The 139,733-nt window shown below is 47.6% G+C and overlaps 7 protein-coding genes and 2 long non-coding RNA genes across 17 annotated transcripts; 3 read left to right on the plus strand and 6 right to left on the minus strand.

Annotated features, from left to right (window-relative positions):
* Positions 1–3,204: 3,204 nt before the first annotated feature.
* LOC116451304 (cytochrome b-c1 complex subunit 8) lies at positions 3,205–4,192 on the minus strand. The gene is made up of 2 exons (XM_032124547.1): positions 3,888–4,192; positions 3,205–3,433 (listed from the first exon to the last, which is right to left on the minus strand). Exons 1-2 carry the CDS (start codon positions 4,039–4,041, stop codon positions 3,339–3,341), a joined length of 249 nt encoding a protein of 82 aa, XP_031980438.1. The 5' UTR covers positions 4,042–4,192; the 3' UTR covers positions 3,205–3,338.
* A 536-nt stretch (positions 4,193–4,728) lies between these two features.
* GDF9 (growth differentiation factor 9) lies at positions 4,729–10,828 on the minus strand. 2 transcript variants are annotated; one of them, XM_032125218.1, is made up of 3 exons: positions 10,749–10,828; positions 8,653–9,093; positions 4,729–7,588 (listed from the first exon to the last, which is right to left on the minus strand). In XM_032125218.1, the coding sequence occupies exons 2-3, from the start codon at positions 9,080–9,082 to the stop codon at positions 6,633–6,635; spliced, it is 1,386 nt and encodes a 461-aa protein (XP_031981109.1). In that variant the 5' UTR covers positions 9,083–9,093; positions 10,749–10,828; the 3' UTR covers positions 4,729–6,632. The 2 variants fall into 2 exon arrangements, with proteins under 2 accessions (XP_031981109.1, XP_031981110.1); XM_032125219.1 differs by lacking the exon at positions 10,749–10,828 and having other exon boundaries at positions 8,653–9,244.
* LOC116451593 lies at positions 9,264–20,732 on the plus strand. The gene is made up of 3 exons (XR_004243238.1): positions 9,264–9,835; positions 9,935–13,813; positions 20,135–20,732. It is a non-coding gene; the product is annotated as an uncharacterized LOC116451593 (long non-coding RNA).
* Positions 16,445–18,924, plus strand: C1QTNF2 (C1q and TNF related 2). Its single transcript, XM_032125220.1, has 2 exons — positions 16,445–16,770; positions 17,971–18,924. Exons 1-2 carry the CDS (start codon positions 16,539–16,541, stop codon positions 18,582–18,584), a joined length of 846 nt encoding a protein of 281 aa, XP_031981111.1. The 5' UTR covers positions 16,445–16,538; the 3' UTR covers positions 18,585–18,924.
* FABP6 (fatty acid binding protein 6) lies at positions 19,875–21,811 on the minus strand. Its single transcript, XM_032125221.1, has 4 exons — positions 21,733–21,811; positions 20,726–20,901; positions 20,163–20,252; positions 19,875–19,973 (listed from the first exon to the last, which is right to left on the minus strand). Exons 1-4 carry the CDS (start codon positions 21,797–21,799, stop codon positions 19,920–19,922), a joined length of 387 nt encoding a protein of 128 aa, XP_031981112.1. The 5' UTR covers positions 21,800–21,811; the 3' UTR covers positions 19,875–19,919.
* A 17,018-nt stretch (positions 21,812–38,829) lies between these two features.
* On the plus strand, positions 38,830–71,962 carry PWWP2A (PWWP domain containing 2A). 7 transcript variants are annotated; one of them, XR_004243181.1, is made up of 6 exons: positions 38,834–39,546; positions 49,870–50,837; positions 67,825–67,905; positions 68,519–68,682; positions 70,406–70,555; positions 70,637–71,962. XR_004243181.1 is itself a non-coding variant. In XM_032124640.1 (3 exons), exons 1-2 carry the CDS (start codon positions 38,888–38,890, stop codon positions 51,560–51,562), a joined length of 2,352 nt encoding a protein of 783 aa, XP_031980531.1. In that variant the 5' UTR covers positions 38,830–38,887; the 3' UTR covers positions 51,563–51,576; positions 67,825–67,841. The 7 variants fall into 7 exon arrangements, 4 of the variants coding, with proteins under 4 accessions (XP_031980531.1, XP_031980530.1, XP_031980533.1 ...); XR_004243180.1 differs by having other exon boundaries at positions 69,155–71,962; XR_004243179.1 differs by having other exon boundaries at positions 70,406–71,962.
* On the minus strand, positions 69,643–90,051 carry TTC1 (tetratricopeptide repeat domain 1). 2 transcript variants are annotated; one of them, XM_032124644.1, is made up of 8 exons: positions 89,946–90,051; positions 88,514–88,840; positions 80,281–80,341; positions 79,028–79,140; positions 78,765–78,801; positions 76,897–77,045; positions 74,869–74,923; positions 69,643–70,449 (listed from the first exon to the last, which is right to left on the minus strand). In XM_032124644.1, the coding sequence occupies exons 2-8, from the start codon at positions 88,829–88,831 to the stop codon at positions 70,316–70,318; spliced, it is 867 nt and encodes a 288-aa protein (XP_031980535.1). In that variant the 5' UTR covers positions 88,832–88,840; positions 89,946–90,051; the 3' UTR covers positions 69,643–70,315. The 2 variants fall into 2 exon arrangements, with proteins under 2 accessions (XP_031980535.1, XP_031980536.1); XM_032124645.1 differs by lacking the exon at positions 89,946–90,051 and adding an exon at positions 89,553–89,737.
* Positions 84,646–88,502, minus strand: LOC116451336. Its single transcript, XR_004243182.1, has 2 exons — positions 87,728–88,502; positions 84,646–87,589 (listed from the first exon to the last, which is right to left on the minus strand). It is a non-coding gene; the product is annotated as an uncharacterized LOC116451336 (long non-coding RNA).
* A 4,949-nt stretch (positions 90,052–95,000) lies between the features above and the next one.
* On the minus strand, positions 95,001–106,850 carry ADRA1B (adrenoceptor alpha 1B). Its single transcript, XM_032125259.1, has 2 exons — positions 105,456–106,850; positions 95,001–95,836 (listed from the first exon to the last, which is right to left on the minus strand). The coding sequence occupies exons 1-2, from the start codon at positions 106,420–106,422 to the stop codon at positions 95,376–95,378; spliced, it is 1,428 nt and encodes a 475-aa protein (XP_031981150.1). The 5' UTR covers positions 106,423–106,850; the 3' UTR covers positions 95,001–95,375.
* Positions 106,851–139,733: the final 32,883 nt, after the last annotated feature.

The following is a 139,733-nucleotide window of genomic DNA, read 5'->3' on the forward strand; positions in this document are numbered from 1 at the left end:
ATATCTGAGATTGCCAAGAGACAGAGAATTCCAACTTACTTGTGTCATTGTGTGCAGGTTTTGGAACACACTGTTTTAATTCAAGTAAATACTTTATAGATAAACTAATAAGTGTATAATGAACTGTGTTTTAGCTAAATTGTAAATACAGATTTGGATGTCACAGGCTCTATTTCTATGATTGCTTAATATGAAGGCACAAGTGCCAGCGTGGAGGGCAAGTGACTTAGATTAAGATAATGCCGTGATGTCAGATGACTACTCCTTAGCCCAAATTTCACTGGGATTAAATTAAAAACCTTCCCAGCACAGTCTACAACCACTATTGGATTATTCCCTTCCTAGGTTGGTTCTTACACACCTTCCTCTGCCTTATTTGTTTTGCTTCTGTGGGAGGAGGAAGCAAAATTTTCATTATTTCACCTTCCTGGATGTTAAAAAGGGAAGGAAGTGGGACAGTAAATCATGTCAGACAATTAGCTGAACTTAAAAAGTTTATTTTATAATTGGCTGGGAATTTCTCAGTTGTTTTTCCCATGGAGTCCTTTCTTTTCATGCACCTGAGTTCTAATTTCTGCTGTTTCCACCAGGCACTAGTGTAGAACAGAAAGGAGGACAAGGCAGCAGCCGGAGCCCTGACTTCATCCCTGGAGCACAGGATTTGGAATAGCAGCAGAGCTTTCTGTAAGTCATCATCTCTCAGCTTTTTTGGCTGGGGAAGGCTGGTACTCTGTGATGATACATCAGAATTGCTGTGTCCTTCTGGGTCACTAATAGCATCAGACTGTCCCTGTCAGGCAACAAACTGCTCAGTGCAAGAAACTGGGGAAAAAAGTACAACTGAGCCAGTCCTGTCCATGCCCACAATTCCCGGAGGCCGGTAAGAGGCCATAGCAGAGATGTGAGAAGAGACACAAAATGTTGCTCTGTTGCCACTTCTAATAGTTACCCAAAAGAGAACAGAAATAAATAAAATGAGTGAAAACTTTTCAAGCACCTTGTTCAGATTCTGAAATGCCCATGGGCTGAACTCCCACTGCTGCAGGTCTGGCAGGAGCCATCCCAGCTGGGAATGGGGGCTGCATCCCAGGTAGAGGGTTGGGATGGCTGGGTAGGGTCAGGATGGGTGGGCACGATCACAGGACGGCGGGGCAGAGTCGGGATGGCTGGGAAGGTTTGGGATGGGGCAGGGGATGGCCAGGCAGGGTAGCAACAGACTGCTGATGTAGCAGCTCAGTGCTGACCCTGCCCATTGGCGCTGGGCCTGTCCCTCCATGCTGACCCTGCCATGGGACTGACCCTGCCATGGGACCGGCTCGTGGCCGCAGTGCCACTGCCCCTCTGTTTGCATTAGTCTGGCCCCTGGGCCAGGCACAGTTCAGCTGTCTGGGAGCAGGAGCAGGGACCTCATGAGAGCCCCGGAGAGCTGCTGCCCTCCAGCAGAGCTGCTGGGACAACACAGCTGAGAACCGGGCAGTGACTGAGCTGCCAAGGCACAGCTTCACAGGGGCTGTCACTGAGGCCACCCAGCTCTGCAGCTCTTGGAGGCACAGTGAGCAGGACTCCAAGTTCTGAATGAAACATCTCAGGGAGAGGGACTTCTATACAGGCAGACAGTGACAGACACGGGGGAATGGCTTCCCACTGCCAGAGGGCAGGGTTAGATGGGATACTGGGAACGAATTGTTCCCTGTGAGGCCATGGCATACATTTCCCAGAGAGGCTGTGGCTGCCCCATCCCTGGAAGCATCCAAGGCCAGGTTGGACAGGGCTTGGAGCAACCTGGGATAGTGGAAGGTTGGGTGCGCAGGGGGTGGGGCTGGGTGAGCTCTAAGGTCTCTTCTGGGATAAATCTGCCTCTATACATCCCTGCCAGCTCACAACCACAGCAGCCAGTTTTGCTCCCCACTTGCTTAAGCTGCCTAGAAAATACCAGTGACCCAAAATGCAGTTAAGTACAGAATATTTTTGGCACAACTTGGGAGCACTGGCTGATTGATTTTATTGTTACTTATGCCAGCCTCAAGCTGTGCTTGGAGGAAACACAAGAGGCTGAGCTCAGTCTTGTGTGCTCTGAGCCCCAAAATACTCCAGCACTGATCTGTAAAATTGCATTGCCCCAGCTTCCTGAAGTGACAGCCTGAGCATCATTGTCTTCCTGACAGCCCAGCCCTGAGCACACGGGGAAACTCACACAGGGAAACGTCATTCCTGCCCTGCAGATAAGATAAACTCCCAGGACAGCTACAGGAATAGCACAGCAGGAATGCCAACGTGTTGCTCTGCGTGGGGTGGGAGCTGGAGGCAGTCAGTGGAACACTGGGAGGAAAAAATTAGGATAAAGGAACCAGCCAGATGTTCTGAGCTTCCAACAGTGAAGGTGTTTCTGTATTCAGAGCCACTGGGTGAATCTGTCACATATTTAAGCGACTTTACTACCAGCAGCTGCTTTTTAATCATCTTCAGGCATTAAGAAGTTGTTTCTCCGGGCAGCTTTCGAGAAGGTTCTAATGCAGCCTCTTACCACTGATCAGATATCAGAGTGTAGTTAATCACCCAATTAACATTAATATAACTAGGTAATTAGAATCACAGGATCAGAGAACAGCCCAGTTTGGAGGGACCTTGACAGATCAACTGGTGCAGGCATTTGTGGGAAGGGAGCCCAGAGGAGGTTACCTGGCACCCCGTCCAGTCACCTCCTGAAACCCCCAGGCTGTTCCAGGGACTGATTGTTCTCACTGCAAAAATTCCTTTGTTACACGGAGATGAAACCTCTCCTGGTGCAGCCTGTACCTGTTCTCACTCATCTTCTGCCCGGGGCTCCCGTGTAGAGCGAGCCTTCGGCCAGAGGTCAGGGTTCATCCCAAATCCCAAGCCACCAGCCAGCTCATCCAGCTTTAATCAATACCAAATCAGCAAGTGTTTGTTTTTCACAGATCTCAAGGCTGGAGGAAAAGCAGTGGCCAGTGATGGGAAAAATAAAGGGGACAAGGAACAATATCAAACCAGCCTTTGCTGCACTTTATATTGAGGAATATTTCAAAGAAGTAAGAATTATGAAAGCTGGAAGTGCTCTGAGATAAAAACATCCGAGCACATGGAACTTCAGCCTGATTATCTATCTGCCTGTACAGAGAGAACCAGACAAGGGATTTGATGCTCCTCACCTCAAACAGCTCAAGACACGGATTTCACACAGAGTCATGGGGCAAAGTTACAGTTTATTAGCCAAGGCTTATCTCCCTGTTAATCCCCTCCGGCCATGGGAACAAGCACAGCAGGTCCCCAAGGAGTTCCGGAGCCACGTGGTCACTGCTCGTGGTCACTGCTCGTGGTCACTGCTCGTGCTCATGGCCAGCCGCGTTCTTCCTCTTGAGCCGCTCGAACTCCTGCGTCCCCCAGGAATAAATGAGGTAACCAGTGGCCAGGGCTGTCAGGGACAGAGGACAGGCACGGTCAGGGGACACCAGCATGAGGGGACACTGCTAGAAAGGGACAGTGGAATGAGGGGATACTGCTCTAACGGGATAATGCAATGAGGGGACACTCACAATAAGGGGACTTTAACAGTGAGGGGACACTGCAGCAAGGGGACATTCACAATAAAGGAGCATTCGATACAATGAGGGGACACTTCTAGAAAGGGACGCTGGAATAAAGGGATTTCATAACATGGGGACACTGAGAAACGGGGATATTCACAATATGGGGACACTGGAATGACGGAATACTCACAATATGGGGACACCGCAGTGAGGAGACAACTGCACCGCGCACAGCACAAAACCACCAGCCACGACCTCCCCCTCAGCCCCGGCAGTCCCCCTCCCCAAATTTACACTGCGAAGGAGGCACAAAAAGGGGGGAATCCCCCCTGTACTCACGGGGCACCACCTTCAACACCTGGGAGGTGAAGCGGCGGGCCACGTTGGGGAGCCCGTGCGACAGGACATTGGGGAAGGCGCGCTGCTCGAAGGGCGACAGGCTGTAGGTGATGACATGCCGCACCCGCGCCAGGTTCCCGAAGTGCTTCCCCATGGCCGCTGCGTCCCCGCGGTCACCGCGCAATGGCCGCCGCGCAATGGCCACCGCCCGCCCCGGAACCGCCTGCGCGACGCCTTCCGGGGCACCGCCAGCGGCGCTTTCTGCTTGTAATAAACGATAGAGGCGGTGAAATAGGCGGGTGGTAAATCAGAGTTCTACTAAAGCGTGTTTTTAACACGCGGTTTGTAATAAATGACGTGCGCCAGAAGCGGGCGCTGCCCTGAGGGGAACGGGGGGGGACTCACGGGAAGCACCCGCGCCGTGAGGGAGGGGGGGGGGGGGGGCGGTGCCTCAGCGCGGAAACCGCCCAAAGAAATAATGGGGAAAAAACACTTTTATGTGGCGATGGTGGAGTTCCGCTGAACAGCGGGAGTGGCTGAAGCAGAAAATCGTGGAATTATGGAATAGTTTGCACTGGAAAAGGCTTTTAAAGGTTAACTATCCCGCCACACCCCCCCGCAATGAGCATCGTAAACAATGTTGGAATTGTTATTAGAATGTATGAGACATCTTCCAAATAATGGAAATTATTATGTATTAGACATCTTCAATATTACTGGCATCATTAATAGATTATATTATAATTATTAGACTATATTAGATATATTCCATATTATTCGAATTACAGAATATATTCGACATCAAAATTATTTAAATTATTATTAGAATAGATAAGAATGGTTAGGATATTAGACATTTTTACCATTTGAATGATAGTAGAATTATTAGACTGTATTAAACACTTTCAGCTTTATTTGGATCATTACAATATATTAGACATATTTACCATTATTTGAACTAATATTAGAATATATTAGATTTGTTAGAATATGTTAAACTTCAGCATTGTTGGAATTATTATTACAATATATTAGATAGGTTCAACATTATTGGGATTATTACAATATATGACACATATTTAATATATTATTTAAATTATTAGACTATATTAAACATGATCCCCATTAATGGAACATTAGAATATGTTAGGATTATTGGACTACATTACGCATTTCACAATAATTAGAAGGATTTGTGTCAGGAAACGATGCCATTTATTTTCTTCTCTGGCAGATGAGCAAAGCCAAATCCCCAGAGTTTGAAGGGATGAGCAGGAGTGACACAATCCAAACTCACCCACCTGCCCATGGTGCTGGGACCAGGAAGGTTTTATGTGACACCAAGATACCATTTTGAGCTTTTGGTGTCAACCACTTTGATTTCAGCAGTCAGAGACTGAAACCTGGAGCAGGATCCCCACTTTTAAGGCAGGTTTGTGCCTGTTGCACCTCCAGGAGCTCTCCAGACTCACCCCAACATGAGTGGGTTCAGTGACCAGGTGAACCATCAAAGTGACACCACACAGCAGCCTCTCAGGCCTGCCCTGCCAGGCTGAATTCCCTGCCTCTGGAATTGCTCAGGATATAAGGTAGGGGCTGGTTGGGTGGTTGAGTGTAGAAAGTTACAGCATTTATTTATTAATCCATTAGCAAGTCAATGTTAGAGGCTGTTCTAAACAAGTTTTACAAGACAGTGCTGCTGCACAGCCTTTAATAAGCAAACAAACAAGAAAAATCCCCACTAAAGCTGAGAGGTTTTGTGTGTGAGCCCCAGGTCGGTCTAGGAGGAGACAATAAATCATAATAAATCAATTGCAGTAAGAATTCGGTGTGAAAGCACCTAGAGTTGAGGCACTTGTTACCTACAGTTTCATTGTGAGAGGAAACAAGGCTGTGGCCCCATATTTCAGAATATTAAACCCATTGAACAGCATTTACATCAACTCATTTAAAGCTTTTAGAAGCCATTTTTGGGGATTAAGCTTTTTAAACATTTCTTCCTAGTTCAGAAGCCAGTGGCAGTATGGCTCCAATGGGCAATCCTCTGCCCTCACACCATGGACAGCTGCCCCTTGTTCTTGAACCAAATGAAGCCTCAGGTGGTGCAAATTCTTACCAAAATAGTGCCTTAATTTAAATGTTCACAAATTACCCACAGCTGCCCTTAAATTCTTACCCTCCTTTTAGGTGAGAAAGCCCAAAGAGTGCAAGAGAAGAAAAGCAAAAAACAACGTGGTAACTCTTTACAGAACTGTGAGGAAGGGTTGTGTCATCCTGCTTGGAAGAGAATGAAAGACCAAGGAAACAATTCTAACATTAAAGGCTTTCTTCTCTTCCCAGTCATTACTGGAGATGTCACACACAAGGTTTCTGCAGAGGCAGAGTAGCAGGCACTGTATGTCAGGGTATGTGTGATAGCCATTTCTTTTTTTTTTTTAATCTGTAATAAAGCAGCTTAAAATAGACATTTAGTAGTTGAAACCTTTCCCCCATTTTAAATGCAAAATTCTCCCGATAAAAAGACACTATTTACATTTAATTGCACATTCTAGAAAGGCTGAGTGAGTACAAAAAAATTAGTGCTCTGATGTGAACCCCTTCTGCTAACTCCCTGCTAAATCCCAGCTCCCGGAGTTACAGCAACACTGCTCAGTCAATTGTAGCTACAGATCTTGAGAATGCAAAGATAAAACCTGTGCTTGAGAGCGCAAACCCACCCCAAAGTGGAGTGCAGCAGAGTCCCCACTACCGGCAGGTGCACTTGGTGGCGATCATGTCCTCGTACTCCTTGTAGGCGATGGAGCCGTCAGGCTCGATGGTCAGCACGCTGAGCGGGCTGTAGGCGGCCGGCACGCACGAGGGCCTGGGCACAGAGGGGTCCAGGCGCTCGTAGATGAGGGTCTGCACCATGGCGTGCACCGGGGAGCCGTAGCGGTGGCCCAGGGCGCGGGGACAGTCCCCCCGGCAGAACTGGGGGCTGTACCTGTGCGGGGCGATGATCCAGCGGTCCCACCGCAGCTGGCTGAAGCTCAGGCGGAAGTTGTGCAGCTCACACTCGTGCTGAGGGAGCACAAATTGCTTCAGATACTCGCTCAGATTGTGAGGTGAAGTGGCTGGTGCTGCTTTTGGATTCTCATTCCTTCGCTGGCGAGAGGCCCTTTTACCCTGGGGATTGCCTTGTCCTTTGTCACCCTTTGGAGGATCCACGAGCAGGCTGCTGCTCTGCCTGGCCCGCGCTGGGCTTTTCCTCCTGTGCCTGAGCAAGCTCCCACGGTGATAAGCTTGCTCACTGGTGTCATTCAGATACAGCAGAAGGGAAGGGGGAACCAGTGTCACATTAACAGCATTTTGCAGTTTCGTGCTCTGTTGTGGGTCACCCATCAGACAAGTGAAGTTCAGAGCCATATGAACATTCCTCCTGTTCGTAGCAATCAGAGGCTGGAGGAAAGAAGTCACATCCATCTCCACCCATTTGCGTTTTCTAACATCAAAGTGCAGGCTCAAAGCTAGAGAGTGGGAAATGCTGGGGCAAACTTGGCTGGAAGAATCATGTTCCTTAAGGGATAAATGGCATATGCAGGTAATGGAAGAGGAAATGGGAACAGATGTGTCAAAGGAATAGAGCAAGACAGACTTGAGTAAGTGCTCCAGAGCAGTAACACGATCCAAGTTGAAGAGTAAATCCACCGAGTGAACATCTCCTGTGAAGGGAAACAGATTCCTGTAGTGTTATTGCATCTTATTTTTCCACCTAGACATGAATACTGTTGTAGTTGATAAGTAAAAATGATTCAGCAGCAGAAGAAAACAATTCAGATGCCCTTACATTTATTGCATGAAATTTCTACTTTGGTCAGGGACATAAGGGTTAAAAATTAAGAAAATAAACGCAAGAAAACCCCTGATTATAAGAGCTATTAGGATTCATTTCATTAAAAGAACCAGCACAGGAGGAAGTCAGCTGTTGTCTCTTTAGTGTTGGTGTGGGGGTAACAGGAACTAAACACTCCAGATGATAAAAACCGTGAACTCCACCTCAGAGTGCTGTTCCTGTGCAGCAGTACAATGCTTGTGTTTATCTTTCTATGTTTATCTGTCTTTCTAGTGAAAAATCCGAGTCAGGAGAACTCAGGTCACCTCAGTAAGTTTATCAGCCAAGGATTTCTAGGTGCTGTTGTTGTGACCAGTCCACATTTAAGAAAACCATGGAAGCATCATAAGTTACAGGGTGCCCAGCCATCCCAGTCCTGAGCCCAATTTGTGAGTAATTCTACTCTTCCCTTCAGGTTTTGATCATGATTCTTCTCTAGCAAATGTACCAGACAAGGAGAGGATTCTCTAGCACAGGTGCTGGCAGTTTGGTACAAATTTTTTTACCAGTGCTGCAGTTTTTAGAAAAAAGCAAAACCAAAACGGGCTGTAGAAGGAAATGTGCTGCCTATTATGCCTAAACATTTTTTCCACTTCTCTTACTTTACTTAGATCTGCTTATAGCTTTTTCTGACTCATGAGCAGATGAGTCAGCCCGGAACACCAGCCTGTCTTGTACATACTACTTGTGGGGTGTTCCCCAGCCTGTGAAGCCTGTGCCTAATGCCATTCAAGGAGAAGTAGGTTATGAAAAACTCCTACAGTTTAGGAGAAGAGGCTCCAGGACTAAAATAGCAACAGCGCTGAAGAAAGGAGGTATTTTTATCTCCTGCTGCCAGCACAGAACACACAGAAACCCCGTGTAACCTCTCCAGCCCAGGCGCTGCACACCTACCTTTCCCCAGGCCCCCGAGGCGGTGCTGGCGTTCCCAGCACGGGGTGAAGAGCCGCACCGTGTTATAGAAGCGGCCTCGGTGCGCCTTAGGGATGCCCTCCCTGGTGGCAGACATCCTGTACAGCCTCTTCATGTACCGGAGAGCCCTGGAGTCCGGCTGCAGCCGCGGGGCCTCGCTGTGCCAGCCCCGGGGGCCGCGGCCGTGCAGCACCTTGAGCAGCGGGGGCAGGAGGGTAGGGGCCGGTCCCCCGCCTCGGGGCAGCTGCAGCACCGCGCTGAGCTCCCTGGCAGCATCCTCAGGAGCTGCCGAAAACCCAGGGGCCTTCTCAGAGCCCCCCTGGCCCCTGGAGCGGGGCGAGTACTGGGTGCCAGAAGAGAGCCAGGGCAGGCAGCAGTACAAACACACGCAAATCCTCCAAGTGCTCTCCATGCTCTTGAGGGCTGCAGGTGAAAAAAAGAAAAAAATAACTCCCCTCAAATATTCAAGGAAAAACGAGAGTGCCTCAGCCCCATCCCTTATATAGGTTGCAGCTGTGAAGTGTGAGGGAGGTTTCTTTCTAATTAGAAAGCAAAGAGAAAGATCTGCAGCTGGCCCCTGAAGCCACAGCTTCATTGCAGTTGGGCTAAGCCTTGGCCCGGGAAGCTTATTATAAACGAGATCCTAATTCTGAGTTAACCTTTTTCACATGGGAAATTACAGGCTGGGAGCCGAGTGCCAGCCCGCAGAGGGAGCTGGGGAGGCGTTAGTGTTGCCTGGTCTAATTAATCCTGGTTTATTTGCAGAAATATATAAAGCTAAATATTACTGCTCTTAGCCTTTGGCCTCTCTCCATGTGCTGGTGGAGTCGTTTTCACCAGCTCTGAGCTGAACAACCCAGCCCCCAGCTGCTCACTGGGTATAGAGTTGTGGGTTTTTTAGGGAGAAGTATAGAGGCTGCTTTGAGAGCATCTTACAGGTAGATTAATTTGGGGTCTATATTGGATGTTCTCCCTCTTGCCTTGGCATGCTGCAGTGGAAAGCTGAGTTTGCCAAGCTCGTTACTATCTCTTTCAGCTTCCCTAGTGTATTTTCCTGCCTGACAAGTTCTTGTTTACAAACTGGAGAGCAAAGAAAGCCCCGAAGAATCAAAATTGTGAAAAATGGAAAGCCTGCTGCTGCTACCTGCCCTGTTTGCTGCCTGAGGTGAGGTTTGAGGTAACTTGCTGTACACCAGCTGTGAGTTATTTTTCAGAATTTTTTTATTGCTTCTAAATAAAATAACTGTTCTGGTTCTTTTTGCAGCATCTTCACCATGGGGTTCCGTTGTGGCTTTAAGGTAGGAGTAGGGAAATGATTTATCATTTTGTTGGTGTCTTGTTTATTTTACATTATTATTGGATATGGCTAAGGTGCAGGTCTGGTGCTACAGACTCCAGAGCAGGGGGGCTGGAGGTTTTTTGTAATTGGGAAATACAAGTCATTTTCAGAAATCCTTTCTTGTCTAACTATGTTACTTGGCATCAAGGCAGGGACCAATTGTGGTGAGTCAAAAAGGTTGTTGAATTTACTTTGAATTAGAAGGTACATGGAACAAAGAGAAAAATCCCAACCTTTACACAGCATCTGCTCAGTGTTGGCAGTGGCTCACTGGTGATTGGGCTGGTTCCCACTTCCGTTTTCCTAAAATAAGCTCTATTTATTTTTATCTTAATGGGTCAGGGCTGCAGCTCCTAGGCAGAGCTAATGGTCTCAAGGGCATCCTTTAAGTTTAAACAGGGTTTTGACTCATTTTTATGGGGTTTTTTGGAGAGGGACAATCACTCTCTGTAGACTGCTTACAGATTTTCAAGCTGCTTTTAGGGAGGGCAATAAAAATTACTCAAATCACCATCCCACACTAAGTCTGGAGGCCTGTTGGGTAGAAAAATGCTTCTTCCTTCCCCTTAGTATCTCCCAAAACCCCCAAAGCACTGACACTTATCTTTGGTGAGAGGCACACTCCCATTGTTATTGCTGGATTTTTAGGCTCCCTCCAACCTCTGGGTGAATTTCAACTTTTCTGGCATTTGCTGAATGATGTCATTTGGTTAAATTGTCGTGGCTGCAAGGTCAGTACCTAGCAATGAAACCAGTGAGTGCTCAGAGGTAAACAAGGGGAAATCCTTCCAGGCTGGGGCACAGCCCTGTCCTGGGCTGGGAACTGATGGTCACCCACATTTCAGCACTCCCAGTTCTCCCCCTCAGCACATGCACAGAAGCAGTGATTGAACCTTTAGGTGACTTTGTCCTGCAGGATTAAGAATGGCAAACCAGTTATATTTATATAGAAATAAATGATTTATCATGCCAATGATAAGGCTAAAAAAACATTAAACAGAATTATTTGCTACCTAGTATGGGTAGCTAGAACTATTAGTATAGTACAGTGCACTATTTTTGAAACAAAATTGAAACATTTATATTAAAGCAGTTATATTGAGGAAATTATACTAAAGATAACAAAAAAAATTAACTGGAGAATGGTATTACTCACCCAGGCCAACGACTGTGAGCAAATCTCTTTGGCTCAGTCCTGAGGAGTGGCCTTGAGGGGTGTCCCCACTGCAGGGAGGAATCGCCACACACAGTCCCAGAAGGGTGTGTAGGAAAACCCTCTGTTAAAAAGTGGGCCTGGGCTGTCAGTCAGATGTGTCTGGGCCAGCTGTGCCAGCTCAGCACCTCTGGGTAAGGTGTCAGTAGCATCACTTGTTTGTTCCTTTATCAGGCACTTCATCATCTGCCACATCTTCACCTCACTCTCAGGGTATTTAACTTTGGGATCAATGAGTCAGGCTGATTTTAGCATTATTCACCCCAAAAGCAGCATGAACCCCTTCTCCACTCGCTGACAGCTTTTCAAGCAGGGCATTGTTTGAGTTGTTCCACCTCCACACCAGGCAGAGCATCCTGAGCAGGGACTGCACCCCCAGCCCACACCTGTCCCTGAGCCAGTCCCCTTCCCCGGGACCCTGGGGACACCACGGGGGTCACAGCACAGAGGCTTCTGCTAAAAAGCAGCACGGAGGGGACAAGATCTGCTGGAATGTCCCCTGCGATGTCTCACTGACACAGAAAGCACTGAGCACGAGTCTCAGGCTGCTCTGCTTCTCTGTGCACGGGCAGTTTGTTTATTTAACAAACTGTGCTGCCAAGTGTTCTCAGCAGAGCTGTCTGGGGCCCTGGTGGAGCCTGGCCTGGCCCTGCAGCACAGACAGATTTTCCATCTGCCTGGCAGGAGCTTCCCAGCAGTTTCTCCCCATGCTGCTGAACTAGGTCAGGCTCTCGCTGCCTTCCCCATGCTGCAGACCTGGGCACAAAATCACCCCAAACTGTGAATTCCCTGCTCCTGCCTGAGGCTGCCTGGCAGGATTGCTGTGTGTCCAAGCATCCTCTCATCCCTGGCCCGTGTCAGGCCCATCTCAAAGCACAGCTGCCATGGGGCAGGAGCAGGATCAGCAGAAGAGCTTTTCCTTTTCCACACCATCAGCGTCTGAGGAAGGCACTGTGGCTTCCCAGGCCCATCCGACTGGCGCTGTGGCAAAGCCCCCGGGAAGCTTTCACCTGGTTGCCTATTTCACATGCAGTGCCTTGAGCCTTTTGGCCCACACCCAGGCACAGCGGCCCAGCACGAGTTCTGCGTTCCTACAAACTTCATGGAAACAGGCGAAAAGTGAGAATTCCTGTCTGCCCAATGTCCAGAGCAGTGTCTGGGTCTGTCCCAGCTGTGCTCACCCCAGTGCTAGAGGGGAGTGGGCTGCGGCAGCCAGAGCTCTGCAGCCACATGGCAGCTTTTCTAAACCAGCCCTTTTCCCAGGGAAATGCAAAGCTGATGATTGTTTGGGAAGGGGGGTTGTTCTCCAGGAGGTTGTTCAGTGTCAGGGAGCTGGGGCCGGGGCGCTGGCTCTGCAGGAGCTCTGTGGGACTGTGAGCACAGCACGAAAACAGCCCTGTGCTTCCTCAGCCAAATGTTCCCAGTCCTCCCAGGAGCATCTAAAGCAGCCCCAGCTCACAAAGCCAACTGTGTACAGGCTTCATTTTTATGTTATATCCGTTCCCACCAAGTGCCAAAAGCAAGCACAGGGGAAAGCTTAAAAATAAACCACAACAGCTCTGGGAAGGATGAATTTGGGCAGAGCAAGGAATGACAATTCCAGCATTCTCCCAGTCAGCTGATGTTCTGCACTGAGCAGAAAGGATTTTCTGGCTGCAGAGCTGCAGGGCAGGGTTTGGAGCCCTGCCACCAGGCACATGCCTGTCCCATGCCCCGTGCAGGATCCTGGTGGGGCCAGAGCAGGAACCCACAACCAAAGATGAGTCTGGTCCATACCAACCCTGGCAGCATCCCAGAGCATCCTGCTCCAGCTTCAGCCGCTGGTCCTGCTGTTCCTGCCTTACCTGAAGCAATTGCTGGGGGGTTGTAATTACTTTCCAAGCTTAAAACTAAATCCCAACCTTTTTCCAAGACAGAAGGATTCCTGCCCTGCCATCCCCATGACAAAGTTGTATTTCGTAGTGCACATCTTCCTGAAGAAGTGCTGAGGTACAAATTTGCATTTGCAGAGCTGCTGCTTCATGACTTTGTCCTTAAATTCAAGCCTGGAGTGATTCGAAGTGAGTTTCCACCCCCAGGACAAGATTTTCTTCCCTTTAATACTCCAGGATGAAGTGTCAAAGTTGTTCCCCAGTTGGATCAGCGTTACCCATTCCCTGCTTATGTGAGCAGTGACTACAGCAGGGAGGGGCAGCATCAACCAGAAATGATCCAGGCAACCCCTGAGCTTTCCTCCAGGACTGCAAGGGAGAGGGAGAAAGGGAAAAGCTCCCCAAGCATCAAGAGCTTTCCAGCCACATGTGCATAAAAATCTCTTCCCGTGCCACGTGACCGAGGCAGAGGCTCAGATCCATTACACAATAATAAAAATATGCCTTTGGCAACGTGGAGCCAAAGTGGAGCTGCTGCAGGGAGCTCAAACTGCGCACAAAACGAAGTAAAACGGGAGTAAAAAGGACCAAAGTCAATCCTGCACAGCCCTCCCAGGACCTGCTGTGGCAGGACGGGGCTGGGGATCTGCAGCAAAACATCTGCCTGAAGTGCTGGGGGCTGCCAGCGCCTGTCAGGATCTCACTGAGGAGATTAGGCTGGTGAGTAGATCCACTTTTCCTTTTTCTGTCTCTCCCTCCTCTTAACCTTAACTTTGAAAACTTCCCAAATAAGGTCTAAGTCACTGAGCACTCAGGTTTCCAAAGCCTGCACGGGAATCCGTGAAGGCAACAGTTGCCAGTTAAAGAAATAACACCATGAGGGAAACATTCCTCAGCCTTTGCTGGGAGCTCCCACCTCCTTCAGCCTGTCCCTGCACTGGGCAGCTGCCCAGACGGGTTTGAGCTCGGGGCTGGGAAAGGTTTGGCACAGGAATTCCCGGTACTTTTGCTCCAGGCCAGGAAGGGTTTGGCACGGGAATTCCCGGCGCTTTTGCTCCAGGAGAGGAAAGGTTTGGCACGGGAATTCCCGGTGTCTGAAGCCAAGCGAGCGCTGCAGGTTGAGGACAGAAGGTGCACCCTCTGCTTTCCCTCCTTGCCATTGTTTTGTGCAGCAGCAGGGAACAGATCAAACCCCTGTTGGTGTAGGTGCTTCCCTGGCTCATATCAGTTAAATCCACCCATTTCAGCTGCTCTCTGTCACTGCTGTCACACCTGATTTTGCCTAGATCAGCCTTGCACCCAAGGGCTCCTGCTTCCACCCCAGGGATGCTGCAGGGCAACCTCCAGAGCTGAGAATTAGGCTCATGGGGATAATGATTATCTTGAAGAGTAATTATGACACCTTGAAGTACACTAGTGAGGCAGAAAGATGGATGTCTTGTTTGAGAAAGCCTCAAATATTACAAGGAAGTAGAGAAGAAAGTCACGGTGTTCACTCACTGCTGGGTCCCCTCATCCTGCTCCTGCCTCCCTGCAAGCAGCAATTCCCCCAGGGTGTCCTATTCCCACCGCCACATGGCACAGGGTGACTTTGCTGGCCAAAAAATCACCATCCAGCCACTGCATGTGCCACCAAACCCCGCATCTGGCAACCCTCAGGGATTTTCCTCTGGGATTTCAGCCCAGCTGCCCTGGAAGCAGCAGAAAGTACAGCTGGTGCTGACTCTTCCAGGCAGGATCTTTTCTTACAGAAACACCTCTTTAATGCACAACAGGCATTGGGCATGGCCCAAAGGTCTCTAACCCTGGTGACAAAGCCATTGGTTAAAATGTCGTTGGAAAATCAGCCCTGCTGCTGCACAGCCTCCTGTGCCGGGCTGGCTGCCCACACTGCAGAGAGGGGAGATGCTGATCTGCTTCCAATTTGCTTTTTGGAGCTCATCGGACCTTCTACATCGAGGAACAGTTTTCCTTTTAAAGTGGAACAGCATGTCTTTCAAAAAGATTTCTCCAAGAGGTTATTTAGAGATCCTCTTGTGGACGTGGTGCTGCTTTGCATCCCACACACGTTGCTGGGATATGGGATGAAGCGTTCTTGTGGAGCTGTTAATTAACACCAGCTCGGGAGCTGTGCCAGAGCACAGCTCCAGGTACGTGGATACTCCCCACTTATCCAAGTGCTGCTCCCACTGACCTCCCAGCCTCGGAGAATTTTGTTTGCCACTTTTTATCCCATCAGGTCAACGAGCTGGGTCTCAAGGGAACAGAAGTGATTATGGTAAGAAACTTTCAGAGGAGGAGCTGCCCTTCCACCCTCTGCTCCTTCTCGCAGGTTTCTTCTCCACGTGAGGCATTCCCAGCTTTTTTCCAGGTTAAGCTCCACAATGACATTTTTCCCTGCCACAGCTTGTGAGTGTCATCCACCTCCAGATGCCTCTCACTTCTCTGCCCCGCTGGAGGGGTTCCTGGGAAGCAGGGATGCAGCTTTCCTTGTGATCTCCCACTCCACAGGCATTTGAACATTTTGTTTCCCTTTTCATGAACTCAGAAGCCTTCATTCAACTTCCCACATGAACACTGGATGGTGTTTTCCATCTCACAAGTGTATTAACCCAACGCTTTTCAGCAGCAGCAAATCAGAGCTGAAGAACCAAAGGCCTCAGCAGCCAAATCCAGCCCTGGATCTGGTTTGCATTTCCCTCTCCTCTGCATGTTCTTAATTATAATATCACAGAACTGGGGGCTCCCACTGAGCATAAATATGTAGGATCAGCTGGCTGGATTTGGAGCATCTAAATATGCATTTCCACCCCTCAGGAGCTGAGAACAGGATGAGAGCTAAGGCCAACATGGAATTTAGCCAGTGCTTTAAGCATCTTATTTCCAGTGCAGGAGTTGCACAAAACAGTACTGAGGAGCTGCTAAATCTGAGCTGCAGTGGAGAAGGGGATGAGGCTCAGCTTGTAGGCAAAAGGCCTGGCCCAAATCCTGCCCAGCCTGTCTGAGTCCTGCTCTGCATCACACGATGGGCTTTGTGCTTTGAAGAAACCCCAGCGACCCAACCATGGGCAGGTCGTGCTGGGGACGCTCACACCAAACCCCTTCCCCTTCCTCCACTCCCCTGGTCCCAAGCAGCTGCTTTCTGCACCCCTTTGCCATTGCTCCTGGTGCTTTGGGGGAAGAGAGGCTCAGGGAGCAAAACAAAATGAGGGACGGACACAGATACAGGCTTGGAGAAGAGTAAGTTTGATAAAAATATTGGTCTGACCTAGAAAACTCCATGAGCCAAGTCCTTGGAATCACATCACACCAAAGCAAACAGCTCCCCCACCCTGCCAAGAAAAGCCAAATTATCTCCCATTTTCATGCAGATTTCTTCACCGGCCCATGCCAGTGGTGCCCACACGCTGCTCCCACGTCCCGTCTCCTCCCCACAGGCCGTGCCATGATCTCTGCTGTGCTGCTCCTCTGGACTGTGCCCTGCGTGGCAAACCACATCCTGGGGGGCTTTGCCAGGCGGGAGCTGCAGGAGGGTGCCCAGCTGGCCTGCAGCCTACCAGGGCCCCCCGGGCCCCCCGGCGTGCCAGGGACCCCAGGGACCGTGGGCAGGATGGGCTTCCCCGGCAAGGACGGCAAGGACGGCCAGGACGGGGAGAAAGGCGAGCACGGCGATGAAGGTAAGAGAGAAGTGCTCAACACAGCAATGGAAAGGTGGAAGCTGTGGTGCAACAGCCCCTTCACAGCAACACCTCATGGGAAACTCCGCCAGAATTCCCTCTGTCCCCCCTCCAAATGGTCCCACTCGTCAGAGGGGCTCCAGACTCACACCATGTCCTGACAGCTGTGTGCAGCTTCTGTTGGCTTCATTTTGTGACACGGTGAGGTTCACCCTGTGCTGGTCAAGGCTCTCCAGAGGAGATAAGGAGCTGGCCTCTGGTTCCCGCTCCCAGGAAAACCAGAGCCACGTGAGAAAAGGAAGGACCGGCTGCCCAGAGCACTGTAACAGGACAGGCACTGGCCATGCCGGACCTAATGCAAAGCAAACAACAGCTCGTCTTCAGTCCTGAGGCGGGGCTGAGCTCTGGATGCTCCCGGAGCCAGGAGGCAGCAGGAGCAGCCCTGTGCGGAGCAGTGATTTCCCTCTGCCACACTAGAGAGCACTCCTGCCTCAGCAGCGCCAGCGAGCCCAGCCTGCGGCTGCCTCCCTTCTCCCACCCCCAAACCAGGAATCTGGAGAGCAGATTTCCAGCCACAGCTGCGTTTCGATCTGCTCTTGCTACAGCAGGTCGAGAGACGCCGCATAAATCCTCACGATTTTGCTCATATCAGATGATACCACCGAGCAAGAATCACTGCCAGCCCAACTCCCTTCTCATCTCAAGGCAGCCCCTGCCCCCTGTGTTCGCTGGTTCATCCCCCAGCTAGGCTGGGCTTTTTACCACATCTAGGCTAACTTTTGCCTTGTTTTTAAACAGTTTCATGATAAATGTAAAAAAAAAAAAAGCAAAGTAAAAAAAGAGACATGAGATCAAAAGTACTGACCTGCTCAAAGCGAAGCTCTGAAAGCTTCACAAACCTGCCCCACTCTGTAAAACCCAAACATTTAATGCTTGTTCTTTAATTCCTCCTTCTTCTCAAGCGAGCCAGATAATGGAACCAGAGTTCCTCTGTTACCACACCAATTCCCTGCCTACCCCAGGTGGTCAGTCCAGACAGACGTCCAGCCCCAGGTGGGATTGCATTGGGATTCTCACACCAGCAATGGCTCTCTCCTAAATTAAATCCCTGCTGCAATGCTCTAACCCCCTTCCACCTGCTGTATCAGCTCTTTCCCTCAAAACTGATAAGGAAAATTGATAAGGTCATTTGTCTTCCAGGTCCCCAGGGCAGAACAGGAAACCCGGGCAAGCCAGGCCCGAAGGGGAAAACAGGAGCCATTGGCAAGGCAGGGCCCCGGGGGCCCAAGGGTTCAAAGGGCAGTCCTGGGAAAAACGGGGCCCCGGGGAAGAAAGGGCCCAAAGGGAGCCAGGGTGACCCTGGGCTGCCAGGGGCCTGCAGCTGCAGTGGCAGCAAAGCCAAGTCTGCCTTCTCCGTGGCAGTGTCCAAGAGCTACCCCAGGGAGCGGCTGCCCATCAAGTTTGACAGGATCCTGATGAACGAGGGAGGACATTACAACGCTTCCAGTGGGAAGTTCATCTGCAGCATCCCCGGGATTTACTACTTCACCTACGACATCACTTTGGCCAACAAGCACTTGGCCATTGGCCTGGTCTACAACGGCCAGTACCGGATCAAGACTTTTGATGCCAACACTGGGAACCACGACGTGGCCTCTGGATCGACCATCCTGGAGCTGAAGCAGGAGGATGAGGTGTGGCTGCAGATCTTTTACTCAGAGCAAAATGGGCTCTTTTATGATCCCTACTGGACAGACAGCTTATTTACTGGATTCTTGATTTATCCTGACCAAGATTATCTCAATGAGGTATAGGATGAGGAACTATGGGGAAAAAATAGGAAATGGGCCTTGGTCCAAACAAAGCGTGGCCTTGCATGAGACGTGTCTGGGATTATCAGATGATTCCACATTTGCCTGTGGGCTTATCAGGTGATTGCACCCTGTATTGCCTATTCAGAATTTACCTGATGTCATCAAGCCCACTGGGTACCAGATTTCAGCAGCCTCATGAATGTCTCCATCCCAAAGCCACCCATTATGTATTCCATGATCATTCCAACATGCCATGGACATGTAACTCAAATGCTGGTGCAGAATACTTTGGTTATTACATGGTTATAATAAAGCATGAAACCAACAGTGATTTCCTACAGCTGAGCTGGGCAGTGCCACTGATGCTGGAGATTGTGTCACTGGGCCTCCTCCCCTGCAGCCCAGCACGATCCTTGATAATGGAATTAGGCTTTGCCAGCCAGTTCAGAGTCAGGAATTTGTCAGATGGAATTCTAAAGGTCCATCCCAGCCCCATCAAGGCAGTTCTAGCAGCAAAGGCATCTGGTGTGCACAGGAAGTGATTAAAAGGTCTCATTTTTAAGGTCCAGGGCTCCTCTCAGGGCACAGACTGAGCACCACTGGTGTCCCTCAGAGCAGAGAATCAGAGTCACAGAGGGGTTTGGGCTGGAAGGACCTTAAATCTCATCTTGTTCCACCCCTGCCATGGGCAGGGACACGTTCCCTGGATTTCAGCCTCATCTCCCAGTGCTGGGGTCCTTCACAAGTAACACTCAAGAGTCAAAGCGTGAACCTTCCCTGCAGAAACAGCAGGACTGCAATGAGGAAATAGGGCTGTATTTACAGCTGTAAAACCTTAAATGTCTTCTAAGGTTAAGATCAGGTGTTGGCAGAAAGAGAAAACCCTGCTGGCAGTGCGAGACACTTCTAATGAATCATAAACTGACTTTCTCTTGCTTTCAAGCCCCTCCTTTTCTGCCCTCCAAGCAGCAATGGGGTAAAAGACTTTCACCAGGTCTTGCATTTTGATGTAGGTGTTGGGCAGAGAATTGTCCTTCTCCAGGCAGAAGCTGAATGGAGCTTCTGTTCCGTAGGTGGGAGGTAGGAAACACTGGAATATGCCAGGTGTGCATCACCCCCTGAAACACCTGCACAACATCCTTTAGTGCTTTGCTGCATCTTCTGACTTTTGCACTCTGATTTTCTGAGTGCCTGTCAGACATTTAGGACTGGGGTAAGCATTATAATGAGGATGCTTGTAATACCAATAAAGAGACAAAGACAGAACTTTAATTAATTTATTTTATTGTTGGCTTTCAGAGCAGTGGAAGAGACTGGCCTTGCTGCAATCTTTTTTTAGGCAATCTTTTTGCTGGTCCTTTTGTAGACTACACCAGAAGAAGTAGAAATCTGGAACAAAGAACAAACCAAAACTTTGGTTGAACAGTGTAATCAGAGCTCAGGGGTCCAGGGGAGCAGCCCTGGGCATGGCTCAGAGCCTGTCCTTAAGACTTTTATCTAAACTTCCCATTTTAAGCTTGCTGCTCTTGAGGTTTTTCTTTGGTTTTTAGGAACTGCCCTGGGTCTGTGAGCACTCACCTCTACCAGCTTCCCCCCAGAGATCTCTGCAGTGTGGCGGTAGTTGGGGAAATCAGCTACGAGTTTCCCATCTTCCATTTTGACAGTTGCCTGTAAGAGAGAAAGGGTTCATGTTGCTGGGATTGCTGGAATTTCTGTTGCTGGATATTCTGTAAACACCTGCACACTTGGAAGTTTATGGGACAGAGGTTGTGTGTTGCACCTGTGGCCTCTTGCACAGGGCTAAAATCCGTGGGCTTTAGTTCTTGAATGTTCGCAATTTAAATAGAAATTTAAATAGAAAAATGTTCACGTACCAACACCTGCAGGGTCCAGATCTCCACATCACTCATTAACAGCTCTGAAAAGGGTCCTGGCAGGCAGCCCAGGAATCAGGGATGATAGAATCAGGGATGATGGAATCAGGGAATCCCAGGATGGTTTGGGTTGGAAAGGCCTTAGAGCCCCTCTCATTCCACCCCCTTCACTACTCCACACCTTCACTAGGCCTGGCACTGCTCTGCTTTTCACCCTAAATCCAAATCCACCTGAGGCTGTGGAGCTGAAGAGCTCAGGGAATTTACCTTGAACTTCTTGCCCCCCATGGTCTCCATGTCTGCCTCCTTGCCCACGGTGAAGCTGTTGGTGGTGGTGTGGCCTCCTGGGAAGTGCTGTGTCCAGGTGAAGTCATTCCCGTTCTGCACCACCTCAGTCACGATTTTGCAGTTCCTTCCCATTTCAACCTTGTCACTGGGGAGACCTTAACCAACAAAAACAGAGAATTTATCAAATCTAAGCTGAATTTGAACTGAAGGATGGCAGTGGCGTGTTTGTTCTCAAAGCATCTGATTTGTGGCTCATTTATTATTTTTAATTTTTTTACAATATCAAAGCTCTGAGTTGAAATTACTGGTGTAAAGAAAGATATTGGTACATTAATGCATTTGCTAAAATAATAATCTTGATCTCTTTTCCCTGAGAAAAAATACACAGGAAAAATATATAGATACAAAGGACATAAAATATTCCCTTCTCCTTCACCTACACATGCAATGCTTGGAATTTAATGCTCGGGCCTTTGTATTTAGCTGCACATACCTATTTTTATATTTGCTCTTGCTCTTTAAATAGATGCACATGGAATCATGGAATCATGGAACAGCTTGGGTTGGAAGGGACCTTAAAGATCATCCAAGCCCCTGCCACGGGCAGGGACACCTTCCACTATCCCAGGCTGCTCCAAGCCCCAATGTCCAACCTGGCCTTGGGCACTGCCAGGGATCCAGGGGCAGCCACAGCTGCTCTGGGCACCCTGTGCCAGGGCCTGCCCACCCTCCCAGGGAAGAATTTCTTCCTAATATTCCATCTAAACCTGCTCCCTGCAAGTTTGGATCCATTCCCCCTTGTCCTGTTCCTCCATCCCTTCTAAAGAGTCTCTCTCCATCTTTCCTGTAGCCCCTTCAGACCCTGGAAGGCCACAATGAGGTCACCCCAAAGCTTTTCCTCTCCAGGCTGAGCAATCCCAGCTCTCCCAGCCTTTTCCCAGTATTTTATCCAGTCCATGCCCTGTGCCCATCCCAGCCAGACTCACCAATCTTCTGCACAAAGGCATCGTAGTTCTCGTCACCCTCGAACTCGTATTTGCCTGCGAATGCCATTGTTCCCTTGGGATGTGCCTGGGAAGGTGGAACAGCAGCTGGATCAGAGCAGAATGGATCAGATGGGCTGAGCCCTGGCTTTATAGACCAGCCCAAGCTCTCAGCCCACCTGGCCCACACCCCTTGGAAATAGAGGTTTATGGCCCCCGTGAGTCACTCATCGATGCCATTGACCTGTGTGAGAACCAAGGTTATCAGGCAGTTGTACATCCTTGCCAATAACCTGGAGATCAGCAGGAATCAAGGCCAAAAGCTCAGTTTTCATTTTAGTGCAGATTTAAACAAAATGATGTATTTTTACTTTTAAGATTTCACTGGTTTTGCATTCAGGATGGAATGAAGATAAAATAAAAATGGACCATGCACCAGTTCTCAGCTCTGCAGAGAAGGACCTGGGGAAACTTCTGGCACCACCAGGGTTTTCTTTGCACTTTTGATTTAAAAGTTGCTGTAAAATGACTCTGACTGTCCAGAAAACATATTTGACGCTGAGTTTGTTAATTAAAACTCCTTCAGCTTAATCCCAAGATTGCTGAACTCAGTGAAAGGAAACTTCCTTTCCCAGCTGGACCTTGCTGCTGAGGCCCCACCTGTAAAGAGCAAAGCAGCACTAGCACAGGAAGCAGGGCAGGGGTGGCACATCCACGGGAGCCTCAGTCCTCACTGCTGTGCTCCAGAGGGACCTGCACAGCCTTGGGAAGGAGGTCCATGAACTCAAGCCATAAACTCTACCCGTCACATAAAACTTGCAGGGGACAATTCCACTGGCAGAGTAACAGCCCAGGGACCTTGGGAGAGCGATCAAACTGGATAGGGAGAGCAGCCCAGTCCTGTGTAAAGGGAAGGGGATAATCAGATTATATGAACAGTACTTGAGCTTTTATGCTCCCTGTCCATAAAATCGGATTATATTGATAACTGTTCCATGATAAGATATAAAAATGCTGACAGCTCCTCAAGTCTCCAGCACTCAGACGGGGGGAATGTGGTGGGCACAGAGCCGGGGTGAATCTGTAGCTCAGGAAATTCCCAAGGAGTAACTGTTTGACTGGGTGGGTCACCCTTGCACACACTGAGCAGAAGTTTATTCACCTCAGAGGAGCTGGGCACCACCCTGTGCTTGAGAGAGCAGGTAACAAACACCCATCCACACCATAAAGTGTTAATAAATGATAAAAGTGCTGCTCTGCCTGGTGCTGGGGGTCAGCATCACTCAGAACAGGGCCTGAGCACAGATCAGGCCTGGGCCTGTCTGTGCAGTTTTTAGCAGGCACTGAGGATTTGCACCCCTGGTTCTGCTCTCTTACCCTGAAACAAATTCATGTTTCCATTCCTGTCTTTTCTGTTATAAAATGAAATGAAATTCAATGGAGTCTTGGAGAATGCAGAATGTCACTAAGCAATCCTCCAAACGTGGAGTCAGGACAAAGTTTATTCCAAGAATAAAGGAATTGAGTCTCTCTGACTTTACTAAAGTGACTTGCACAATCCACCAGGTCAGGCATCCAAGCCCCTGTGTCTTTATTTCCAACTAAAACCAGCTGGACCTGTGCCAGGAAAGGTTTAGGTTGGATATCAGGAAAGGTTCTTCCCCCAGAGGGTGCTGGGCACTGCCCAGGCTCCCCAGGGAATGGGCACGGCCCCGAGGCTGCCAGAGCTGCAGGAGCGTTTGGACAGCGCTGCCAGGGATGCCCAGGGTGGGGTTGTTGGGGGGTCTGGGCAGGGCAGGGGTGGGACTGGATGATCCCTTCCAGCTCGGGATGTTCCATGATCCCATGATACAATCCTGCTGGCTACAAGGAGCAGTTATGCAGAAAAGCTCAGCGCTGTATTTGAATGTACCAGGATGATGTAAATTCCAAGTGTGCAGCATTTGGAGACAGTGAACAGGAATGAGTTGTCAGAGAAGTAAAACTCTTGTGGAAACTCATCCCCAAAGGAAAAGGTCATCCGAAGTGAGCAGTGAATTCCCTCTGCCTCCCGAGTCAGCTGCCTCTGATATGCAAAACAGCTGAGTCTTCAAATGCTGCTGGGAACAGAGGGAACTTTAAGGAGCCAAATCAAAGCCTTGGATATCTTTACTTTGAGAATTTACTTGCACGAAATCATAAATACCACGTTTTTGCATTCCTTTTGTCTGTGGAGTCCCTCTGCCCTTGGGTGGCTCCCAGCAGCCTCCCAGGTTTATTAACCTTTCAGGAGAGTTGCAGAAAGCCGGGGAGATTCACTCGGAGACAAAACGGGGATGAGGGAGGTAATTCCAGCAGTGACTGAAGCAGGCAGTGCTGGGCTTTGAAGTGCTTTTAGAGCTGGATTGCAACTGAACTGGGAGTACGGACTCAAAAAATCAGCGGGAACTCTCCAGTGACCACAAAGTTCCCTTTAATGACTCCCTCCGAATGGAACCTGCTGGGGAAAGCCTGCGAAACCCTGAACCAGCCGTGTCTGGCAGTTCTCCGGCAGCCCTCCCTAGGAAATGCTAATGATTATTAATTCCTCTGGTACTCAGAGTAATCATTGCTAATGAATTCAGGACGAGCTCATTTGGCCTTAATGTGCTGGGTAATTCCAGGGGAGTCCTGTTACGCTCGGCCTTGTTAAGTGCCCGTTTAGTCTGGTCCGAGGTGTTGCCGCTCTCCGGCCCTGAACAGCAGAGAATTCATCACCAGGATGGGGCTGAATTATTGAACAGCTTGGACAGAGCTCAAATACTGCTCAGAAACGCCCTGCCAGACTCCACAGGTGACACAGCACAGAGCCTGTCCCTGCCCCAGGCGGGACACGGATCTGCCTAACAAAACCAGGAAAAACAGGAGCTCACCAAACATTCAGAGACACCTGCAGGGGAGGAAGGCACAGGACTTCCAAAAACCCCGTATTTTTGGAGACTCCCTAAAAGAAAATTCAATTATTTCATGTGACAATACTCTATCAGGAGACCCTTCAGTCTGTCTGGATCTCCAGAAAGGAAATTTCCAGGAAACAAGACAAAGGATTCATTCAGGCTGCACAAGCTGGCAGAGTGTCTGTAGGAAGGGCTTGGATCCCCCTGGTGTTCCTGATCTCCAAGTGGAACCTCAGGGAGACTGCTGAGGTCTGGGAATGACAGAGACAGAAAACTAAACCTGGGGGAAATGTACCTGATACCACAACTTCTTGGGAATTCAACTCCCTCCTTTCTCCAGGATTCTTCCCTTTAGTAAGTTATCCTGTAATAAGTGTTGTCAGTGGTATCCAGTTAAATGGGATGGGGGTGGGCAGCAGAAATGGGAATTATCTTGATTTTTAACAACTACAACAGAAGACTTGAATTTTGTTAAGCCAGTTTGGATTTGTGCATCCTGAAAAGGCACAGGAGGACTAATTTTGGCTGCTCTCAATTTGGGTCCCACAAAACTGCTCAGATTCCTCTGAAGTATCATTGGATTAAGAGCCACTGTGGAATAGTTTGAACTCCAATGGTTTTAGTGTAATATAGACAATATTTCAAAGGTTGCTAAAAAGGAAGATATAATTCAACTTTATCTGCAGAGTCTTCTGGTCAAAAAACTGAGTTAAAATCCTCCCTCTCTGGATTTCTTATCTAGAAATATATAAAGTTCTAATAAAGTTAATAACTGACAGCCCTAAAGACAGGAATCATTGCAACTCTTCTGGACTTTTCTGAGCAAACCCCAAAGCCACCCCCTTTATCTATACAGTTCATGGGCTATGCTGTAAAGATTTTATTACTTGATAATATCTGTCCTTGCTGACACATCAGATAACACAGCTCCAAAGGCAGCTTATCCTCCAGGGAATCTAACTGGGATTTCCTCACGTGCCTGTGGCTTCCAAACCCCCTTCCAGAGGAATCCTGCTGTTCCAGAGCATTCCCTCAGCTGTGCTTCCTGGAGCTCTGGCAAAGGGAACATTCCATTTAAACACTGCTCTTTTCTTTCTCTGAAGGCACCTCTGGTTTGCAGTTGACCTTCTGGCATTTCCAAGTCCCCTCCTCTCCGTGTCACCCTCTGAAGCCTTTCCTGCTCCCCTTCCCCTGCAGCTCACCTGGGAGAAGGCTCAGGCGGGGCAGCACCTGCCTGGAGCTGGGGAGAAACCATTTGAAGAAGGATTTGATCTGAAAGAATCTCAAAGGCAGACAGGAGAAACCAATATTTGAGTGAATTTTTCTTATGCCAGTGCAGCGTTTAGCAAGCGCCCCACTGAAAATACTGATCCAAGTCAAGTGTGCAGGGACAGACAGAGTTTGAGCAGCAGAGGATTCCTTTCCCTGAAATACAAGAAAAGCCAGTTTTCTTTGCACAGAAAGCCTCTTCTGGGCCTCAGCTCTGCTTTGATGTGTGTGGTTCACAGCAACATCTCACTGCATACTTTCAGCTCTTTGGAATTGTTTATATTGCCTTAGATACATCTATCAGGAGAAGAAAATACACTTCTGTGGCAGAGAAAATACACACATTGCACGTGCCATTCCTTCCCCGCCTCCACACCAAGCAGATCTTTGCATCTCCTTGTTCCAGGAACTGCTTTTGTTACATCTGGTGTCCCTCTTCTACAGTTTGATTTATTCCTGAGTCGCTCAGCACTGAGTTGGCTCTTATTAATCAAACAACATTGATGGAAAAGTGGGAAAATGGACTGGGTTGGTAACAGCTGTCATTTTCTCAAACCCTGGAATAACCCACATTTCTCTTAAAGATTCCTTCCAGAATCAGAAGAAAAATCTGGAAAACACTTCAAAATCTGAACTTCTACTTCAGAGTTTCTTTACTCCAGAGTACCAAAGAACAGCTGTTTCCCTCCTAAACCCCTAAGAAGTGCCAGATTGGCTCAGTTGGTCAGAGCAGGCTGCTGAGAACACCAAGTTTGTGGGTTCAATGCCTGTATGGGCCATTCACTTAAGAGCTGGACTCGATGATCCTTGTGGGTCCCTTCCAAATTGGAATACTCTGTGATCTAGAAATTTTTGTATTTTTTAAAACTTGATTTTTAATCTGAACTTGCCTTTTTCAATGGCTCAGACTGGTAACACACAGATCATTCACAGGGTGTTTAAAAGTCTGGATGCTCAGCTCAGTGACTGGACAGGAGCCAACTTCACAAAATTCTGCTTTCTTGGGCACAAAATGCTCTTGCAAAATCTGCTTTTGAAAAGAATTTGCGTCCAGGAGTAATGCAGGATCCTGGCTGTCCCTGTGGCTCCCTGGTGGTTCCATAGCAGCAGGATTTGTCATAGCAGCTGCATTTGACACCCAGGTGAGCTCACCTGTGCTGGCCCACAGCACCATCCAGTGCCAGCTCTGTGCTGCTGAACCCTCCCCAGGCAATTCCAGGGGCAAAGCTGCAGCTCGTGTCCTAAAAGGCAGGAGAGGTAAAGGAACCAAAATACCTCAGCTGTCCCTGCATCAGAACTGGGGTTTGTGTCCCATTCACAAAATTCAGGATCACAGGATCACAGACTGATTTGGGTTGGAAGGACCCTGAAGATGCTCCATTTCCAACCCCCTGATGCACAGGTCTGGTTGTACAATGTGGATTTTGAAGCCAAAGGGGAAGCTGTTGGTTTTTTGTTGATCTCAAACCCATCTATCTGCATTTCTACAGAGCTCTTCTACCAGTGATCTGTACTCGGGGTCTGTTTATATCCTGTTTTGGGGGGATTCTTATCTGCCGTGTTGCCACCCAGCACTGTTTGCAAGCCAGCCCTCACTAAGACTCTTTGGCCAGGGCATTGGGATCTCCTGAGCCCCAACCTTTGGCTGCCTCCCCCTCCTCTCCCACATAAAACCTTGCAGGTTGTTGGTACTCCCTGCTGTTCTCTGCTGGCACAGGGCTGAGCCAGGGCCAAACCCAGGATCTCTTTTCCCTCCCCTCCCAAAGCTGGGAAGCAGCTCAGGGATGTTTGGGCTGCGTGCCCCTGCATGAAGGAGGAATTCCCACAGGGAAGCAGGGAATGAATCCCTGCAGTGGCTGTTGGCCATGGAGTGATGCTCACAGGGGTGGGAGCAGCAGGAGAGGTTTGTCCAGCCCCTGTGGTTAAGGACTGGGAAAAGCAGGAAGACACATGGATGGGAGCTGCAGGGAGAGGCTTCCCATCCCTCCTCTGCTCCTGAGGAAGGGGGACCCCGCCAGGATTGACTCCAAGGGGTCAGCACAGCACACGGGGGCAGGAAGCAGCTCCGTGTCCCTCCTGCCCTTCCAGCAGGAGCCAGCCCAGCAGAGCCCAGAGGCTGCAGCTCCGCCCACTCTGGGAACAGGAACGCCAACAGAGCGAGACACAGGGAATGCTGCAATCCTTCAGCACTAATTTGGGGTCTTGTTTGAGAAAAAATCCTCCTCCTGCAACAATGGCTTTGTTCTGAGAGGTTTGGTTTTGTCTGGTCAGTGCCTGCTCTTTTAAGTCATTGTGACCTACATACAGAGAGGATCCAAATAAAAAATTAAAGAGAAAGAGCTCTCTGTGACACTGCCTGGCTGAGGCAGCCCTGCAGTTCCATGGCCTCTGGATATAACTCAGATATGATAATATGATAACTCAGATATGAGTTGATATAAATTTTGTATGGTTGGAGTTTTTTCTTCATTATCATATGAATGTTTAAATGTCCCTCTTCAAGGAAGAGTTTACCCACTGAGTGGAGGGATGGACACACCCTCACTAGTGCTGTTATCCTGATAATATAAAAAAACCAAGCCTGGAGCTGTGCCTCTGAATCGAACCCAGGACTGAGCACAGGGTGACGTTCTGGGAGCTGACACCCCGGTTACCCTGAGGCCCAGGTTCCTGTGCCAACACACAGCACAACAGCTTGGTTAAAATAATTTTCCCCAGGACACTGACGAGGTTTGGATGGCACAAGAAATTACTCTGGAGATGTGGAATCCAAGCCCTGCTCTAACTCACATTTAAATCAGGATTAGTGGGACCATGGCTCCTGCTGACTGCTCATTAAGCTGGGTGAGATCAGTTTGGGATCAGCTCAACTCCCAGGAGCTGCAAACTGATTTCATAGCCCAAAGGTCTGTTCCACCTGGAATAAGCCAGGCTCTGGGCTGAGGCAGAGCTGTGCTGCTGCTCCAGCCCGTGCAATCCCTGCCACAGCTGGCACCAGCTGAGAAACAAGAAAATACCCAGGGACTGAGGTGCCCTGCAGGATTCTGTGCTCGGTGCCCTGTCCTGCAGGGCAGGGCTGTGTCAGGCTGATGCTCCTGCAGCAGGGTCTGCACAAAGCAGGGCAGCTCCTCCAGCCTGGCACCTTTCCCTGCCCCCAGAGAACAACAGGCATTTCAGCCCAGCCAGGGGAAGCAGCTGGCTGGGGGTGAAGGCAGAAGCAATTAGAGTTTAAGGGGATCAAACAAGCCCTCATCACTCCTTGTGCTTGGGGCTGCAAGGCCAGCTCGCAGCCACCTCGGCTGCTGATTGTTTTTCTGACAGGAATTGCTCCCCAAACAGTCATGTTCAGTGATTATTTGTCTCCTCCCCTCTTCCTCTGATTACAGCCAGACTGGGACATCCCTGATCCGCATAGAAATGAATATTTGAAAAGCCAGGGCTGTCCTCCAAGGACCCTGTGCACCATTAGGCCTCCAGATTTACTGCCCCACCAAAGGCCAGGGGGGTAATGAGGCAGCAGCAATGGGCTACGAATCAGGAGAAAGGAGCTCAAAGAAAGGGATTTGCCTTGGTACATTCCTGACTGTAAATTAAAATTATCACTGAGGTCCTGCCTTTATATGAGGAATTTTCACCTGATTTTGTAGCCCCACTCCCAGAGCCTGCTCGGAACTGTAGCAGCTCCTCTTGACTCAGCAATGCCCTGTTTTGCCTATGCTGATGAAAGGAAGCATCACCATCCAAAACCACATTTAAACAGGGCTTTTGCTGTGTCACTGTGGTGGATGAAGTTCTGCTGTTTCCTGGCTCTCTGCAGGAGAGGTTTTCCCTCGGTGCTGAGCAGTGTCTGCTCCTTGTGGGCCCTGCCAGGAGCACAGATTTGCCCAGGACTCTGGGGGAAGCACTGGCAGTAATTGCAATCTGTGCACCCAGGCTGATCCAGCTGCAGCAGGAATGCTAATGAATGCCAGGAATTGTGTCCTCCCTGTGGAAAACATGCCCCAGCCTCAGCACCTCCACAGCTCTCTCCTGCTGACAGCAGAGCCCTGCAATCCAATCTCTCCAGCCTGGGCCCACTGGGGCACCTTCTCTCCCACTGAACCATGGAGAGATCTGTGGTGCTTTGTGTCTCCGTGTGCTTAACCCTCGGAACTGACTCATGTTTTCCCTCATTTGGGAATGATTCAAGAACTTCCTTTGGCCTGACCACATCTGACTCACCCTGGGTGACTTCAGAAATTCGAATCAAATTGAGATTGCTGGAGAAAAAGCAAAACTAAAGTCAAATTGTAACTACTGATGTGACAAAGTATTCCTGCCTTCAGTCTGCAGGCAGAGGAGGATTTATCTGGTCTGTCACTGGTCCAAGCTGCATCCACCAGCCAATTTGATTTGATTCTGAGGGAAAAATATAATGAGTAGCATGAATCCCTTTTATATTAAATTTATCCCCTAGAGCAAAACCCTTTGCAATGACAAAAAATTCCCTCTACCACAGAGATAAAGATTTCCAAACGCCGCTCACACGTGGATATGAACCCACGGTGAAAACCCAGAGAAACAGTTTCACATTTCCCAGATACAATGTCCCAGAGAACAGTGTCTTGAACTGCAAAGTGCTATTTTGTTTGAAAAGCTTACACAAGCATTTAAACCTTTCCTATTTCATGCAGGAGACAGTTGCCAAGTCTGTTCTGTGCCTGCAAGCACAGAGGAGTACAGAGGATGCTTTGTGAGAACTGATTATATTCCATTTACCAAATTTTAAACAGCACTGATTTTTACATCTTTCATTCTTCATCTCAGAGAGGACAGGAGATTTTCTCCTTCCTCCTCTGTTCCTTCCTCCTCTGTTCCTTCCTACACAGAGGAGGTGTTTGGCTGCTTCTATGCAGAATCCTGACAGAGACTTCTCCATTCTCATTAAGGGATAACTTGATTCATTCCTGGTCATTCTTTTGGGATCCAGTCCCTCACCTTGCATTGTGTGATTCACCAAGGGAATTTCCTACAGAAATGTGTCCCTTGACAGGTGCAGCATGAAATTCCAGATTTCAGAACATTTTTGTCATTCCAGTGGATGCTACAGCAGAACAAACAGAGCACCCCAGATATGTGCTAGACTGAGGTACAAGAGGTGGAGAAGGAACACTCAGTAAACACCCAACTGCCACTGCCATCAAAGCAATCCCATGTGCCAGAGGGGCTTTGATATGAATTATCCAGAGTGCAAACCTCCAAAACACAGGGGGTGAGCCCTGTGTGAGGGGCAGATTGCTTGCAAACAGTTGTAATTCTCAACCTTTTCCTCAGAACAACTACAATTACATGGTACCGTTCATTTGTTTCCCTTACAGTTTTCCATCCATTTTTATTCCAAAAGTTAGGCTGAGCCTAAACAGAGCAACCCTACAATCTTGCAGCAGAGCAGTCATTACTGGGTGCTTCCTTTTCAGCATCAAGTACCTCTGTTGTGGTTTCACTTCTGTATTTTCTAAACTGGTATGAAGTGTGCCTGGAAAATGCATTTTTAAAGAGCATTTCTCAATGTTTTGGAAGTCTAACCTTGCCTATTACCAAGAGAAACAACCACTCACTTCCAACCAATTGTTCCAGCGAACAGATATAAATTTAGGCTGGCAGAGGTCTCTTTTCCCAGCAGAGTTTGTGCTGCTCAGCACAGTGGTTCAGCAGCAGTGGGGAAAGAACTGTTAAAAATACAGTATTATCCAGCCCCAGCAGCACATCCTGGCGCTGCAGCTTGGGCCCTGCTCTGTGATAAGCCCCACATGGGGGATTAGATTAGGGCAATACAGAGAAATGCAGCGCAGCTACACCAACACATTTCCTCACAAGGGTGGTGACACAATCATTAAAGGCTTGCATTTTTCTTTTTATTATTTGCTGAGGGGTGAGTGGGGAGAGTTTCACTGGGTCAGCTCTAGAAAGAAGGTCAAAGGCAAGATCCAGCCCCTGATCCCAGGGAATGCAGTTAGAAGCACAAACAATGCTTCTCATCAAGATTGGTTCTAATTACATTAATCCTCTGCCTTTGGAGCTGCTAACAGACAGATGTGCAGGAGTCACAGCTGAATGACCCCTGACAGAGACGTTCTCATTCCTGGCTTTTGTCACTTTGTGGACTTGTCTGTGACAGGACCAAAGAAAAGGATTTTTTGGAGTTCCCATTCTGACTGCATCACCCCAACTCTACATTCCCCAAAACTCTTGGACAAGCAACACTTACTGTCTTTTTGCACAGATCACCACCTCTCCTTATCAAATCTCTCCTGTCAATCATCTCTGCTGTGGGTTTGTGGAGCAGCTGCCAATCACTGACCCTGCCATCACAAATCCCAGTGGTTTATTGATTCCAGTATCAGAGCCACAGCCTGTTTTGTTCTGGAGATGATGGGATGTTTTCTCCATGGCCTGAGTTAAAGAGAGTCTCTGAATGAGGGCAACACAATTTCCCAACCGTTGACAACCCTGGAAATGTAACAGAGCAAGCTCTTGGTGTGAAGGATTTGTTCTCTTGATGTGCAAGCCCCTTGCAAATGCTGTTTATCAGAGCCAGAAGCTACAAGATTACTTCAGAAGACAAACTAAAAACTGACCTGACTTTACCAAAGGAAGTGACTTGCAAAGGACCATGCTGGGATTTGCTGCTGAGCTCTGACAGGAATTCAGACTGAGCTTGCTGACTCCATAAATTGATCCTACTTGGAATTAGATTAGGAGAGGGTAAGAGAAGATGCCTACCAGATATCCATAAAATACAGGGATACACTTCTTGTTTGCAATACACTTGACATAAGAGGTTCCACAACTGAAACTCTACAAGAAACCAGAACATGAGACAATGACAAGAACAAAGGTCTGTGAGAGAATACAAGGCAAAATATTGACTGAGAGCAATCTGGGAGTTTATTTCCTTATATATTCCCCCTCAATCCCTGTGATATTTTACAGTAATAACAAACTTGTCCTTTTTATTCATCACTAGGGTCCCTTCAATATTTTTATCCAGAATGCAAAGATACAGAAAGCAGACAGGGACACACACAGTCCAAGGTCTACTTTCAAAATCAGAAGAGCTGAAAATACTTGCCTGTGATGACAGCACTTCTTGACTTGGTAAACTGAGCACGTCAGATGAGGCCTGAGGAAGTAACAGGGTGGATAAAAGGGAACTCTGTGGAAAGACAGAGAGAAAAATGAAATAGAGAGACAAAGAAGGGATGAGAACCAATCATCCAGCAAAAGGTTACCCCCAAAAAGTCAAGGAAAAAGAAAGTCTGGCATTGAAAATTGCCAACGGCAAGTTTTTATTCTAATTTTAGGCAGAGAATAGAGTATCTGATAAAGAGATGCAATGTACAGGTCAGCCTCGGGGACATTTGCATACACAAATGGGCCATGACCTCTGCAACTGCTTTTGGTGCTTTTGTGTGTGAGTGTTTGCAGCCAGCACGAGGGACAGACTCATCCTCGGTGGGACTGGATTAAAACATCAGTGGGATTACACCAGAAATGAACATTACCCTGAATATCCTTACAGTGATGTGATCACATGGCATGGAAAGCTCCCAGCTCAGAGTGGCTTTGCTCCCACCCCTCCCAGGAGAGCTGCAGACCTCAGGAAGGCCTGGGACTTATTTTTTGGGTTGGGTCAGTTGGGTTTGACTGAAAGCCAAACTGCATGGCAAGGCTGAGCTTTCAGTACTTTTGCTTTTTAAGCACGACTTAAAAGTTGATGGCATTGTCACCTGCCTTTGGAACAGCTTCAAAAGTATCACAAGAGAGCAGAGGGACCCACGGGAGTGTGGAGTCCCAGGCTCTGCAGTGTCTCCACCACAGACTGTGAGCTCCCAGGAAGATCCAGGTACAAAACCTACAAGTTGTGAGTGACACGGAAGAGCAGACAAGGACGTGAGACAAGAGTTACTTGGTTTTACTCAGGTAAACCATGAAGGCAAGCTGGCTTCAGGAGGGACAGCCTGTTGGAGGCCCTTTTGAAGTCTCCCTGGAAAATCCCACCATAAATTTGTTCTCTTTTGGTGACCACCTGCAGTGCTGGGCTCTGCTCTGCAGCCAGTCCATACCTAACTGTTGCATGTCAGACAGTGTTGAGCTGGAAACACATTTGTCTCCACCAGTCAATTTACTGAAATCCATCCAATTGGTTAAGTCAAACAATTAGCAAGAAAGCTGAATGACTCAGTAACTCTTCATTTAAGGAGAGAAACTAATTTTTAATTTATGGAATAACCAGATGCCTCTGAAAGCCCAGTTTTCTTGTCCTTGTGTCATTGTCAAGGATAACATTTAGCACTTACACAACACTTCATCCTCAAGTTGTTTTTAAACCTTCACTATAATTAAACCACATCACTCTCATGTGAATGAAATGTTATTGTCCATTTTTCACAGCCAGCAGAGCTGAGGCTCCACATAAGTGCCAAGGAGAAGGACACAGTGTCACAGGCAGTTGGCAGCTGCTCCTTCAGCTCGGGAAGCACAAAGGATCCAAATGATTACCAGTCAATTCCATTTCCTTTATTGTCCTGTCTCCTTGAGCTCTGTCAGCACCAAACCCCGATGAGAACAGACTGTGTGGGATTCCCACTTCTCTAACTAGGGTGTTTTACCCTTCCTGTTATTCCTATTTGAAATAGGATTCATCTCCAGGGACCACGGGTGAGGAAAAGCCACACCTCACCAGCTGGACACTCTTTATGTGAACAGAGCTTGGCTGCAGATGTAGAATAACCTCAAAAACACCACAAGGAACAAAAAAGTTGCTCTAATATTTATGGCTAAAGAGACTTCTGTAATTTCTCAGAAGACTTCTGTGAGAAATTCTCTATTAATTACCAAGCTGCCTTACCTACAGCTGAGTTTTGCCTCCCAGCCTGTCCTGGCTCCAGTGGCAATGCCCATTTTATCTGAATGGAGAAGCCCACGGAGACACAGTGTGGATGCCACAGCACCTGCAGCTGCACGGGCTGCAGAAGGCACAAACCAGTCAGATCACAAGACAGGAAGTACCTTCAGACTCCATTTCCTTACAATTACGAAGTGTGAGATGCCAGCAGTGAGACAGTGCCAGTCCTTCACCCCAAGGGCTCACAATTACCATTTTTTAAAGCAACCCCAACTATGGAAATCCATTTCAATCAATTCTCCATATGGACATTAGGTAAAGCCCCACTCATTGACTTCATCTCTTGTTCACAAGAAATGTAGCAGATAATTGACTTTTCAGATTGCAGGGCAGAATTCTGGGGCACGTGTGCCTGCAGTGAGGTTTCCCAAATCCTTTAATGCTCATTCCTAATCCCAACAAAATGAGCTCCGTGTTCGTATGGCCACAGAAATCAGTTACCAACATTACAGGAAGGACTGATGATGTTCTCACCCCAAACCAATTTTCTGTAGTAATTCACTAACAGATTTCAATCCAGCTTAAATATAATTAACAATTGTTGTAAGAGCATTACTTTCCTAACCTGTTAGAGGAGCTGTGAGTTTGCAGCACACAACCAAGACCCAGTTTTACTTTCAGTTCATTTGCCTGTATCCCTCTGCATTGCACACATACAGTGGTTTTCACCGGTTACACTTTTTAACTTGGAAAGCCTTGAACATTCCCCACCGGCAGACCATGCCTTGAAAACGCTGACTGGTGGATTTATCAGCATTGTGTAAAGCTGTGAACACTAAACCTGCCTCGGAGAGGGTTTGGTGGCCTTGCCCGGGGTCACAGGAAGCCGCTGTCACTGTGGCAGCCTCAGGAAGCTGCTGTCGCTGCAGCTCGGATGGAGCAGGGCAGCAGAGCTCTGTGTTCGTGCAGCACAGAGCCTGCAAAGGCTGCAGCGAGGATATAAACCACATCTTGGAATGTGGGGAGTCCCAAAGCCTCAGAGGGGCTGTTGGAACCTCCTCTCCCAAGTTCCTCCACCCCAGTGCAGGTATTAGCAGAGGGATCTGCTGTCCCACCAAGACACTACAAAGTGTCCCTATAAACTCACACACCCCTTCAGAGCCCTGTGTGCCCACACTGAGACAGATCAGCCGCAGCAGGGACAGCACAGGGAACTTGGATATCTCCAGCTCCCTTGGACACCAGCAGCACCACAAAGTGCAGCCACTGGGCAATTCCCAGGGCAGCTCCTTGTGGAGCCTGCTAACACAGCCTCACTCCGAGGAAGCTGAGGGAAGCTGCAATCACGCATTTGGCTTCACTGGAACCCTGATTAGTCTCCATTTATGAATGTTGCTCCTTAAAGCTTTGCACTGGTGGTGGTTCTTTCATGGCAGTGCAGTTCCAGTGAACTTGATGCCCGGAGAGTGATGTTCCCACCATCCAGCACCTAAAAACTCCACACCCCCTACCCCAGCAGTTACTACTTGAAGCACTCCGATGTGCTGGGACTGTTCACACTTCCAGAGCGGAGTTTCATGACAGAACAAATCAACACCACTAATGCTGAGTTTAAAGGTTCCTGTGTCCCAGATCCCTCTCACGTCCCAGCTTGCCCACGCAAACAATTCCTTCCCCGTGGGTGCCGTGCACACAGCTCCAGTCAGATCTGCTGCTTCCCCACATTCCCTCACTCTCTCCACCCAAACTCAAAGCTTCCTCAGCTGCCCATCCCCACAATTTACTGCAACACATCTTTATGGAGCTCGACATTTTTCCTGCCTTCATTTTAATTGTTCTATTCCCTCTGATTGTCTCTGTTCCTCTCTCTAATTTATAGTTTCTTCTCCCCACTTCTGTTCTTCCTGCCACTTGCTGAACACAGAGAGACTTCTTTTAATTTACAGAGAGTGTGCTAGTGCAATCTATTTCATAAACTTAATTCGTTTTATTTTGGCAGTTTCTAAAGGTTCCAGGATAGAAAAAAGATTCCAACTATGCCAACCACTATGCAGACCAGCCACTGTAAGGCAAATCCTGTCTTAAGGAGATTACAGGTTAGATTTGAAATAAATAGAAATTAAATGGTGATCAAAGGTATTTGGGATGGAAAAAATTATATAGGGAGGGCATTTTGTTAAATTTACAAGTTCCATCCTGCATCCACACGCCTGTGTCAGTGTGGCTGAATGTAAGGGTTACCAATGGTATGATATTTCTGTGGGGCGTTATTCTGGGATACAAATGTCCTTATTTACCTCTTTTTAAAAGCACACACAGCACCTTTCAACAGTCAAAGGAGCCGTGTATGTTTTATTTTGATCCCTCAGTAGGGTCAAGCACATAATCTGCTGTTGCTGCAGTGAAGCAGAGAGCAAGCCATACACCCACTCTGTTCCCTATGGAGCACAGGAACTGCTGGCAACTGCAGGGGATGTAAAACTCAACAGTTGGCATTTAAATGGCCACTGTCTTCCACAAGCAACACCTGCTGAAAAGGTGCGTTCCAGCAGAAGACTTGCAAGAGGAAATCTTCCATTTTATGCCCATCCTTCACATAAGACCGAGCTTAACATAACGAAGAACCTGCTGGGCTGAGCTGTTGGATCTGAGCGTCCTATCAGCTCCAGGGCTGAGTAGTTTTAGTTTCTTTCTGTGTTAGTCGGGAATTTCTTGCAGGCTCAGGGTTTACAGCCTAGTTCTTCTACTCAGCAATCACAGGGAAGGGAACCAGGGCTGAGTGTCCTGAGCACAAACAGAGCACTATGGAAATACCCTCACAAGATAAAACCTCTCTGCTTTGTAGCAAGGGCCACGACCCTTCTGGCCTCCCTGCCTGAAAGGTGGCTGGAACTTGGCTTTTGCAAACTTCTGGGTGCAAGTGTCTGTGAAGCTTTTGAGGTGCAGAATCACAGAGCGGCTGCTCCATCCCTGAGAGTGTCCAAGGCCCGCCTGGATGGGGCTTGGAGCAACCCGGTGTAGTAGAGGGAAAATAGTAACTCCTTTTTTCCCCTTTCGACGCTGCGTTTTCCACCTTTACTTGATGTGCCTAATTCACGTTGTTTAACACTTTAAAGTGCCGTTTTACCTCACAAAAGGCATCAGTCCCTCTGCCTTCCCCACATATGGTGAGGGCAACAGGAGGGTCAGACAGCGAGCTGTGGTGACCAGGGACAGGACCCAGGGAATGGCTGGAGCTGGGCCAGGGGTGGGTTAGGCTGGAGATCAGGAAAGGTTCTTCCCCCAGAGGGTGCTGGGCACTGCCCAGGCTCCCCAGGGAATGGGCACGGCCCCGAGGCTGCCAGAGCTGCAGGAGCGTTTGGACAGCGCTGCCAGGGATGCCCAGGGTGGGGTTGTTGGGGTGTCTGTGCAGGGACAGAGGTTGGACTGGATGATCCCTGTGGGTCCCTTCCAGCTCAGGATATTCTGTAATCTTTCCTCTCCCCAGTGTCACCCCCTCAGTGCCCCCCCAGCACGGGGACCAGCAGCTCCCCTGCCCGTACTGTACAACGCAGGAGGCAGCGCCGGGCTGTGCCCCGCAGGGGGAGCCGCTCCAGGGCGATCCCACGAGGGGCAGCTTCATCCCCACGAGGGGCGACCTGACCACGCTGAGGAGCGACGCGATCCCTCTGAGAGGCGACCCGTGCCCCTCATGGCCGCCCTCCCGCCCTCGCCATCTTCCCCCGCGCGCTGCCCACCCCGCACCAGGCACTTGGCACCGCCAATCACCGGCCCCCCTCGGGAGCGACGCCTCTCCCCACCAATCAGATGGCGAAGCAGCCGCACAGACCCCGCCCCTCCCCTCAGCGGAGGCCTATAAAGCGCTAAGCCACGCCCCCTCTTCCTTTTCCCGGCTCTGCACTGAATGCAGTCCCCGCTGGCCAACGAGAAGTTTCCGCAGCTTTGATGGACAGGTGCGCTGCCTAATAGGAGTGCAGCATTGCGGCGCGCCCGCCAATAGGGAGCCACCTGCGGGCGCGGGGGGCGGCCCTCCCTCCCCGCGGGCCGTGGCCGTCGCTCCCGCTGCTGGAGGGAGGCGGCGGAGAAAATGGCGGCCATGGCTGCGGAGGCGGCGGCGACTGCGGCGGTGCCGGGGGACGGCGGGGCCGGTGAGGCCGAGCCCGAGATGGAGCCGATCCCGGGCAGCGAGGCCGGCGCGGACCCTCTGCCCGCCGTCAGCGAGGCCGTGGAGTCGGCGGTGCCGGATGGCGAGGAGGCCGACGGCGGCAAGGCCGAGGAGCCGCCACCGGTGCAGCGCGCCCGGAGCCCCGGCGGGACTCGCGAGCCGGACGCGGGAAGGACGGAGGAGCCGCCGCCGCCGCGCAGCTCGGGGGTGGAATCGCCGCGGGCCGAGCCCCGCGCAGCGCCCAGCCCGGGGTGCTCGGAGCCGCCGCAGCCCTGCCCGCCGCCCGAGCCGGCCCGGGAGCCGCCGCAGCCCTGCCCGCCGGCTGCCGGGGGCTCCGCGGGGCCCGGGGAGGAGCCGCCCCGGCCGGAGGAGGAGGAGCCGGATGCTGCCGCCGCCGCCGCCGCGGAGCCCGAGCCGGCGGTGCCCGCGGTCCCGGGCGGAGGGGAGGCGGAGGCGCCGGCGCTGCTGCCCGGCTCCGAGGTGCGGGTCACCCTGGACCACATCATCGAGGACGCCCTGGTGGTCTCGTTCCGGCTGGGAGAGAAGCTTTTTTCCGGGGTCCTCATGGACCTCTCGAAAAGGTGAGAGCTCGGGGGGAGCCGAGCCCGAGCCCCCACCCAGCGCCGGGCCCGGGAGCGCTCCCGAAGCCGCCGGGGGCGGGATGGGGGCGGCCCCGCCGGGACCCTCGTGGTCTCTACAGCTTCCCTTCCCTCCCATCCCATCGGTTCCCATACCCATCCCAGCCCTCCTTGGTCCCGGTCCCCCCCGGGGACCCGCGTCCTCCCCGGGGAGCGGAGCAGTAGCTCCCGGGCATCCTTCTCCTCTTCCTCCTTCTCGACCCTTTCAGCCGGGGGTGCGCGGGGCCCCCTCCAGCCCGGGGAATGGGAAAACGGGAGAGCCGGGAGAGGGGCGAGCACATGGGCACAGCCTTTGGGCTTGGCCGGGATTCCCAGGGCCTGCAGCAGCATCCCTGTGTGCCGGGAGAAGCACCCCAGCACAGAGCTTGGCGTTTATTCCGTCTTTGTACAGAACAGCCCCAGAGATCTGATTGCCCTGTTCGTTCGGGCTTACATTGCCTAGGTAACCCTCTTTTTCAGTACGTACTATTTTCCAGAATAATGATTTTCCAGCTAGGCTGTTGCAGTTATTAATTAGTACTGATTGCTCCTTGTATGCGATGAACGGGGTGAAGTTCCATGGTTCTTAAATATCCTTGTGGATGGGGGGATTTTTATGTATCACTGAATAACTTATCAGACAGCAGGGTTTGGGGTTTGCCTTTTTTCACTGCCTTTCAATAGTGAGAAGCTCTTTGGAGACCAGAAATCGTGGTATCTTACAAACAATCTAGGTTCTATCAGCAGGTGAAAATACTTCTTCATCTTAGTGGTTATTTCCTAGACATGTAAGGACTCTGCAAGTTTATGAGAGGAAAGTGAAATTTAAGCAAGGTTATGATTTAAAATAATCATTATGCAAAGTATGCAGCACTTTCCCTGTCCCCCCCCCCCCCCCCCCCCCCCGCCCCCAAATTTAAGCTGTGTGTGGACATAAGTCTTTTATCACTTTTTATGTTGTTAGTAGCTGTTCAGCAACTTCCTGGAATATTAATATTGTCAGTGCTTCCTAAAAGGAAAATTGTGGGAATTGTGGGGACCAGCACTTCTGCCTTGGGCCTCACGTGTGGTTGGGGTTTGACACAAAAGGCCTTGTCTGAACCCCAGGTTTTGGATAATGTCATGGAATGAAGTTTTCCGTCTGTCAGTTGACGAGGTGTGAAATACTAAGTAAAATTGCATCGCTTGGAGGGTGAAACAGTGTGTCAGAGCAGGGCAGGAGGTGACACAAATGAAGTGTAATCCTGGGTAACACCAATTCTTTTGTAGGTTTGAAGTTGTCAGCAGAATACCATGGTTGCCCTGCGCAGGAGGGTAACAAAGTTTCAGCTTCCAGGAGTGCAGGAAAATACCAGCTTCTCCTTTCTCCGGAAAGGGATCCTGTCCTCCTAAACACACCCGTGTTTTCCCAGGTTCTTGTGCACTGAGGAGCCTCTGGCACGCAGCAGATCTGCAGCCCTTTGCAGCAAAATTCAGTTTGCAGGCTGCCTGCTGCTCCTGTGCCTTGGGGGAAGCATCCCCAGCCTCCCTGGGTCCAGGCACAGCTCCTGGGACAAACCTTTGCAGTGGCAACTGTGGAAAAGCCGTACAGGAAGGCTGGGGCTGTCCCTCCCAGGTTCTCTTTGCAGTGGAGCCATTTATTCCTTCAGAGGTGCTTTTACATGGGAATCAAGAAGGAGAAATTTAAATTTGCAAGACCAAGCTCTACAGAGGGCCTGGACAAGAACCTTATGTTTTGAGACATAAGGTCTGTAGTATTTGGCTGGTGACAGCAAAATGTTGGTAGATAACAAGAGTCTCTTACCAGATGTCTCAGACAGGAAATGCAGTGGAAAACAAGCTCTAGAAATAGTCCAAGAACCTCCTAACTCTAAGAAATGGAAGCATTATCAAAAATAAGTGTTACTTGTATGTCCAGCAATTCAATTTTGCCACTTCTGTGGTGGCTGACAGGTGGTATTGTTTAGGTGTCAGCTTTTCCTTGTATCTGTTTATTTTTGTTGGTGGTAGCAGCACCTGGACTTGCAGAACATGAATATTTTTCATGAACTTCCTTCTGTATCTGTGGCAGGCCCCGGAATTCTTGTAACAAGTTTTTCCACTGGACCAAAAAGAAAAAAGAAGGGCAGGGTTAAATGAAAACCACTTAAATTCCATGCATTTACATGACAACACTGGGATCTCCAGCATGGGAGATGAGTGGTTGCTGAAATCTGTCTCATTCAAATGCATGGGAATAATCTCACAAACTTTCCTAATGCCAGAGGGATCAATATTTTAAGACTGACAGTTCTTACTAAGTAAAAGCGACAATTTGTGTTAGAATTTACTCGTTGAGTAGCTTCCAAAAGTGGCTGTGTTCAGCACATGCTAATGCTGTGTTCACTGTACGCTCAGAAGGAAATAATTCCTATTCTTTTTTGGATCTTATTTTCTCTTTCTCCTCTGCACCCTCCAGAGCACTGGAGGTGCTACTTCCATACAGCACTAACGAGAGCAAGTGACTGTTTTAAAAACCTGTTCACTGGACTGTTTTTAGTCTTCTCAAGTCATGTTCTGAATTACTTGAACTTCACAGTGAAAGAAAAGCAAAAATATCCCCATACATTTATGATTTTAAAGAGTTTTTTGGCTATTTTTTAATCTCTTTTTCTGTTGTTGAGATGATGCCCTGGCTTTGCATTTTATTCTCGGTGACTTTGATATGAAGTCAGTGATATTTGTATGAAGGGCCTGATTCCCTCTCCCACGCCTGTAAACGGGATGTCCATTTAGAAGTTTATACCACAAGCTCCTGAGTGTTCAGTGGACTTTATTCCTACATTTATTTGAGGTAAGGAAGCATTTCCCTGCCTGTACCAATGGCAGTCTCCTGTACCTGCTGCTCAGGAAGTTTGGAAAATCAGCAGAAAACAGGAACCCACCTGTCCCGAGTGCCAGATCCATTTGTTACGCAGTAAATCCTCATTTGGAGAGGAGCATGTCCCCACCTCGGTTAGTCTGAGGGCTCAGTGCACACATTAAGAATGTGTTCCTACTGTTAAACTTGCTTAGTGCTGCTGCCAGTACCTGTTAAGTGCTTTACTGATGCAGGGGTGAGATTCTGCTGGGGGCTCCTGGGGTGGATGTGCCTGATGGAGTCCTGATGGGAGAGACAGGGAATGCAGCAGCCCTCACAGCAGGGAGAAATGCTTGGGCAAGAACTCAGCATATCCAGGGCTGATCCCACGGTGTGGGCAGCAGGAAAGGGGGGGATCCTGCCCCTCAGGTGAGAGCCCACCTGCAGAGCTGCTCCAGTCCTGGGGCCCAGCACAGGAAGGAGCTGGAGCTGCTGGAGCCAGGTCAGAGGAGACACCAAGTTGCTGAGGGTACTGGAGCACCCTCCCTATGGAGATGGGCTGGGAGAGCTGGGGATGTTCATCCTGGAGAGGAGAAGGTTATGTGGAGACCTCACAGCCCCTGCCAGGATCTGAAGGTGCAGGGAGGCTGGAGAGGGAACTTCGTCAGGACCTGGAGTGCCAGGACAAGGGGAATGGTTTCCCAGTGTTAGAGGGCAGGGATAAATGGGATATTGGGAAGGAATTGTTCCCTGGGAGGGTGGGCAGGCCCTGGCACAGGGTGCCCAGAGCAGCTGGGGCTGCCCCTGGATCCCTGGCAGTGCCCAAGGCCAGGCTGGACATTGGGGCTTGGAGCAGCCTGGGACAGTGGAAGGTGTCCCTGCCCGTGGCAGAGGTGGGACTGGGTGGGATTTAAGATCCCTTCCAGCCCAGCCCATCCTGGTTCTGTGGGGTTTGAAATCCCTGTGAGCTCCTGTACCCAGCATTGCTCACTCCCTGTTTGCTGAGGGGCAGGAGATGTCCATTGCACCTGCTGGCTCAGAGTAAATCCTGCTCTGCACCTGGAGGAAGTAGGTGGGAAGGAAACACCTGAGAAGTATAGCATTTGTAAATCTTAAAATACAGGATTAAGAAGTTATGGTTTTAGTTTGTTCTTCTGGAGAAAGGATAATTATTTCTTTTTTTTTTTTCCCCTTCCCAAAGCTTAGGGAAGGAGGGGGATTAAATTTATGTTCTGTTGTTTTGCCAACAGTCAGGACTTGGCCTTTTTATTGCTTTTTCATTTAACTAAAATTTTCCTTCTAAACCTGCAGATGGGAAGGACATGTGTCTTGTCTTCTTCTCTAAACTAGTTCCCTTCTGACTTGTTGTGTTCATAATATTTCTTGAGGGAGCAAGAGAGAGCAAAAAGTTGTTTTGTGACCTAAAAGCCTTAGTTAGATATCCAAAAGATATGCAGTGTGTTCCTAGTTGACATATGTTTGAAATTATGTCTTTATTGGGCTTTGTTTATGGAAGATAAGGAAGGACTTCCTGCACCAAGGTGTGCATGAGCTGTATGATGAAAATAGACTTTTATAGGCAGTTTGCAATCCTTACAATCCCAGAAGCAGTTTTCAGGTACAGCACTGACTCTTGAATCCTGTGCTTTCCCCAGTTTGTTAATTCAGCTTCTGCTGCAAAAGAATGATGTGAAAGGAATCAGCAGAGGCCTCACTTGATAAAACATTGCACATTTCTCCCTGCTTTCATTTAGTAACCAGGGACAGCATGTGCTCATCCTTGTCTGGGGAGGGACTGCTTTTTGTAGGAGGCCTGATGTTCTGTGATGCACATTCTCAGCAGTAAAGAAGTGTCTGTGACTCAGGGTTGTGTTTTGGTTTATTTTATAACTTACTCTCAGTTCCCAAGGTGTGCCACACCTCGTCACCTGCCCTCTTTGGGAGTTTCTCAGGAGCCCAGAGGAGCTTGGTGAAATTCTGGCCTTTGAGGAACAGCCCCAACACTTCTTTGACATTTGTTTTATTACTCCCAGAACATGGGAAGCTCTGGTGTGATGGGAGTGTGGTTAAGAGAGTAATTCAGGTGTCTTTTGCTTGTGACTGACAGAGGTTTTATTGAAGGTGTCAAATGTAGCCTCGCTTAGAGGGTAAGGTTAGAATTGGGGTCTGGATTGGGCCTCAGACTCTCCTTTCCTGTAGAGATCTGTGGTCTTCAGCTGTTCTTTGTTGGTCTGGGATGTGGCAGATGATGGTTGATCTGTCTGTCCTTGTGGAATTCTCTGTATTCCAGTAGCATGGCTTGTCCTGGCTTTCTAAGGGTTGCTTGACCTGGTCCAAGGTGTTGAGGCAGGGCAGGGGTGAAATTTTCAGTCTGCTTTCATTTTATTTTCTGTTATGGGACTGATGAATCTTTGCCATCTTAAATTCATCCATTATTTAATGGTATCATTCTCTTCCATGTGTCCTGGGTCTGGCATATGGATGATCTTTAGGAGTATATTTAAGGTATTTTATCTTAATAATAAAGTTTTGCAAGTGTAATACTTCAAAATAGATCACAGCAAATGTATCAGTGAAGTGTCTACTTCAGAATGCAACTGACAGCTAATAATGACAAAAGATGTAAAAATTAAGAGATATTTCATTTTAAGCAGACCTTCAGCTTTATGGATATGCCAGTAAAGTTGTGGTAGTTAATGGAAAGCCTCAACTCAAAGCATCTTGTCTTTTCTTTATGTTGTGCTGTTCCAAAGAGTCACTCTTGCTGCAGTCCTTTGCCATGTGTTCAGAGCTCTCAGTGAAATGTGCATTTTCTAGTCTATTTAGCCTGGTGTTACATTGCTCAGGAGGTGAATAAACCCTGGAGTTGATTGTCTGGCTTCTGGGAGTGCTTTTTTCAGGAAGGTGCCCGCATTTAAAGCAATATATTCCATCTTGTGTTTTATCACACCAAGTAAATCCTTCATTAAAAATAGGTTGTTGCATAATGTGTGTTTTCAATCCAGGTTATTTTGAGGAGTTCTGCAAAACTTTGTGTTCAAATGGCTATGATCTAAGTGTGTATTACATGGAATGTTATAATTTAAACCCTCAGTTTAGACGCATGAGATACATATCCATAGCTCTTTCAGTGTATTATTATACTCCTGGAACTTCCATCCATGCAGTAAAAACGGCTTCAGTTGTTGCTGGTCCTGGCTTTTGCAGAGCCCCAAGGATGATCTTCGGTACAAGAGCGATGCAGAAAAGGCAACAGGAGATTTCTGCACTGCCTTGGTGGTGAAGACGAGTTTTGATCAGTCATTTACAACAGACTTGATTTAACACTTTGAAGTCACTGTGATTTGCTGACATTTGTTCAGTGTGTCCACAGACAAATGGGAAACAGTTCTGAACCTTCTCAGTGGCTTCTCTCCTTTGACAGAACAAGGGGCTTTTCATTTCTCATCCTTTTAATAGAGAAGTCAGACATTGGAGGCTAAAGATGAGAACTTAAAAGTTTAGGTGCTAATGTAAAACCCTTTGCCCCAGGGTGTGTTGTTTATGTACTTTGTTTATGTACATACAGTCATGAGTTAAAATGGGATTTGTTCCTTATCTCTCATGGTTTTCTTAAGAAATACTCTTTGACTGTTCTGTTTTGCATACAAATGGAGCAGTAATATGCGTTCATTGGAGTAATTCTGCTCCAGGATTTAGAGAAAAAAGTGGCTTTACTTTCCTTAAAGTACTTAAGTTTTTATGTCTGTAATACAAAACTCTGGCTTTAAAATGACCCGAGTTCTGGGTTTGGTACCCAGACTGGTTTTTGGATGCCACAGCTGCCTATTCATTAACCTGCAGCTGGCAAACTGGAAGTGAAGCTTCCCTGTTTTTACCCTGTTCCTGTCTCTGCATACCCTGGTCAATTGAAAGCTCCTCTCAGTGTGAATATCGTTGCACTGCCAGAATTGACCAGGCTCTTAGTTCAGTCTAGGTCCTGATACCCTGTTGCTGTTTATGTCTCCAATGAAAATGTGCATTGCAGTGGTATCTACAGCAGAAGTGAGATCAATCCTGCTGAGTGCCCTGGTTACTTGAAAAACCTCTGAGAGATGAGTTTGATACAACAGATGTCACCCATCCTCTCTCAGAGGTGCATTTTCAAGGCAGGTGAGAGCTGGGACACCTTTGCAGGAGAGGAACTGGCACCATGGAAAACTGGCTCTGGTTCCATAGGTAGGAAGCAGCAGTGCACTGCTTCCCAGAGCTTGGATTGACAGTGAAGTACCTATTTCTGAGTTTTCTAGCGCTTCAGTTTTAGATCCCCATCCCCTGTCAATGAATCCTCCCATTCCTTGGAGTGTGATGGTCTGAGGCAGAAGCGTTACACGAGTCAGGAGTGGGCTGGGCAGGCAGCAGCTGGAACTTGGGCACCAGGGAATTTTTATTTTAAGCAAACAGTAATTGCAGTATATCTTTAGTTTGATCCAGAACAGCCTATTCTTGAAATCTTGTGGGGTCAGGTGATACTTGGGACCAAGATATTTAAAAAAATATTTTATTGTTGGAATAAAGACAAGGCAATTCCTTGTAGAACTTAAACCTGCAACATGTGACAAAAGGAATGTGTTGGGAGTCTCACTGTGGGGTAACTGAAATGGTTTCTCTTCAGAGCTGATCTGGTGCCAGCCAGTGACTGATGGGAGAATCAGTAAATGTCATGATACAACTGAGCTGTGTGCCTTGGATTTTTTAAATTTTGTTTTATGTAGATGCCTTTTAGTCCTTCATCTCTGTGGCAGGTGAACCAAATGCTTTTGCAGCTTTTCTGTCTAACTACTAACGCAAGTAACTAGTTCAGCCTTGCAGCTGGTGTGACAAAAATTACTGTGGTTGTATGAGAAGTATTGATCTTCAAGGTCCACCAACCAGGTGTGTGAAAACAGGGCTTGAAATTCTGCTACATGCAATAAATACTTGTGCTTGCTGCAGAACTAATTGCATGCTGTGTCATGCCTTGTCCTGAAGAGGTTTAAGATCATGTCTTAATTCTGCTGCTTCTCTTAGGAAAAACAAATCCCTCTTTTCTTACCTTGTTCTTTGTGCTTTTTCTCTCCTGTATCCTTTACTGTTTCACTTGCAAGTTTTTCTGCCATTGTTTTCTCTTCTTCATTTTCATGTCATTCTTCCAAGTTGCTGGAGAACGTGATTAGCCAGGGAGGAAACAGAGATAATCAAAACGTGGTTGTAGACACAGTCTGCTGTTGGGTGAGGCCAAGAGAAGGTGTAATACACTGAGCTGTTGGAAATAATGTTCAGTCTCTTGGCTTCCCAAATATATTTTGTCCTGCAGGTGGATTGTCTTGACTGATTGTATGTTTTGTATTAACACATCATTTACAGCAATAGTGCTGTACAGAACTGGCACAATAGCCATGACTGCTCTCTGCTTCCCCAGTTCATTAATTTGTAGGTGGACAGGGGTGGGAGATTCTGGTTCATTTTTAGAGCAATACCTTTTGTGAGGGATTCTCTGGCTTCAGGGATTCACTCTGGATTGGTTTTGTGTCTTATTGAAGCAGGTTTGCATCTTGGGTAGAAATTCCCCTTTGTGGCTTCCTGTTCTTCAGTTCTGGCCTGTGTTTTGTGTTTGAAGGAAAGGAGAGTAGAAGGTGCAGAATGAATCTTTGATTTCCTGGTATCAGGCACGTGCTGAGCTTTCCATCAGCTTCTTTGTGCCTTTGGAGTGCAAATCGTGTGCTCTTTGCTGGTGAGGCAATAGAACGAAAACCTGGGAAAAGAGAGATGAAATGCTTCAGTGGGATTCTTCTGGAAGCCCTTGCAGTCCTCTTCATCCACCTCTTCCTAGTGACAGCTAATTGTGCTTCATTTCCTGACACAGCATCACATAAATGCTCTCTGGGAGAAGGGCTTGGCTCTGGGCTCTGGGAATGGCCTGTGAGGGACTGGAAATGCAATTCCTGGGGCGCTGGGAGCAGCTGTGAGGGATGTTGGGGGGGGGGGGGTTGCCCATTTGATATCCCACCCCTGTCTAGTTCTGCTGTTGTGCTCTTTGGGATTGGAATTTGCACAGCAGAGATCTTGCCCTGTCTTGTTTTCAGCTCTTACCACAAATTAACTTTTTCCCAAATTCTCTAATCTTAATCAGGTGGTGAATGATAGGATCTGGATCTTGTTTTCTTCTAGAAGCTGAAGGTCTTGATGCAAATAACACTGAAAATATTGCTAATTTAATTACTGTCAGCTGATAGTTCCTTTTAAAGCCCTACTTGGAATTGAGTGACTTGCTCACAGTCCTTTGTGGAAGGAAAAGTATTTGTGGAAAAGCAACTTCTTTACCCTTGATGGACTTGTGGGAATTTAGAACTTAGTTATGAGCGAGTCCCTTGTGGTTTAATACCAGACTATAGGCTGGAAAAATGTCTGTATGAGCTGCTGAAGTGCAAACTGGGTGGATAATTTAATCATGGGTGGGTTGATTGCTTCAATTACAACTTTAGATGTAGAAAGAGGCTTGTGATAAGCAAAAGGACAAACAAGTGATGGCTTTTGTTAGTGACACTAAAGAACTGTCTAACATATGATGTCTTTTTTCCAAATCCAGTTTTGAGGAAACAAAGGCAACATGTAGGCAGCTGTACAACAAACCAGTAAATAAACTTCAGTTCAATCAGCTGGGGGGTTGTTGCTGTTGAGCAGCCACAGTGCAACACAAACCTGTGGACAGATTTTGGGGAGTTACTCCCTTGTCCTCATCTAGAGCAATTCCAGTCTGGAGAAAAGGAGTGAAGGGTTTAAAATCTTGTTTGCTCGTGGAACAGTGAGGAATGGTTTGTACTGAGTTGAAATAAGGGGGGTTTTGCTGGGAGAAATTCAGACTGGGCTGGGGAGTTTTGGGCTGTAATGCATCAGATGCTGAGCTTTCGTGGCTGGAGAGTGGTGGCACTCCCTGTTCACTACAAAGATTTAGGCAGCCCAGATTTGTCTCTGTTAAATCTGGAACATTCATCCTTTTTTGCTGTGCTAAAAACGGAAAAAAAGTTCTGAAGATGCCTTCGCATAAAGTTGACTTAGTATGGAAAATGAGCTTGGGTAGACTGGGAGTTGTTGGGGTGAGTTTGTATATTTATAAGCATTTTCTAGAAGCATAAAGTTAATTCTTTTGCTGCTGCCCGGGGGATATTTTTGTTACATTTTCAGGGCATCCTGTTGATACGAGAGAAACTGAAGCTGTGCATTTTTTAGTCTCTACCATCTTCATTTTGGTGTCTTGCATTTTCAAAGCTTCCCATAAGGCTGGATATGAAGCTTTCATTTCCCTGGGATTCATGGTTTTCAAATGTTGCCTACCTAATGCAGACAGGTTTTCAAATGCTTTGTGATAAACGCAGCAAAAATTCCCTCAAAACATTGATTTTTTTTTTTTTTTTTCCTCTCTCTTTAAGGTTTGGCCCCCATGGAATCCCTGTGACCATATTTCCTAAAAGGGAGTACAAGGACAAACCTGAAGCCATGCAGCTCCAAAGCAAACCATTCCAAGAGGAGGCGCAGGTGAAGTGTGAGGCCAGTGCTGCAGTCCCTGATGACTCCTCCCTCACGCAGCCATCAGAGCCCAGCATAGCTAAAAGCCTTTGGACTTCTAAACCACCTCCTCTCTTTCACGAGGGAGCGCCATACCCTCCTCCTTTGTTTATCAGGGACACCTATAACCAGTCAATACCTCAGCCTCCACCCCGGAAAATCAAGCGGCCCAAGCGGAAAATGTACAGGGAGGAACCCACTTCGATCATGAACGCCATCAAACTACGGCCCCGGCAGGTCCTGTGTGACAAGTGCAAAAACAGCGTGGTGGCAGAGAAAAAGGAGATCAAAAAAGGTGGCAATGCAAGTGACTCTTCCAAATACGAGGATAGTAAAAAGCGAAGAAACGAGAGCGTGACTACTGTGAATAAAAAACTTAAGACTGACCATAAGGTGGATGGAAAAAGCCAAAACGAAAGCCAGAAAAGGAACGCTGTGGTCAAGGTTTCAAATATTGCCCACAGCAGAAGCAGAGTAGTTAAAGTTTCCGCACAAGCAAATACTTCAAAAGCGCAGTTAAACACAAAAAAAGTTCTCCAGAGCAAAAACATGGATCATGCAAAAGCTCGGGAAGTCTTGAAAATGGCCAAAGAAAAGGCACAAAAGAAGCAGAGTGCAACCTCCTCCTCCAAAAATGCACATTCAAAGGTCCACTTCACGCGGCGTCTTCAGAACACCAGCTCAGGGTCCCTCCCGCCCCGATTGCGTCTAAAGCCCCAGCGGTACCGCAACGAAGAAAATGACTCTTCCCTCAAGACAGGACTTGAGAAAATACGGAGTGGCAAGATGGCAACTAAGCCCCAGTCTCGCTGCTCCTCCACCCGCTCAGCAGGTGAGGCCCCTTCAGAAACCCAGAGCCCCTCAGAAGGCCCCGAAGAGGCCAGCAGTGAGGTTCAGGACACGAGTGAAGTGCATGTAACTGTTGATCAGGATGAACAGCAGACACTGGGCAAGAGAGGCAGCAAAAGCAATATAACGGTTTACATGACCCTTAATCAAAAGAAATCTGACTCTTCCAGTGCATCAGTTTGTAGTAGTGATAGCACAGATGATTTGAAATCCACCAACTCTGAGTGTAGCTCTACTGAAAGCTTTGATTTTCCTCCAGGCAGCATGCATGCACCTTCCTCCTCCTCCTCCTCCTCCTCCTCCTCTTCGAAGGAAGAGAAAAAGCTCAGTAATTCCTTGAAAACAGAAGTCTTTTCCAAAAACGTCTCTAAATGTGTCACACCAGATGGCAGGACCGTATGTGTAGGGGACATTGTTTGGGCCAAGATTTATGGCTTCCCTTGGTGGCCGGCCCGTATCCTTACCATAACTGTGAGCCGCAAGGATACCGGGCTGCTGGTGCGCCAGGAGGCTCGTATCTCATGGTTTGGCTCCACCACCACGTCTTTCCTTGCTCTTGCACAGCTCTCCCCCTTTTTAGAAAGCTTCCAGTTGCGCTTTAATAAGAAGAGAAAGGGTCTGTACCGCAAGGCCGTCACTGAGGCAGCCAAGGCTGCCAAGCAGCTCACGCCCGAGGTGCGGGCCCTGCTGACGCAGTTTGAGACGTGAACGTGGAGAGTAAGGTAGGCAAGAAACCTGGAGGCTCCACCAAATCCATAGCCAGGTTAGAGAGAACTCCCAGGAAGGACGTGGCAAAGTCAGAAGTTGCACTCGGTTGACTGCTCTTTTTATACGAGACTCGTGCCGTGCGTAGCGGTTCTTGACGGTTAAATCCAGTTGAACATGCAATCAAAATTAGCCTAAAAGTGAGGACTTCGGTATTTTTCAAGTGAGAGTTTTTTTAAAAGAGAAAGATAAAAAAAAAACAAAACAAACCAAACCTCCTCAACCACCCGATGCATAGGAGCCATAGCCTCAGCTGGAAGGCAGCTGATTTGCAGGGAATTTTTTAGTAGTTTCTGCCCAGTATATAACTAGTTCTGTGTGGCCAAGGGTTGACACGAGGGATGAAAGTAGTAGCTGTGACTTTTTTATTTTATTAGGTGGCCCATCAGGGAAGTGTAGAAATGTAAGCCTTGTCTAAATGGTCTTTAAAGATTATTTTTAACCAGTCTCTAATGGATTTAGTCTGGCCAGGCCCAGTGGGTTCAAACTCCCCTCTCCGGGCGGCGCGTCCCGAGCGGGCCGGTTTAAATGGCATTGGAGACGTGCTCAGAGTTGTAAGGAAGAAGAATTTTAGTGACTTAAAGACCAGATTAAATGGGGTTTTATCGTAGTGACCACTTAAACACTCAACCTTTCTATGCACATGGGGGCACAACTAAATCACTTCAGGGTCGGAGAAGTCGAGGGATGCCTGTAGCTCTAAGACAAAGCTGAGGAGGCCTCAGTGTTTGGGATCAAGGGCTGTTAATGCTGCATAGGTGTGAATCATTCTGGTCTTTCTTCCTGAAGAAATCTTTCAGGCCATTTGCCTGGAGGTTTAGCTTAAGAGAGGCTTTGTTTTGAATGTGTAAATAATCAATTGCTGAAATTGGTCAGATTTTCTCCTGACTGGTTGTTCCTAAATTCTTAGGATACGTCCTAGTAAATTACACTTTGTGAATTGTCAGATGTGTAATTGTTGCATTTTGGATGTATCTAACTTCCTTTTTTTTTTTTCCTTTTTTTTTTTTTTTTAATATTTCCGTTTAAGGTATCTGTTTGCAGGTCAGAAAAATGAGAATATGTAATTGTGTAATGCTCTGAAATGTAAAAAAAACAAACTGTAAATAAAATTGACTAAATCTGAATTATTTGTGTGTGTTTCTCAAAAAGCTTTGAAACAAATCCAGGATGTCAGAGTATTTTATCTGTATGCCGGATTTAGAGGACACCCTTAAAAAGTAAATTGTCCTTTTTCATGCATTCTTAAAGATTAAGTGCTTGATGTAAATGCTATTGGTATACTTCAGTCTTAATTTGGAGATTATTAATTACTTGTCCCTTTTGTTTCAGAACCAGCTCTGTAGAGGGCTTTCTGGAAAGTTGATTAAATTTCTCCCTTAATTAGCTTTTGGGCCATATATCTGAGTAGAGACTGTGGATAATGTCACTTGTACAGTGGGGAATGTTTTCAGTTTCCATCTCAGAGCCAGTCAGAGCCACTCTCCACTGCCACTCCAGCTTTTCTTGCATGGTTTTTGCTCAGTATTGGGGCATTTTCATGCAATGCACTTGACTTTTTTTTTCTGTGAGTTTTGGTCCTTACCTGACCATGTGAATTCCTGTGTCCTCCAACCTATTCCAGCTTCAGCCTTGCAATGCCTTGTGAAGAGTCTCCTGGTGCTCATCCCAAAGCAGTTCTCATCCTGTTTTTTCCAGAATTGTGACAGGTGTAAAAATTTAAGCTCAGACTGAAATTAAACAGACAAGAAAATGGGGGCAAGGATTTAATCATCAAACCCTGAAAATATTTTTATTTAAAGATTTAATTTCATATGTTCATGATACTGTCTGGTCTTACCAAAGCATTCAGTTTCTTTTAACCTTTTTAAAATTATTCTGTCGTGCCCACAGAACTATTGGAAGTCTAAAATGTCAAACACATGGCTGTTCAAATTTTCCTCAAACTGACGGTCATTAATGGCTAATTAAGCTTCCAAATATACCAGCTTTACCTTGGCATTCTAACAGTTCCCAAAAAGCCCCACTGGTCAATGCTTTTTGAATGTGATAAACACACAATATATTTCATTTAAGAAAAAAGAAAAAATTGGAAAAAAAAAATCTGTTTGACTTCTCTGTATTCTCTCCTGCAAACAGAAATAGTTTCTTTAAGTAAATAAGCTGTGTTTTGTTATTAAAGCAAACTGCTTTTTGGAGTCACGAACCCACGTGAGGTGAGTCAGATGTCTACACCACTTCCTTGAGGTCTAGAAGCTCAAGTGAACTGGTTTTAAGTTAGTTGTTCTAAGCCAAGTAGTGGCAAAGTCAATATTGACATTGGTTTTTTTTTTTCTTTAGAAGACCTGGAAGCTTTGTTCTCTTGATTTATATAAAATTAGAATAGCACTGCAGCTTACATAGGCAGAGTTTGCTCAGATGTTCACTTGGGGGAGCAGCAGGTATGGGAGGGCTTTCTTTAGGTGGTTTTATGTTCAAAGAACTGTTTATGGAAGGCATTTAAAGTCAGTTTTGATTTGTAGCTGATGGGTTTAAGTTTTTCCTCAGTTCCATAGTGAATGTGCTGTATCTCTGCAGACTGAACAGGGCTCCAAACAAATAATTAGTTTTGTTAAATTATTTTTTTACAACACCATGTTACAGCAAGTTGGAAATCTCCTCTCCATACTCGTCCCTGATTTTCCTTTAACTGCAAAGGAGCTGCTCCTGTGGATGCAGCAGAGTTTCCAGGGGCTGGGCTGGGCTGATGGAGAGCCTGGCTCAGGCAGGCACAGGGGGAGAAGAGCCTTGGAGGCTGGGACAAGGCTTGGGGCTGCTTTAGCTGGACTGCAAAGCCCCCTTTGATGTGCCTGTGGTCCCCAGCAGTGCCTGGTGCTGCAGCTGGGACACAGCCCCGAGGCAGAGGCACTTTCCATGGCTTATCCATGATTTATCCATTGCTCCCACCAGGAGTAGCCCTATGCTGGTGATCGATCCCTCAGGCTGGGCCAGGGGAGGCTCAGGGTGGACAGCAGCAGGAATTTCCCCATGGAAAGGGTGCTCAGGCCTTGGCAGGGGCTGCCCAGGGAGGTTTGGAGTGCCCATCCCTGGAGGTGCCCAAGGAAGGGCTGGAGGTGGCACTCAGAGCTCTGGGCTGGCGACAAGGTGGGCATCGGGCACAGGCTGGACTTGGTGGGCTTGGAGGTTTTTTCCACCTTCAGTCCTTCTGTGACTCTGTCTTCAGAAGGCAAACAGCAGTAGAGAGTGACTGTTATTTTTCCATCAGTTTCATGGGATAAATTGCAAATGATGCTTTTTTGACTTGATGAAATTCCTCGGTGTGGTTGTTGGATATTTATTGCCTGTTGGTTTAGGGGAGAATGGGACAGGGCATGATGAGTTTCTAGTATAGGTGTTCTGTTCCTCTGAAGATCTTCAGCTGCAGTTAAAATGCCTTGGGAGAGAGGGCAGTTATTTCAAAACTTAGCTTTCTTTTCCCAGAGGTATTTGAAGGTGTGAGGCTTCAGGAGCAAAGCTGGAAGCAATGGGAAATGCTTGTGTGTCTCTGAAGTGGAGCCATGCCAGGACATTGAACAAGTATTTGTTACCTGTCTAATTAGAGTTGTAACTTTGTGTCAACCCTTCAGCCAGATGATCATCTCTGGTGATTTGATATCTCTTTCAGACACTGTTTTCTGTTTGGTCCCTGCTGAACTACCGTGGCGTGGGGTTTGTGGGGGAGATTTAGGTCTGTGCAAGGCCAAAAATACTACTTTTTTGGGCATGTTGTAAAATACCTTTGGGTTCTTTAACATAGTTTCTAACTGTGATTAGGATTAAGAGTAGCACAAGTGAGGAAGGGTAAGATTTGCTTTTTGCATTGCTAGCCCTAGACCTGGTTCTGTTTAACTCTCTTAAGTCCTGATAGTGATTTTCTTTCATGTCTGCTAAAAATGTCAGAGTAGAATAGGAATGTGAATTTTGGGAAATAAATGTTAGTAGCTCATTCTCAGCATCATCATCTGTCCTTCTGCCTGTTTTGTGCAGTCCAGTGAGAAAACAGAGCTGCTTTCTTGGCTGAGGAGCAGTGGAAAGGAGCAGACTGATAATCAGGGAAAGGCTGTTTCGGCCCATCTTTTGCTTTCTAATTGTGTTCCAATAAATGCCTGCAGGAATAGCAAATTCAGGCAGTGCAGGGAGGTCCCTCGCTGATCTGTGGATAAAGACTGAGCTGGGAGGGACGTGCACTGAGCTCGAGCCTAAAGGGCTGGATGGCAGTGTGTGGTGGCACAATCCCTTGGGTACAGTGACTAGGACTGTTTAAAAAGGCAATTTTTTCATAACTAACAAAACTTTTGACCATGGAGTGACCAGGGATCACCCACATTTAACACTGAAAGCTTGTGTAGCTGCCAGCTGACTGAAGATCCATTAGATCGGGCTTGAGAGATGGGGATGGGAGTATCCAGCTTCAAATTATCCTTAATCCCTAATGGAAAGAACCTCTGTTGTGATCCTGGTCCTGACTGGCGATGGCAGTTCCCAGGCAACATTTAACCCCCTGCAGCTGCTGCTCTCTGTGACACATTTGGATTTTAGTTTAAAGAGTTCCCTCTCCCCCTGGCAGTGTGTCCATAGTGTGGCTATCTAGGTAGTTAACATCCCCTGGTATGGTGGCTTTTCCCTTCTCTTCCCTGCTCACCATCCTGGCATTTTCAGGCACCTGGTCTAGTCTGACCTCAGTGGTAAGAAGTGTTTGTGGTCATTTGGATGGGCTTTACCAAACAGCATCAATTCCTCCCCGAGTCAGAAATATGTGATTATTGGGGTTTAATTGTTGGATCCTAGTAGCAGGTTACAATTCCCTATGATTTACTCGTACGTTTCAATCTGTATTACCTGGGATGTGGATACAATCCAGACTGCCATTTAATTTAATTTATGATTTTTCTTCTCAAATTTAACAGTGACACAAGTGCCCTTGTGTAAGCACAAGGCAGAGCAGCAGTTCCCAGGCAGGGCTCTGGTGCCAGGGAGTTGGTGACTGGTTTGCCATCCTGCTTTTTCCCTGCATGGCTTTGCTGTTGCTCCTAGATGGGGCAGTTTGGGAGAACTTAGTGCCAGGCACCAACCACTGAGGGGAACTCGGATCCACAGCTCCGTGTTTCCCCCAGGAAAAAGCAATTGGTGTTCCTGGCTGGAGGTGGGAACAGCAGGAGCTGGAAAGGGGGTGTTGTTGAGAGACCAGGGCTTTCAGACTTTAGAAAACCTGAGTCACCTTGCACATCCAATAGGGAGAGACATGGGAGCAAAAGGGAAAAAAAAGTGTGGAATAACCTGGAAAAGGTGACTCCCTGTGCTTGTGCGCTGGGATGTGGCATCTTTGATCTCCTCTTCCTGCCTGCCTGTGGCCTGAGGGGAGAACTTAACAGCAGCCTGCAGGTAGGAGCTGGCTCAGGGAACAAATCAGGATCCCCTGGAGCAAGTTTGAATCTGGGCTTTGCTCTTCAGTGTGTGAAGAAATGCATCTGGGGGGTTTATTTGGGCTGTGTTTGACAAGTTACTTCCCAAATCAGGACCAGGCACATTTTGAACAGCTGTAATTCAGTTTCTATGCCAGTGATTCCGTTCCTGAGTGCAGAGGAGGAAGAGAGGACTGTGGGAACTGAGGATATTCCAGGTGTGTCAATCCCTGTGGGACAGGGACAGAGGCACAGGGGAAGCACGGCTCTGTTGAGTTGCAGCTAGGACAGGAAATAATACTGAAAATGAGGCAGGGAGTTGAAATGAAGCACTGGAATATTGATTGCATTTGTGACAGTGAAACTCTGCGTGCTGTTTGTGTAACTGCAGCCTTTGAAAAACAATGGATCAGGCTGAGCTCTGCCAGGAATGGGCTCAGTGCAGCTGGGAATGAGAGAGAGCAGATGATGGATCTGTCCTGTCACTTTGTCATTAGCAAGGCTGATTTTGGAAAAACAAAATCTTTGTAGAAATATGTCTCTAACGGAGGATTCTGCCCTCTGTGTCCTGGTCACATCCTGCAGGAATCACACTTGGAGCAATGCAAGTTTGATCTGAGGGGACCTGCACTGCCCCTCCTGCCAGGGGCCTCTGTGCGGCCTCCTGCTTGGCCGATGCAATTTATGTAACAGCAACTTGAAATCAGGTTGTTCTTCAGAGAAAAACAGATCTAGGTCAGTTTTCATGTTTGTTTACAGATGTTTTGGGTGTCAAATATGCAATATGAATAAGGAATAGTCTCCTACATGCCAGGCATGTGCTGGGAATCTCTGCTTTGGGAGGCAAGTGCTCGTTCCAGCCCTGAGATTCTATAACAGAATCACAGCGAATTCAGGTGGCAGAACTGTCCTTGCCTCCCTTTAGCAGGTGCACAAAGGGGGAGATGGGACTGGCTTTGTCAGTAAAATAAAAGCAGATACAATTCCAAGCAAATATTTGCTTAAATGCTAATTTAGCATCATTTTTTATTTAGTAACATGTAGGATTTTTGTTTGGCTTTAGGAAACGCTGGGGTTTAATTGCACCTCTGCAGTGCTTCAGGATTTTAAAGCACGTGGTGCCAGTGTGGGTAATTAGTGGCTCTGGTGAAAAGGAACTAAAGCCACAAAACCTAGATTTTTCAAAGACTTTTAGTTAGTTTAGTTAGAAGTTTAGTTAATGAAAAGAAAGTCTTTTCTTAAGGTATTTCAAGTGTTGAGGGATTTAGGAATAATCTCTTCTGATACATTTATATGAAAAAACTGGGTTTGGCCATGTTTTAGGAATTCTTGATACTGTGTCATGTATTTCAGGGAATTAGGCACATAAAGGGAAGAATGTGTTGCTGCTCTTTGTTTTCCTGGTGGCTGAGGCCCTGCTGCTGGAGGGCTGTCTGGGGCTGGAAAAGCAGAAAACAGTTCTTGCTTTTAGTAGATCATCATCTGGAAGAGCAGCCTGGTTTCCCTCTTCTCCACTGGCTACAAATGGAATCTGTAGCAGGAAAATGGGAGTTTTGTGCCTTCTGTTCCATAGTTTTGCACAGACACAGCATTATTCCCCAGGAAGGTGCATAAATGTTACTGTAACTACTTAAATTTGGGCTCATGGCCTTGAGGTTTAGTCCCTGATGAGATGTGCTGCTACTTTTGCTTCCCTTGTCCTTCTGGGATGCCTTTTCTCCCCCTCCATGGCTGCCTGGTGTCCTTCTGCTTTTCCTTTGGAGATAAAAGCCAGGACTTTCAAAGGCAGTGCTTCTCTGTGGACAGCAGTGAATACAGGGATTGAGAACACGTTCACATGGAAAAATCAGAATCCCCATGGCAGTGCTGGCTGCCAGGAGAAGGCCGTCTGAGCTGAGTTCAGTGGGACAGGAAGGGAAAGGCCTGAGTTGTGTCAGTGCCTGTCCTGACACACATTTTTACCTTGTTCTGGGGTGGTCCTTAGGATGGCTCTGTAGGGAAAGGTCTGAAGCCCCAGGAGCGGCTGAGGGAGCTGGAAAGGGGCTCAGCCTGGAGCAAAGGAGGCTCAGGGGGGACCTTGTGGCTCTGCACAAGTCCCTGACAGGAGGGGGCAGCCGGGGGGGTCGGGCTCTGCTCGCAGGGAACAGGGACAGGAGGAGAGGGAACGGCCTCAGGCTGGGCCAGGGCAGGCTCAGGGTGGACAGCAGCAGGAATTTCCCCATGGAAAGGGTGCTCAGGCCTTGGCAGGGGCTGCCCAGGGAGGTTTGGAGTGCCCATCCCTGGAGGTGCCCAAGGAAGGGCTGGAGGTGGCACTCAGAGCTCCGGGCTGGGGACAAGGTGGGGATGGGGCACAGCTTGGACTCAGTGGTGTGGGAGGGCTTTCCCAGTCTGGGATCTGTGTGATCCTGGGATTCTGGGTGATTCTGCCTCCAGCAGCTGAATGAACCTGCTTCACAGCAGAGTCCAGCCTGCTGTGAGCTCACTGGGGATCCCGGGAGAGCCGTGCCCTCAGCCAGGCTGAGCTGTCACTTCCCCACAAACCACGGATCCTGCAGGGAGTGAATGACCCCGTGGCATGACTGATAAACAGGCAATGGGCTGCACTCAGGAAGGTCAGGGAATTCAGTGCCACAGACACTGAGCTGACACAGGCAGTCGGGTTTTCAGTCACTGTACCTGGGGAGCACAAGTTCCATAGAATCCCAGGCTGGTTTGGGTTGGGAGGGACCTTAAAGCTCATCTATTCTACCCCCTGCCATGTCAGGGACACCTTCCACTGTCCCAGGCTGCTCCAAGCCCCATCCAGCCTGGCCTGGGACACTTCCAGGGATCCAGGGGCAGCCACGGCTTCTCTGGACAACCTTTCTCTACCCTCCCAGTAAGAACTGGTGGCTGACTGGTGATGGTTCATGCAGGGCTTGAACTTGGGCCGTTCCTGTCCGCTTTATAATAATTTATTCCCGTTCTCTGAAGTAAGTGGGAAACACAAGCAGCCACAGGAAAGAAACACCATTAGCAGGTTTATAGCTCAGTGCTCCCTCAGGCACTCGGCTCTCGTGTGTGGAAGGGCACTGCAGGGTCAGATTTAGCTTTGTGTTGTGAGCTGCCATCAATGTATGGATTTTGTGAATTAATCTCCCTGCTTCCTGAGCTGTCTTTAAATGTCTTTACAATTGGAGTTCTCTCTGGATGCTGAAACGGGGTGAGATGTAACAGATTGGTTCGGTGGCTCCTCCTCAAAGCCCAGCCCCCAGAGGAGTTTGCTCACTTGTGTCTGTCTTGTGATAATGTCAATCTATTTTTTGTCTTCTGCACACAATGCACAAAGCAGGTGAGCCAGTAACTTTTCTGGCCACCTCAGCTTTTGCTTTACCTACTTTTGCAATATGTTCTGGAAGACATTTAACCATGTTCCCTTTCTCTCCCCTTTTCAGCTCAGAGACACTAATGACCCGCTGTTTTTATGGAACCTCACTACACTGCCACGAAGAGCACCAGCTCATCAGGACTGAGAGAAATCTGAGACTGACTTGTCCTATTTTTCCTCTGAAATCTTCACCAAGTAGTAAACATTTTTTTGAAGGGGAAAGGGGGTAAAAGATGTTAAAGCTCCCCCTTGCACCGTTAGGGCACCTGTACCTAATGTACATTTTCCTTAAAATTTAAAAAGATGTTAGGAAATATTTTATAAAACTTTTTTGCAATAAATGACGCATGAAATTCTGAAAGACTCTATGACACTTACATGCAAGGAACCACTTGAATTGTTAGGATGAAGACTCACTGCAGATAACTGGGGTTTTTGTAATGTGACAGTCACGTTCGTATGTTTTGAGAGGTGCCAGTGACAGAGCCAATTTGCCTGGGAAGTTGACTGTAACTTTTGAACTTTTCTTTTAATTCTTGACTTTAGCATTGCAATTTTCCATTCTCTGAGGCTTAGTTAGTATTTAGTGCAGGTGTTAGCAGAGCTGTGATCTGTGATCAAAGCATGTCCGAACCCAGTTGTATTGTGAAATATGAACAGTCCTGCTATTTGAGACCAACATTTCCCATAGAGGTGATGGAAAGGACAGTGACCACAAACTCCATGGATCTCTGTTTTATGGGAAAGCTCCTTCTGTGTGAATATGGTTGCATTTTATTTATGCTGTTGTAACACTTAGGGAATTGAGGGTTGTGGAATAGCCTTGAGAGGGGCTATGAGGCAGAGAGCAGCATTTTGCTTATAATCCTACAACAGGATGGGAATCATGAATGGAGAGTGATTCAATGGGATGGCATTTCTATTTCGAATCATGGGTTATTTTTTCTTTTTGACATAAATATTTTTCAGATAGGTAACTAGTAGAGAGCAAAGGTTTTATTAGAATTTCTGATGGCTGTTGATCTGACTTGCGTTGACTTCTTTGAAAAGCTGTAAATCAAAAAAAAAAGAAACCCACTGGGTTTTATCCATTTTATTCCCCTCCCACAAAGGTCTTGGGTAAGACTGACTTCAGTGGAGCTTGGGAATGCTGGACACGCTGCTGAAATCTTGAGTTATTAAATATTAATTTATTTGTCACTAATTATTTCCATTGTGTGCACACTGTCTCAGCAGAACCATTTCTTTAAAGTTCTTAGCAGGGGATTTATTGTGTAACCTGGGAAAATAAATATTTGTTTTGAAGAGATGAAAATGTGCACATAATCTACTAAAAGTCAAATTTCTGTTTCTATAGAGATGAAAAGACTTGTAGGAAACTCTTTTCCTCCTTACTGATATCCTGATTGGATTGGAGAAAATAGAATGTCTTTGTCTGGATCGTTTAAAACCAGAGGGACTTTTCCAAGGGGCCTCTGGGTCAGCACAAAGACAATTTCTTCGTGTCTGGAGCCTGAATGAACCACATGGAATTTGAAGTTAGGACAACTCTATCATTGGCAACAGGTTTATGCTTGTTAAACGATCGGAGAGGGGGAAGTGAGAGGCTGGGACAGGCCCCCAAATCCCAGCCAGGCCTGTCAGGGATTCACACACTGAGTGTGTGGCAGCTCGTGCTTTGTGCTGGTTCAGTGTCTGCTTTTCAGAGCTAAATTCTTTCTTTATAAATGCAGAAATTGAATATTCACTACCTGTTTTTTAAAAACAGGCTGTACAATGCTGTGCAGTGCGTTCAAATTGTACCATTTGCCATAACGATTTCATCATAAACTACAACCTTTTTTTAAAATTTGGATGAATATTTGTTCTACAGTGCTTTTCCTTTTCACCAGTGGAAGAGGCCCAGCAGTCTGGTCCTGCTCAAGGCCTGAGATGCGACTAGAACTGACAGATTGAGACATGTGAATGAGGAAAGGGGTGACTTGGTGCCGGGTCTGTGCCAGCCTTTCACCTCTGCTTGGATTGACAATGGATGGGGGCTTGGCCTAGTCAGGTACATTTTCCCCCACCCCCCCAAAAACCAAACAGAAAAGCCACCAAACCACATGGCACAAACCAGTTTCTGCTCAGGAAAAAGGCCCGGGACTGTGGTGGCAGGGTTGTTGCACATGGCATTGAGGAGTGCCTGCTGTTGTTTTGGAAGCCGGTAGTGCCTGGCTGTGCCCCCGGATCTCCCAGGGCTCTCCTTCCCTTCCCTTCCCTCCCCTCCCCTCCCCTCCCTGAGCACAGCAGCTGAACCAGGAGGGATTAACCCAAGGGATGCAGGTGTGCACTGGAGAGTATGGGTATAGAGCAAATAGCATCCAAGGGAGCTCATGTCTGCCTTGCTTTTCCCAGCATTGCGTTGGAAACCACATTTTCATTTGGAAATGAAATTGTCAGGGATATTCTAATGAGAGAGAGTGACAGTAATGTATTGCTTTTCACTTTTTTGCTTTAGTTGCTTAATATTTAAGCTTTGCTCCGTGCTACCTTCTTGTCTGTATATTGAATGGTCACTATGCCTCTTTCATTTTGTAGACTTGAACGAGGAAAATCTGATTCACCCTTTAAGGTTTGCTGAGAAGTAAAAATGATAAAGAATGTTGTGTAACATTTATTCAAATAAAGCCTTGATTTTTTTCAGTGCTCTTTTAAAGGGAAATAATGTTTTGATGTCTTTAACTTTCTTGCTTTATTAGTCCTTGATCCCAAAGCCTTTGATTTATGTCAAAAGTGGTTTTTCTGGATTAAACAAAGATTAAACTGAGGTTGCTGGTCCACTGCTGGAATTCCATCACGTGGACAAGTCTCTACCTAACCTCACCTTTCACAGCGGCTGAAATATCCCAAGCCATGCTCAGCCAGCTGGATGCTTCCCACAAGCAGTAGGAAGAATTGTAATTAGCAAGAAAAGATGGTGTGGTAGAGACAGATCCAAGGAAGCTCTGGTGGCTCTGCCACAGTCCCAGGAGGAGGAGGGGATGCCATGGGAAGGCGCTCCTGCCCTGGCACATGTAGTCCTTGGGCTGGTTTTATGGAGTTCTCACAGTTTCAGACAAATCTTGCCCCCACAGGTAAGTGTAAGAGGAGGTTTCTCCATTCAGGGAGGAATTGCCTTGTCCTGAGCTGTGTTTCCTTGCCCTGGGATCAGGTGGTGCAGGGATCAGGAGCAGTAACTCCTATTCCAGAGCTCCATCCCACTGCGCTCAAAGCAAGGCCATGCCAGCAAGTATTTCTCCAAAATATCTGGTGGTGTTGGGTTGGTGCTTGGACTTGATGATCTGAAAGGTCTTTTCCAACCTTAGTCATTCCATGATTCTAAGGAATGGCAGACTGGAGTTGCACTTTCCCATCAAGTAGAAGGCCGCATTTATACACATTTTTTTCCACTTGCATTTTTGTTACTGTGAAGAAAGATTCCCTGAGTTGACTCGAGCTCCTGGGCTAAACAAAAAATAATCTGCTTGAATAAACTTGATTTCTACGAAGTTCTGATTTTCAGGAAGCATTGGTGGTTTTATGGCACAGAATGTTTTTATGGCACAGAGGATGCCAGGAGCTGGTGCGTCACCCAGAGGTACTGACCCTGCTGGGAAGGGGTTGTTGCAGTGACTTCTTGTTGATAATCAGGAGTTTTTCCCCAAAACTGAATTAACTGTGAAGTGCTGCTGTTGGCTCAGCCTGGGATGCTTCGCAAGCGCTGTGACAAACACCCACATCTGGCTGTGGCCCAAGCACAGCTCCAGCAGATGGTTTTCTTTTCCTTCATGGTTGTTTCTCGTTCTGTCGGGGTTACGGAAACTCCCATCCCTTTTCTCTCATTATTCCTTCAGCCTTGCAGCAGTTCCTCTTGAATTGGCGATCCTCATTAGGCTGGGAAATCCTGCTGAAATGTAATTGCTCGCTAATGGCTTTTCCTTTGTGACACGGCGTTGGCAGCAGCGCTGTGGGGACGGAGCCACGAGAGAGGTTGGCCGGGCAGATTTCAGAGCTCTGCAATTACTGCGTGGATTAATCCTCACTCCGGTGGTTGGCAAAGGGATAAAGGTGACCCAAGTGAGGCCGGGCCCACACAAGGCCCCTCTAATGGCACTTGCTGCTGCCCCGAGCATCAAAAGGGCGATGCTTAATGAGGGCAAAAGTGCAGCTCTGGCACAGGGGGTTTGGAGAGATTCCCATCCAAAGTGTGAGGGATCAGAGTTTAGATCTTGCCGAGTGACACCAGCAGGGACATCCCTGAAGGGAATGGTGGCTCCGTGACAGTGACATGGTGAATTCACACTGTCATACACTGGGGATTTTGGAACATTTCGGGTGAGGCTGCCAGGCCCTGCTGGACCTGAGGGGCTTCCGATTCCCTCGGAGCTCCCTGGGCTCCTCTCCTGCTTTATGGAACATGTCAGGCTGCCAGGTTTGCATGGAGAGGCCTTTCTGTGCTTGAGAACTTTATGGAAAGCTGGGAATGCCCCAGGCTGGGGGGAATCCGTGGCAGGTGAGGTGTGTTTGGGTGCTCAGAGCTCATCCCTCTGCTCCAAGGGAAGCAGTGCCAGGGCCGAGCCCAGCAGGGCAGAACCAAGCCCTTGGCACCAACTCCCCCTCGCTGCCGTGGTTTGGTGTCCTCCTCCCTTGTCCTTGCTCCAGTTGTTTTGGGATTTGTTCTCCCCATCACATTCTGCAGGCAGAGCAGGGAGCCAGGAAAAGGCTCCTGTTGTTTGCTGGGTCATACTGTGGGGTTTATTCACATTTCATATCTGGCTTTTATGGTTCTGCTCCTGCTTTTCCCTTGAGTGTCTCTGTGCTCTTTGTTTGGCCTCCCTTGCTTGGTTTGCAGCACAAGCCACGGGTGCTCCATGCTCGGCAGACTGGACAGCCCTGCAGAGGTTTTTGGCGTGTTCTGCATTTGGGGTAAATATTCCAAGCACAGGAGGGGTAGTTCTAATTTTGAAATCCAAATTTTCAGCTGAGCTCCGCATCTTAAGAGCTTGGGGACTGGAATTTCTGACTGTGGTTGTCTTGGTCATTAAATATTAAGTGAGGTTGTTCCTGCTGGAGGGCTCATCCAAACACTGAAGGCTCTGAGCTGTCAGGGAAGGGGGGGCTGGGGGCTCCAGAGTGTTCAGGGATGGATACTGGACCATGCTAAGGATAAGACCCCAGGAATACTGGCACTGATGGATGTGGATGATGCTTCTGTGATTCACTCACTTGGCTGTGGTTGCCTTTAAAAAGGCAGCACTGGGCATGAGCTGTGAGAGCAGGATTGGGGGGTTGGACTTCACACCCCTCTGCATTAACACTGCAGGATCCTGTCAGGAGCCATCAGCTGCATCTTGGCTTGGAAAAGCTGCTGCTGGCTCCAGGTTCCATGGCCTCAGCTGCATTCCAGCTGGGAGCAGGGACACAAACGTGTTGGGGCACAGTGAGAGCTGTCGCTTCAAGGGCAGCTCAGGGCTGGAGCCGTGGGCAGGAAATCTGTGAGCTCCCAGCCTCCTCCTCTCCCTAAGTTCCCAAATACTGCAATTCTTCCTCCCTCAGACAGGGAAGTGCCCCACGATGGAGGGTCACAGCCAAAGGAGCTCGTGGAAATAGGATAAATGCAATTAGAAAAGCCCTGGCCCCGCTGCCTCTCCAGGGACCTCCTGGGCGCTCAGAAATACACTTAGGAAGCTCTTCCAGCAGCCACCGCCCAGACGAGGTAACAGCATTTCCCCTTCTTCCTGACATCCCTGTTCCTGACATCCCTGTTCCCTGCAGGGAGGGGGGTGCTGCAGTTCACTCACCAGAGACAGGAGCAAAAACCCACTGGCCAGTGTGTGCTTCCCCCAGAAGAAGAGGCACAGCTCCCTCCCGGATCCTTCCCAGCTCCCAGACAGTCAGTCCCTGGTCAGCAGCTGCTCCTGGAGCTGATGGACACCAGGCAGGCAGTCCTGGCAGCCTGGAGCAGAGCACAGGACCCAGCCAGGCCAGGAAAGGCAAACCTAATCCTGCTGCATCCACTTAGGGAATGCAGGATTTGTAAATCGTCTCCTCGGGAAAAAACGGGTGAGAAATGTGCAGTTCTGGGGACTCCAGGCTGCAGCTGCAGATGGTTTCCAATCAGGAGATTCCCACTGAACGTGCAGAATCAGGGAAAAAAGGAGTTTATTTTAATTTTCAGTTGATTTAGGGCCTTTAATCTTTGTCAGGGTAGGCAGTGATGCCTCTGGCTTAGTGCCACGATTCCTGTGCCAAGGGCTGCCCAGAGCCCCCCCAGCAGCGACTCCCCAGCAGTCACAGCCCTGCCTGGGGTGGGAAAAATGAAGTTGCTGAGCAAGAAAATGTTGGGATTCATCCAAACAGGGAAAGCTTGTGAATGAGCAATGTATGAATGCTGCACATTAAATGTGCCCCAGCGCATCTTTGCCCGTGTTGGAGAGGAGGCACTGGGATATAATTGGTTCTTGGCTGCAGCAGTAATCCCTTGGGAATAACACAGCTAATTAAAGCCTAGGAACTGGTGACCAGCAGCTTCTCTTCTCTCTCTGGCTGGGGCTGTGCTAATCAGGGGCAGGTAGATCCCAGGAAGTTTTGTGCTAATCAAGGAAGGAAGGATTGGGCTTCAGAGCTCGGGGCTTTGTCAGATCCTGAATATCCCAAGGGATGAGCTGGGGGGGATTTTGGATCCCGCTGGGCAGGAGGGATCAGCTGTGCTGGGCCTGTGTCAGTCCCACGGACCCTTCCCTGGAGTGTGGCCTCCAGCTGCCTCCCTTGGGGCTGGGGCTGTGGGAGACACAGCTGAAGATGTGAACTGGGGAACTGCTTTTTTTGTATTTTGAGAGATGTTAAATGCTCCAGATCTTTGGTGGGATGGAGGGAACTGCAGGTGTTCAGCTCCTCTGAGGGCTAGGCCCTGGGACTCACAGGCAAGACCTGGAATGAGCTGTTCCAGGCCAGGTTGGATGGGGCTTGGAGCAAAGTGGTCTCTGGAAGTTGTTCCTGATCCCTGGAAGGTGCTCCTGCCCATGGCAGGGAGTGGAACTGGAGGAGCTTTTATGTCCCTTCCAGCCCAAACCATCCTGGCAATCTGTGACTCTCTGAGATCTAAACCTCAGCCCATCTGCAGCCAAAAGGATTAAAGTCTCTGAGGCAACAGAGAAGCGAATGAGAACCTTTGCATAAGACAGAGCTAAATCCCAGTGTCAGTTCTGGTGTCAAAAAATGGAAGGTCTGAGCCACAAGTGTTATGGAAATCCCGGAGGAAGTTCTTTGGAGGGAGAGACTTAACCCAGCTCATGGACAAGACCAACATTCCCTTTATTTCTTGTGCAAACGCCTCAGGGGAAAGGGCAGGTACTGAAAGGTTTTGTGTTTGGCAGGCAAAGGAAGGAGGAACAAAGGCGGGAGCTGAGGATGGACAGTTCCAGCTGGAAAAGAGGCACGTGCTGGTTACCAGGAAGGTGAGTAGCTGTTGGAACAGCTGAGCAAGGAACTGTTTGGTTTAAGAGCACTTATATTTAAAAGATTATGTTTTGTAAAAGTTTTTTCCTATTAGAGGTTGTAAATCCAACATGTGTGACTCAAAACTCGCTGGCACTCCCTGAGCTGTGGCCAGTGGCAGCAGGAGGAAGCACCAGTTATTCTACTGGTGGCAGCTCTGAGGACTAGTTCAGACATAAAAAACCACTTAAAAATCAAAAGCAAAATACATGCACTTTTTCAGGATTTGGACTTTCAATTAATTGGAATTTTGCCTAGAGGAGAACGTGCTGTCGTGGCAGATAACACCTGCCAGAGGTTTCTGGTCCAGCTGGAGAGTGGCACTGAGGAGGGAGGGATTACCTGGAGGTTTGAGTCCTCAGTACCAGAGTGCCCAATTCCCAGTGACTTTCACACAATGCAATTAAATTACAAACACTAATCAGCTGCAGTCCTGCTTCCTGTGCCCTTCCCTTCATTGGAAAACTACAGGTGCACATCGGGCATCCTGCAGGGGAGTTGCACAGTGATTTGATGATGTGTTTGCACAGCAGGTAGGAAATTCAAAAGCTTTGTTGTGCTTTTATTTCCCAGAAATTCCCCAGCCTCCAGCCGAGAAGGAATTATTTGCAGCTCCCCAGGCCTTCAAAGAGGTGAAGCAGGAACAGAGTGGAAGAACAGAACTCGTGTCCCTGAACCCCTGAAGCAGCAAGTTGGAAAAGGCCACTGGTGTAACTGGGCACAAGAGCCACCCACGGGTGAGTGACACTGCACACAGTGCGGGTAGGGACAGAAACCCCTGGTCAGAGCAAGGACATTTTAAAGAATAAAAAAAATATTAAAATTGAAAGCACCCGAGGTAGTTCTAAAGTGGTTCCATTTTTGCACCTGCCAGGGATGTGCTGGGATGTTGCAGGTGAGTGGAACCAGGGCCAGCTGGTGATGCAGGGCTGGTGCTGGGGCCTGACAAAGCCCAGGTGCCCCCTGAGCCCAGCCCTGCCCTGCCCAGGGCTCCCTGCAGCAGCCTGGGCACCTCTGCTCTGCAGTGCAGTGTTTTAGGGAAGATTATTAACATTTCTACTAATCCCAAGCCACTAGGCCTTCCCTGCAGAGCTCAGCTCAGGCAGCAGAGGTTTCACAGCTCATCAGCCCCCCGGGCCCAGCTCTAAACTAAAACTAAACTAAAAATGCAGCAGGACAGAGTTTAACAATCAAAAAAACCTTTCACAGCTGCAGAGACAAAAATGACATTAAAGCACCAAACCCGCCGTGCCTGGAAAGGCTCTTCCTTCCAGTGAAAGGCTGGAGCTGCTGAATTTCAGACACACAGAGACTTCCTGAAATGAATTGGAGATGACACCCAACAGCCAAGGCAGCCACTGCTAATTATTTAATTAAATCATGTACTGAAATCTGCATGGAGACAACTGCAGAATCTGCCTCCACTGTAAACACTTCAGCACTGATAAAACCCAGGAAAGCAGGAATTACAAAAGGCACCTTCTCCAAAACTTGAATGAACCACCACAACAGAAGACATAAATGTATCTATACATATATTTATATTTATATCACAGCCTGGTTTGGGCTGGAAGGGACCTCAGAGATCATCTCATTCTATGAACACTTCCAAGTCCTCAAGGTCCAGTGACTGTGCAGACCTTTTGCAATCAACTCCTGTGGATCCCTGCAACATGAATGGATCTCAGACAAGCACATTTCATTTGAAGGTACCTTTATGGGGTGCATAGATACAGAGGGAGGCACAAAATGTCATTGTTGCCCTCAGAAAAACTCGTATCAAGTAAACAAACTGCTGGAAGGGTGGCATGGAGTGAAATTACAATACTGCTGCAAGCAGGGCCAAAAAATCCCAGTGAATGTCCTGCAACTTTAACAACAAACCCATCTTGGGGAGAGCTCAGCCTGGGCAAGAACCTCACAACCCGAAGAGCAGAAGTACCAAGCCTTTATTACAAGATCCGTGATTCCAGGGCAGAGCTGTGTCCAGCGGTGCCAGTCCCACCCAACTGGGGGTGGGGCAGTGCTGCTGCTGGATTTCCCCATTCCCAGGACACCACCAGCCTTTGTTCCAGCCTCTGGATTCCCCTGAACTGCTGCTACCATTGTGCTGCCAGCACTGCGTGGGCCAAACCAAGGAACTGCCTCTTGGAAAAGCCAAACACCACAAGGGAAGGGGGAAAAAAATTAAAAAAAAGAATAAATCACACACTGGACACAGTTATCACTATGAGAAGTCAAATGAGTTGCTTTACATCCACATTGCAAACAATTTCACAAGCTGGGAAATGAGTTTGTTGAGTCTCCTCTTCCGCTGGGGGTGGAGGGTGTTGGTTTGCTGGGTCCTGGCATGGCCACACTGAATCCACGTTATCTGTTGTTGTTGGGGTTTTGAACAAAATTGATGGAGTAGGAGCCAGTTGAGGAATCCTGTTTGACCTGGAAGTTCTCTGTTGACAGGCCAAAGGGGCGCAGAACCAAATTGCCCAGATCCTTCAGTTTGTCTGCAAAGACATCCCAAAAGAACATGGTGAGAGCTGAGCAGAGGGAAAACTGCCATGGAATTACAGCCAACCACACAGCCCAGCCCTGCTGATTTATCCATCACAGGTAAATCCTGGGGAAATCTCCGCATTTGGTTAATATTTAGGCTCTTAGCAGGAATTAAAAATCATTGTTAAATATCCACAGGGTATGAGAGTTAATAAAGTCCTGTCAGTATGTGGATCACATGTGATTTCTGACTCTGGAGAATGCACCTTGCTACAGCTGTAAGAGGGGAAGGACAACAAAAGGACATCCTTTAAAAAAATCCTATCTAGGAATTACAGAATGGATAAACTGAAACAGGAAGCAGAGGTAACAACTTCACTGCTGGCTGAATACAACCCCCTGGCATGACAACACAAAGGAAGAAGATGGTCAGTTTTCCAAGAAAAACATTCTTTTCCTCCTGGTTTCAGTGCAGAATTGTAGATTTCCCAAAGAAATAGCAGAAGTTTGGACAAGTTGAAGCTCCCCAGCACAGCATGGATTTGGGGCTTTATGATAATTCCACCAGCACATCCCAGATCACCTTCCTGCTCTCTCCCTCCCCAGCCAGGCTCTGGGGCAGCCACACTGAATTAATTGTTAATGAGGCAGAAGAAAGCCTTGGCTTTTCCGGGCACTCCAGCCCAGAGCTGCTGCTGCTGTCCTGGCACACACAGAGCCAGCATTGTAGGGAAGCTCTGTCTCCTCCTCCCCCAGCTCCTTTCAACCCTAAATTAAGGGCTGTAGTGAACTCCAACCCCCTCCCAAAGAAAAGCTCCCTCAGAGCCTGTGCTGGGAGGAAGGAAAAGGCACCACGTGGAGCTGGGACTCAGCTGCAGAGGCTGCCCAGCCTCCAACACTCCCTGTCCCCAAGCAGGGTCACCGTCTCCTCCCTCTGCCCTTATTCTCACACATTTTGCTCTTTTTCTTTCAAACACACCCTGTTTATTTTCCACCTGCAACTCCAGCACAGTCAGGTTCTTCACCAAAGCAAATATTCAGGGGTTAACAAGAAAACAGAACTGTAAAAATCAATTTAGGGCTCAGAAGTCTGTGATTCATTACTCACCTAAACTGCAATTTAACACCCTATTGAAAGAGGCAGATGCAGGAAAAGATTACTCACAATTTACATTAAGATGTAACAGCCAAAATTAATTGCTATTCAGTCTTTCTGGCAATAATTCTGGCTTAGCTGCTGGTGTTAATGTAGGGTTTGGAAGTTGAAAAGCTCCATCTTGCTTGTGTAAAGAATTCTTTTGGTGAAAAGACATTTCCTGATGAGGTCTCCTCTCTGTGTGACTTGTTATATTACCAACATTTTTAAGCAATTAAAAGAGCAAGGGCCAATCTTTCTCCCTTCCCTAAATGGTAAATGAGGGGTGAACTGTAACTGTAATTTGGCTCTGGTTTAACTATTTAAACTCACCTTATGCAGGGTTGGGGTTTAGCAACTCAGCTGCAAACACAACATAGCTGTCAATACAAAAAACCAAACCAACCAAATCCCATAATTCTTTAGGCACAAAGCCTAATAAATACCCTTGCTGATCTCAGGTAGCTGGAAAAATCTCTTTTTGGCAGGAAGGCCCAAGTGAGATGCTCTGGCCCCCAAACTGCTAAAACCATTCCAAAGCTCCCCTCTCCTCACACCCTCTCCCCAAAGGAGTGGTCCCAGATATCACAATAATTATAAAAGTCTCTAAACAAGACTGGAAATCGTTGGCTTTAAGGAGAGAAATATAAAAGCCCCCCAGAAAATGGTCATTGTTCACATCCTCAGTCCCTGAGGCAGAGGATGCTCATGGAAGCACAGAGGGAAAGAACCACTTGGATTTCAAAGCTCCTTCCCAAGGCTGCTGCAAGTCCAGCTCTCTTTGATGTGAATTCAGGGGTCACTTCATCCTGAGCAGACATCATTGGCAGCTGAGCTGATGGAAAACATGGAATAACTGAAATACAAATGTCAGCCTTGGAAAAGGGAGATCCTTGAGGGGACACAGCACGAGTGGGCTTGGCTTGGCCACAAAGCAGGGTTTTTCTGGTGACATCAACCTCAGCAGTCACATGGGCCAGCACTTGCACACAAGGAAAATCCAGCCAGGAATGTGTGCTCTGGGATATTTACACACAAGCGCTGCACAAAGGGTTCAGCTTCTGACAGAAACGAGCTGCAGCCCTGGGAAACAGGAAGCACACTTGGGAAGGAGGAGGATGCACTCCATTTATCTGGGTTTGTTTGTGCACAGCTCCAGTGTTGTGACAGTGGGAGATGGTTGGGCAACCCAGGGCTTGTTTGAGTTGAAAGAATAAAAGCTCAGCAAAATCAGGACAGGCCAATTCACTGACTGAGGATCAGTTCAATATCCAAAGGAGCCAAAGCACAAACTGGGACATTGTTCCTAATTTCAGTTTAGTGTCAGTGCTCCTGGAGCAGGCCCGGCCTAGAACTCTCAGGATGCCTCTCATTTGCTGTCCTGGAACCCAAAAGTCTGGAATACAACCCAGGCACCTGAGCTGCCCTGTGGGAAGGCAGGAATGTCCCCCTGGCACTGTCCAGGCCCAGTCAGAGCAGCTCCTGGTGCTATGCCACGAGCCAGGTCCATCCTGGCAGTGGGAAATGCCATCAGAAAGGGTGGAAAAGTGGGAACAGCTTCAAACAAATTCACTGCACAATGAAACAATCCAAAGGAATCTCATAACCACCACATTCCATTGAGTTTCTCGTCTCCCACTCCTTCCAGAACTCCCACCTAAATCCCCTCCAGGGCTTTCCCCTGACCTCAGCCAGAGCTGCAGCAGTTTGCAAACCTTGGGAAGCATTTCCTTCCTCCCTGGGCAGCTCCACGGCATCACCACTGCCTCCCTTAACAGCAACACACAGGGCATCTGGGACACTTAGGAGAAGGAGCTGCCCACATTCCTGACTTCATTTCAAGAGAGTGTTTTATAGAAACCCCTCAGTTTGTGTGACACCAGAGAGCTCAGGCAGTGCTGAGCTCAACCCCCCCTGCCCTACTGCCACCATGTCATTGTCATTTAAGCACAGCTGTGACCATCCTGTCACACATGAGGCTGGGGATGAACACAGGTTCTGTGCTGTCCTACCCTGCTCTCAGTCTGGCTCTCCAGCTGTTTGAACTCCTTGTGTGACATCACTGAGAAGGGACTTCTTTCTCCAGAATCCCAACAGAAACAGTCTGAACTGGTTCCCAAAAGCCCAGTTCAGTTCTGAAATCCCAACTGGCACTTTTAAGGTATTAACACTGTTAAAAGAAGATCCCATCTAGTCTGACATCCAGGAAAAAACCAGCAGAGCAGAACTAGGGTTGGATTTACTGTTCCAGCCAAATCCCTTGTGATTAGTGAGGCCCTTTAGAGTTCAGCAAAGATCAGGAATTATTTTCATATTACTTTGTGCTGAAACCCATCCCATGTCCTACCGATGGGCCTGATCCTTCTGGAGATTTTCTGCATTTGTCATTTATTTATAGCCCTATCACCCTTAACCTGCTTTATTTAGGGTTTGTTCTCAGCACAATGGGGGAAGCAGACTCTGATCCTGTAAAGCTCTGCAAAGCCTCACTGACACTCTGCTAGGTCAGAGCAGAACAAAGCCAGAGCAAATCAGAGGCTGCAGAGCACGAAAAGACATTACGGAAAAATATCAGCATAAGCTGAAACAGTCTCTTCTTCCCAAATATATCAAGAATCAGTGTGAAAGACAGGCTGAGTTTGTTTATCCTGATTTTTTGCAGAACAGGCAAACACTGCCTTCCCCTTCCCACCAAACACTGCCTTAGGAAATGTAATTCCACTCCTGGTGCTAACCCTGGGGAGGTCCAATTCAGCCTCCAACCAAACAGCAATGAAATGCTGAATAAATCAAGGCAAACATGAACACCTGGAGGTCTCTGGGCTGGAAGTGCTACAGAAATAATCACATTTATTTCTTTAGCCCCCAGATCAAACATCCCCAGTTATTCCAGCTGGGGGAGTTCCTTCAGGTACAGGTTTAGAGAAAGCCCTGGTTTATCCCTTTCATGAGAATGTTTGCTTTGAGGGTTTATTTGCAGGGAGAAAGGGCTGAGCAGTTGGCCTGGGTCAAAACATTTTCCCCAGCTCTTGCATATATCAATATGAAATTGTTTCAGAAGGTTTTAAGTTTTCTTTCTTTAAATAGAACTAATGGCCTTTCCTACATGGAAGAATTCCTTGTCTCCAATTTACTGTAGGTGAAACCAAGCAATTGAGAAATCAGGAGTTTTGTTTAACACTGAACAAATATTTCCTTTCAAATTTACCCCCATTAAATTTTATACAAGAGATTCTACTCAGGCATTTTTTTCTAGCAGATTATGAAGATTTTTATGGAAGTACATGCTACTCACCCAACATTTCTTTCTTTAATTTTTCATTCCTCTCCTCAATTTGCTGTGGTAATCTCTGTGGAGAGAGAGAAAAACTGGAATCAGAGCCCTGTTTCAATAATAGTCCCATTTTGGACATCAGCAGTGACAGAGACACAAATCCTGATGTGCAGTCCCTACTTCAGACTCTGAACACTGCTAATCCAGAGACTCAGCATTTCCCACTCCAGGAATGTCTTTATGGACACCTATTTTTATCTGGTGTCTGTGATACTTATCCCAAAGTACAGCTTCTTCTGGGAAATCACTTTATCTGCCCTAAAATACCTCAAAACCTGTGTGGAAGCTGAAATTCTCCCCACAGTTACACACCTGTGAAAAACCAAACCTAAGCATTGCTTCCATATAATGAAACTTTCTGGGAAAGCAGCAACAGGGATGATTTGACCACAAACCATGGTAATTCCAAACTGTTTAGTCTGGCATTGAAAAAGTCAAAAATAATGGAGGATTGAAATCAGAACCTCAGCTCTGCACTCCTGAAATACAAACAGTGCTCAAATGTTGGAGCAGGTACCAAATCAGGAATCAAAGAATGTTGTGCATTTCATATTTTAATCTGTCATTTAACAGGGTCATGACATTCCCTAGAGCAGTGTGAGATCATTCCTGTGGGCAGGGAGGAGGAAGATTTGCTCGAACTGTGAATGAAGCCAATTTGCAGATTTTCTTGAGGCATCATTTTCACTGCCAGTGAGGAGGAAAAGATTCTGTGATATTCCTGCAAAGCAGAGACACTTTTACCTTAAAATAGAGCAAAGCTTCTCAGCCTCCTCCAGGTTAGAGATGTAACCTGGTATGGGGAGTCAACAGCTGAAACCTGGGAGTTTGTATTATGAAATTTAGAGATTTATGATGAATATTTGAAAAGTGTAAAATTATAGCTGTCAGGATTTCCTGAACAGGTTTTCAAGAAGGGAGTTTTAAGCTTCAGTCTCAATAGTTTGCTTCTCCCCTCAAATCTGACAAGGACCAGCTCAAGGCAGAACAGACCAAATCCCAGTGCAGGGTACACTGAGGGCATTTTGTCCAAAGGGTTCTGCAGCCAAGGGCTCTGCCTGGCCAAGGGAGGTCAGGCAACAGGAACCCCAAGCTCTGCACTGCCCAGGCACAGGAATCAGGAATAAACACTGAGCTGTGAGCTGAAGGATGGCCAGAGGAGCAGCAGCACTGCTGGAGATTCCCTTCTGGGGCTGGGCAAGGGCTCTGCTGTGGGACCATCGGGGGCACAGTCCCTGAGAGAAAAGCATGGCTTTGCAGAGGTACAAGGACAGTGTTTGTACTTCCAGGGGTTCCAAACAGCCTGGACAGAACCAGCCAACTCTGAGGGTCTGACTCAGAGTCCTGGATTATCCTGAGTGAGAAGAGACCACCAGGATCACCCAGTGCAGCTCCTGGCCCTGCCCAGACACCCCAACAACCCCACCCTGGGCATCCCTGGGAGTGGTGTCCAAACCCTCCTGGAGCTCTGGCAGCCTCGGGGCCGTGCCCATTCCCTGGGGAGCTGTTCCTGGCCCAGGGGAAGCCCCAGCCCAGCTCCAGAGGCTGCAGGTCCTTTCTGGGAGCTCAGCTGTTTAATGGGGTCACCCCTCACCACCAACAGCAATCACACAGTTAAGCAGAATATTTTCTGCCATCAGTGCAACTGATCCAGTCCCCCAGGAAATCATTCCAGGCAAGGTTTCTTGCCTAATATGCCATAAAAGCTGTTCCTAATCTGTCACTTAACACCACAGTGTGGGGAAAAGGGGGGCAGAATCACCACTAATGATTTATTTTCCCAAATGGAGACTTAAAACAATTAAGCCTTTCAAAAAGATTTTTGTAACAATGCATTCAGAGTGGGCTTAGAGACAAATTTGCAGGTGATGCAAATGATTTTTTTTTGTCCTTCAGAGGCAGAATTCATTGCAGGTTCACTGATGTGAAGCTGAACTAAAATAATGATAAATAAGTTAGGTCAAAGTTCACTGAAAGGCTTAAGCTTACCATGCAAGCTTCTCTGGCTTGATGAACTGATTGGTCTCTTTCTAGGACTGCCTTATAATCTTCCAGAGCTTCATCTAATTTTTCTGTTTTTTCATAGAGTTCTGCTCTCCTCAGCAAAGCTCTGACATAGTGAGGGTCTAATTCCACAGCTGGAAAACAAAACCAAAGCCCAGGGTTGTACTTGAAACATTTCTCCACCCCTCAAATGAATTCTGAAGTGTGTATTACATTTATAAGTTGTCCTTAGAATGTAACTCAGGATCAAGCAGAGGCACAGCTTAAAGCTAGGTCAGAACTCAGAAACAGCTGCCTGGGACAGTCTCAGGATCATGTTTCGTTTAATGTCCACTATCTATCACAGATGGAAGTGATTTATGGTCACAAAGCTTTAAATGTGCAATCCTATCCATGCAGGGACCCTAAGTGATGCTACAGAAACTTTAAGGATCTGCAAGATATTTCAGTTTTTGTGTATTTAGAAAGTGGCTATTATTAGATGGCAGCTAAAGTTAAATATCCCTCCAGACACACACAGCAGGGAAAAATCAGTCTTGCCATGCTTATCTCAGTTCAAGTGGAGACAAACTCCAGGAGAATTTCTGGAGCTCTTCTGAATTTAATATCAAACAGTCCAGATTGGGTTGGGAATGCACAAACAGTGATTTCAGCTCTCTGAGCTGGCAGAGGGGCATCCTGACTGAATCTCAGCTTTTCCCCTCCTCATTCCCTTGGCAGCCAGGGCTGTTTGCAGTAGCAGTTCAGACTGAATGCTAAACTCAGCAGTAACCTCCACATGGTAATTCCTCAAGAATTCCTTCATCCATTTTTCACCACAGAAACAGGGAATGTGAAAGATTTCACCTCAGAAAGAGGGACTATGAAGGATTTTTCACCACAGGAAGAGGTCTGTCCACTTTATACTTCCTAGCCCATTAAAATGGTTCTGGGGACAATTAAATCTCAGATTATCCAGGTAAATATTCCAGTTTATCTTCTGGGAAGGACAAAGGCAATGCCACAGTCAGCAAGCTGCAGGTGACTGAATTGTTCTGCTGTGCTCCAGTCCCTGGGGAGTGTCAGGCCCTGGCAGCTGAAGTCTCCCTGCTCAAAGCACATTGATTCCCTCTGAGCCACTGCAAAATCCAAGGTGTTTTTCAGAAAGCAGCAGCACCAAAGCCAGGCAGAGCCCCAGTGAGAGAGGCCAGGGAGGATTTGGTACCTCCAGGAGCCCTTTCAGCACACACAGCCTCCCATTTCTGTGCAGGCAGTGCTGGCACACAGCCACTGGATTAGTTCTCTGATTGGTAATTTGGGTTTTTTTCCCCAGCTGTCACAGGGAGTTTAACAAACACTCGAGGGTGGGTGAGTGGGCGGAAGCAATAAAGCAAAGCACAGCTGAACTGATTCCACCAGAAGGTGCAGAGAGAGAACTGCAGGGCAGGAACAGGGGAACATAAGCCCTGGTGACAAAGCAAAAGCTGTGCAGGAAAGGGACTTGATAATGCTTTTAACTCTATACAGCCTCACAGTTCTTTGGAATCTGGGATTAAACCAGGATTTGGGGCGAATGGCAGGTGGAAGTGGGTTTGAAATCACAGGTGTGGGAAACAGTTTCCATAGAAAAGACTTTCCTATTAAAAACAAGCACGAACTGCAGCCTTATGGCATGGGAGAATAGAAAGTAAATTACTGCAGACAGGAAAGGTTTGACAGACATTTTACAAAATAAGTAATACAAATCAGGTGTTTTCTGTTCAATTCTTTAAAGACCCTTATGCCTAAAATTATAGCTCTGCAGCAAAGGCACTAAAGGACACAATTTCTGTATAAAAATCTGGCACGAGGGCAGCACAGAGAGAAAAAAGTACCTTTGGTGCAGTCAGTCAGGGCAGCCTCTGTCTTGTCCTAGAACACAGAATAGTTTTGTTAGACTGAAGTCATATTTCTTCATGTCCCCATTCCTGGAGGTGCCCAAGGAAGGCCCGGATGTGGCACTCAGTGCTCTGGGCTGGGGACAAGGTGGGGATGGGGCACAGCTCGGACTCCTTGGTCTGGGAGGGCTCTGATCACTTGCTAATTGCATTTGTCCCAGCCTTAATCCAGTGTGACACAGAATAAAACCAACACTCACCTGTTTCATTTTTGCAGCAGCTCTGTTTGAGAACAGAACAGCCCTGTCCTTCTGGAAGCAGGCTGGGCATATCTGCAGAGCCTTGGTGTAAGAGTCTTCTGCCTCTCCATAGTCTGCAGAGCAACAGGAAAAACCCAAACCAAACCATTTGTTTCAAATCACTGAACCCATGGCTGAAGTTCCTTTGGAAACATTTCTCAAGATCTGGTGATATTATACCAGAATCAGTAGCTGCTCTCAAAGAACATTACTAAGTACATAAATACAATTGATTATTTTAAAGTTGACTTAATTCTGCCTGTAAAAGCAGAAATATACTCCTGAGCTGAATGCAACTAGTGCAGCGGGATGTGGATGTAATTCTCATCCCTGAAATTGTTTCCTTCCATTTGAGCAGAGGTGGAATCCCTTTGGATGAAGTGTGTCCCTGACCTGTCACTGCCCCGTACCTGCTCAGAGCAGCTGCAGGGAGGTTTTATGGCCACATCATCCTCAGTGGCTGACTTAAATGTCAGAGGGCTTGTCAAGGAGAGGCCAGGGATGAGACTCCAGCAGGTGCCTCAGCCAACGCTCCAGGCCTGTGGCTCTCCTGGGCTGAGCAGTTCCCTCCTGCCCTCTCTGATGCCTTCCAGAGCTGGAGAACATTCCCAGGATTGTGTTCCCTTAGGACACAAGGCACCTCCAGCCTCTGCCTGGTCTGCAGGGCACACAGGTTCCTTGGCTGTGTCCTGCTGACTGAGGGAAGCAAGAACCTGCATTTCCTGCTTTCTCTGGGGATCCTCCACCCACCAGCAGATTAAATCAAAGGTAGGTGTCAAAACCACTTCCCCCCTTCTGTTTGCTCATTAAAATCCATGTACAAAGGTACAAGGCAGCTACAGAGCCCCAGGTCCTCCATCAATTCTAAGCACAACCATCAGCCCAACTCGGAGCCTGGGGGAAGCCTTTTTTGATTGGTAAATGAAGCCCTGACACTTGGAAGGCAGTCCAAAATCCATGTTTTTGTATGTAAGCACTCAGCTTTCATGGGAATCCCGCTTTAGTATCCAAATCTTTGGGATTTAAACAGCTCTAAAGGAGGCCTGGTATCTCTGTCTCTTCTCTAGAGCTGGAAGAAAAATGAAAGGGGTGATAAAATTCAACAAGGATGGTGTGAGACCTTCCTCACGGTTTTCTGCAGCACCACCACGATGGCTCAGTACTATTCTGAGATTCTCTAGCATCCACACGGTGTTCAAAGATGATCAACCCACCTCCTTTCTTGAAGTGCTCATTTCCTTTCTCCTTCAGCCCTTTGCTCTCCTTCCTTCTTTTCTACAAAAGAAACGACAATGTCTCAGAGTATTTCACTGAAATGAACAACTAGGTCAGCTGCAGTTCCAAATAAAGTATGGAAGGGAAGCAGAAAAAACCATAATCTGAACAGTTTTAACTCTACCAAGATCTGCTTGTAGACCCTGTGACACGAAATCCTTTCTATATGCATGAAACACTGGAGTGTAACAGCACAGCAATTAAAAAGCTCCACTTCACAGACACCAGGATGCAGGGAGAGCATCCATGGAGAATTCCATGCTTTAAACCAGTACATCACCTTTTAGCTGGCTGTTTGCTTCTCCTTTCCAACTCCATTTAATTCACTCACTGCAGGTCAACTATGCAGAATATATTTGAAATGTAAAGTCTCAAAAGTTTTGCTTGAAATAATTCCTCCTCAGCGATTCCAGTTACATTCAGAGATGCACAAGGAAAAGGTCCAGGGTGAGAAAGATCTCTGCCCTGCAAGATTTCTCAGGCAGAGTGAGTGAACCCCCAAACCAGGTTCTTTGTCCAGTGAGAAATGCACATGTGAGCAGAGCTGTGTTTTCAACCATGAACATCTTGGCACAAGAGGAGGCCACGCTCAGGCTCTCAGCCTGTGACACAGAAAACTCAGGATGTCACCGAGCCATCCCTTCAACCTCCTGACAGTGCAGCCATTCCTGAAACAAAGCAGGGAAAGGCAGGAACATCCCAGAGCTCAGGAGTCGTTCTGTTATACAAAAACCATCGCTGGACCACTGGTTTTTCTCCCAGCACACAAAGGACTTCAATGGAGGTGTCTGTAAATGACAGATCACTGAGCAATTAAAAAGCCAACAGTAGGAAAAGGAGCAGTTTCCTTTCCTGCAGATTGTGTGAATCAAGGATTAATGCAATTATCAATATCACACAGAACATCTCCTTGGAAACAGCTAAATATAGTACAGTGTGTGGAGCACTGCAGCAGCTCCCAGCTATGCCAAGGAGCTGACAAACACTTCAAAATCACAGGTTCTTCCTCCTGCTTTTATTGGCTTTGCAAATTGATTCACCTGACCATCGGCACCACCTTGAGAACAGATCAGGTTCAATGGAAGGACACTGAGCCATGACACAAAATTCCAGAGCAAAATCTCATCTGACCCCTTTGATACATGCCCAGACCATCAAATTTGTTCCCATTGCCTATTAAATAGCTTTTCTAATACTCATTACTCCTCAAATGTTAAGGAAACCCCACAAAACACAGGGCAGACAAACCATATCCAATTATTCAGGAAGTGCTCAGGAAGGCCTGACAAACCCCCCCAAGTCCTTCCACAACACCCCAAGGGACTCAGTTGGTGCTTTCTAAACATGAACATACAAATTCCACACTGCACAAAAATCCCAAATTCCCTGTGTAATGCAGGACTCTGCTGTTCAGCATAGGGAATGTGGAACTGCTACATCTCAATTTTTGAGGGATCAGACAGAAATTCCTGCCTGGGCCCCACAAAAAGGCATTTTAAAATCATCTGCAGTGCACAGAGAGTGAAAATGATCCCAACATTTTGTGGCACTGAACAAAGCAGCCCCATCTCAGCACAGAGCAGGCCTGAGACGAAGATCCTGCTGGAAAGATCTCCACAGACAGCCCTCAGTGAGGGAAGGGCTGCCTGAAACACAAACCCCACTGACTTCATTGCTCATGACCTATTTAGAAGTGGCCTTTCAGTGCCACGAGCTGATTCTCTGCTGCACAGGGTTCAGTTACAGCTCCACAAGAATGAAAGGATTTTTATTATGACCACAACTCCAGCATGCTCACACCAGTCCTCAGGCAGAAACCCTGAAATCAAGGGATGCTGGATGAAAAGTTTGACCTGCATTATCAACATTTTGTTTCATTTTATCTGAATTATTAAAAAATATTACATGTTTACCCTAATGATGCATTAAATGCTAATATAAAAAGTGATCTGCAGCAAGAAAGCTTCAGAAGAAAAAGCTTTATATAAAAAAAGGAGTAAAAGGAAAAACAACAAAGCAGCACTTTTAAGAGCTCTGTGTATGATTTTGTAATTTATTCAGCTCCCTGCAAAGCAGCAATGGTTCAAAACCTGCATTTCCAACATATCCCTGGTTTATGGGTTTAACTTCTAAACTGAGTGTCCAAAGTGTTTTTAAAAAGCTGAAGTCTGTAGGGTACCTCCTGCACATCGATGGATTTGCATTTCAGGTATGACTGATCAAGAAGCAACACATAAAAGCCAATTCCTCTGGCTTTTCCACAAAATGTAACTGCATGAAAAATGGATGAGCCCCTCACATGCTGAAGACGCTGCCCTGCAAAGCCGGCTGTGTGTGAAACAAATACATTATTTATTCCTCCATCCAGACACTCCTTTAACAGAAATTCCTAACACAGAACAGGGGAAAGGCAACTCTTAGGGCTGAATTTCCATTTAAGCTGCACTGCTCCAGGGGAGGCTGGGAGAACCTGCTCAAACCCAGGGAAAAACCCCAAAGCCCTCCAGCACTGAGAAGAGCCAGCTCTGCCCTGAGGATGGGGAACTCCAGCTCCATGGGCGCCCTGGGGTGAGTGGGCAGCAGCTCCCCAGGACTGATCAGCCCAGAGGGAAAAATCCCAAGTGACTCGTGAAGGGATTGGCAGATGCCCCTCCACGTCCCAGCAGGCTGCTCCAGGACATGGGTTCAGTGGCTGCAGGGCAGCTGCCCTTCCTTCCCTCCCAGGGAATTGGGTCAGCCTGAACCCTGGAATGCTGTGCCCAGGAAAAGCCATCCTGGCCTGCTCCGTGCCCTGGGGCAGCTCACACACAGCACTGGTGGCAGCCACAGCTCCCCAGTTTAGGGTTTTCTGCTCTTCAATGGCAGCAAAATCTGAAGGTTTGGGGTTTTTTTGCAAATTTTAGTCATGCAAAGATGGCAAATTCCATGGCAGGCACTGATTTTTGATGTGGTTTAAATATTTTTTGAAGTTCTGAAGAAATAACTGCATATAACTGGTGATGATTCTTACAGGATCTGATTAGAAATGTTTAGATTTGGATACTGAATTCCAATCCCAGACTCAGAAAAAATCAGTATTTAACCCAAACCTGCCTGGCAAAGCCAGGGGTGCTGGAGATTATCTCAAATCATGACAAGGGACAGCTTGGTCTGTGACAATAAAGTACAAACCTAAATCACATACAGCCCGTGCCCTCAGCTGCTCTGCCAAAACACTCAGGGTTAACAGAAAAGCATGATACAAAATAGAATAAAAGATATAAATTCTATTTATATATTAAGTATAATTTTATAGTAATAAAAGCATTATTCTGCTATTAGAGGAGACAGCAACCTACACATTCCCACTGTTTCCTTGGGAAGTGAGCAACACAATAAAGTGCTGGAAGTGATATCCTTGAGCAGCCAGTGGGAGCTGAAGGAACAACACCCTCAGTTTGTGACACTTCCCACAACATTTCCTCTGGCTGTTCCTGTGCTTGGATTGATCCCTTGATTTCCCTTTGCTGGGAACTGCTCCTGGCTCCAGCTCTGGAGAAATTCTATTTACACTGAACCTGCCACTCACAGCCCCTTGGGAAGGTCACCACAACCAGGGAATTCAAAATTCCTGGAGTTCAGAGGCTGCACAGAAACAGGAATTCAAACAGATCAGGGATACATTTTTCGGCTTCCAATCCCACTTCTCAGTCGTTTGTTGGCAGTTGTCTGCTACCCCCTGCAGTTTTGGGAAGCTACTGCTCTATCCTGCATCCAAGGATTTGCATTTCCGTTTAAGGTTGGAGTCACCCCAAAACCCCTTTTTTCAATCTTGAGAAGTGCCAAAGCTGCACTTGGGAGGTTCCAGGGCAATGGCAGGGATAGACCTGGCCTGTCCCTGCTCCCTGGGATTCCATGGAAAAGAACTTTACTCTTTCTACTGCCAAATCACCAAATTCCATGAAATTGGAAGCAGCACTTGCAGACACAGGGAAGGAGGTCACAGCCCTCCCTGACAGCTCCAGTTAAGCCCAGCCTAAGTGTGCCTCTCCCTGAGTGACAACAGTGCCATTCATCCTTCCTGCTCCAGAGGCAACAGCCTCGGGCAGGGAAAGTGGAGCTGACCCTAAATCCATCAGCACAAGTGGGAAAGGCCTCGATCTGACAGGAGCAGCCTCTGCCACAACTGAACACAAGACTCAAATCAGACAGCACCACTCAAAGGGACATGAAGGGAGACTTTTCCCCTCTTCCTATTCAGTTGCCATCCAGCAAAAGACTTTTGTTTGTTTACAACGCAAAGAATTATAAATCACACAGGGAAATTATAATTTCAGCTTTTATTCAAGTTCTTCTCACCAGCTCTTGCAATGAATGACTGCAGCAGATACAGATCTACTGCTCAAATGTTCCAAGCTTTAACTCTGAAAATGTAACAGGATGTTTTATTCTATACAGAAACTTCCCTTTATGGAAAACAATGGGATCACCCCACAGGCACAGGGAGGAAAGGAAGGGTGAGGAGGGGGCAGCTTAAAGGAAATGTCTTCACTAAGCCAGTGTTCTCTAATGTATCCTAGAGCCTGCAAAAAACAGGGGCGTTAAAAAAAGGGAAACTTTACTGTTTAGCCCAGAAGGAATCTCAGGTATCACTCAAAATCCTATTTCTCAAAATCAGTTCCACCTCATTCCTATGGAGTTGCTCACAAGACACTCCTCAAGAATCTCCTCTTGCTTGTCTTGCTTGACACATTTCCTGCTGTCAGAACAGGAACTGTGATTCCAGCCAGCTGGAGGTCCAGGGCACATGGAAAGCCCAGAGAAGGAACTGCTCAGGAGGAATATTGGATATTTATCCCGGTGTCTTACAGAACACGGGGTTCCACAGCCAAAATTAGAGCACCCCAGGCCAGGTGCTGAAGTCCTTGCCACAGAACAGGGCAGCATCTGCCACGATGGAGGAGCTGAGGGACTGTGAGTCCTGCACTGGATAAACCCCTCATTAAAGGGTGTCCCCCAGAGGAGGGCTGGGGCAGGCTGAACAATGACCCTGGAACAGCTGCTGGGTGTCCTCAGATTAATTCTGCAGAGCAGCCCCACGTCAAAGCCATCACTGTCACTGACAACCAGCCAGAAAAATCTGCTTGGAATGCATCAAAAGCAATTTGCTGCTCAGTGCCTCTGCTGAGGCAGCAGCAGAAGCCTTGTGAAACAACAACCAAACCCTGGAAAAGTGAATTTCAGTTCTTAAAAGGCTCAGAGCTGCAAGCCCAGGCAAGGAAGCAGGCTCTGTTTTTAAGAGCTCTTCTTACAGGTTTGTGTCTCAATATCCCTTCAGGTTCTTATTTTGCTTCTCTGTGTAGAGAAGATTTCTTAGGGTATCCCTGCTGTGTCCCTGGAAGGAATTCCTGCTGCTTAACATTAGAAATCTCACTGTATGGGGCTCTTGAAATGTAATTAGAGAAAATACACAACCACTCACTGGCTCCTTCCCTCTGAGCTCTGCAGCAGCCTCTGCACAGGTGAGTGTTTCTACTCTGAGCTGCTGGAATCTGCCCAGAAATACCCAGAGCCAGGACCAGAATCTGCCTTTGCATCTCCAGAATAAATGAGAGGCTTTTCCTACAGCCCATTGTTGGAGAGCATCACTGCACAGAGCCCATTTATTACAGCAGCTGAACACAACAATGGGCTCTGGTTACAAAAACCCCAAACTGTGAAGGTGTAGCTCCACAAATCTGACTGAAGCAGGGCTCACATCCAGCTCTCCTCGTGCCCTGAGCCCACAGTTTATGGTTGGTGCTGCAGCACCAGTGCCTGGGGAGTTTTTGTGATTTAGACAAGCAGCCAAATCAAATCCACCTCCCCAGGTGCCAGCACCAGGCTGCTGTTTGATGTCTGCTTCTACTGCCCTGGATCTAAAAATACAGCTTGATTTCGCTGAGAATCACTGCCCTCAGTGCTCCACTCACACTGAGGTGTGCCAGCACAGGGCACAAGGGGCTGCTGAGAGGCTGCTCCCCACCTCAGCAGCCACAAAGCACTTCTGAGAATTTCTGTCTCATTTGCTGCAGCTGCAATAAAAAAATAAATAAAAACCCACGTTGCCCTTCTCAAAAACACCCCTTTTGAGTCATTGGGAGGAGGCTTAGAGCGTTTGCAAAGCTCTGAGTAAATGAATGTGCAGCACTGTTTTCAGACTGGGACTGCAGGACTTTTTCTTAAAAGCTGCAGCATTTAACAGAATCTTCTATCATCAGAATATCCAGAATGTTTCACTTTAAAAAATAAATTCGTGGCCATCGATAGCAAGTACAAGGAGGAGAGTTGGAGCAGCAATTGAGGAATGACCTGTCCAGGGTGAGCTCATGGAATGGGCCACTCCAGTGGCTCTAACACCTGAGCATTCAGAGCTCTGCAGCTCTGCTTGTATGAGATACCAGCAATATTTTGCTAGAGAAAAAACTACATTTGAAAGCCTGCAATATTTAGAAATCTCTCCATGGAATATAAACAAAGAACTGCTGATCCAATACTTGTGGTGCTGGTGAGAGACAGAATTGCTCAGTTTGAGTAGATGAAATCACAAACCGCTCCGAAGGGCAGAATTGCTCAACACCACTGGAAATAAACCTGCAGCAAGACGAGAGCTGCAGCTGCCTCCAGCCTTTCTCTAAGGAAACCTTCCCAGTTTGAAGCAGTTGTTGTTTTGCACTCCCATAGCCCCTTCCAGTGGAGTTCCACAAAGCTGAGTGCCAAGATTCAGCATTCCCAATTATTTTGGTCATTTGACAGCAGGCAAAGATCCATGTGCAAAATGAGATGATTATCTAAAAATACACCCAAACCAAGAACAGCACGAAAATTAACACAGTCAATTGCCAGGCTTGCTGCTCTTTTTAGAGTTTAGCTCTGGAACAATTTCCCCCCAGTTTTTAGCAGTTTTTCTCGGAAGCTCTCAAGTCCCAGGCTGGTGCAGCAGCCCCAATGTGACTCACGATGACAGTGCTCCTTATTGTACAGGAATAAACACAAGGAGAAAAAAAGGGACTGTTCACTCCAACTGGAAAAAACCCAAGGGCAATGACATGGATTTTGCGTGTGGGGAGGTCAAGGAAGGTGATTTTTGCTCTCTGCTCAGCACCTGAGAGATGCATTTAGAGAGTGCTCTGTTTTGGTGTGTCCCCTACTGCAAAAAAACCCAAACCAAACAAGCTCCCTCCTACAACAACAAGATATTGACTTCCCAGAGGGAGTCATGGGGATGCCCTGAGATGCTCAGGGCCCTGCAATAAAGGAAACTCTAATTAAATACAGGACAAAAGTTTCCAGAGTAGTTAATCAGCAGCACAGGGAGCCAGATGGGCTGTGCCAGAGATCTCCCTGGCTCTGGGCAGGGGCTTGGACTAAAATCCTCCAAAGGATGCACCAGAACACCTCTGACATTCCCACCCCCCTAGTTTTCATTACTAAATTACAAATGGCAGCATCATTCTGCTCATTTGGAGTCAAACCTGAGACACAGAGATCCAAAGGGATTCCCACCAGGTCCAGCAGAGACCAGAATTACTTTTCAGTCTCATTCCTGCTTCAAGGAGATTGTATCCCATGTTGTCCTTCCCCAGTACTGCTTTCCCACCTCAAGGAACTTCCAAATTAACACAAAGATGTGTTCTATAGATGAAAAACTGCATTTTTCTCCTCCCTGCTGCAGGATGAGTTTGTCCAATGTGACAGCGCTGAAAGCAAACGATCCCACACATTTAATGTGTTTCATTTAATGAAAGCCCAAATAATCCATAGGGATCCATCCAAATTGAATCCCAACTGGCTGGATTCCCTAAACCAACCTTTCAGGAAAACTATCCTGGAATCTGCTGAACTTTGGAGAAGCACCTTGCAGGCACTCAGGGAAAAACAATGGATGCACAGACAGTAAGAAGGAACAGGGAGAGTTCTGTTCCCTGTAGTCTCTGAGTCACAGCCACCTCACTCACTGCTCAAGGCACACAAAATCTGCAATGGAACGTGAGGATTAAGAGCAGCAAGGAAAGCCACAAACGTTTGTAACCTAAAAGAGGGAATTTAGAACAGTAAAAGCAGACACAGAGAGCTTTAAAGGTCCCTTTCCATGTCAGCCCCAGACCATTCCACACAGATCATTTCATACCCAGCACTGGTGCTTTGCATTACCTGCTTCTCCTCCTCTGGCATATCTTTCTCTAGTTCTAGCAAGTATTCTTCATCTAGTTCTGTCTGCTTCCTCGAGCTGCTCCCTTCATCCTGAACATTCCCTTCGTCATCCAGCACAGGTCCTTTGGCCTCAAAGGAGTCCTGACAGTCATGGAAACTCTCCTCTGTGGGATCCTGGCCTGGGGATGAGGCACAGCCACTTCCAAAGCTCTGGGGGTGCTGGGCATCGCTGGGGCCAGTCTCTGGACACTTCTGATCTGACAGCTTCATGTGATTCAGTAACTCATCAGGCAGGCTTGCATCTTTAAATTCTTCCATGCTCGGCTCCTGGGAGAGGGTTGTGGAAATGAGAAAGGAGTGACACTCAATAATCATCATTTTAAAGACCTGTCAGCAAACAAATCCCAGAATCCCAGAGTGGGTGAGGCTGGAAGGGACCACAGTGGGCCACTGGTCCCACCTCCTGCCTTCCCAAACAGAGGGCACAGGATGTGTCCAGGCATTCCAGCTCTGGAATATCCCCAGGGAGGAGACCCCACAGCCTCTCTGGGCTCTGCTCAGGGCCGGGCCCTGCCCAGGGCAGCAGTTCTGCCTCCTGGGCAGGGCAATTGCCAGGCTCAGGCCCTGCCCGTGGCTCTGGGGCCGCTGCTGGGCCCCGGAGCAGAGCCCGGGCCCTGCCCTGAGCCCTCTCTGTCGGGGTCTCCTCCCCCACCATGCAGCCCTGGGAGAGGGGCCCTGAGGGACAGACACGGTGTTTCCCTGCCCCTGGGCAGCCTCGTTCCCCATTGTTGGTTTGTGTTTCCCTGCCCGGGCAGGGACCCTCAGCGCAGACTGTGAGGGTTCCTCGGCAGAGCCCCGGCCATGGGTTGGGGAAATAAACATCTCTGAAACATCTACCAACAATCCGTCCATATATATTTCTTTTCCACGGGCCTCCTGGTTTGATATAGGCGTGTTACAGTAATCCCCACTGTAACACCTCCCCTTTCATATTTATACACCTCCAAATATACTTAATTATATAATTTATTCTATCCACCTTTACAAATCTTTAAAGTGCTTCAAAGTGCTCTTGACATCTCTAAAGGGAAACTCGGATCTCTCGAGGGGGGCGGCAACTTCCCCCCGATTCCATACCCCGTGCAGGGACACGGGGCCGGGACACTGCTTCCGTGAGTAAGGGAACTGCGGAGCTCAGAGCGCCGGGACCAGCCCGGCACAGCCCCGCGGGACCGACCCCAGCACGGCCCCCGCCTGCCCTGCGGCCCCTCCAGCCCCACCACGACCCCCAGGGCGCCGTGCCCGGCTCGCAGGGCTCGCCCCGCGCTGTCCGGGCGCTGAGGGGATGGTCCAGACCGGGGCCATCGCCCGCCGGCCCCGCTGGATCCCCCCGAGGCCTCCCCGGCCCCCGCGCCCCCGGCCCCGCACTCACTGCGCCAGCCGCGCTTCCGCCTCCCGGCTTCCGCCGCGTCCCCGAGGCGCACGAGAGAGCGGCTTCCGGTCGCGACAGCCAATGAGGGAGGGGTGCGCGCGGGGCATGCTGGGGACTGTAGTTCCTTGAGAGAGCGCAGGTGAGAACAGGTGAGGGCAGGTGGGGGGGGCAGTGGAAGGCAGGTGAGAGCAGAAGAAGACAGCTGAGAGCAGCGGAAGGCAGCTGGGAACAGGTGAGACCAGGTGAGGGCCAGTGAGAATAGGTGAGGGCAGGTGGCCTCTTTCTCCCCAGGGCCGCACTAGTGTAAATCGTCTCTCTCCATGTTCCTTGTTGGCTCCTTCAGGCCCTGCAAAGCCCCAGTGAGGTCACCCCAAAGCTTCTCCTCTCCAGGCTGAACAATGCCAGCTCTCGCAGCCTTTCCTCCCAGCAGAGCTGCTCCATCCCTCGGATCATCCTGGAGCCTCCTCTGGCCTGGCTGCAGCAGCTCCAGGCCCTTCCTGTGCTGGGCCCCAGGGCTGGGGCAGCTCTGCAGGTGGGCTCTCACCTGAGGGGGCACAGGGGCAGAATCCCCCCTCCCCTGCTGCCCACGTGGAGGGATCAGCCCAGGGCACAGGGGTCATTTTTTCCTGTCCAGCTCTCACCTATCATCCCACTCTCCATCTGTGCATCCCCAGCCTGCATCAGTCCCAGGGGTTGCCCTGATCCAGGTGCAGCACCAGCTCTTGGCTGTGCCAAACCCCATGAGACTCCCGGGACCCGCTTCTCCCCGATGAACATCTCATGTTTATACACCTGCATACTTCGTAACTTTGAGATGATGCTCCTCTTGTTTAGTCTCACAGCCCCTTCTGCTTTCATACAACATTAAAGGTGTTAAGGCATTTCAAATCTGAGCCCAAAAGGAGGCTTGAATTGTGCCAGGGGATGGAACAACACCCTTGGATTCCAACAGCCAGAGACTTGGGAGGTTTTGCACTTCAGTTGTTCTTCAGATATTCCTAAATACTACTGTTTACAGCAGAAGATTCAGCCTGATGCCGATGGACGGAGCCAGGTGACCATTCGAGTTGATAAAACTCAGCAATCTGGAAACCATCTTCTCATTATTTATCATCACAACTGAAAGCGGGATATTCAAGTCCTCCCGCTGCCCTGAGGGAAAGTCTTACTGCTTAAAAGGTTGGATTGGTGTCGTGCAAAGCCCAAGGACTCCGGTGGGCCGGAGGGTTTGTGACTCTCCCTCGCCACTGCAATCCAATAGATGGCGATGTTGGATTTCCCAAGCCGGGTCCCCGGCCCTTTCCTTGTGACTCTGGGCCAGTTTGGTGAAAGCAGGGCTGGAGCTCCCCCGTGCTCCAGCAGGGCGGGATTGGACTCTCAGCCACCCAGGGGAGGGATAAATGTTGCACAACTACCTCAGGCTCCAGGCCATATGTTAAATTTACTTCTCGGGACAACTTTTTAGATCTTCACAGTGAAGAAACCAAAGCTCAACAAATCAAGCAAAGGAGAAATAATTACCGTTTTCTGGAGGTCACAGGAAGTTCAGGTTCTTCACCAGAATTAAACGTTTGCACATAAGTCTCAGTGGAATCAAATTATTGTGCTTCCCAAAGAACATTTTGAAAGGAAATTGTGAAATAGGCAATTAAAGGCTTTTTAATCACAGCCATAAATTAAAGTTTTACTACATCTGCTTTTTAGGCTGACTTATTAGAGAAATGGTGGGGGATTCTTATTAATTTTGAACATCCATTCTCCTTTTCTCCATGTCTTGGCTGCAGTACTATGAAGATTATGGGAATCGCTAGACAGGGAGCATGTTTTTCACAGCTCAAGCTAATGTATTTTGTCATTAAAAATTTCCAGTAACAGCCCCAGATTTCCTTTCCCTGTCTCCTTCCACTTCTGTGGAAGTGGAATTTTGGCTATTTCAGGGAAAAGCCAAGCCACAGATGACAACAGAGTAAAAATGTAATGTAGTTTTCTGCTTTAACCCAGGCAGGAGAGCAGAGGGGTGCAGGGGGATCTGTCCCTGTCCCGGTGACATAAATCGACATCACAGCCTTGCTTTTCTCCACAGGGACACTTGGTTTATCTCCTCAGTTTAGTTCCAGCCCAATCAGACAAACAGGTGGCCTCGGGATCATTAAATCTGATGATGGAATGGCAACCTTTCCGTCTCCAAGAAATCACAGTTGGTGGGAACGCTTCTGGGTTCCACTGAACATAAACCCAGTGTGATAAATGTGTGTGTCCATATCCTGCAGTGCTTCTTTCTGACCTCTCCAGGCGCAGGTGGTGTTTGTGCGAAGCACCGTCCCCATGCTCTGTGTCCTGCCCTCTGGAATGTGGGAGCCAGAGACTGCCAGAGGCTGGGAAGAAGGTGAGCAAATCTCCTGTGGAGTGTATCAAACCAGAATCCAGTGTATCCCCGTGGGGATGAGCTGGTTAGTGCGTGGAATAAACAACACTGGGTGTTAGCGCATCGATAATTCCATCCCATAACTGCTGTGATTATCTCCTGTGCCGGGCAATTTTCTGCTCATTTGTCTGAGGTGGAAGTCAAGCACAGAAGCTGAGAGCACAGAGCTCTTCTGCTGAATAGAAAGTTGCTGCTTTGACATTTTCCAGACTGGAACTGTACTTTACAATACCAACGTCCTCTCCTCTCCCCGTCACATTTGTGAAGATAATGGGAAGCTGCATTTCCAAAGAGCAAAGGATGCAGGATGCTCTCCAGCTCCAGCCTCGTTCAGCTGGATTGATTTTACCATAACTCTTCTGACAGATAAGCAGCACTTTTGTCATAGCTGAGTGCACTGAAGCCTAATGGGTTTAATTTCTGTACAGCTGGGCTGTGACAAAGCTCCCTGAGCCATTCCAGCTGTGCCTCTCCACTGATGGCTCTGGACAAACCCCTCCTCAGGGATTAAGCTCCACACAGCAGCTTAACCTGGGGAAATTCCCTGTTTTATGTGCTGAATTTCCCTGTTTTCGGTGCTAAATGGCAGCAACTCCTCTTTAGAGGCAAATCTAATGCCCGCAAAGTGGGTGCATCAGAAAGTCTGTTAATGAGCATAACAAAGGCACCACCGTGTGCCACTGCCACTGCATGTTCTGCTTGGCAAATTCATTCTGGCTGTACTAAAAAATGGGTTTGTCCCACAAGGCCTTATGATCGTGCCCTGGCCCAAATAGTTTTTCCTTTAAAGGAAAACAGTGCATCAAATGAAGGACTAACAAAGGGAAGAGGGTGATTTGTGCAGCTGCCTTTGGGCTGGCTTTGCCTGGTGGAGGTTGTAAAAGACTCCAGCAGGAAAAATGAAGATATTTAGAATAGATGTCATCTGGAGAAGTCAGGTGGCTTTGCACAAGTTTCATATTTTTAAGGTGGCACATCAGACTCTGTAATTTTTGTAGTCCCTCCTTCAGATCCATGTGGAGTTTTTTCCCATCTTATAGAATCTTTATTGCCTATACCTGTGTTGAAGCTGTGACTGAAGCTGGTGTTGTTTGACTCTTCTCATCTGAGAGGCAAAGGAAAAGCCTCTAAACAGGCAGAGCTGTTTCCAAAGTGTGCTCAAGGAACCAGGGGCTGGGGTTTGGGTCTCCAGTGCTCACTGCTCTTTTGGGAGCTATTTGGAGTGATTTAGGAGTGTTGTTTTTAGAAATCAGATCCTCTGGAAGCCTGGATGTCTGCAGGACACTCACTGGTATGCTGAAATGGAGATTCTGAGCTCTCACCACTGCTGGAATTTTCAAACTTTCAAAGAGATCCTGGTGAACGAACTCCTCAAACTAATTCCTGATGGAAGAGTTACGTGTGTTGGTGATGAGGGAAGCAACTGCATCGCAGGAGCCACAAAGGCAAATTTAGTGGCCAAGAGTGTTTTATTTTAAAGTGGAAATCCTGATGAGGGACCTTGGCTGAATTCCGGCCCTGCAGTAACAGGGGCAAGCGTTTCAATTGTTGAGAAATTACTTTAATCATTGTTTTCCATCCCTAAAGTGCGAGTGTACAGTGATATACGGAACAACTGGGAATTGTGGGCAAAGCCAGGGGCAACCTGGAGAGGAATGACCTCACTGCATTCTTCACTGCCCCCCTCAGCCATCCATCCATCCATCCATCCATCCCTGTCCATCCATCCATCCATCCATCCCTGTCCATCCATCCATCCATCCCTCCATCCATCCCTCCATCCATCCATCCATCCATCCATCCATCCCTCCATCCATCCATCCATCCCTCCGTCCATCCCTCCATCCATCCATCCATCCATCCATCCATCCATCCATCCCTCCATCCATCCATCCCTCCATCCATCCATCCATCCATCCATCCATCCATCCCTCCATCCATCCATCCATCCCTCCGTCCATCCCTCCATCCATCCATCCATCCATCCCTCCATCCATCCATCCATCCCTCCATCCATCCATCCATCCATCCCTCCATCCATCCATCCATCCATCCATCCATCCATCCATCCATCCATCCACCCATCCCTCTGTCCATCCATCCATCCATCCATCCATCCATCCATCCATCCCTCCATCCATCCATCCATCCATCCATCCATCCCTCCATCCATCCATCCATCCCTCCGCCCATCCATCCATCCATCCATCCACCCATCCATCCATCCATCCATCCATCCATCCACCCATCCATCCATCCATCCCTCCATCCCTCCATCCATCCATCCATCCCTCCGCCCATCCATCCCTCCATCCATCCATCCATCCCTCCATCCATCCATCCATCCATCCATCCATCCATCCATCCATCCATCCCTCCATCCATCCATCCATCCATCCATCCATCCATCCCTCCATCCATCCATCCATCCATCCCTCCATCCCTCCATCCATCCATCCATCCCTCCGCCCATCCATCCCTCCATCCATCCATCCATCCCTCCATCCATCCATCCATCCATCCATCCATCCATCCATCCATCCATCCATCCATCCATCCATCCCTCCATCCATCCATCCCTCCATCCATCCATCCATCCATCCATCCATCCATCCCTCCCCACCCTGGCACAGCTGGGCACCCCCCACCCCATTTACCCCCTCTCTCCATACAGGTGTCTGGCTGTCCCACAGCTCTCCCACACAGCTGAGCCATCCCTTGTGCCCTTCCCTGGGCGCGTGCAGTTCCTTCCCTGCCCTCTGCTCACGCTTCAGTAGTTTCTCTGGGAATTAACTGGGAATACGGGCAGTCCCTGCTCCTGGGCACTGCTGTGCCATGAAGCTGCCTGTTCCTCCCTGCTCCCTTCCCGAGCTCTCCTGAGAACCGTGCACGGGTCCATCGCTTCCCCCGGGCCCGGCGTGAGGCAGGGCAGCGCGCAGAGGGCACGGGGCGGTGGGGGTCCGCTCGTTCCAGCGGGGAGTTCGCCCTCCAGGCAGCGCTGCCGTTCAGGGAGAGCCCCTGGGCGCATCCGCAGCGCCCCGGCCCGCGGCGGGGCCGTGCCCGTTGCGCTCGGGCGGCAGCTGGAAGGTGAAGAAGCGGCACTGCCGCTGCTCCTGCAGCGTGCACAGCTCCAGCTGCGGGTGGCTGATCCTGCTCACGTAGCCGGGGCTGGGGGATGCCGAGGATAAAGTCCTCTGGCTGCCGCTCAGGAAGCTCCCGCTGTCTTCCAGGGAATCTTTCCTGGCGTGTTCGAAGGAGCAGCGGTTCCAGTTTCTGTAGCTGTAGGGCCACCAGCCCAGCTGCTTGCGCCGGTGGCACTGGCATCTCAGGATCTGGATAAAAGCCCTCTTGAACTCTTTGCTGGAGCAGGGGTAGATGATGGGATTCAAGCAGCTGTTGAAGTAGCCAAGCCAAAAAATCACCTTGAAGATCGTTTCAGGGGGCTTCAGAGCTGAAAACAGGGATCCTGTCCAGGGGAAACAAGCAGAGAATATCTGAGATAAGGGATTTGTCTGCCTTTAGGAAGGGAACACGTTCATTAGATCACTCTCAGAATCTGTGTTTTAAAACTCCTTTATGCATGTTGCTTTCAGTGTTGGTCTTTTGGTACTAAACTGTTATTTTTAAAGCTAAAAGAAGTGTTTCCCATCTGAAAGTTGAAGGAGCACATCATTGATGTAGGATGAAAAAATAAGAAGCATTTCTTGTGTTTATAGGTCCACACCTGGTGCAGGAACATCTCCTGATCCCAGGGACAGACAAACCTCCCCTGCCCAGGCTGTTGCATGAGGCACACAAGGAATAAGGCTGCGTCTTCTTCAAAGAGCTTTCAAAGGTCATTTTTGAAGAAAAATGTTCCCAGGCCCCTCAAAAAGAGCATTTCCAGATGCACCTTATAACTTCTAATGCATCCTCTGGCAGCTGCTGAACACCCCTCCATTTATCCAGATTATTGAGAGAGTACAAACCTCCCGAAACCTGAAGTGAATTGTGGAACTTCCCTTGTCTCAGGCATTCATAAAAATGGTGTAACCCAAACCAAGAGGTTATTTTGTGAGTACTTCCCCTTCCCTTCACAACCAAACAATTTCCCTGATGAGGCTGCCCAAACGAAAAGCTCACACTGGGGAATCCACTTCCTGTGCTTTTAGTGGTAATTGATCAGATAAATTTAGCAAATGAGGCTGGAGAAAAGAATGTATGGGATTTTTATGGCAAACAGGCATTGAGCTGGATCAGTTATCCATCTGGGAAAACACCTCTGTGTCTGGCTCAAGTAACCAAGGAGTGGGGATTCAGGAGAGAATTCCTCTGACAAGAACTGGAGTTAGATTTGGTGAGTTTTTCAAATGGAAGGCGACACTCCAGCCTGGCTTTTCCTCTGCAGTGGTTTTGGGTGTGCTGGGCTGTGAAAGCAGCTGAGTCAGTGGTGGCTGTCAGGACGCCGTGGAGGGGCGGGATGTGATTCTGGGCACCGTTCCCATCTCACAGCAACGCAGAGGTCGTGCCTGGGGCCTCAAAACTATGCAAGAGCACTTCCTCTGCTCCTGGGTGACAGCTCTGGGGTGCCAGCACATCGTGTGTGGGGCCAGCTCTGGGCTGCTGCTGCCTCCAGGAAGGGTCCTGTCACTCCACATCCCAGATTTTAACCTGTCAGGAGTGAACAAGTGTGGGCTGTTTTGATACCTCGATAAAATGCTAAAGCAAAGCCTCCTGGACACACTCTGAACACCAGACTGATATTTCCTGCTCTAATCTCCAATCACTTCCCCCACTGCAGCCTGATAAAGAGATTAAATGTTGCCCTGTGCTGATTTAAAATTGCTCTTCAAAATGCCTGGAAAATTTGCATGTGGTTCTCTCCTCAGTGATTTATTCGTGGTGGGGTGGCCAGAGGGATTTCCCTACTCCAAGTGATTGCTCTCCTGGTGTTCCACGTTGAGCAGCCTCGCTCCAAGGGGATGTGTATTGTCTGCTCACTTTTATTTCTCAGCATTAACTCTGTGATTTATGAGTCACAGCACCACAATCCTCCCTCTCACTGCACCGCTGACACCAGTGAGATTCTCACACAGCACAAATGGAGAACAGGAAATAATTCAGAAAATCAACTTGATCAGTTTTCTCCCGCAGTCCCCAGGCTTGATGGAGCTGTTGAGCTTAGAGATACACTGAGCAAGAGCAAATGTCATGGAAAGGAATTAAGAAGTATTTTATTTAGGAAGAACTAATTTCATTTAGGGTCTGACTGGTTCTTTATAACAAATGCTTCATTACAGAGAAAGTCAAGTCTCCTCAATGAAATTAGGGAACACTGTGGGAAACAATTTGCCACGTTAATTCTCCTCACATATTCTGCAAAATATGGAGGCAGAGCGCCACTGAGACATCAAAATTCAGAGTCCACTGGAGTCAAGGAAGTCCTTGGAACCCTTTGTAAAGGCTCATAAGGATTTTAGTGGACCTGGGAAGAGTCCTTAAAATATCAAGGTGGGCAGCAGGAAAATCTGGAATGGCTTAATCATTGTACTCTTAATGAAGGAAAACTCTTCACTGAAGGAGGTTTTAATTAAACATTCATTTTTAATGCATTGTGGGTTTGATATCAATTAAGTGTAATAAATTACTCATGGAATGATCAGTTCTGCTCAGAATTTGTTACTTAGATTAGATAGTAACTGGGGAGGAGTACTGTGAATTCCCTGGATTTAAGGACAAAAAGTCACTATGGACGAATTTGGGGCTGTCAGGTGCTGTTTTCTGTACCTTACAAAGGAATTGCATTTCATAATCATCCAAATCCAGTTTTGCTTGGATGAAAACACGCCTAGCAGGGAGTGTGGAGTTGTTTTCCAGTTTCCTGGAACAAATCCAACGTCTGGATTTATTGCAATACAAGGGTACAACAGAGTCACATAAGGGCTTTTCTGAGTGCCACTGGATATTCCGGATGGGAAACTGGAGATCCACTGCATGGCTTTGTCATTGTGTGAAGATTAAAGAGCTACAAAATGTAAACTCCTGCTCTCTATTGATGACAGGTTGAAAATGAAATGTTTCAAAACCTTCTTGTTTGCACACCATGAAATACAAATAGAGAATTGGTAATTAGTGATTGGAAGTTTAGAGTCAGGTAAAGGTACCCGTGGAAGGCAATCCAAGGGCCAGTCTTCATTTTGGGGCAGATTGGAGCCATCCTGACTGGAGTTAAATCTGAGCTTTTCAAGAGAAAATCCCAAGGTTTTAAAAATCACTCTGGTGAGGGAAAGTGTTGCAAAACACCAAATGATAACAGCTGAGTTCTGAGACAGGGAAAGCTGGGAACTTCACCAGCATCAACCCCCAGCTCCATCTGTCCCCCAGGAGTCAGCCTGTGCAGAAATGACCGCTGCTGTGCAAGGAATCTGCTTTATGATGGAACTTTTCCTGGCCAAAGTGATTGATCAGATTTGTGCTGTGACCAGCACGAGACTTTCCAGGCTGGGAACCTCGGTGTTCCCGCTGTGATTCCTGCAGGAGCCACAACTCCTGGAAGCTGCTGCTGTTCCAGCTGAGTTACATCCACTGTGTGCACAGCCAGTAGAATCCTCCCTGCAGGAGCAATAATCTGCCCCTGAGAAGAGCTGTTGTGAGTTTAGAATGTGCTGAAAGGATGTGGCTGCCTTTTGTTTAAGCTTTCTGCAGCCCTTCTCACCACGGGCTCAGCCAAGCCAGCGTGCCAAGGTTTTAGAGCTAATTGGATTTCTAAAGCTCCTGATTTCTTCCCTTCCAGCATCCAGTGTTTGTTTACATTCTCCTGGACTTATTTAATGTAGGAAAAAACCTCCAAACAGTAGATGTTTACAAACAGTAGATGATGAAGTGCAGAGGGTGGTTATAAAACTAAGGCTTGGTCAAACTGGGAGGCACTGCAGGGCTGCTGGAGAAGAGGGTTAGGATAACAGGGGAAACAGCTGGAAAACAGTGAAAAAAGATCTTGAGAAATAGGGAGAGCATCCAAAATAAGCGGAATAAATTTCAATAAGGAAAATGAAAGGAAAAGTGGATAAATGATAAGTAACCAAGTAACATACAAATCTGGTGGGGTTGCAGTTGTCATTGTCCAGTGTAGTGACAGGTACATTATGAATATCATGGAATCATGGAATGCTTTGGTTTAAAGGAACCTTAAAGCTCATCCAGTGCCACCCTCTGCCATGGGCAGGGACACCTTCCACTATCCCAGGCTGCTCAGAGCTCCGAAGTGTCCTGGTTGTGAGGCATTTATGTCCCAGGCACGACAACCTACAGCAACTGCCTCATATTTCAGATGAACAAATCACTGCTATGAGAACAGCATGAACTTCATTCACAATGATTCAAATTTGAGAGCTTTTGAAAGGCTCCAAAAATAGAAACTTATCAGGAGTGGCCAAAATAAAACCAGGGCTTAAAGGAGGTACAGACAGGGATCAGATCTTTTCCTAAAGCCCAGAGCTGCTACACCTCCTTGCATTACAAGCAGTTGCAAGGCACAGCAGCTACATTTGATTTCTGAAGGGACAGTGCCTTGTATTTAATCACAGAATGACTGCCCTGGACACCACCTCCCAGCCCAGATCAGCTTTGTGACTTACACCACTGGGAGAGCTCATCTGTTTAAACTGTGCTGCCCACACAAATGTGATAAAACCAAGATCAGTTTTGGTCAGAATCTTGTTCAGTCTCTAAAGCTGACAGCGCATAGGGACAGAGACACAGCATTATTGTTGTTATTATTTAGTCCAAAAGAGTTACAGGCTCCAGCAGCTCCTGACTAGACAGCCCACGAGCCAAGATTATCCTTGTTTTGCAAAGAATTAGCTGATTAAGGGGGTCTAGAAAAGCTAATCTGAGGCTGCTGACATTTCATTTATTGTACTTAGATATCTGCAATTACTGAACATGCTCTGGTGTTTTCTTTCCTCCTTGCTCCTGCCTGACAGCTGAGCCAACCTGTCTTGGCCATGGCTGGTAGCAAATAGCTCCAGCTACACCGTTACAGAGGTACTGGATGAATTTCCAGGGTAGGTTTTCTCTCTTGGCCCTCAGAGATGGGTGGTTTCTGCTTTCCAGTTTCTAGGGCTCACCTGGAAGCCCATCAGAACAGCTCTCAGCCTTGCCGTGGGTCATGCAGGAGTGTTTTAGTAAAGACAGGAAAAACCTCCCTGGCTCTTTGTTCCTGGCATTTCACCCAAAGCACCTGAGACCCTGAGCTCTGGCCTCGGTGCTTTAGGACCACCTGGATTGGTGTGACTTTACTCAGTGCTGTCCCCACGACACCAACCCGAGCAGCTTCTCAGGTGTTTGCAAACCCCTCTGGCACAAGGATCTCGTGTCCAAGTGCCCTGCTAAAATCAGCATTTCCTCTGAAATTCTCCCTTCCCTCCTGCCTTTGAGATTCCCTCTCACTGCCCAGTGGCTCAGTCCTGAATGTTTTTTCCTTGGATCTCTCTGGCCACCTGACACAGGAGCTGCTGCCATCTCTGGGGCTGAAGAGTCAACACTGCTTGATTTCTTTGTACATTTTTCTGCATTGCTTTGTGTATCTGGTTCTGTAACAGTGTCCACTGTAGGATTTCCCTTTGTTCCTCTGACAAACAAACCCAAAGCCTGCAGAGGAATTACCCAGGAATTTGTGCAGTTTTCCCTACTTTGATAACGTGTCTGTTCTAAACCCCAGAAGTCAGTGAGTGACTGGTAACTGATACCCTTTGCAAAGCAAAGGCTTAAACCAGGGCTTAAGGGAGGCTGTTTCAGTAGGAAAATGAATCATCCCAAAATAATCTGGTGCTCCCCACGTGCCAAAACACTCTGTGCTGCTCAGTGAATGCCCTCAGGATGTTTAATTGTCCAGTTCCTGCTGCCTCCTGTCAACTGAACTTTGCACAAGGATTGACCTGCTAGATTGCCACATCTCATTAATTTATCTGAATTCTTTACAATTATTAACTCGAGGTCATCAGTTCTAGAGAGCTGGACTGGCCAGGGAGGGGAAGAGGAGGCAGATGAGGTGAAGATAAGCCAGGCCTAAAGCCCTGCAGAGAGCAGAGCTCAGTGGCACTGCCAGCACCAGACCTAAAGCCTGGGAGTGTTTCCCATGGAAACCAAGGGACCTAATTTGGTATTCTGAGGCTGGCCTGATGTAACATAAATCTACATTCTGTACTTAAATAACATTTTATTTTAAGAATGATTTTGTGCTGGCTGACCTACAGTGTGTAGAATTTGTTATGCTATTTTTTATTATTTTATAGAGAGGTTTCAGAAGCTTAATCCATAATGATAGTCTCACCAGGCCCATCTTCATCCTGGAGCTCTTGGGACCTGCTCCCACTGCCAGTCCAAGAGTTTTGTTTCTCTTCAGTGGATGGACTCCAGGATTTGTGGGAGCAGGGGAAATTAGGCTCCGAACTGAGCAGTGAATACTGCTCTGATCTCCACTGGAATTATGCAGCAGGCTGGGGAAGTGCCCTGGTTAAGTGCCTGGCGAGTTTTCCCCCTGGGAATGTCTGGGAGAAGTCTGGGAAGGCTGCTCTGAATCTCAGTTTACAGGAGTGACACTAAACCTCTCCTTATACAATCCTTCATTTTGCATTCACTTTTTAAACAAAGGCATTGGCATAAAATTGGACCCAACATTGTTTGAAGGAGGGAGTTTTAATGAGTGTTACCTTAGTTCTGCAGGGCTCCGGCCTTTAAATAAAAAGAATCTCTTTTACTCATCATCTATCAGCAATGAATATTTAATGTAGTCCTGCTGCCTAAAGAAGAATTTGTATGAAAGGGACGAAAAGAAACATTTATTTTAAAAAAACGAGATATTTACTCCTCAAAGCTGAGTCACTGAATTTATGGCCCAAGAAGTTGTCTCAAAGACACGTATGTCTTTAGTTTATTTCTTATGTTGAATCACAAATAATTTTGAGTGGCAGGATGACTTTGCTCAGCCAGGGAGTTTTTATAAATGTGTGCAGCCAGGATGTTCTGTGGCTCCACTGCTGGCTGGAAAGAACATCCAATACCCCAATTTCTCACATGAGAAATTTCTCACTCCCAGTTCTGCATCCTCAGGTGCTGAAGACAGCACAGCTCAGTGCTCCAGGCCTGACTGGGGTAATTCCTGGTGCTGAGGATTTACTGCTGCTCAGTGCCTGTGGTGTCAGGGCTGGAATTCCAGTCTGCACTGGATACAGAGCTCGCCTCGGGATTTTTGCTCTGGAAACGTTGATATAACTTCTTTTCATTTTTCTAAGCAATCTGCCTGCTTTCAGCACCACAGCTGTTCCCAGGGCATAGCTGCCACCTGATGGAATAGCCTTGTGCCTGGAATATCAAATGGGGAGCTGTGGAATAAATTGAAATGCCAGGCTGGAAGAAGAAGAATAATTTCCCGGGGAAACTCATGGAATTGCTGAGAACACCAAGGAAACTCCGCTACATCTAAGGAGGTTTGTTCAGACCTGGGGCTGTGGTGCTGCAGAGATAACATTTACCAGCTTGGCAAATGGTTTGTGGCTGGATCCACAGAAATCCAGAGCTGCTCTGCCAACACCCTCCTGCAGAGTCATGGAATTACTGAGGGAAACAGGAAGCAGAGAAATAGAAATAGAAATAGAAATAGAAATAGAAATAGAAATAGAAATGATGCAGATGTGAGGGTGTGATTTGGGTTACTGAGGCAAACAGAAGGTGTGAGGAGGAGAAGCTGAGGAAGAAGCCTGTCCTAGCAGGAATGGGAGGTGTCTCAGCTGGACAGCCCAGGAACCAATGGAGAGCTTGGAAAACATCAGCACCTTTTGGATTCTACAGTTTGCCTATCCCAGAAATTGATTTCATACCACTGGATGCTCTTTAAAGGGCTTTTAATAGCATTTCACTGAATGTTATGTCTTCAAAACACAAAGGAAAAGATTCCTGGTATGAAGAGTGCAGTTCACAGCTCCTTAGGAATTCTTTCCCCACTGCTTTCCCCTCTGCTGCAGTTGAGAACAGCTGCACTGTGCACATCAGGAAAAGGACTTTTCCCACCTGTTCTCATGAGCAATGCTTGAGTCACGCCTGACATCTTTAATTGACTCTGCATTGCTACACAGAGATAAAAATCCAGGGGGCTGGACAGTACTGGATCTTAAATTAAAAAAGAAAAAGATCAGGCACAAGGAATAAACCCAGCCTATTCCTAGTCAGCAAAACAAAGGGAAGACACCTACTGTGGAAACGCATTTGCATATTGTATGGGATGCTACGGATACCCTCTCTCCCCCTTTTTTAGCCAGAGAGTTTCTGACAGGAACAGGATTCCAGCTGTCCCAGGGCACTGCCGAGAGCTCATCCCTGCAGCAGTGCCAAGTGTCCCCACACCGGGGGGTGGCCTGGGGTCACAGCTCTGGGCTGGGGTGGGCTGGGGTCCCCAGCACTGGGTTTGGCCCCCAGCACTGGGTTTGGCCCCCAGCCCCTGTGCCAGCCCCTCTGCTGTGCTGGAGGCTCCAGCCTGTCCCCCTCTGCTGCCTCAGCACAATTTGTGCAGGAGAAAAAAATCATATCCTGGCAAGCAATAAATCCTCCCTCAGGTGGTTTAACGGCCACTCACTAAACCTCCCAGAGAGCCCAGGAGCTTTGAAATAACTTCTCAAAGGGAAGCTGACACTTCTCCAGGAAACTAGTTCGTGTCTCCCTTTGCTCCTGCCCTGTGCCCGTGTTTTTGCTGGGCTGCTCCACATCTGTGCTGGGTGAGGGTGTCAGTCCCTGGCTCCTGCCACCCACACACATGAGCTGCTGTGTTCACAGCTGCGTTTTCCTTCAATAATTCAAAATCAAGGAGAGACTCTGCTTTTTCAGGGGATCACGGCCTACTGGCAACAAATCAAGTACTGCTCTGTATGGTGGAAATGTCTTGAGTCATAAAGGTTTTAAAATGCAATATAATAAGTTAGAGATGACAAAGTTGCCCTGCAGCAGCTGAAGCAGTAAAGATTCTCCTCTAAATGATATTACACGGAAATTACAGTTTTATAACACTTCACCAGGACCAGGCTGCTGAACTCAGTTTAGTTTTCTTGAACAATTTCTAAAAATATTCGCTTACCACTCAATCAGAAATGTTTTGGTTGGGTAACTAAGTAAACAAAAACACAGAACATTAATAAAGGCTTTTTCTCCCTTTTCATTCTCCACCTCTTTCCATAATTAGGCTGCCAGATTGTCTCAGAGAAATGAATTTTGGACAGATATTTCTGAGAGCTCGGTAATTGAATATCTTGAGATACTCCCCTTCAGAGGTAGTGCTGATATTAAAAACAATCCAAGCACATTTCACACAGCTTCGGGGACACTGAGCAATGTGTTAAGGCTACATCAATGCTTCAGCAATATTTTAAAGTTGAAAGTGGATGAAGTGGCTGCCAAAAGGTCCCATGGCAGTGTCCAAAACGCCTGAACCGAGACCTGACACCAACGAGCACCTTCCTGTGGGGATCTGTGGGATCTCCGTGTCTTTGCTTTTAGGATTTGTTCAGTAACGTTTGAACTCAAAACTAACTCCGCCTCCCAAAGCTCAGGGGAGTTTTGTCCCTCACAATTAACGAAGTTCATTTCCAGTTAAGGCACCTAATAATGCCAAAATCCTACAGTGTTATATCCCAAACCTGGGGCGGTGAGCTGAACCCCCAACACTGCAGTGCTGCAGCTCTCTGGTCTTACCTAGGATTTGGGGTAAAGCATCCTATGGCAATGTTTCTAATTAAAAATCACCTAATTCAATTCAAATGAACATCATAAAGGGGGATTTAAGATATGAACCCTGGAGATATTGTCCCCTGGGGTGACACAGGCCCCGAGGACTCCAGGTGAGCAGCTTTGTGCAGCTGCACACTTCCCACAGTTCCAGTGTGACTCTTTGCACATCAGGAGTTCCCTTCCTTTCACTCCCTTCCTTTCATCTGCTCACTGCAGCTCTCCCAACAGGATCTCCTTCTCATCCATCTGATCCCTTTCCATGAGATTCCTGTAGGATCCAACAAACCCACCCCGACCGCTGCCCTGGCAATCCCTGGTTCCCAACTCACCCAGTGGTAGCACAATGAAGAAGGGGAGCCAGCACAGGATAAACATGCCAACCACAATTCCCAACGTCTTGGCCGCCTTCTTTTCTCTGGAGAATTTTAAAAGTTTGAAAGCTAAGGAGTTCCTGGGATTGTGACCCTTGGATTTGGTGTTGTTTAGCGTGTCCTCGTGCTTGTAATGAATCCGTAAGGTCAGCTCCTTGGAGTTGGACATTTCTTTCATCACCCCAGCTTCCAGGTTCCTGGTAGTCCTTTTGGCCACGATGTAGACCCGGCAGTACATCACGAGGATGACGATTAGAGGGATGTAAAAGGAGCCCAGGGAGGAGAAGAGAGCATAGAAGGGCTCCTCGGTGATCCGGCACTCCCTGTCGTCCTGCGGGGCCGGCTCCTTCCAGCCCAGCAGAGGCCCGATGGAAATCACCATGGACAGGACCCAGACACCCAGGAGAGCCAAAATCGCCCTTCTCCTCGTGACCAGCGTGGGGTACTGCAGGGAGTAACGCACCCCGATGTACCTGTCTATGGAAATCGCACACAGACTCAAAATCGAGGCTGTGCAGCACAGCACATCCACTGCTGCCCAGATGTCACAGAATATCCTCCCCAAAGCCCAGTAGCCAAGCACCTCCAGCGTGGCAGAGAACGGCAGGACAGTGAAACTCAGCAGCAGGTCTGCTATGGCCAGGTTAATGATGAAATAGTTCGTAGGGATTCTTAAATGTCTGTTGCAAGCCACTGAGAGAATTACCAGGATATTTCCTATGATAGCGAAGAGAATAAAGGCACCGAGGATCAATCCCACAATGATCGCCCTGCTGGTGGCCAAGGCAGGTGAATCCAGGTTGCTTCCGGTCTCGTTGGAGTTGTTTGCAGAAAAATTGCCATAATTTAGTGCAGAGCCTTTGAAATATCCCGGTATTGATGTGTTGGATTTATCATCAAGGTGGGTATTCATCTTAAAAACCATCCTCCATAGCCAGCTGGCGTTGTGTCCCTCGCCGAGTCAGCTCAAAGTCATCTCTGGACCCGCGAAGTGGTTGCAGAGCCCCGGGCAGTGACAGGAGGAGAATTCATGTCCCCGGAGAGCCGCAGCCCCAGCTCGGGGAAGCTGCCCAGCCCGGGGTCCCGGGCAGCCCGGGGCAGCCGGAGTCACCAACACGCGGCTGCTCCAGGTCCCTTCATTTCCCATGCGGAGCCGCTGGAAGCAGCAGCAGCAGCAGCAGCAGCAGCAGCAGCAGGAATCCTGCCCGGAGCCGGGGGAGCTGCGCTGCTGCCGTGCCTGACACGCGGGGCGGGCTCAGCGCTGTGCCCGGAGCGGCCGCGCCGGAGGCGGAGGGACCGGGGGACAGAGGGACAGAGGGACAGAGGGACAGAGGGACAGAGGGACAGGGGGACAGAGGGACAGAGGGACAGAGGGACAGAGGGACAGAGGGACAGGGGGACAGAGGGACAGAGGGACAGAGGGATGGCCCCGGGTCCCTGCGCGGCCAGGGGAGGTGGGACAGTGCGGTGCGGGGGCAGTGCGGTGACCCTGCGGTGGCGGTGCGGGGACAGTGCTGTGGCTGTCGGTGCTGTGGCTGTGCGGGAACAGTGCGGGAACAGTGCGGGGATAGCGCGGGAACAGTGCGGGGACAGTGCGGGGACAGTGCGGGGACAGTGCGGGGACAGTGCGGTGGCTGTCTGGGACAGCGCCGTGGCGGTGCGGTGACCCTGCGGTGGCGGTGCAGGGACAGCAGTGAGTGAGGGACAGCAGTGAGTGAGGGACAGCAGTGAGTGAGGGGACAGCAGTGAGTGAGGGGACAGCAGTGAGTGAGGGACAGCAGTGAGTGAGGGACAGCAGTGAGTGAGGGGACAGCACTAGAGGGCAATGCCGGCCGGGCGACATCGGGGGAGCATCGCGGTCTTAGCGTTTGCCACAGGGAACCTGCAGTGCAAACCTGTAAAAAACCAGTTGCATCATCTGAGAAAAAATATCTTTGGTGGGACGTGGTGAAAAAAGCAATTTCGGGACAAAATGATCTGTTGCCCTTTTGCCCATTAAGGAAATATATTGGAGTTTATTTTGTGAGTCACATATCGTTTTAGAGAGCTAATCATCTCCTAAGGACAAGTAGCTTGGTTCCAAAAATCCCTGGTGTATTTGTACTATTCATTATTCAGTGTTACTATTCAATATTCAATGGTGGCATAAAGTTTGTTTCTAACTATAAAAATTCTGTTAATAGAATAAAACTGTAACAGATCAGCAAGATCTTGATGTTGTTCTGTACTCCTCTACCGGGCACATCTGTGGCTTCATTTCTTCTTTTCCACCTCTGTAACTTTTCCAAGCACAGTTTATTTTGCATCCCAGCCCTGAGCAGAGCTAAGCACCCCAGCCCACAGCCCAAGGGAAGGCAAAGAAAAGGATTTACTTTAGGAAATACTTTACCTTTAGTACTCTTGATGCTGAAATATCTTCCTGAGTCTTTACTCAAGGCTCTGAGGTCATTGAGGCTGTTGTTAATTCATCATAGCTCAGGGAAAAGTCATCCTCTTACAGTAGCCTATAAAGCAAAATATAAGTAACAGCTGATTGTTTTTTAGATAATAGCCTTTAATGTTGAAAGCAGTGGTTTCTTGGTTTCTTCATCTTGTGAAGCTTTGGGGAGAAATCTCAGAACTTTAGAGCTCAGTGCCATGAAAAACAAAAAGTGAGAGATAGAGATTTGCTGAACATAAAACTGCCAAAATCCTGTTCCCAACTTTCTGTCGTCAGATTACGTCCCACAGCTGTTGTCTGCTGTACTCCGGGTTACTCTGTATTGATTTTCCTGTTACAAAATGTACTGTGTTTAAAATAAAAGCTTCATATTTAATAAGGCAGCTATGGCTGAGGCTTGCAGCTGACTGCTGGTTTTGAGGACAAACCATGTAAACAAAAGTTGAATTTCACTCAGGGAGTGCAGGGCAGATGTTGGTGTGGCCCTTCCCAGCAGCAGGGCTGTGGCAAAGCTTTGTTGTTCAAAAACTTCCCTTTGAAACGTTCACAAGAATGACAAGATGATGTCATGGAGTCAGTGAAGGGGAGAGGAACAAACACTGGATTTATGAGCTTCACCTCAGCTTTTCTCCCCCTGCCCTGGCCACAGCAGAGTTTTCAGTGGTGCTAAAGGCAGGCAGCAGCTGGGACTTGGGGCATTCATCCTTCACACTCACAGCTCCTGCTGGACTCCACTCTCAGTTCTGTTTGTGATTTCTGACTTTGTTTCTGTGTTTTAGCTGTGAATTCCTCAGGCTGGGGGCTCTGTCCTGGGGTCACAGCTCTGCCTGGCCAGGGAGTGACCTGGTGCCACCCTCAGTGCAGTCGTGGCGCAGGGTCACTGCATCCTCCCTCTCACGGGGGTTGAGCTACACCGATTAAAAATAGTTTGATTGGAACATTAGGTCCAGACATAACCCTGCTACAGCCTTTGGCACGTAAGAAAATTTGATCACTGCAGAATGTGGAGAGGTTGGATAAGAAAAGCTCTGTGAGGGTGTGAACTGCTCCGCTCCGGTTTTCAGCTGGCATCGTGTGGGATATGCCCAGCCTGCCAAGGGTGAAAGAGTGGCCTGAAACTGCTGCCTGGCTTTGGGCACACTCCAAGCAGACTCTGTAGTCCCAAGGAACCAGAACTTCCAACAGCCTTGCAGCAGCCACTGAAGGAGTCAGCTGGTTCCGGGACACGGTGCCCACGGCGGAGGAAAGGGCAGAGGGAAGGGAACGGATCCTGACTGGTCATGGCTGTACTAAAACATTTGCTCAGTACTGGGACCAGTCTGCTTCCCTTCCTGGTGCTGCTTTCTGTGCCCCTCTGGATGAAAGAGCAGACAGAAAAATCCCATTCCAGGGGCCAAAGGAACTCAAAGCTGTGGCTCATCTCCCGCAGCCCCTGGAGGAGTCTGCTGTGTTCTCACAGCCCTGTTTACCAGGCTGTGCAAAAACAAACTGCTTGAATAATCATGAGCCTGAGCTGATGAATGTTCACAAATTGCTCTGAGATCTTCAGCAGCAGGTGCTGTAAGAGAACCAAATGTATTGAAACTCAGACGTGAGCATTAACTCTTTACCTGCCTCGGGATGAGGGATGGAATAGGGACTGTGAGAAATGGCGACTTTTTCTGCCAGGTTTAAGGTGCCACTTGGAGCCAGCCAAAGACACCTGCTCAGAGAAGTGCAGATAGGATTCATGGCAGAGTTATTTTTGTTCAGATGAATCTCAGTTTTCAATGAAAAAGCGAATTTAATAGCCTAAAGATTCTAGTCAATAATACTCCAACAATGCTCCCAGAGTCATTTTTCAATTACTCCTTCAAGAGGAGCCCTTTTGCATGGCTCAGCTTTGTAAGGAGCTGTGTTCCTTTTCCTCATTTGCAAAGGGATCTTAAAATATGTGCTGGCATTTGGATCTGATCTTGGGACCCAGCAGAGACACTCCCAGAGCACTTTTGCAACGCTGCTCCTAGTTGGGCATGGGGGGGGGGTGAGCTGATCCAGGATTTAAATGAGAATATCTCCTTGCAGATTTATATAATCCCTCTTGAGTGTTTCCATCTCACTTCTCTGCTGTTTGCTCTGATATTAAAGCATTACCAAGAAGTGGAGTGAAGAGCTGGGCTTGGGGAAGGTTTTTTGTGTGATTGTGGGTGGGTGTTTAGATTCCTGTGATGAATAATTGTACCTGCAGCTCTGAGAACATGCGAGTGTTTGGCTCTAGGTTATGTTCAAAACAGAGATTCTCTGTAGAGAGGGTCCTTAAAAATGCACTGATAAAAAGATGAAATTTGTCTGCTTTTGATAGAAACTTCAGAGTTGTCTACAGAGCTGCACCTAATTATTGCTTATTTTATTAATTACCGGGGATAATGTTGGTACTGTACCATTGCACAGTTGTACAAGGCTCCTTCCTGAAGTCTTTCTTCTGGAAATCACTAAAAATCATGGACAGTGTGATCCACAAAATGTACTTCCTTCATTTCCATTCCTGCTAATGGGCAGAACTTGGTCCTTTGTGGGAAACCTCTTTGGCTTAGCCAGAATTGTAAAATCTTCCCAAAGACATTGGAAATAGACTGGATTACGGTTCCCTTACATTTCGTGGTTAAGCAGCAACACATTTGCTTGGAACACACAAACCCTGAACCCCAGGAAAGGAAATTTCCATGATGAGAAGAGAAAAAATACATTTAAAATGCTAATTTGCAGTTGTCCAATGGTGATATTTAAAGCCTTGTGGGTTTATTTTCAGAGCAAGGGAAATTTCTCCCAGGTTTGTATTAACAGCCAAGGTTATTAGCTGGAATTTGCCAAAACAGGATTGCACACACTTGCAATTTGGAATAATCTTTTTTTCTGTAGTTACTCAGTGCTTGTCATTTTTATGTCAATAGGATTTAAAGAGAATTTTCTGGTAAAATTAACTAAAATACAATTATTTTTATGCTGTCACTGGCTCTTAAATCCTCTCCCTTAGGTTTTGCAGGCCCATTGCCCACACTAGACCGTGTTTTTTCTCACTGTGCATTTCTGTCAGAGCGAGCTGTGCTGGAAACTCCTAAAATTTATCAGTAATTAAGCAGTTACTGATAGAGGCCTTATCTCAGAGGCTTTGTGAGGATGATGCCAGCAATGGACTGTGCGTTCAGGTGGGGTAGGAAAATCAGTATTTGGTGAAAGCGTGTCCCTGCCTTAAGGAGAGGGGGCAGCTCCTGCCTGTCCTTTTGCTGCTTGCCCTGGCTGCCCCAAACGCCACAGCCTGGCCAGGAGCTGGCCAAAGGAAGTGCAAATCCCTCCTAAAGCTCTGCCTAACTGCCCTGAGGAAAGAGCATTTCTGCCTGATCCCACGTGGGGATGATCCAAACCCAGGGAACTCTTTGTGCAATCTTTCAGAATTTCAATCCAAACTTAAGGGAAGTTAAGGGAACCAGGAGAGGTAAAACAACTGAATTGTGGTGGAAAGGCAGGAGGGGACACCAGGCTCTCCTGGAAGGATCCTTTCCTTTGCTCCACATTTCAGCCATTTCAGAACTTGCCTCTTTTGGGATAGAATTACAATGGAATAAACTTGAGGGTTTAATCTCTCTGTTCTAGACCCTAGAAATTCAAATTAATACAGATTGTCCAGTCTTTTTTAAAAAGGCACATGGCTGGGTATATTTTTTTATATTAAATAAATTAAACTTCATGGAAAATATTTAACCCGAGATGAAAAGGGCAGGAATGAAATGCTGAAAAAAGAAAACCATTTTAAACACAGCACCAAGCTCTTGGTACTCACTCTTGGAAACCAACATTGTGCCAAGGGCCGAGCAAGATCAGGAGCAGATCAGAGGTTTTTGTGGCTGATGACACGAGCCCTGACAAGCTGCCTGAGGTGACCACAGTGTTATAAATCTCCACACCCCAGGAAATAAACTTGGAGGTAAATTCAGGCTGGATAAAGCTCCTCATGCTGTCACAAGTAATTAATCTCATTTCTGTGCCTCCTCCTCAGTCATTTCTTCACTCTAAGAATGAGGTACCCAGCCCAGAGTAATATTTGTAACACAACAGAAATGTGGCTGGGAAAGGGATTTTTCAGAGCTGTCTGGGCTGAGTGGGAATTCTGCTGTCCTGAGAGTTTTCACCTTCATCTTTAAGTGCCACAATACCTTAGAAACTTCTGGAAAGTCCCCCCTGATCTGTGCACTAGGATTATTTCTGTACCAATGACAGCTTTCTCTTTAATTATCCAAATGGTTTATTCTGTCTCTAACAGATCAGAGCAATTTGGGTCCCAAAGTCCTGGGACATTTAAATTTCAGCTTTCATTTTCCAGGTTGGACATTTGTGAGAAAGACCAATATTTCCTTAAAAAAAAAAAAAACCAACATAAACTTATTTTCCACGTCTCTCCACGTCACCAAGCTCTGCTCAGGGTGTGCACAGTACTTAATTTCAGGTTTATGACATTTAGAACTTGCAATTGCAGCATAAATATCTTATTGCCAGTGAGTGGCTGGGGCCTCAGTGCTGATGAACATGGAATTCATCTTGCAGGGGTGATGTACGACCCCGTGCTGATGTTTTGCCTTGATGAAAATGCCTGGGAGAGGCAGGGACTGACTTTTATATTTGCAATAACGCAGGCCTTAAAATATGGGCCAAGATCTTCATTCAGTGAGACTGATGTCCATCTATCATCTAATTTATCTGTTCCTTTCAATAAATCTGTATTTAGATGTACTTCAGGGTATCTTTACTGGAATTAAGCAGTTTTTCTACCCTTGAAGTAATTTTGACACCTAGTTTTGTTAAAATATGGGTATCTCTGAGGAGAAGAAAGTCTAAACTCTCTGTCTCGCTGCTTCCCTGCTCCCAGAGAAGTTGGAAATTTGTATTCCTCCTTCCTAGCTCAATAATTACCCAGTCATTCCTTTGCTGAACGCCTTGCAGTAAAAATAATAATGCTAAAGGGCAGAATTCCTTGGAGAAGGATTGCAAATGGACAGAAAGCTGCTTTTGGTGCAGGGTTGAAAACATCAGGATAATAAGGAAGCAAAGGACAAAGAGGAGCTCTTTGCTGTGCAGGAAGGGAATGAAAGAAAGAACTTTTGGGAAAATAAAGCAAAAAAGAACCAGGACAGTGACTTCTGTCAGATCTTCCAATGTGCCAGTCCTTAAAGCTGTAAATCCAAGTGCGAGAGGGAATTTTGCATGATCCCAAAGTCCGGAACTTCGGGAGAGAAAATGCCCCTTTTGTGTCTTTTCTTCCAAGGGAATCTGGACCCTCCTGTTGAGGAGTGAACCAAAATATTCCCTTTTCTCGTTACTGACACTCAGCTTGTGATCCAGGGGTTGAAGTGTTGCTGCTGCTCCTCCTTCACAGCAGAGTTTGAATGCACAAACACCTCGTCACACTTTAAATTATGCATTAGTGGTTTCACACTCCTCAGAGCAAATTAAAGAAGCACATGCTACTCCATCTTTTAGAGATGAGTGTGAGAGAGAAACAAATTAATTTTTCCTTTTCAATTCAAAATTTAAATGAATTTTTTCAGTGCTACCCTCTGTGCATCAGTTGAACTCTCAGTAGCCAAAACGCAAACTACAGGTGGAACTGTGAGAACTTCAAAGAAAAGAATTAGTTTGCCTTGTATTTTCTGCTAAATGAACACTGAACTCTTCTTTGAATTAATGTTAAATATTCATGAATCTGTTATTTTCCCCATATTTTGTTCTTGTGAGAAGCCATAAAAATCTATAAGCAGCCTTTATTTCTCCAGAGAAAAATTAGGTGAGAGAAAACATCTGTTTCTCTCTTTCTCCTGTCAAGATCTGGAATAATTATATCAACTATTTAAGCAACTGGGAGAGACCTAATTCTATTTAATTCTAATTAAATGTGCATTAGGTATGAAAGCGAACTGCACTGTGCCATAGTGGAGAGCAGGGTAGGGGAACAATGGGAAGAGCTTTATTTGGTGGAACTAAATTGATCCCTGCTGCTTCCCATATTCCTGAGCTTTACCAGAGGGATGTGGGAGATGTGGCTGCTGCTTTTCCATATGGGAGCACAGAGCCCGAGAGTGCAGCTGGGTCTGGAATCACAGCAGGCCTCACGCCAGGGAAATCTCCTGGTCCCGGGATATGGCAAAGGAGAGAAGGAAGAAAATGCAGAGCACCTTTGCAGGTCTCGCTGGGATGATTTGACTGCCCTGGCAGGTGCAGCCTGAGTGTTCGTTTTGGGTTCTGGGATTTAGGAGCTCCAGAGGGTGTGAGCAGCTCCTGGGATCTGGGCTGAGGTGGCCCCTGAGCTGCAGGGATTGTGTGGGTCGGGAGCAGCTCCGAGTGCTCCCAGGGCTGGATCCATCAAAGGCAGCCATGGATTTGTCATTTCCCACATAAACCACAGGGCTGGGATCCAGGCACCTCAGAGAAGGAAGGGCCTTTTCCTGGAAAGGTTTCCTGTAACCTCCTGAGTGTCCACTCTGGGAATCTTTGCCAAGAGCAAAGCCCAGCAGTGCTGCAGATGTTCCAGGCCTTTGTCTAACTGAGATAATGAGAAGGATTTTGAGGGAATGTACATTTTTTACACGCTCGTTCCAAGAGTTATTCTTGTCAGAAGTCACCATGAGTCAGAAATAAAGGTGAGCTAAAGGCGGCAGTTCTGACCCGTCAGGAATAGCTGCATTTCCAGAGAGCGTTTGCAGGATCATTCCAGGAGCTGCTCCCCACCAGCAGCGGGCAGTGCATGATCCGTGTCCAGCCAAAACCACCTGTCCTGGAGGAAACCCCATCATCTTCGTAATCTGGGGTGAAAAGAGCTAAATGCTGGAGTACTCTGAGTAGCTGTGTCCAGGGAAAGGGCAGAGAAACACCTGAGAGCTCCGTGAGTGTAGCTTGCACGGATCTGTCGGGAGTATTGAGGGACAATCCATGGGAGGCCTTTGGAAAAGCTGGATGCCCCAATGGCTGTGGTGCATTGCAGTTACAAAGAAGGATGAGACACTTAAGAGCACTCTCATGGTTTCAGATGTTGCCAATGATTTCTGGTCCCTGCGTTTTTTAATGATATAAAATACACGTTTCAAACAAACAGGAAAGTCCTTTAGGAATCATCTGTGGCTGAGCTGAGATGTGAGGGGGTTGCTTGGATAATTTGTGTCCCCACCAAGCAGTGCTTGCGCACACTTTGTCCATTCCAAGCCCATTAGGTTGATATTTGTTGCAATTAAGAGTGACACTGGTGACTCCAGCACCACACATTTCCATCAGGAACAACAGCCCGGGATGGCAATGACTGCTCCCAAGTCAGTGATGCCAGATGAAGTCATTGCACTTGTCCGTCACTCTGGCACCACTCTCCTGATTAGAAACTTGCCCTTTTTGGGTAGGAATCACCCAACAGCTCTGGGCCTTAAGGATGTTTGGTTGTAACCAGAAACTTCTCCAGTAGTTGGTTAAAAAAGACCTCACCTTAAAGGGCGTCTGAGGAAAGAGCTTCCTGACCTACATCTGCCAGGAATCCTGCCCCAGCTCCGTTCCTCCCGACCCTTTGGAACGAGCAGGAGCATTTGCCCGTGACGAAGATAATGGGAGAAAATGTGTATGAGAATGAGTCACTGAAATTTTTGTTCAGAGTGCAATATCCAGCATCCCCAGAGACCTTTATTTATAGCCTAAGCAAACTCAACAGAGTTGCAGGAGGACAAATGAAACTGTAGGAGAAGCTGAAGTAATGAGTAATGATAACTCCAACAGGCTCTTTCCATCACAAATTAAGTGAGCACATCAGGGTAGTAAATCTGCAGAAGACCTCTGACAGTTTTATCTCTGTGGAGCCCTGAAAGACCTTCTGGAATACACGTTGGAGAAAAGGTTTCATTTCATGGTTGCCTTTAGTAGATGTCTAGAACAGAAACAACTGCAGATCTGGAGAGTGTTCAGAATAATTACCATGGTCTGCATCTCGTCTTCGTGTCTGTCCTCAGTGCTGCCACCTCAGCACGTGGTATTGCCATAAATGAAATATATTCATGTATGAAATATATTCAGGGACACAAAGTGTTCACAACTGCAAGAATACGATCAGAGTTCGTGTAACGAGCCTGTCCCTCTCATCCTGACTGTGAGCACAAGTAACTGCAGTCGGAAAAGAGATCCAGGACTTCTCCAGAGCTGATGGAGGAGGGACAAGCTCCTGTCATGTGTGATATTTAATGTACCAAAAGGCTCCCAGGATGATGTGAGTGATTTGCCTGTGTCTGTATGCAGCAGGAAGGCACCATCGAGATAACAGCAGCACAGATGCATGGAGAATATCCCAAATGCCAGCACATTCCCCACCCCGGGGCTGGGATCTCCTCTGGCCAGACCCGTTCCCTGCTCCCCCAGCTCTGGGTGTGGTGTGGGACCCAGCGATGCTCCTGGGCATGGCATGGCCTGAGCAGATGGGAACTGCACCCCGAGCTCCTGGGATGGGCCGCTGAGTGGATTTAGGCAAGTCATGTCCTCTCCCAGTGCCTGGCTTTCCCGAGGAAATGCTGCTGCCTGTCCTCTAAATAAAACACCTTCAGCCATTCAGCTGGAAAGCAAGAAATCCAATATATCCAAACCATATCAGTACAAGCTGTGAGGCAAATATAACACAGTGACAGCCAAGCCTTCCCCCTTCCCACATGCACACAGACATCGATTCCCAGCCGCTCCATACAGGGCATTTTCTCCTGGTCATACTCACAATCGGCATTCCTGTGCTCCTGCTGGAGGGAATTTTTCACAGAGCCCTCTGTGCACATGAACAGTGCCAGCTCTGCTCGGCTGAGGCTGCCACAGAGAGAGCCCAGCACTGCTCACACACAGATGAGCACCGGGAGCTCCAGGGATGTGCCCGGCTCCTGGTGTCCTTCAGCCTGGAAACACGGAGCAGCTGGAAGGGCAAGCTGGGAGCTGTGGGGCTGCTCCTGCCGGCTGTGCCAGCAGGATTTTTGGGGTGGATGGACGGGTGGGTGGATGGATGGAGGGGTGATTCTCCTGCCGTGCTCTGCACGTCACTGTGAGCTCAGTGCTGCCGAGGAGGGGATGCATCTCCAGCTGCAGGGCTGGCTTGCAGGGGGAATGCAAAGTGCTCCTTCCAGGAATGAAGGGAACTTCCAAGGAGGCTCTAATTGAGATTTTTTTTTTCACTTTTCTTGCTGGATTGTACCATAAGAAATTTCCAAATGCCTGAAATGTAAACTGTTCCTCAAGCAAATAATTTAGAGGTGGTGATGGGAATCTTTCAGCAGAACAGATTTCCATTGATTTCGTTGAAGTATTTCCAAATTCTTTAAAATTATTTGTAATCCACACTTTCCATTGGAACCTGGAAAATTTGCCAAACTTTCTCTTGCTGTTACATGGCAGGAAGGAAGTTGTGATTAGATTCAGGGAAGTAAAGGCCCACCAGAAACAGCTCCATGACACAGTCATTCCTTGGAATTCTGGGTCAGTGTTCGGATTCCTCCTCCCCCGTCTCAACACTCCTCTGCTCACCCATATGGCCCTCATATTTCACTCCTTTCCCATGGTTTTCAAGAGATTCATCCATCAGTTTTCTCCTTTCCCTGCCTGTTCCTGGCTCTGTTCTTTGCTTTCAGGCAGGTCCCCAGCTGTAGATGCACCTTCCAGCAGCAGGATGAGATAAATGCCAGAATGAGTTGATATGGGATAGTTCAATGTTTAGGGATGAAAAGTAGGGCCTTGTTTTCATTTTAGACTGAAGAAATCATAGAAAATGTTTTATGGAGTTTAAACAATACTGTGGCCATGGCATTGACCTCACTTGGCTTGATAGAAACAGAAAATACAAACTGGACATCCCCAAAATGGTCCTTTTCCTTTGTGCCCCCCCAAAAGATACATCCCAGGCTGCTCTGGGCTGGTTTGGTGGCTGAGCCATCCCTCATGCCAAGGGGACCGCAGCTGATTGACCCCTCGAGCTGCAGGGAAAGGCCAGACAAAACTGAGAAGAAATTTCACAGGTTTGACCAGTGCTGCTGGGAGAGGTGCCTGCAAAAAAGCTTTTGGATTTCTAGTTCACAGGGCTGTGAGAGGGAAATGTTCTGATACAGAGCACTGGGATGGAGAAGATTTTGGCATCTGCACGGATCAGGACGTGATCCTCTGGAAGTGTCACCTCTGAGCTGTGCCCATTCCCATCACCTGCCTCTGGACGTCCTGGCCAGACCATGGGGTGACTCCACAGCTCCCAAGGGAAAAATCCAAGCCCTGGGCCTCTCTGGGAGTCTGGAGCTCACTGGTGCTGTGGCAGCCAACAAAACCAGGTGCCCTTGGGCTGAAATCATCAGGGCCTCACCACGTCGCAGAGCAGGAGCGCTGGTGCTCGAGGGAGGAGCTGTGGGGCCAGGGGCAGTCGGCACAAACGGAGGCTATAGAAGGGCTGGTGCCAGAGCCCCCTGCCAGTGTCATTCCATGCCTCTGTCCTTGTCACTTCTCAACTGGCTCTTGCCTCCTTTCCTAAAGCTTCCAACTCTGCTTGATGGAATTAGTGCAGGTTTACGACGCCCCTGAGGCTGGAGTTCTCCAGACGTTGTTTCACTGTGGGTTTTACCCACTCTGTGCTCTGGTGACTCCTGGGTTCTTCCTATGACTTCAGTCAAGGCCTGGCTGCCTCCAGCTGCTTTAACCCAGCCATGATTTATGTTTGATGAGGAGATTGAGGCTGCAACTCTCAGCTTGAGCACTGCTATTCCTGCAGATTTCTGCTTCTGATTCATCGCTCTCCTCACTTCTTATTCCAACATTTATGGATTGAGTAATGGGCACGATGGGTTTTCACTCAGATGAGCTCTCAGCAGACTTAACAGCACAGATTTTGATGGGGGGGTGGATGTTCTGGGTTACATCTAATAGCAATTTAATGAATATTTTATTAAAATAAACTTAGTTAGTGTTTTGTGGCTGCCTGGAGCAGTAACTGCCTACAAATCTGTGGTCAGGAAAGCTTCAAGCTCATGGCAAATTTCCTGTTCCTAGAGCAGGATCTTCTTTCTCAGCACCATAAGGCCACAGGGACACATATGCTACTAAATGCTCGTGCTACAAGTGAGAATAGAGTGCACGACTGTGAGGAAAAGCATTTGGTTTCTACTGTTGATCAGTGAAAATTCAGCACGAAGAAACCCTGTACTGGTGCCAAGACAGCGTCTGAGAGAAGTGGAAAAGCTTCCAAGCTTTGAGACTTTCAGAAAATTCCACAAATAAAACCCCACATTCCACTTTATTGAGGATGCAGGACTGCAGTTTGGGCAGAGGGGTGTTTTTCTTCCTGAGCATGGCCTTGGCATCCAAATGTCTCCAGTCCTGATTAAAGAAGCTTTCTTGCAAATTGATGTATTTTTAAAAGGTTTTCTTGCATCTCCCTGGTTTGCACACAAGGTTTGACATTAACAGGATGAAAAGCCCTTGCACCTTTCCACCTCCCAGGCTGTTCTGGTCTGGCTGTGTTACTGACAGTAAAAAACTCCACAAATTCCCTTTGAGTGACACTTAAAATTACCAGGAGAATATTGGCAGGGTGATAACTACAGACAAAAGTAGGGGTTCCAAGGAAGAGCGAATTAAGGAGGGCGAGGTGGGATGAGTTTTCCCTTTGATGGATCTGTGTCTCATCTGCAGTTCCAGCAGTCACAGTGGGAGTTTTCACTCTCTCATAATTGTGTGGCAGCAATCACATTTTCTTTTAGCACAAACCTTCATCTCCTTCAATTTTTCAAGTTAGCTATGTTAAACTGAGGAAAAACAGGCTACTAATTATCAGGAAGGACTTGGAGTCAGGTCTAGGATCAAACCTGCAGCCCTATAAAGCTGTTTGCAGCTGTGAGGGAAGTCCCACATTTCTCTGTGCTCCAGTTTAGTGGATGTGAGGATTGTCACAGTCACAGAACCCTGGCAAAGGCTGTGGAGAGAAGCTCTGGGGTGTGAGAACCTCCTCATGTTCTGTGCTTGCTCCAGCTCAAACAGAGGGAAGGGCCAGGGGTGACAGCAGGGAATGGGATTCTCCTCTCCAGGGAACGAGAGCCCGAGGAGAGGGCTCAGGGCAGCCCCACACTGCTGTTCCCACCGCAGTTTCACATCTTCAGAACACGGGAGAGCAGCATGGAGGGGATTTTAGCCAATGTTTGCACATGGAGCCCAAGGAAAATAGGAAATGAGGAAGTGGTGGCAAACCCTGGAAGGGAAGAGCGGCGCTTTGGAAGGCTACAAACCCTCCTGGCTCACTCCACAGCCCAGCAGCTGGGGATTAGGAAAGGTTTGCCTCAAATTCACTCTACCTGGGGAGGCAGCTGAGAGTCTGGCACTTGAGGCTGTGGTCAGGCTGGATTTGGGGCAGGGTGGATGGGCTCCCTCATGGGGAAGCACAGGTGTTGATTCCTTTTTAATTTCAGCATACTGTGTGTATTCCAAGTATTTTCCATGTTCCTGCTGAATTTTTGGAAGGCTGATTTCACTTTCTGCAGGAGCTGTGTTCCTGGACTGGGATATCCCTGGCTGAGGGATGCTGGAGGGGCTGAGCAGGGGCTGCTGTGATGCTTCCTGCAGGCACCAGACACTGAGGGGCTTTGGGGAGGACAAACTTGCTGGGGGAGATTGAAAATATTCCTTGATAGCTTGGAAAACCAGCGAAGTTATCAAGGAACTCCTACTGGGTGAGGGCTTTTTGACTAACTTGTTGCTCCTCTGCCACAATCTCCAAGTTAGGAACTGCTGGACAGAAGGACAGCCTTGTTTTTTTTGGGAGAGCAAGTAGCAGGAAAATCATCTTAGCAGAACTTCCCTGGGTAAAGAATTTTATTTGAGTATTTTTATTAAAGAAACCCTACCATAAAAATTAGCTATAATTTTGTCTAACATAAAGAAAGAAATGCCACCAACATCCCCCTTTCTGGAGGAGCCATCCATTGTATTTAATGGCAGAGCAGTTTTACATTCCAGCACAGGAATTTAATTACTATCTCCTTTTCTAATTAATTTCAATACCTTTAATTATAATTTCCTGCAATGGTCAATGCTTTGGACACTTCATATAATTATAAGGGATTGCGATGTGATTTTGCATGAATGAATATTCACTGGTTACAAGAATCTCAATCTCTCTTATTATTAAAATGTTCCACAATCAAATTCAGTGACAGCCTAAAGCTGGGTTGCAGAGCCATCATTTTTCAGGTGACTGAAGAAAGGAGAAGTTTGGATTGTTTTGCAGCTCCACCTCTGTTGCAGCAGGAGATGGACAGCTCAGGAGTCTGTTTTGCTCAGTGAAACGGAAAACATGAGAACAGTAACCCAGAAATTAATTAGAAATGGGCTGAGACCTAAGAATGAGCCTTGAATTTTAAACATATTGGATTGGAGGGAACGAGTAGCTCCTACTCATCTTCTGGGTTCAGATAAAGAGGGGGAGGGAAAAGGGCAGGGAGGGGCTGGAGTCTGAGTGTGGAGCAGCACTTGGCAGGAGGAGCTTGGCTCAGCCCCCCGGTGTTTATTTGTGAATAGAAGCAATAATTGATGTTTCTCCAGTTGCACAACTGCTCTGCATCCCTATGTTATAAATTCAGGGCAGCAGAGCAAAGCTTTTGGTACTTACAGGTACATAAATCCACTTAGGATAATTCTTGAGATATGTTTTGCTGCTCTGCCTCTTGGTTCTAAGAAGTGACCTAAAGATGTATTAACAGGGAGCCCTGAAATGGCAAAGTGAGGCTGTGGCAGCCTCTGGAAGTTGCTGGGGTTTGTTTTGGTGTGTGGGGGTTTCATTTGTTTGTTTTGTCTTCGGGGGATGATCCACTGGTTAGGTTTGTTTATCTCAGTCCCCAGGCTCAGCTCTGTCCCCTGGGTGTTGCACCGTGCGTGGGCGAGGCCTTAAAAGCCTGAAAGAAGGAAAAAGAGGCTAAATCTGTCAAAGTGCAAAAAGAAGAACAACAACACAGGGGAGAGCAGTGAAAACGGAGGTTCTCAGAGATTCCTCCTTAGGATTTTATGTTGGGAATGGTGCAAAGGTTGCTCCTCATCCTGACCTCCAGAAGCAGGGCTGGATGAGCAGGGCTGCAGTTTTCCTTATGGGAATCACGATCCCTCTCTCCCAAAGCACTTTGGCTTTTAGTGGTGGTTCCATGAACAAAGAGCTGCTCTGATTGGTGCAAACTGCGCCTGCAAATAGACCTGGCCTAAGTTAGACCTGGTTTTGTAAAAACGGGAGATCTGCTATGAGAAAATGTTGATAAATCTGAATTTATTTCCAACAGTGATGACTTTCTAACAACAGTAAGTGTTTGCTGTGTGGCTCTGGAGAGTTTCCCCAGTGGTTGTTTTTCACTCGGGAGCTCAGCTGACTCTGTACCAGATCCCACAGAGAACTTGTTGGCATCTTGTGCTCGAGTTTATGGCTCCCTCACGTCAGTCAGTCTCCAGTTTTTCCAAGTTTTAGTGGAATACCAACAAAATATGTCTGAAACCAAGTTTGGCATATGCAGTGAAAGGGTGTGAGAACAAGGTTATGTTTTCATGAGAACAAGTGTTCTCCTATGAAATAAATAATGAGGACAAACATTGCATTAAAAAAAGAGAAGAATTTATTGAGCTGGAATTGTGATCAGTCCCAGGAAAAGCTCTTTTTTTTTCCTCTGTTTTTTAAAAAAATATTTAATTAATTGCTGGTAAATGACTACTTGAAAGCAGTACCCAAATTTATATCTGATTTCTTGCATGCAAGTATTGATTCAACATTTGTTGAGTCACATTTTGCACTTTGCTCAAAATAGATTTCAGGTTTATGTGGAAATTTACAGCCAATTTCCAGCCAGAATGGTTGTTCTTTCTTATAAAACATGTTGATTACAATTACAGACATGTATTTATACAGCCATGATCCACATTCTTCCTGATGAGCAGGGAGGTGAACATTCCATTCATGGAAACTCAATTATTTCCCCATTCCATTCTCAAGTGCTGGGCCACAAGAGTTTTCAGGAAGGAGCTCCCCATTCCTGCTGGAGCCCAGTTTCTGGGACAGGGAATGTTGGACCTTCCCTCATCCTGGGATGGTTCTGGCCCAGGAGGATCTGCCCTTCAGGGGGAAGTGCTGGAGCTTGTTGCAGTTCCAATTTTATGAACAGCAAACGCTGTTCTTATGCTCTGGTTTAAAGCAAAAAGGGAGAAAATGAGAGCCCAGTTCTGGTATCTCTGAAATGGGAGGGAGATTCCCTTTGGAGAGGTCGGCTCTGGGTTGTGTCACCTCAGGAGGTGTTTGGGATGCAGCATCCAGGGTGTCCTGTTGTCCCCTCTCTTTGATCCCTGCAGAGGGATCTGAGGAGAGCCCTCGACAGCCACTCAAGCAGAGGCTGTTCCAGAGAATCCTGGAATATCCTGAGCTGGAAGGGACCCACAGGGATCACCCAGTCCCACCCCTGCCCTGCCCAGACCCCCCAACAACCCCACCCTGGGCATCCCTGGCAGCGCTGTCCAAACGCTCCTGCAGCTCTGGCAGCCTCGGGGCCGTGCCCATTCCCTGGGGAGCCTGGGCAGTGCCCAGCACCCTTTTGGGAAGAACCTTTCCTGATATCCAACCTAAACCTCCCTGACCCAGCTCCAGCCATTCCCTGGGCGCTGTCCCTGTCCCAGAGAGCGGAGATCGGAGCTGCCCTCGGGAGATGCTGTTCCCTCTCTCTGTAAACATCTCGTGCTCAGAGATTTGTAGCTCCAATGGGCAGATGCACAACTGGATCCTGGAATGCAGCTCCAGCCCAGCACTGGCCAGAGAAACTCCTCCTGTTTCAGCTCATCCCCTGAGCAATAGAATCCTTGATTTACAGCTCTGAGGAGGAAACAGAGCACACTCTGGCTTGGTGGAAGCATCTGTGGGACTGGTTTAACGTGAGGAGGGTTTATGGAGCCTGTTCATGCTTCTGGCTCCTCCTAGCTACCCTCTGGCTCTTGGAGAGGCAGAAATTTGGCACGAACCCTCCTGGTGCACTGCAAAACCACTCTGGGCAGGAAATTTCCTTCACCTCAGAGGGTGACAGGGGTTTTAGCACCAGCTCTCCTTGTGGAAGGATATGAGCAGTTGTTTACAAGCTGGAGCATCAGAAAGCACCAGCACAAACCTGGAGATTTAACAGCAGAAGAGAAATTTGAAGCTGTTAAGGAAGAAAATCTGCTCTGGCCAAGCTGAAATCCTGTACTGAACTCGAGTTGGCTCCACATTGCAGCCCTGGCACGGGGGAAGTGCTGTAATTGCACCCTGCAGTCAGTGAAAGGCCATCTCAGCACTGAAGCAAGCTGATCATTTGCTTTTGCAGATAAATATAGATATTTCGGCCAAATTAAGATTTTTCTCATCATTCATGAATTTACAGTGTTTGAGCAAAGGGATGGAATGTCCTGCAGTTCTGACGAGGATACAGTTTCATAAGTAACCCTCTTGATGTGGATGAAGTGAACATTTTTGGAGGTTTAGGCAGGGTTTGGGGTAGCAGGGAATTTATTTGCTGGTTTTGAGGCAACCAGGTCTTTTATTTTCCCTCTTACCAATGGGTGGAATATTTCTGTTGGCTTCTCTGCTCTTTCCCCTTTCCACAATGAGGACCTTTGGCTGTAGGTGAGGGCTTCTAAAAATGAGTAGGATTTAATTGCAGTAAGATAATGAATTGATAATGAAATGGGGAATATTCCATGAGCTGTAATTATGATTTATAACTCAGCATCTTTGTGCTGTCAATCTCTATCTCCAACACACACACAAATCTACCATGGATGAAGGAGACTGAGAGGGTTCTTTAGCACACGGACACTTTTTTCTGTTAAGGAATTGCCAATCTCAGAGGCACAGAGACAAACCAAAGATTTGCAGTGGAGGAGCTGCAGTGAACTGAAATGCATCTGTTCTGTTCCTGTTGTTGTGCTCTTCTGCCTTCCCCATCCCTCCCAACTGTCTCCAGTGACAATTTGCAGTTCTTTTTTCCAGTCTTTGATTGGTTTTTTGGATTGTTTGAGGGGATTATTTGAATTTTCTTTTTGGCATGTGTTGCTTTTGCTTCTCAGTTAGGTTTATCTGACTGTTTTGGCTGGTAAGACACTGCTGTTTTCTCCCCAGATATTTTTACAGTGTCTGCCTCAAAAGAAATGCTCTGGGTCTCTGCATCAGGAGCTTTCTCAGCTCCTTTTAGTGACAGAATTCTGCACATCAACAATTTTTGAATGGCCACGTGACCATCCCAGGAGAACTAAACAGAACAAAATGTCTTAGTGAAAAGAATTTTTTGGAATTTAATCACCAGCTGCACACTGTAGATCAGTGAGGGGCATGTTCTTTTAAAGCACAAAACTTTAAAAGCCAAAGAGTGGCTCTGCTTCCAACTGCAGGAATCAGTCTGGAATTAGTGGACAGTGGCTGCCTGGTGTCCCACTAGTTTTTCCAGAGGGAATGTTCATCAAAAGGCAAAGCACAGTTCAGGGGCTGAGCACTAAACAACAAGAAACAGGAAATGAAATTATAAGTTTAAAAAACAAAACATCAAGATCAAAAGAATCAAAGAGCCCAAGCAATTTAGAAGAAGTGTCTGTGTGCAGATTGTCTGGGAGCAGCAGAGTTTCTAGAGGAGCACTTTACACTTACTGAACAATGCAAACGGAGAACAGAGAATATTGCAGCTCAGGGCCACAGGGAGCTGTTAAATATTGGCAGGTAAAGCCACCCAGTGGCTTCTGGCTGAGCAGAAAGCTTTTGGTGTAGGAGGTGTTTGGGGTGGAGCTGCTGGCACAGGGAGAGCAGGGATTCACTTCAGCCAGGGCTGGCGAGACAAGAAAACCTCCCCAGCTCGGTTCTGACCGAGCCAAGGGGGATCTGTCCCTGCTCCTCTCCCTGTGTGCCATCCCCATCATCCCTCCCAGCTGTCTCCAGTGACACTTTGCAGTCCTTTTTTCCAGTCTTTGGGGTTTTTTGATTGTTTGAGGGGATTATTTGAATTTTTTTTCAGATAGGTGTCATAGAAAGCTGCCCTCTCGCTCTTTGTTTCTGGTCCAGTTGTACTAAGAATTGGTGGAAATAAGGAACTGTGGAGCTGTGCAGGAGCTAAAGATGTGCTGATAGTGGTGCTGGGACTGGGAAGAGTCTTCCTCTGCCTGTCCTGCTCCTGATATTCCTTTTTCACGCATGTGCCACAGGCTGGTGCTGGGAGATGCTTTGATCTGGCTCATTATGGCCAGTCCCTCTGGAGAAGTCCCCTGTGTCCCTGTCATGGGTTTGTTTTGTGGCCCTGGACACATCCCAGGAGCAGGGTGAGTGCCAAGGCCAGGGGAGGGTAGAGGGAGAGGGTTGGGATCAGGAGCTGCAGGGGGAGAGGGAAAGGCTGGGATCAGGAGCTGCAGGGAGAGAGGGAAAGGCTGGGATCAGGAGCTGCAGGGAGAGAGGGAAAGGCTGGGATCAGGAGCTGCAGGGAGAGAGGGAAAGGCTGGGATCAGGAGCTGCAGGGGGAGAGTGAAGCCCCTTGGCAGAGCTGCCCTGGGGCGGGGCTGGGGCAGAGCCCCACTATGGCCCTTGGCTGCTGCTTCCAGAGAAACAAATCCTAAAATGTAGGAACAAATTGAGCAATGTCCTCATGTCCCTCAAAATGAGGAGGATTAACCAAAAGTGTCTGAAATCTCACGATTTCTTCAGATAAATCCTAAGCTTTCGGAGCTTGTATTTAAAGTCATGAGGTCACCACTTACACACAGTTCCAAGAACTCCTAACGCATTTTTCCAACCCAAATCCCTTTTTTGGCATTGCCCCTCTAATTCCTTGACAACAGGAATGACAACTCACTCATTGGGAGTGAGTGACAGCGGGACACAGGGAAGAAGGGAGGGAATATTTTGGTGTCGCTGGCATGGAGGAGAGACGAGATGGGCTTTGAGTGAAGCAGCTTCAGAGGAGCTGCCTGAGCCCGTGAGTCCCAGCCACCTCCTGCAAGGCTCTGTTTACAGCATAAATTGGTTTTTTAAGTGATGCCAATTGCTTTGGAAGGGCTGCTACCTCACACTGTGCAAAAACCCCCACCAGCCCTCCCTGACAGTTTCTCCTCTTCCATCCCAAGCACACATCCTGCCCTGGAATTCCCTGGGCCTGGTGGATGCTGTTCTATCCCCAGGGTCACTGTGTGCTTTGGGGTCTGTCAGAGGCACAGAGTCCTTAAGGAAAGGATATTTCTGTACATTGAGAAGGGTGATGAACATTGGGCATTCCTGTTTAGCAGGGGGATTTATGTCCTGGCTGCTGTGTGGGAATTCTAGGGACCAATGAATTCATCCAGTGCCTCGTGGTGCCCTGGCTGTCACATCAGCTGCTTTTGTGGTAACTCAGCAGTGCTGAACCTCCTTGGTGCTCTCTGCTTGCAGAAATGTGGAATTCAAGCAGGTCAAAACGTGAATTTTTCATGTAGCTCAGCTGTTTTAGTGGGATCTCACTTGTGGTTAATGGTTCAGAGGTCCTGGAGAGACTCCCTGTCCTGCCAGGGCTCCAGGAGCTCCATCTCCAGCGCAGACACAAAGCTCCTGTCCAGGGATGGTGCCTACAGAGGAACTGATCTGATCCAGTGCAACAAAACTGAGCTGGATTTGGAAACTCCCCCTTTCCCAGTCAGTGCAGTGCCCCCCAGCTGGAAATTTCCAGACCCAAAGATGCACAGAGGGTTGACTTTTTTTTGCTCAAATACACAGAATTATGTACCCAGTGCCAAAAGCCAGCCCGGAAATTGTGATTTATTATGTATTTTCCAGGTTAAATCCAGAAAGGATAATGCTGGTTGATGTCAGATCATGCGGGGTGTAAACACAGAGATTTCTCTCTGAGGCTGCACTTGTTTGCTATCATTGAGCAGCAGTTTTCACCCTACCAAGCAGAGGAGATAAAGTAAAAAACCACCATTTCCAGCTTGCAAAAGCCCAGCCTATGTGGAATCAGCTCAATTATTTCAGCTCAGTCTGCAGGAAAAGCAGTTCCTATCTCAGAATTACAATGACACGGGAACGTGAACTGCAGTTTCTCTCCTTATTAATGCAATATAACAACAAAATACAACAACGACCATGCACCAGTTTCTAGGGCTATGAAATAACTCCTGGCATGATGGATCTTTAAACCTTATCTGGCTTTATTTCCTTATTTTAATACGGTGCCTTGAACTGGAAGTTTGTGAGATTGATCTTATTTGAGAGTGATAATACAGCAGATTGTCACAGGGGGAAATGCTTCTCATAACTTGTGACTAACTGGTTCCCAAAATCCAGGGACATTTTGTGCTAATTACTGAGTATTTACATCAACAATGCCAAACCCAGGCACTGAAAAATGAGTTCAGAACCCAGAAAATTCACAAAATGAACTCAAGCCACGAAACAAAAAAATCCCCAATGGAGGATCTTTTTTGCTTTGACTTTTTTGGCGCTTTGGGGTGAAAGGCTCCTCGTGTTTTCAAACCTTTCACCACAAATGTGACCTCGAAACTTTGCTTTCCACTGCTGCTGGGTTTCTGGTGGGATCACCAAGGGGGGGCCTCAGGAGCCGTGGAATTTGTGAGGAATGACTGGATTGGGCTCCCCAGCAAAGGAATGTCCCCCATTAACCCCAATTCTGTGATGCCCCATTAATTAGGATTCTGTGATCCCCCATTAATCCAAGGACCAGCTGTGTCAGTAACACCCAGAGCCCAGTTCTGGGGTTTTTTTGTTGCCTTTTAAACATTTTGGGGCCAGAGCAAAAAGGAGGCGGGATGGGGGGTGTGCAGGCAGGAATACGGATGTAAAGATAATGGAAAATCATCCTGGAGTACCTGGCCAGGTCTGGGAATGTCAGTTGGGCTGGAGATGTCGTGAGCAATCATGGTGTGCCCTCAATCCCCACATCCCCCTGATCCTGAGGGATCCAGATCCATTAAACCCGCGCTGAAATTCCATTTGCGTCCCTCAAACTTATATGTGACAGCACAGACACGTTAATTATTGATAAATTCATTGTTTGGAAAACGTGGATTTATTTCTTCCATTCCCTTCCTGCCTCCTCCTGTCTGTGCTTTGGAGGTCCTGGCTTTTCTCAGGATATGAAGTAAATTAGGGAAAAATATTCTTGTAGTCCTGGGAGTCTGCCTGGAAGCAGGGATAGAAACCTCCCAAAATGTTCTGACTGATCCAGGACCTGCACTACAAAGGGCTCAAGGAAAACCTGGCAAACATCAAGTTTAATAATCCAGGAATTGAGGCTGCACACAGATATAAAAATGGAGAAGATTTTCTGGGGTTTATTTCACTTTTTAGCAGATAACAAATACTCCGAAAATTTGAGAAAATGCCCATTTTCCATCAGATTATAAGTATGGGAACAGATATATCATTCATATTTCATATTAAACAGTGTTAGATATAAAGTTATTATCAATTAAATTGTTCTTATCTTATTTTCCTGGTTGAGAAATAACTGCTGTGAGTGACGTAGCTGACCAGAAAATGCAAGCTTTTTAAAATGCACAGTGCTCTAAAAGATTTCAAAAATCAATTTTGGTGGAAAATTTGCAGGTGGGGAAACAAAAAAAAATCAGTCCAAATGTAATGACTCCATCAAGGTAAACACCCCCAGGTGCCAAATGAGCCTGAGCTGCAGCTCCTGGTGCTTGGAAGAAAAATTATTGCAGATCAAAATATTGCTGCAACCTCTTAACATTTCCATAAAGCCACAGCTTAATTTACCAACAGCTTCAGCGTCACAATCTCATTTTCCAAAGTGAAGCTGCGTTGTGTAGGGCTGGGGTTTGGTTTCTCTCCTCACTCAAATCAGTGTCACCGAGAATCTCCGCTAAATATGGAAATTTGAGAGGCCTTTTTCTAAGAGGTATTTAAAAAGTTGAGCTGCAAAAGGTTTGGAGCCTCAACCCTGAGCACAGATAAAGGGTATTTTTAAAATATGCAAAGGATAAATTATAAAAATGAAGTAACACCACTGCTAAAAACTGCATTTCTTGATAAATAATATCTCTTTTAATCCCTTTTTTCTCCTGTTGATGAGCGATTTTTCCACTCCAATTCCAGCGTGTTGGGTATTTAATTTTACAGCATTGTTAATGGGTTTTTAAATAGTTGTTCCTTTGCTTGATTTTCCTCCTCCCCTGCTCCCTTCCCAGGACATTTCTGGTGCTGAAACACTCAGGAGTTCTTTGCTTGTGCAGCAAGGTCAATTAGCAATTAAATACTGAGGCAAAGAGGGGGAAATATTTGTGGATCCTGGGGTTTTTCCACTATTTCCAGACAAATCTGTGCTGGATCAGTCCGAGCTGGGATTTGGGAGCCCTTCCCATGATCCCTATGGCAGCTCATGGAAAACTTGGGAACACACAGGACCAAACACGACTTTTTGCTGCTTAATCAACATCTTTCAATACCTCCTCAGTCAGTTTTGTATCTCCAGAGGACAAAAATCCTGGAAAAATCGAGTTGTCCCATGCTTTGCCAACACAAATCAATGATTTGTGGAGCAGCCCTTTATTCAAAGGCAAGGCAGCGACCAGAATGTACAGCCACCATTATTTGCCAGCAAATCTTTCCAAAATCACAAATATTTATTGTGGGCAGCAGAGGTTTGAGTGCAGCACTTGAGAAAACATCTGGAATTTTCCTCTCCTGTGGAGTGGGTTCTGAGTATTCCGAGCTGCGGACAGGGAAGGACTTTGTGCCCCTAAAAATCAACTTGGTCTTTATGAAGATGCTTTGCTGGGTTCATCTCCTGCCATGGCCACAGGAGCACAGAAGAAAACTGCAATTTGCAGCCTGCTTTGTTTTCCTTGCAGAATTGGAAGTTCCAGGTTTTGAGGCATTCGTGGCAAGCTGAACCATTTCTGGGGGGCCTTCAAAGCGAACAGCAGCAGAAGAAAACAAGTTGGGAGAACTCAGGCTGTACCCACACAGCAGATTTTAGTGTGGATCTGAATGTCAGGGGGAGTTGGAAACACGGCCCAAAAAGTGCTCATTTGGGGTTGTGCTAAAGGGCCTCTGGGCAGGACAGGTTTTGTTACTTGGGGCTGTTCCCCGGGGCTGAGCAGTTCAGCTCTCCCAGCTCTGGGCTCCGAGCACCCCGTGAGCTCCCCCCATCCTGAAGTGGTGACCCCCAGCACGCATTTTTACCTATTTTTACCTCCTTTCTAAGCCATTTCAGAAGGTTTTGTAAGGTCAGCTGCAGCCTGGAAGATCCCTGGTGGAGCTGCCCCTCCTGTTCCCGGCACTGGGAAGGACAGGAGGAGGATTCTTGTACCTGTTCCCAAAGCTGTCTCCTTCCATCCATCCTGCAGCCACCAAACTGCTCCTGTCAGGCCCCATTTGGACACCAGAGAAGAGTAAATTTGTCTTGTGAAACCCCAACCTCACCTGGCTCAGGTGTTTGATCATAGAAAATCCTGTGTTTAAATGTGGGATGTTGCACTAATTAATTCTGGTCTAATTCTTCCCGTTTCCTTTTCTTTCCCAACCACCCCTGTGGTCCATTAGGGACCAGAACCCCTTTAAATATCCAGATTTACTCAGTGGGAAGAGTTTGAACTGTCCTGGGGTCACTGTCCCCCTTTGCCGAGGTCCAAACCAGGAACTTTCCTATCAGGAGCACAGAACAAACCCAGAACAACGATCTGGAGAAGTGGATCAAAGGTGGAGGAATAAATCAACTCTAGGTGTGCTTATTGGCAAAGCAGGACGGAGAATATTCCAGATTTTCCGGATTGCTGCCCCAAAACAATCAATGAGAGGGAAAGAACACTCATTTTGAAGGCAAAAAAAGCTGCTGTGTGAGCACAAAGTGAGCTGCAGGAATTCTATTGATTGAGCTGATCGTACCTTGGACTGTTTGCAGGGGAGGAATCTCAAATAGGAGCACCTTCCATGGAAATGCCTGTGCAAAGCCAGCATTTTGAAATATTTATTGTGGTTTGTAGTGATTTTAACGATGCTAAGTGGTGCCAGAAGGTGGCATGGAAGGCTCTGCCACCTCACTATGGCTGTTTTTAATAAAAAAAAATGCCAAGAGAAGCTCTACCTCTTTCACCCTGCCTCCCTCAGGCCTGAGGAGCTTTTTGGGGACCCTGGGCTGGGATTTTGGGTGCTGCTGAGGAGGAATGGACATGTCTTTGCTGAAGGTCCAGACCCCAAACACTTCTCTGACACATCCAAAGCTGCAGCTCCCTCAAAAACTTCCGGGTTAAATCTAAACCCCAGGAGCTGCCAACGCTTCTTAATTCCAGCTGAACCTCAATGACTCTCATTTAGGGCAGCCTGGGGGAGGCCCTGCTGCTTTTCCAAGCCACTAAAAGCAGGAGAAGCTGCTCTCCAGCAAAAATCTGCCTCCTGGGAATGTCAGGATGGCTGAGGGTGTCTGTGCCTTTGTTACCCCTGGGATGGCACCGCTCAGTTGGACACAGAGCTGAGCTCCTGAAAGGGAGCACAAAGAGTTTCCCTTTACTGTGTGCTCACATCTGGCTCAGAGTTAAACCCAGCATTAAAAACAAGCTCCTGGTGTCGCTGTTTTTGATAAAGGAAGAGGATTTGGCACATTTTATTCTGGTTATCTCATGCAAAAGGGTTGGATGCAATGGGTTGTTTTATTCCCCACTGCCCCCACAGCTGCCTCCCAAGTTTAGCACGATCAGCTGCAACATCCAAGGATTTGATTTATATTAATACCTTTGATATTAAGAATTATATCATCAGATAAAAAAAAAGGATACAAGTTTGAGAAAGCAGCTGACCCTTGTGCTTTATGGTATAAATTACCTTGGGAAGAAGAAAAGTGTTCCTATTAAGATTCCTTGCACCTTTCTCTGTTGCAGCAGGGGAGTTTTATCAGCTCCCAGCTCATTAAAAACCTATTTTTAGAACAAAGTGTTTTCCCTCCCCACCCCTTGGGCTGCTCTGTCAGACAGAAAGTGTTCTCTGGGAAGCAAACCCAACTGGAGCTGATTCACTCTGCACAAGGGTGGCAGAAATCTGAGCTCGGGCTTTGCCTGTGAGCCCAGAACTCGTGTCACCTTTGGCTCAGATAGAATGTTGTTTTTCCCCTCCTCAATTGTGTAATAAATAAAGGATCAAGGAGTGAAGAAACGCAAATAATGTTATCAGGGAGAGCTAGCGGATCCTGAAACAGCTTCTGAGTGATCCGGTGTTTTCTCCTTCCTCAAAGGCTGTTAATTAGGAGCTGGTGTTTGTCTGTAGCCTTGAATTCCCTCCCAGTCTGGGGAGTTCTGCTCAGGATAACATCCAAGCAACTGCACTGGGCTGGAATATGAATGTCTGATCCAAATAATATTCCCTATTTCCAACATTTCAGAGGGAATTTGTACCCAAAGGAGTTTATATATTAACAGAATCCCCGCTGGAGCTGTTTCACACCCGAGAGCTAAAGGGTGGGATAAAGGCAATCTGGCCCTGGAAGAAGGAGTCACCAAAGATTGTGCTTCACTCTGGAGCAGAAAAAAATCTCCCTTTCCTCCATCCTCTCACCATTTGTCTCCAGTATTTTCTGTTGACTTCAGGCACAAACAGAAATGTCAGGGCTTTATCATTTTATCAGTTGAGCTTTTTCTTTATTTTACAGTAAGTGTTGGGATGTAAAGTCACCAGAAAACTTAACTTTGAAATGTTCAGTCACCAGAAGAGAGGCACAAATGTGGCCTCCGAGAAAAGCCCCCAAGAAAATTCCCAGACAAAAGCCAAAATCTTTCCATTCTTCCTGACATATTTGTTCACAGTCTTAATTCAATTAAATCTACGGGGATTCATTAATGATTCCAGTGCTATGGTCTCCTCTGTCTCCATCAGATAATCCTCCACCTACCTCCAGTCCCATTTGAAACCAATTTTTGTAATTAATTTTCTAAAAGAAATGTATTTAATTTACACACCATTTACTCTGCTTCCCTATTGTCTAACGAAGTAAAGAAAATAACTGGAGTTGAAATGAGCTTGCCAGACATTGGAACTGTTTCCTGACTTGCTCTTCTGCTAAGAGTTTGTTACGTGGTTTGTCTCCATGAATCTCTGTTCTTTGGGTTAACCTGGTGGTTTTCAGCACAGGGGGAGCCTAAGATAACAGTGGGTCTGTTCCAGCTGGGGCTGGAACCCCCTCGGTTTGGGAACACAGAGCTCTCCCCTTTTCTAATCTCACCCTTCAAGGACTGCATAGACTGTAAAATACGACATTAAAATGACATTATTTATATGCACAAGCCCATTGGGCTTCATTTGGATTTCCTTCTGCTAAGCAGGTTGCTGTTTTCCCTATTAATATTACGTTAATTAAAGACTAGTAAGAGAATTAATATTACATTTATTAAGAGGTGCTGCTTGCCCGTTAATTGCTGAGGCTGCCCAGCTGACAGATGTCTGTTTTTCCAGGTCTTCTGACATGGGTAAATCTGGATCACCCAAGGAATGATAAAGCAGAGCCTTCTGTTCCAGGTAAGCCACAATTCCAGCTCCTGAGCTCTTCCTGTCCATGGCTACAGCCGTGGGGCTGTTCTGCTCTTCCAGGACTGTATTTTCCCTTTTCCTGGGATGTGCAGATGGAAAAACTTCACAAACCTGACCTGTAAATCAGAACTGTTTGCCCAGAGAGGAAGGAGAATCCCCCTGGAACAGGCAGAGCCCTGGGAGTTGTTCTGACCATGAATCCAAGGCTGGTCCTGCTCTGAGGGATGGGCTGGGTCAGGGACATCCCGAGCTTCTTCCCAACCCCAAATGGGCTGGATTCTCCAGGAGAGGCACCTCCACATGTGTCTGGGCACAGGGATGGCACTGGTATGACTTCAATTGTTGCTTTAAACAATGTGATTCCTCCTGGCCTCCAGTCCTCCAGTCTCATCTCTCTGAAATATCTGGTTTGTGGTTGATAGAAAGGCCTTGTACCAAAAAGGTTTTGATAAACCTTAAGCTTTTGAGGGTCCTGGATTCACTGCCAGCAGTGCCACATTTTAGGAAAACATCCCTGGCACCAAATTCCCGCTTGGTTGTGTTTGCAGAATCTCAGCTGAGCTCTGTGTGTGAACCCCCAGGGTTTTCCTGCTCTCCCAACTCCGTGTGGTGCCTTTGGACTCAGGTTGTTTCTGGACACTTCCCTAGGAAATGCTCAGCCCCAAAGCCCTCTGCCCTCCCTTCATTTGGGAATGATTTCCTTTGCCCTGGAGCAGGAACATTTTTCACCCTCGGCTACAGCAGGGAAAGAATTCCCCCCTCCCACTCTGAGTGGCTTTGAGTGTTTGCACCGACGGCTCTAAAAGGTTTGGGATAAAGGCAAAATATGTCCTGCTAATCTTCACCTGCTTCAAATATTTCTGGGAAAATTCAGTATTACTCTGGATACTGGGAAAGGCTGGAAATAACTTTTATGTTGGAATTTTGTGCATGATGGGCATTTAACTTAAAATAACCCCAGGGACAGAGCCACCCCCTGCTTTCATTGGAGGAAGGCAATCTGTGCTAATTAATTAATTGTTGTCAAAATTATTTTTAGAACTGCTTCTTAGAAATACTGCATTTTTTTCTTAATTGATGGTGTCAAAACTGAGATACTCAACAATAATTTAGTTCCTTCATTTGACCTAATAGTTAATCAATTAGGAGCATTATTAATGACATCTTTTAAATAGAAACAAATTGTGTTGTTGAAGTATGCAAACATATTTCCCAGCTGTTTTCAGAGACGTTTCAGGGTAAAGTAATTCAAGGTTGTTTTAAATGATGAAGAAATAAAACAATTCTGTGCGTATTACAGGGATTTAACTTCACTTTTCTGATGTTTCTGTCTCTGGGGCAACAGGAAAATGCTTTGGTCACAGTCCCATCCAATGGCATGAGTGTTATAAATATCAGCAATGTTTCAGAAAGTAAAACTTTTTTTCCATTCTGCTTTTGCTGTTCAAATCTGTCTAAAATCCTGAACTGAATTTTACACCTCAGAACTTCGATATTCTCTCATTTCATTTTGGTGCTGCTGCTCCAGACCTGATCAGGTAACAAATGTCACCACTCCAAGATTCCCTTCCAGAAAACTTCCTTTCCTCTTCCCAGCAGTGAGAGGGAATACAAAGTGACCAGAGCATGTCCTTGGCTGCAGGACAATGTGGAATGTGCAGCTTCTTGGTCACAGTCACAGAATCCTTGAGGCTGGAAAAGAAATCCAAGAGCATCAAGCCCAACCACACTGAGCAGGTGTAAAATGACCTTTCTGGGAGAGACAGCCTGAAAAAAGGCTCCTTTTCCATCCAGGTGGTTTCAAAATCCATGATTTTAGTATTTCCTGTGCCTCCTTTATTACTTTTTTCCAAGAGAGTGTTGCAAACACAAAGGCTGTGACAGAGGGACTTGTGCCACACTCAGCCCTGGGACTGCAGCTGAGCTTTCCCAGGTCTCCTCAGGGAAATCCAATACTTCATGAGCACTTTGTGGAGCAGTTCAAGCTCTCTCCTCAGTGCAGGGAAGTGGCCACGTGTCTGCAGGGACACTTTCCACTGTATTTGTGCTCCTTGCATCCCAAATTTACATGCAGGAACAGCTGGCTCATTCCAGAACTATGTGAGGCAAAGTTGAGGACGAGACGTGGAACCTCCCTCTCCTCCAGCCTGGTCTGTCACCCTTGTTCTAAATTTAAAGCTGTGTTTACAGGAGGCAAAAGGGAAGAGGCAGCAGTTAAATTAAGCAGCAAAACATCTCGTGTTTGTTTTGAGGTCAGAAAAGTGGATTTTCTTTTCCATATGGTGAATCGTGCAGGCAGAGCCTGGTGGGTGATGTGCGTGTTTGTGAAAGCTTTGTGAACAAGGAAATGTCAGCCGTGCTCAGAGGGGCCCTGGCTTGGCTTCCGACCCTTTTATGGCTATTTTTGGCAACAAAATTCCATGGAATAATGAGCAGTGGGGCTGGAGCAGGGAAGAGCCAGGCTCGGGGTTGGTGGAGCTTTCTCAGGAGGCTTTTCCAAGGGAGAGTTTTCTCTTCTCAGGCTGCACTTCCCTGCCTGTCTCCTCCTCCGAGCCGAGCCCAGGAGGCTGAACCTGGGGAGCTCTGGCAAAGCCGGCAGGGTCTGGGCATTCCTTCGTTTCCTTCCTGACTCCTGCAGATTCCAAAGGCAGGGATGAGCTGCTGCTCAGCACCCCAGGGCTCTGGTGCCTCCCAGCCAAAGCCTGGATCTGCTCAGATCACAGATTCTGCTCCCTGGACTGAACTATTTCAGCCTCAAATGAGGACTGTGGTGCCAGGCCTTGGAGGAAATTCTGTGGAATGTTAGATGGGAACAGCCCAGGGAAGGGTGGAACGCACTGCGCTGAGCTCTGCTCTCTTCTCCCTGTGGAGCAGTGTCTGCACATCTCTCCTGAGCAGGAGCTGAATTTGTGAGCTGAACTCTCCCCTTGAAGGGAATTCAGCAGCTCCTGATTACAAAAAACCCGATGGACAACTTTAGGTCAGCGCTGCTTTAGGATGGGAAGCTGCCCATGTCCACCCTTTCAGTACAATAGACATTTATAAACTGATTATCAGAGCCTCCCAACCATAGAGAAATCCAACTGGAGTTGCTGGGTATGTGATTAAAGGAAATTAATTCTGGATGAAATGCAGGTGGAAGTTCTGAGACCTTTAGTTCTTATCTGGCCCAGCATTGTGCACACAACAGTCCCTGTCTCCTTCGTTTCCTATCCTGGGACTTCATCTCATTTATGTTGTAATTTTGTTAGAAAAGGCTGATGTCCAGGTCTTGATAAAAGAATGAAGGGGATAAATATTCATCCTGTTTATTGCATCTCCTTCTGAGGCTTTTGTAGCAGAGGTGACAGGAAAGGAGAAGAAAGCCACCCAGATAAAATTTTAATAATAATTTTATGATTCTGCAACGCCAACTCTATTGTGAAATAGTCTCTGTTGTGCTCCCAGCCTGCAGCTCCCCAGTGCTGCAGGTTTGTGCCCATTTTTACTACTTTGAAAGTTATTTATTGTCAGGTCCTGCAACTGCTTAAGCAGGATCCAAAGGCAGGGACAGTTCTGTGGATTCCAGCAGAGCTACCTCTGTTGTGGGTGGCTGAGATGATTGAGGGAGGTCTTGTGCAGCCAATTACTCCCAGTAATTTCGTTAGAAAAGAGAAAGGCAACATGGACTTTGTGCAATTTCCACTCTAATACTGTGATCCATAATTTCCATTAATAGCAACTTACAGATTTTGAAGTTCAAATGTTCAGTCTGAACTCCAGTCCCTTCCAAAAGGAATCCCAGCCCCGGTGCAGGGTTTGTGCCCTCCCTGTGTGCAGGGTGGATGTTGTGGAGCAGTGGAGCACCTGGGACAGGGCACATTTCCATGGAAAACCTTTGTTTTGTCCTTCCCAGACCACCTCTCCTGTGCCTGTGGCCAGCAGCACCTCACCCCCAGCACTTGTTTAATTCAATTCCTGCTTTTCAGGCACTGCTCTCCAAATAATTCACTAAATTAATCAGCAATGCCCCCTCAGCTCCCGTGAGCCCCGCTGGGAAAACCTCCCTGCCTGTGACAGGACTTCGAGAAGGTCTCATTAGTCAGCATCTCTCCATTTTCCCACTGTTTGGTTCACAGATCCTTTTCCCTTGTTTCTCTTAAACCCAGATGTCCCTTGAAATTAGAACAACCAAGAGCAGGGCAGGAGAATTCCCATATTAGAAACGTAAACAAAGGGGCATTGTTTTATCTTTAGAGCTCTTTGCTTCTCCCCTCCTTCCTCTCTCCTGAACTCAAAATACCCAGCTATAATTAAATATCCTCTTCTTCAGGGAGGGAACTGCACTCACAGGACTGGAGAGGCCAAGAGGCAGAGCCAGGGTGGGAGTGCAGAGCTTTGCCCCAGCCCCGTGGTGGGAACCTCAGCACTGCCTTCACTGCCAGATTCCCAGCAGGATCCCAAGCTCTTTGTGCACACCCCGAGGCCCAGCTAAAATCCTGATGCTAAATTAATTTAAATGTTTTCTAAAAACTTAATTTAAAAGCACATTTATGTAATTAAGAGCTCTTCCCCACCTTGGACCTTCCTTCATGATCCATATCCGTTGTCCACCCCGTTCTTGGTTTTCCCTCCACTCCTGAGTAGGCAGCCACAGAGACACAGGATGGGCAAAAATAAACCCGATAAAACAGAAAAGAAAATTAATTTTACTTGCAAAAGACAAGTGACAGATTTTTTTTTTCCCCTTCAAAGAAGGTTTTTTATAGGAAGGGGTTGAGAAACATTCCTTTTGTCAGGCTTTAAGGAATTCCAGCTCCAGCTTCTGAGGCAGACTCAGGAGTCCTGTTAATACTTGGTTGTTCAGCCTTGGCTTGAGAAAGTATCCCAATTTCAGAGCACACAAAGACACTGGGACCATCAATAAAATAAATCAGGGCATCTATTCTTGAGGCACTGAGCCAGGGTAGTAAAGTTGTCCTGAAAGGATACAAACACCAGGCTGAAAACAAAAACCTGATGCTATTTTTTATTAATTCCGAATCTCCTGTATTTTCCCTTTTTATTTGTAGCTACACACAGCTGGTAAATTTGAGGGCAGTGACATCAATTAACAGTTTAATTGGAGGTGCAGAGACTGTCTAATTGGGAAGGCAATGGTGTGCCAGGTAATAAGCTCCATTTCCAATGAACTCCAAGCAGCAGGGAGTGTTGTGGGAGAGACTCCTTTCAGCATGGCCCAGTCTCTAAATAGGAAATG

Source organism: Corvus moneduloides, chromosome 15, assembly GCF_009650955.1.
Source record: "Corvus moneduloides isolate bCorMon1 chromosome 15, bCorMon1.pri, whole genome shotgun sequence".
Taxonomy (NCBI): Eukaryota; Metazoa; Chordata; class Aves; order Passeriformes; family Corvidae; genus Corvus; species Corvus moneduloides.

Excerpts from the sequence above, each read along its gene's own strand:
- LOC116451304 (XM_032124547.1), bottom strand. The coding sequence starts at position 4,041 with ATGGGGAAGCACTTCGGGAACCTGGCGCGGGTGCGGCATGTCATCACC. Across the intron at positions 3,434-3,887 it reads GGTGTTGAAGGTGGTGCCCC|CCCTGGCCACTGGTTACCTC; the intron begins GTGAGTACAGGG and ends TGTCCCTGACAG.
- GDF9 (XM_032125218.1), bottom strand. The coding sequence starts at position 9,082 with ATGGAGAGCACTTGGAGGATTTGCGTGTGTTTGTACTGCTGCCTGCCC. Across the intron at positions 7,589-8,652 it reads CCTCGGGGGCCTGGGGAAAG|GAGATGTTCACTCGGTGGAT; the intron begins GTAGGTGTGCAG and ends TTCCCTTCACAG.
- C1QTNF2 (XM_032125220.1), top strand. The coding sequence starts at position 16,539 with ATGATCTCTGCTGTGCTGCTCCTCTGGACTGTGCCCTGCGTGGCAAAC. Across the intron at positions 16,771-17,970 it reads AGGCGAGCACGGCGATGAAG|GTCCCCAGGGCAGAACAGGA; the intron begins GTAAGAGAGAAG and ends TTTGTCTTCCAG.
- FABP6 (XM_032125221.1), bottom strand. The coding sequence starts at position 21,799 with ATGGCATTCGCAGGCAAATACGAGTTCGAGGGTGACGAGAACTACGAT. Across the intron at positions 20,902-21,732 it reads TGCCTTTGTGCAGAAGATTG|GTCTCCCCAGTGACAAGGTT; the intron begins GTGAGTCTGGCT and ends TTGTTGGTTAAG. Across the intron at positions 20,253-20,725 it reads TGGGGGGCAAGAAGTTCAAG|GCAACTGTCAAAATGGAAGA; the intron begins GTAAATTCCCTG and ends TCTCTCTTACAG.
- PWWP2A (XM_032124640.1), top strand. The coding sequence starts at position 38,888 with ATGGCGGCCATGGCTGCGGAGGCGGCGGCGACTGCGGCGGTGCCGGGG. Across the intron at positions 39,547-49,869 it reads CTCATGGACCTCTCGAAAAG|GTTTGGCCCCCATGGAATCC; the intron begins GTGAGAGCTCGG and ends TCTCTCTTTAAG.
- TTC1 (XM_032124644.1), bottom strand. The coding sequence starts at position 88,831 with ATGGAAGAATTTAAAGATGCAAGCCTGCCTGATGAGTTACTGAATCAC. Across the intron at positions 74,924-76,896 it reads AAGCCAGAGAAGCTTGCATG|AGATTACCACAGCAAATTGA; the intron begins GTAAGCTTAAGC and ends CTCTCTCCACAG. Across the intron at positions 70,450-74,868 it reads ATTAAAGAAAGAAATGTTGG|ACAAACTGAAGGATCTGGGC; the intron begins GTGAGTAGCATG and ends ATGTCTTTGCAG.
- ADRA1B (XM_032125259.1), bottom strand. The coding sequence starts at position 106,422 with ATGGTTTTTAAGATGAATACCCACCTTGATGATAAATCCAACACATCA. Across the intron at positions 95,837-105,455 it reads CTTCATTGTGCTACCACTGG|GATCCCTGTTTTCAGCTCTG; the intron begins GTGAGTTGGGAA and ends TCCCCTGGACAG.